Source organism: Dermacentor albipictus, chromosome 2, assembly GCF_038994185.2.
Source record: "Dermacentor albipictus isolate Rhodes 1998 colony chromosome 2, USDA_Dalb.pri_finalv2, whole genome shotgun sequence".
NCBI lineage: Eukaryota > Metazoa > Arthropoda > Arachnida > Ixodida > Ixodidae > Dermacentor > Dermacentor albipictus.
This window is the reverse complement of record NC_091822.1, coordinates 72,738,418-72,882,596: the sequence shown is the minus strand read 5'-3', so window position 1 is coordinate 72,882,596 and position 144,179 is coordinate 72,738,418. Positions and strand designations below refer to the sequence as shown.

The 144,179-nt window shown below is 47.6% G+C and overlaps 1 protein-coding gene across 3 annotated transcripts; it reads left to right on the top strand.

Annotated features, from left to right (window-relative positions):
* Positions 1-34,704: 34,704 nt before the first annotated feature.
* On the top strand, positions 34,705-132,578 carry LOC135908261 (astacin-like metalloprotease toxin 1). 3 transcript variants are annotated; one of them, XM_065440034.1, is made up of 6 exons: positions 34,705-34,830; positions 43,824-43,894; positions 76,393-76,459; positions 84,744-84,864; positions 102,718-102,893; positions 132,448-132,578. In XM_065440034.1, exons 1-6 carry the CDS (start codon positions 34,722-34,724, stop codon positions 132,519-132,521), a joined length of 618 nt encoding a protein of 205 aa, XP_065296106.1. In that variant the 5' UTR covers positions 34,705-34,721; the 3' UTR covers positions 132,522-132,578. The 3 variants fall into 3 exon arrangements, with proteins under 3 accessions (XP_065296106.1, XP_065296105.1, XP_070389773.1); XM_065440033.1 differs by lacking the exon at positions 132,448-132,578 and adding an exon at positions 103,673-104,068; XM_070533672.1 differs by lacking the exons at positions 34,705-34,830; positions 43,824-43,894; positions 132,448-132,578 and adding exons at positions 69,426-70,016; positions 103,673-104,068.
* The last annotated feature ends 11,601 nt before the right edge of the window (positions 132,579-144,179 follow it).

Sequence of the window (144,179 nt, the reverse complement as noted above, 5' to 3'; positions counted from 1 at the left end):
CGTGCCATGCTGATGAAACAAACTATGTAATTTCCGCAACATCCAGTTAAAAATATTTATGGTAATAAATTACTAGTATTAATAATTAATGGTCTACTGAAGAAGCATTTAACTTTATTAATTTTGACGCCATTTTGTCAATATAAGGTTTGTAGACGACGTCTAAAAAAACACTATCAGTTCGCTGCGGGTTACTGTTTCTATAATTCGTTTTTCTTAGCTTAAAATAAAGGCGGAAAAAGCACTGATTCCATACATCTTCCATCCGATAATTTCTTGCCATAGCTGGTTCCCTTTAGATGCGCAAAAAAGAGTTATAAAGCGAACTAGGCCATCGCACGCGAGGAAAAGAGATGTGCTATCAAGGCACGTTCTACAAAATATTGTGGTGGCAGAGTTAAAATTGAGGTGTCAGTGAAGCGAACACTGCACTAATATTGATTATACGTGGACTTCTTTAACATCGCTTTTCACTGTCCAAGAAATGTTACCGCTCAGCGCGGCATGCGCCGGCATGTATCGGGAGTTTATCGAATGCTAAGGTACGTCCTCATTTGCGGAAATGAGCGCGCGCAAGGCGGCGCGCTTATTTAGGCAGCGCTTGTGGCGTCATCTTGTCGTCTCGTGTGCCGTTTACGTTTTGAGCTGTTAACACCAGGATAGAAAACGAACAAGCGCAAGCTGCTATTCTAGAGAATTCTTCACACGAAAGCCCCTTTCGCGGGGCGCCGTTTCAAGCGCGCGCTTATTTCCACAAGTGAGGACGTGCCTTTAGCGATAGTTCTGTTGTCACCGAAGCCCGTGTAACCTGATTGTATGTGCGACGCGAATTGTGTAGAACTTTCTCGAAGACACACGGGCACCAGCGATTACAGTGGAACCTTCGATGACTCGTGCATAAAAGCCGACGTGCTTGACCGGCACAGATTTCCGACGATCGCCGAATCTGTCCACCACTGTCGTTGTTCCTTGAGTGTAGCCTGTTTTTGAGGCCACAGGTTTTGTAACTCTATTTTGTAACAAATATGCACGGAGTCGTCCATTCTTTATTACTTTTTCTTACTGCTGTTCACGTTAACCAACCTCCATGGTTAGAAAGGGCACCCTACGGGGCGATGTCATATTGGCTGGCATGGCAAATTTCTCAAGAATGAAGTGTCGTCCACAACCTTCTCTGAAAAGAGACACTGAACGACGCGACAAGTGAGTGCACCGGACCAAACATGGACACCAGGAACGCGTAGAACGCGCAGTAGATTTTGAATAGCAGATGTGCACCTCTGCCACCAAAACAGCTTGAGCAGCGAGCGGAAAGGCTATTTTAGACACGAGCGCTCCATGCACATCAGAGACGCTGATTGATTTGCGTGCCGTTCGCTTATCAGTAGACTCGCCGTTTCGTGCCGAGAACAACCTGCTCCGTTCCCGGCATTCCATTTTACTTTTTCAACGTCTATGCTTGTGCCGTTCCTGCTGTTCAAAGGCTCATAACAATATGCCGGCAGGTTAGTTGGCTTGGCTCGCTTACGTTACGTATGCTGTAAAGCGCGTGTCGAGGTCGAACGGGAAGAGGTTTGACAGTTAGTGTTGGTTGTCAGGCAGAGCTGACTTGAAACCAAAACAAGTTTTAAGTGACCTGAGTGGGCTCTGTCTCATCGATAGTGGGTAGCCCGTAGTCTTCACGGACAGTCCGCTTCGGCGCATGGCAAACATTGCCATTTGATAACGGGGACATGTTTCCAGGGTTAGTTGCATCGTAGTAAACGTTTAGTGTTCGTGTGATCCAGAAGCGTGATTTCGACTGTTAAGAATTCCTAGATTGTTAGTACTAGTATTTCAGGTAAGTAAAAATTGTGAAATGATTGAGTGGCTGTATGTTATTAAGAAACCCATTATTTTCAAATAAATAACCGACTTCAATGTTTAGGCCTTATGTTCTCTCAGGAGAGCACAGTCTACGCTGCCGCTTAGGTAATTGTCAAGTTTCTTTGAATATCCCGATTCGAAACGGTTACCCTTATTTGAGTCTGAGGTCAAAGGTTGGTAATGATGAACAAGAATAATTCATTTGTACTAGAACACACATCGATCTTCCTTACGCATCTTCACGTCACACGGACTCCTGTGCTCTCTAACGGCGGACAGAAAATAGAAGTCAAAAGTACACACATTGTGCCCGGGAAATTACACAACTCATTGAGCGGTATACTCTGCTTAGAGGCGCCAAGCGTGCGTTGAATCATTCTTTATTCTTGGTCCATGTATGACCCCGTATTGCCCTTCGGCGTAACAGCAGTGGAGGTTAAAGCATAGGTCTAAACGACTGCTAATTTTGGCAACGTGCTTGACCTTCAGGCACTTTTTTCCATTCAACAGTTCGCTCCAATCAGCTATTTCGTCGAAATGTGCATTCCATGAAAAATCTACAGAAAACATGACAGCTATATACTTGTAAAGATCTACCGCCATAACTGCATCTTTGTTAATGCTGGAGTGATTTATGCGTGGTTTTCCTAGTGAAGCAGATACAAACGCACTTTTCAGTGTTCAGACACACATGCGTTTCCGTATACCACGCAGTCATCTGCAAATAACCTTCAGGATGACGTAATGCCTAGATGTATCGTTACTATAAACAAAAAAAGAAGATAGGCCTCAGTACAAAGCCCTGTGGGGCACCGGAGGTAACAACCACATAGGCAGATTTTTCACCGTTCACTACGGCACGTTGGCTCCACTGGGAAAGGTTATTCTAGATCCATGTCATATCATCATGACGTATGCCCATCTGCTCGAGTTTGTAAATGAGGACAGAATGGGTTACTGCGTTGAAAGCTTTTCGAAAGTTTAAAAGTAAGCAATCGATCTGGCTTTTAGCATAAATTTCCGACCGTAAATCATGGTAAAATTCAACAGGTTGCGTTGTGAAGGGCACGACTCTACCGAAGTCATGTTGTTCTTTGGTCAGAATATTGTTTTCTCAGATGTGGTTCATGAGAGTAGCGTAAATGTGGTGCTTTATTACCTTACATGCAACACATGTCAGAGACATTCGCCTGTAATTTTTGGCCTCCCTTTTCGAGCCTCCATTATGATTTGGCATGATGTGTGCAATCTTCCAATCGCTTGATGATTCACCGGCGCAGAGTGACTGCACGAAGATCACAAAAAGAGAAAGACTGTCGCTGCGCAGTGCTACAGCAGGTCAGGGTAAATAAAGCCCGGGTCAACTGCTTTGGCTTCATGCAATTGTTTCAAGAATTTTTTGATACCGGTTGTACTGAGGTGCACTAGTTCCATAAGTGGTACATTGCGAATAGGGAAAATTAAAGTTTTTAGCCGTGCTAGGATTCACCCGCAAAAAGCTAACCTCAATGAAACGGCCCACGACCGTGCGCGAGAACTTGCCCGCCGCGACGGTCCCACGGCCTACGAGGGGCTGGACATTCAGTTTAATGACCCGCTGCTCACTTACCAAGAGATCACTTCCCACTATCGGAAAGGCAGAACAAAATTCCCGCTCCCACACGCCAAACTCGAACGCGCGCAGGCGGCCGCGTTTCGAATGCTACAAACGGACTCGTATCCGTTACGAGGCCTACTAAGTCACTATAACTCAGAAATCCCGGCAAATTGCCCAGACTGCCCAGAACTTTATTGCTCACTCTCGCACATGCTCTGGCAATGTACCGCGTTACCAAAGGGCCCTCTCTCCAGTGAGCCCGCATGGGAAGAAGCCCTCAAAAGCCCGGACCTCAAACTCCAACTAAAGGCTGTCCAGAGGGCCCAAGAACTTGCGGAGCGTCACCACGTTCCCGTCCCGACTTGGGTGTCGCCTACGGTTTCTGCCGGAGGAGTTCCCCGCGTGGGATCTCCAACGGATTGAAACTCCTCAGGACTTCAATAAAGTTCTTGACTGACTGACTGACTGAGCCGTGCTAGGAGAAATAAAGGGTGATAGAATTTATTAGGCACGTCGCCTTTTGTTGGTCATCTGTATCAACGTGGTTATATATACTATTTCTTTAATACTCAGATCGCTTGTTCCATACCCTTTTAGGCACTTCCGAAAAAGCTGAGGGTTTGTCTTCAGTCCATGATTTAGTTCTTTGAAGTAGTTTTTTCTTGAAATCTTAGCTATCAGCTTATAATCATTCGTGAATTGTGGCAATTTTGCCTTGTGTGTCTTAGCCTGTGTTCTCTTCCACTGCGCGAAAATTTGTTTTCATTTATAATTAAGCATAATATTGCTGTCTAGCTGGCGAGCAGTTTGTTGAATTTCTTTGTTCAATTTTGTTTGTACTACGTCCTTTGCCAGCGAAGTCTACGTTGTCTAATTACTCTGCCACCGCCCATTTTCTGGCGGTTGGCGGCCACGACTCTCGGCAGCGAAGCACGCACGAAGTAGCGCGCGCTCTTTTTTTTACAGACAATCGGTGGCACAGCAGCCCGAATCTTTAACTAGCGTGCGCGAGCGGCGAATTTTCTTCGCGTCAGCTACGTATGACGGCGCCAAGTTGCAAACAGGGTGACTGAAAGCGCATGCCTACAAAGCGCGCTCAGCTGGGCCCGTCGTCTAGTAGGCTTTTCTTTCTCAAGGACGTCACCCCATGTTAGCACGCTTCCGACGAAAAGGCAGCATGAGTAGGCAAATGGTTGTGCACGTGTTTTATGTTCCGAAGATCAGCAAGCTATCGAAAAAATAAGCTTCAAAATTACGCCACACACCCATAGCCATGCCCATAGTCATGCTGACCAAACGCTTTTTTTTTTCATCGATAGAAAGGGCCGTTATCTGCACCGTGCTCGCTTTATAGTTTCAGCAGGTTTCAGCGTGAACACGAAGCTTTAAGACAGCTCTGAGACTTCGACTGAATGAATGTTTTCTACAGGCCGTGCTAACGACAATTTGCAACATTTGTCAAAATGCTAACCGCCATACTCAAAGCGAAAAGACTGCGAATTATAGGACTGTTTCTGAACGACTAATCACAGAAGGAAATCGCTCAAGCGACTAATGCGGCTGAACCTTCAGTGGGCAGAATCATACGTGTCGACCGGGACGAAGACCGAATCAAAGATGCTGCTCGCTGCGCCACAAGAAAAAGAACAGAAGAGTGTAGCCTGTGTTACTGACAACCCCTTCATAAGAGCCAGTACGATAAGGGCTGCCCTCGACGTTAATGTGTCTGATGAACTAATTAGGCAAAGGCCAAAGGAAGCAGGGATCAGAAATAGGACGGCTGCACAGAAGCCCCTGCTCTTGGACAGTGCCAGAGCAAAGAGGCTCGCCTTCGCTCAACAGCATCTTCAACCGACACACGATGATTGGCAAAACTTCGAGCTTACAGACGAAAGCAGCTTGTGTACTCAGTGGGACCAGAAACAAAAAGTATACCGGCCGGTCGGTAAAACGTATATTCATCTCGCGTTTGTCTTTTGACCACATGGTTTGCTTTCTTTATGTACCTTACAATTAGTTTCGTTACCGACTCCCATTGATTCGCATTAAATATTATGTTTAAGGTATGATCCGCGTTACATCCAGGACGTCAAAGCAAGTGGCACAAAATCTGTGGTCGTGTGCTGGGTTATCACAAGATATGGCCCCGTACATCTCCACTGCATCGTTGGTCGGCTGTGCTCCGAAGACTACATAGAAATCGTTGACCACCAGCACCTTGCTCACGTGCAGTATGAACCGTACAACGGTATAAATTTTCTGCTGCAGCACTCGATCCACACGGCACGCATGGTCACAATGCATTATCTTCGAGATCGCACCATTTATGAGGAGTGCTTAAGGCCTGCTTCCTCTTCCCAGTGGGTGGGGCCGCTGTTGCACTAGCTCGAGGATCGGCCCACATAAGGGGAGTTTTTTGCTTAGAACGATACGAAAATTTCCTTGAACGGTAGATGTATACGGTTTCACTGTAAAATGAGCCTCCGCACCGCAACTACTGATAAGTTGCGGGAGTCCATCAAAAGTCAGTGGGAAGGGCTGAAGGCTGGCAGCGACCTCGTAGCGGCGCTCTACGAGTCCTTTTCACGTCGCACGTCGGACGTAGTGGAGGTTTGCGGTGACTTCACCCGCTACTGAACAGCCTGCGCGGAGCGAATTGGTGCGCACATTTATTTTCTTTATTTTTTTAGCGTTTCACAAAGCACGTAACGCATCATAAAATACTTTACGAACATGTTTTGTTTTCTTATGTACAGATTCAGCCACAGTACTGTGATATTTAAGACGGTACAATGAAGATTATTCGTTGCGATCCTGACAATTAATGCGTGAGTCAGACCAAGTTTTTGCGCAGCTTCCTTTAGCGACGTAACTCCAATGCGTCTGAAGCTATAAACACCGACGCTGCAGATAATGGCGCCTTCTACAGATGAAAAAAGAGCGCATGCGTCAAGTAACAAATTAACTATCCATATTTTTTGGCTTGCATCATGACTGGGGGCGTGTGACGCATCTTCAAAATTTATTTTCTCGTTTGCTTGTTGATTTAAAAAAATAAAATACGAGCAATACCATTTGCCTACTCCCGCTGGCTGTTCGCACGAAGTGCGCCAATATGGGGTGACGGCCTTACTCTCGCCCTGTTTGTAACTTGACTCCATCGTATGGCACTGACGCACAGAAATGTCACCGCTCGCGCGCACTAGTTAATGATTTTAGGTAGCTCTACAATTATTGTCGGTATACGTCGGCCGTATATGTAGAGTACAATTACTTTTCAGGTCCGAATGCCTAGCTCTGATATTGTTTGACGTTCTTTGACAACCGTTTATTTACTCGGTCAAATACACCGATCTGTGAACGGCACGTGTCATAGGAGGAGTTTTGTAGTTACGTGTACCAAACACAGTTTACCATATGAAACCGAGATGCATGGTTATTAGAGACACATTTGCGGATTGCTGAGGAAAATTTTGATTCTCCACATTCATCAGAAGTTAATTTACTGTTTGGTCTCTTTTAAGTCCTCTATAAATTGTGGCTGAAGTTGCATATCAGGAGCAAATGCAGCTTTTCACAGTTTCTCTGTAGAATTAACGTTTCCTAGAAATCGCCTTAATAAGTGGGCAGAGTTAAAAGCCGGAATTTTGCGGTGCTCACAAAGCACCGGACGTATCGATCAAACACCGCCTTTCTGAGCGCAAGAGACCGTGAGTGTTCCTGGTTCATTTAGATTGCGACACTATGAGGCCTTCAGGGTTTACGTCCATATTGGACTACAGCGTCGGAAAAATTTATTGTGATAGAAGTTAAAGGCTGGATTTGTTGCTGTCATATTAATGCCTCGTTTTCAACATACGACAATGACGGACGAACCTTTCAAAACAGGTGCCATTACATTTGAACGTTTGCTCATGTGACAACGAACAATTAGGAACAGGGCGCGTTAAATACTTTAGTATTGCGTACAGGTCGAGATACAAAAATTCTTCACTGTACTGAGCATCACGCCGACTCTGAGAATAGAGGCGTCGATTAATCCATCTCGGAGATTACATGAGGCCATTTACTATCTAACGAAGACAACTCTGTTTGCATAGCAAGCAAGTTGTTATTCAGAGGTTGATAGTGCCTTCTATAACAGCCTGCTGTGTACGCAATAAATGAGTTCAAGGATGAAAGAATCACGAAATTTGCAGCCATTTTTTGTGCTTTAGTATTAGAGGTTCTAATCTGTGTTTCAAAAATTGCAGTCGCTACGTTAATTCGTGTCCATGGAACTAACGGAGGGAAGAGTGTTGTATTAATGTCTAATAATTTTCGGCAAGTGGAATCCCAAATGTTTCATTTGAATTTCTCGCGCTTGGCTTTAGTTGTTTCACCGGTCTGTTGAACTTAATGGCCGAATCCAGAGAGTGAACTATCAAACCTTTTTTTTGTAAGTTTCGATATGCCCCAGTGCCTTGAGCAACTGCTCATAAACGTTAATGAGGGTTTCAGTTAGCTCCGTAGACGCCGATATTCAACCGTACACAATTTATTTGTCAAACATGGAAGCGTTCTTAATAAATGATCTAGCTGGGTGTAGTAATCTAGCTATGTGTAGTACTTTAGCTGCTGCGTTAACCTGCAGGTGCATTTTAGAGTGATTATTTTATTGCATATTCCCATATACGTTGTGTGCGTGGTCTCCCCAAATAAAAAATGATTCTGGTTTTCTAGACAAGAACATGTGGTTTTCCAGACAAGGACAAGCACGAAGTATTGTTTTAAAATCTGTCCACGTCACGTGTCGAATGAATACTAAATATTGTGTAAAATTTTGCAAAATGTTTTTGGTGCAAAATTTTGTCCACACGCGAGGCCGTTTGCATTTCTTCGCGTACCTACAGAAATCCGCATGTGATGACAAAAATAAGTATGCATTGAAAGTGCGTTTGTAGGCAGCCGCAGAAAAAATCGTCCATTACGATGAAGACAATCCGTGGCGCCGCCTTCTGGGAGCGCCACTAGGCAGCGTCAAAAGTAGGAAACCACAGCGGACTGACTGCAAAGGTAGGAAGAAAGCCTTGCTAGTGCTGCGTGCGACTAATGATGTCGTTTCCGGATGCTGCCTTATGGACATTCGTGAGTTTTTGAACTAGTTAGGTGGCTGGATGTCTAATTAGCTTACATCTGTAAGCAATAATTAGGCCGCGTTCTTGTACTGAGGCGTTCGCATAAGCATGGCGCCTGAAGCAATATGAAAGACTTGTGCATATATGAAAGCGCTTAAGAGGAAGCTTTAGCTCCGGCGCCCCTATCTAAATACGTGAGAAAGCAGAACGCCTTTTTCTAGGCAACTAGGGCAAAGAAGTTAAGGAGGTTAGTTGCATTTAGAAGCAAAGGACAAAATGCAGTGGCTGTTTGCAATTTTTATTTGCGTCGTCCATCTTTAATAAAAAGTGGCCGAAATGGCAAATTTTCAGAAAAGAAAACTATCAACTGTGCCGCTCTGTAACTGAAACATTAAATCTAATGCCATGTTCTGCGAATTGCACTTAATAGATTTAAAATGACAAAATTGACATAATATGCATTTCTCTCAAATAAAGCACTTATACGTGAGCACAACTTTTGCGAAACCCTTGTAAGCAATAAAACAAATTCGCGTTAAGATTTAGATTGACATGAAATTTGCCCGTTTTATATGTTCTAAAGGATAAAGTTTACGGACATGCGATACCTGTTCTTGGTTGAGAGCTATGAATTTGTAAACTTGGTGTTTCTCTTTTTTTTCCCCAAACATATCACTTATTAAAAATTCCTTTCAAAGCATGTGTGTGCTAAACAAATACCGCTCGCAACAGCCGCTAAACTTTATCTCCATCTGTAACTGCTCTGTAACAAATTTCATTAAAATCGGCCCAGAAGTTAACTCAGAAGGGAGTTTCTTCGTTTTACAAGTATTTGAATAGGTGGCCGCCTATTAGAATCTGAACCTGGCAACGTTTAACGCTAGAACGTTATCTAGTGAGGGGAGTCTAGCAGTGCTATTGGAGGAATTAGAGCGCAATAAACGGGATATAATAGGGCTCAGTGAAGTTAGGAGGACAAAACAAGTATATACAGTGCTAAAAAGCGGGCACGTCCTGTATTACTGGGGCTTAGCGGAGAGACGAGAATTAGGAGTCGGATTCCTGATTAATAAGGATATAGCTGGTAACATACAGGAATTCTATAGCATTAACGAGATGGCGGGAGCTCTTGTTGTGAAGCTTAATAAGAGGTACCAATTGAAGGCCGTACATGTCTACGCCCCTACATCCAGTCATGATGATCAGGAAGTCAGTATGAAGAGGTGGCATCGGCGATAGGTAAAGTCACAACAAAATACACTATACTGATGGGCGACTTCACTGCCAGCGCAGGCAAGAATCAGGCTGGAGACAAGTCAGTGGGGGAATATTGCATAGGCCCCACGAGTAGCAGGGGAGAGTTATTAGTAGACTTTGCAGAACAGAATAATATGCGGATAATGAATACCTTCTTCTGCAAGTGGGATAGCCGAAAGTGGACGTGTAGGAGCCCGAATGGCGAGACTAGAAATGAAATTGGCTTTATACTCTGCGCTAACCCTGACATCATACAAGATGTGAACGTGCTCGGCAAGGTGTCCTGCAGTGTCCATAGGATGGTAAGAACTCGAATTAGCTAGACTTGAAGCGGGAGCGGAGGAAACTGGTACATAAGAAGCCGATCAATGAGTTAGTGGTAAGAGGGAAAATATAGGAATTCCGGATCAAGCTACAGAACAGGTATTCGGCCTCAACTTATGAAGAGGACCTTAGTGTTGAAGATATGAACGACAATCTTGTGGGCATCATTAAGGAGTGTGCAATGGAAGTCGGTGGTAACCCCGTTAGGCAGGATACCAGCAAACTATCGCAGGAGACGAAAGGTCCAATCAAGAAACGCCAATGTATGAAAGCCTCTAACCCTACAGCTAGAATAGAACTGGCAGAACTTTCGAAGTTAATCAACAAGCGTGAGACCGTTGACATAAGGAAGTATAATATGGATGGAATTGAACATGCTCTCAGGAACGGAGGAAGCCTAAAAACAGTGAAGAAGAAAATAGGAATTGGCAAGAATCAGATGTATGCGTTGAGAGACAAAGGCGGCAATATCATTACTAGTATAGATGAGATAGTTCAAGTGGCCGAGGAGTTCTATAGAGATTTATACAGTACCAGTGGCACCCACGACGATAATGGAAGAGAAAATTGTCTAGAGGAATTCGAAATCCCAAAGGTAACGCCGCAAGAAGTAAAGAAAGCCTTGGGAGATATGCAAAGGGGGAAGGCAGCTGGGGAGGATCAGGTAACAGCAGATTTGTTGAAGGATGGCGGACAGATTGTTCTAGAGAAACTGGCCACCCTGTATACGCAAAGCCTCATGACCTCGAGCGTACCGGAATCTTGGAAGAACGCTAACATAATCCTAATCCATAAGAAAGGGGACGCCAAAGACTTGAAAAATTATAGACCAATCAGCTTACTGTGCGTTGCCTACAAACTATTTACTAAGGTAATCGCAAATAGAATCAGGAACGCCTTAGACTTCTGTCAAGCAAAGGACCAGGCAGGATTCCGTAAAGGCTATTCAACAATAGATCATATCCACACTATCAATCAGGTGATAGAGAAATGTGCGGAATATAACCAACCCTTATATATAGCTTTCATTGATTACGAGAAAGCGTTTGATTCGGTCGAAACCTCAGCAGTCATGGAGGCATTACGGAATCAGGGTGTAGACGAGCCGTATGTAAAAATACTGAAAGATATCAATAGCGACTCCACAGCCCCCGTAGTCCTCCATAGAGCAAGCAACAAAATCCCAATAAAGAAAGGCGTCAGGCAGGGAGATACGATATCTCCAATGCTATGCACAGCGTGTTTACAGGAGGTATTCAGAGACCTGGATTGGGAAGAATTGAGGATAAAAGTTAATGGAGAATACCTTAATAACTTGCGATTCGCTGATGATATTGCCTTGCTTAGTAACTCAGGGGACCAATTGCAATGCATGCTCACTGACCTGGAGAGGCAAAGGAGAAGAGTGGGTCTAAAAATTGAACTGCAGAAAATTAAATATTGTTTAACAGTCTAGGAAGAAACAGCAATTTACAATAGGTAGGGAGGCACTGGAAGTGGTAAGGGAAAACATCTACTTAGGGCAGGTAGTGAGGGCGGATCCGGATCATGCGACGGAAATAATCAGAAGAATAAGATTGGGCTGGGGTACGTTTGGCAGGCATTCTCAGATCATGAACAGCAGGTTGCCATTATCCCTCAAGAGAAAAGTGTATAGCAGCTGTGTCTTAACAGTACTCACGTACAGGGCAGAAACTTGGATGCTTACGAAACGGGTTCTACTTAAATTGATGACGACGCAACGAGCTATGGAAAGAAGAATGATGGGTGTAACGTTAAAGGATAAGAAACGAGGAGATTGGGTGAGGGAAAAAACGCGATTTAATGACATCTTAGTTGAAATCAGGAAAAAGAAATTTGCATGGGCAGGACATTTAATGAGGAGGGAAGGTAAGCGATGGTCATGAAGGGTTACGGACTAGATTCCAAGGGAAGGGAAGCGTAGCAAGGGGTGGCAGAAAGTTAGGTGGGCGAATGAGATTAAGCAGTTTGCAGGGACTACATGGCCACAATTAGTACATGACCGGGGTAGTTGGAGAAGTGCCGGAGAGGCCTGCGCCCTGCAGTGGGCGTAAACAGGCTGCTGCTGCTACTGCGGATGATGATGATGAATAGGTGGTGTAGGAGTTGGACCAGAGATCAAGCTGCTTCTTCAGAGCAATCTGTAGACGGGGGCTCCTATCTAAAGATACTGGAAAGGAGAAATCGTTTTCCTAGGCAACCACTTCAGCGAATTCGATGACATTTGTTGCATTGAAACGAAAATGCTAAAATCTACTGAGTATTGGTGGGGAAGATTTTATTAGGTCGTGAATTCTTAAATAAAAAATTGCAGCAACTCACAAATTTTCAGGAAACGAAACTACGAAGTTTAGAACACCTTAACTGATGAATGAAAAATAATATTAAAATTTTTTAATTGTGTATAATATTACATCTAAAGCGGATAAAATTGCTACATCACATGGGGCTCCTAAATAGACTTAATAGGACCTTGGCATGCTCTAATGGATGCAGTTTAGAGAACAGCGATATCTGTACTTAGTGCAAAGCGACGAATGTGTAAACTTCGTTTTCCATTTTTTTAACCTTACGAATTTTTGAAAGCTTATTTTTGAAAATTTGGGCCCTAAATTAAAACTTCTTTTGCATCCGTCCCTTGAATTTATCATTCTCTCTGAAGTGCAACAATTTGGATTAAAATCAATTTGAGTTTTACATGTACTTGAATAGGTGGCACTTGAGTTGGACCCGTGCTAAAGCTTTCTCTTAAGAAACTACCGCGGTCATCTTCCTGAACAATACCATTCATGTAAAGAAAAAGGTATATCTGATCGCCAGGAAAGCGTTCAGTTTCCAACCCCACACGAGAGAAGAAGGAGCTTAATAATCGCGTAGGCCGCAGTAGGGACGCAGCCACAGTGCGGTACGTGAGGCGTCTTGTGCGTGCTGCTTAGGGTGCAGAGGCACGAGGGTACAAAAATGACGTATCAAAACGTAGAAGTGACATTCATTCACCCATTGCAAAGCTTACATGCCCAACATTATGGTACGCCTGCTGGGGGTCGTATGGTCTAATCTTCCTCTCTCTCACTCACTATTCTTAGAATTCCCGCTGTGGTGGAATATGGTAGGCGTTAGATGGCGTCACTTTGTCTTGCTGCCCGACTTTCTTCAAGCCAATTGCGGACCCTGCGCGACGATAGCGCGACTCCATAGCCAACTAAGCACGAAACTTCTCCAAAAAAAAAGGACTCGCTCGTAGGGCTTATAGCCCCTGGTGAGCCCAGGTTTGAGTTTGATGGAGTATACGCACTATGACTGAGGGAGCATCTCTTAAACGTTACCATACCCGCTCCCATTAACAGATGAACTGCCGAACTCTATTGTCACGGAGGCGAGATGTAGGCGAAAGATATATACACAAAATATTTAGGCATAAAGCTGGAGTAAGAGAAGGTGTCAACAATCAACGTCGAAGCGCCAGCTGCCGGCGTTCTTTTTCACGAGAATGACAGGAGAACCCCACGGGATAAACGAAGGTTCGATGACGTCTTTTGCAATTATTTTGTCGATCTCGTTCTGGGTGACTTGACGGTATTGATGGGATGCGCGATATGATGGCCGGCGTATATGGTTGGCGTCACGAGTGTTGGTTCGATGAGTCACGACAGTTGTTCGGCCTAGAGGGCGACCGTGAAAAGCAAAGACGCCACGATAGGACGCCAGAACGCGGTAGAGATGTTGAGCTTGCGGCTGGCCCAAACCAGGAGCTATCATCTTCTTAATGGCGTCGAGAGACGAATGAGCGAAGTTGACGGAGCAATGAGGTGGCGAAACATCTGCATCTAAAGCGGCAATGTTGCAGTGACCAAGCACGGAAATGGTGGCCAGCGACATGTCTTGCAGGATAACCTTAGTCAACAGGCTGGCGTTGACAAGGGGAACGGCCACTGTATTGTCAGCAAAGGAAAGAATAGCGTAAGGGTGACATAGCCGGCTAACGGAACGTTGATAATCGGAGACAAGACGTGGTAGCCATCCGGAATATCATGTGAAGACGTCAAAGTAACGTATGTAGCAGCTTGAGGTGGCAGGCTAAAGTGATGACCAGACCAGGGTGGTATGTTGACTGGAATATCGGAATGATGGGGCACCTGAAGCACAAGAGCAGCGGTCGCACAATTAATGAGGGAAGAATGACGTGGAAAAAAATACACCTAAGCCGAAGCTTAACTCATGGGGGCAATTCTCAATGTCGGCCAACTGGACTGAACTGGGATGACCAGCAGCGCCGACGTGGGCGGTGCAGGCCCCAAGAACGGCAGGAGCATCTCTATCAGCGATGCCAAAGATGGGGGAGGGGGCAGGTGTGAGCACCTCATGAAGGCGCGGACGAAGTTCACCACTTATCGCAGACATGCGCGCCCCAGTGTCGAGGAGCACAGAAATAGTGACGTCATCAACATCAACGTCTAAGAAGCTTCGCCTCGTCGGCAGCATGAGAAGAGGCTTTGTGCTGGGAGTCTTCAATAAAACGTCACCTCCGGGCGCTGCACTGCTTAGTATTCCTGATAGGGGGTATGAGGGGCGGCGAATCTGCGGTGAGCGAGGTGATGGGCGATGGCTTGAAGGCGAGCGTGACTGGTGACAACGCAGTAACAGCGAGCAACTATTTGTCCTTGTGGGAGCATAAGCGTTGGGGAAATACGACTGGGTTGAAGGTGTGGAGCGGTTGCTGTCAGGATGGCGGTAAGGGGTAGACAGCGTTCGAGGTGGCGAGGGCCAGTGGGTGGCGCAGTCACGGGCGGTGTGGCCGATACAGTGACAACCAAAGCATATCGGTTGATCGTCAGGGGTTCTCCACTCAGCAGGGTCGCGAGATGGCGCAGCGAATCCCTGTTCTCCATGGTAGGAAGGGGGATGCCATGAAATTTGCGTTGGGCTAGCCATCATGCACACAGACTGACTGCACATGTTGGCGAGCTCCTGCCAGCCAATGGCTCGGACGTATGGAGTCGTAATCAAGCTCGAGTCATCGGCATGAACTGGGGCAGGGGTCATGGCCTCAAGCTTGCGGCATATAACCCGTTTCAGCTGATCTGGTGTAACTGACGGCTGTGGTGCGTTGTGGTCTTCGCAAGAGGACGTTACCGCCGTGTTGGACGGACGGGAACACGCTTGTACAATATGCCCGCTTTTAGCCTGCTCAGAGCACCGGGGCTCCTTTGTAATAGCGTCGACTGTAGAAAACGTTTTACTCAATAGAAAGTTGAAGGCGTCATCGGCGATTCCTTTCAAGACATCCGAACCCTGTCGTCCTCCGGAATCCCCGCATCGGCCTTTCGACATAGGGATAACACGATTTTAATGTCCGAGACGTAAGTTTCTGTAGATGTCTGCGCACGTGTCCGAACTCCCGATCTCAGCTTTGTCGTTATCAAACCATACTTCTGCAGTGTCTTCGAGGTAGAAAACATTTGCCAACATCAGGATAGGGTCCCATTGGTTTTTAGCACACACGCGTTCGCACTCCGCCTACCAGTCTTCAACATCTGCTTCAGCGGAGCGCAGCACGTGCCAAGATCTCGGGGTTGCGCCAGCACGATCGTTGAAGTGGTCATCGCTGATGTATGGTATGGTATGGTATGGTATGGCATGGCATGGTATGGTATTCCTTATGCGATGGCGCACACGCACTGTGGGGTACTGGCCAAGATTTGGATGAAATTAGGCTATCTTTATTAAAAACTAAAATTGGTAAAGCTAACTGGAGGAAATGAACAAGAATAAAATGTTTAAGAATTCAAGACAATCTCTTTGTAGCACTTATAAAATCCTCCACGGATGAGCAAATATCCCTGTGGCACTTTCCAAGAGAGGAGGCTACTAGAGAAAGGATATTTATAATTGAAAAGCTCAAACCAAGCTGTGTAAATCTTGATGCTAGATTTTTTCTTAAAGAAGTGAAACGGCGGTAGAATATGAGAAAATCATCCATTGTTTCTTCTTCTCCACAGACTGGGGACAGAGGGGAGGAAACCAGACGAGCCTTGTGACGATAGAAGTTTAATTTTGGTATTCGACAACGTAATCGGGTAAAGATGACTTCAATTTTTCTGGTGTGAAAGGAATTTTTGGGCCAAGGGAATAGGAAGTGTCGATATTCTGGAAAATTAGCTACAGCTGGGTTCAAAAAGTCTTGAGTAATTGTATATCTCCTGAATCTAGTAGTCGTCAGGTAAGCTATTGTAGGAAGTAATGGTAATACAGGGCCACTGAGCGCCGCTCTCGCGAGACTGACAGCCATTTCGTTCATGACTAATCCTTTATGGCCAGGCACCCAAAGCAATTTAATTAAATTTATGTGGGCAGGCACTAGAAAATGAGATGTACGTAAAAGGTTAGTGACACCATTTGCTGTGAGCGAGGAACATAAGGATAAAGAATCTGTTATTATTATTTTTTTTAATTCGAAAGCATGCCCTTAGGCATAATACAAAAGATGTTAGAAATACACGAACAGATTCGACTCGTGCAAAAAATGTAGGAGTGAGCGATGATGGGCTCCATGAATCCAACTTTCAAGGTCGGGCGGGCGGCCAGGCCGAAGGCCTGTTGCCCGGAGATGGCGGAGACGGCATCTGTTATTATTACTACCGCCGATATTGACGCATTTAGTTTGCGTAAGGCTAGGACTACAGCTAGAAATTCAGCCGAAAATACGGAATAGAAGTCCGGAATCCTGATTGCAAATGACCAGTGTAGAGCGGGAGAGAAAATGCCAATTCCAGATTTTTCTTCACACTGTGAGGCGTCTGTCGCATTGACCGTACTTATGATAAACTCAATAAATGGTCCTGTAATAAGCCGTTTAATATATTATAAGAGAGATGTTTTGCATTATTTGGGTAGATGTCATCATTTATAATTTGTAGGTTCTCTCGCACACCACAAATAGGCGGTACCTCCCGGAGACGTACATTTAGGGAATTATCAATGTTTGTACGAAGACCACCTGTGGTGTATGAAAACGATGCCAGTGTACTCCGAAGAAAAGAGCAGGTTGGGAAATGAATATGCATTTCAATCTTGTAATAGGGGATTCATACAATTTTAAGACTGTTTGCACCGTCAGTAACCGAAATCTACAAAATATTGAGGGCAACCTGACTTCTTTGTGTAATATGTTATTGGCAACATATTTCGGTAATCCGCAACACAGTCGTAGGGCTTCCCGCTCAAGTATAACAAGGGGACGTAATATATAAGCTGGAGCACGAGAAAATAAAACACATCCAAATTCTAAACTAGGCCGCACGTACATTTTGTATATCATTAAAAGTGAATCTCTCCGCATAACGGACCGACTGTTGCACAGCTTACGTAGCATACCAACTGCTCGCACTCCTTTTTTAACTATATGGTCAATATGGCCTAGCCAGCTGAGGGAACCCTCATATACTACACCTAAGTATTTCACCGACTCCACTTGAGGTATAGTCATGAGGCGATAGGATATCGATATATTAACGGGATTGTTAAGAGGGAAAACCAATATCGAGCATTTTCTAACGTTAGGTGGAAGGAGAATTTTGTTTAACCAGGTTTCTATGGCGTTGAGGTAGTCTTGTAGTCGATAATATAGGGAGTGAATATCACTGTGTGATGCGAAGAAAGCAATGTCATCCGCGTATACGTAGGTTTGTACGTCTTGATGAAGGGGAATGGAACACATCAGAATGATAATTAGTAATGGTGAAGTGACAGCTCCTTGAGAAACACCTCGTGATTGATTATATGTACTCGAGAAAACACTTCTCACACTGCAGTAAAATGTTCTTCCATTTAAAAATTCACCAATCCAGTTTGAAAAATTATTTCGAATCTCTAGATTTCGCAATATATCTAATAAAATTAAGTGTTCTACACTGTCGTAGGCTTTGGAAATGTCTAATGTCACAAGAGCACCTATTTGCCTCTGTCGCCGTGCTAATTTTATTCTACTTTCTAGGTCCACGTGAGCATATCAAATTGAACTTGATGGTCGGAATCCAATTTGGCAGGGGCTAAGCAAGTCCTTGTTCTGCATAAATTTAATCGTGCGGGCATATAGAATTCTTTCGATAACCTAGCCAAACGGTAACTCAACCTGACGAGGCCGAGACAAGAAGAAAACAATGCTCACGACATAACTGTTGTGAGAACGCGCGGCGCCACGCCGGCGTTTACGCTAACCTAGCGCCAACCCAATCTAAGGTAACATTAACCTAACCAAACGTAAAATAACGTGGCCAAGACGCAAAGATAATCACCCGCATGGCATAACCGCTGTGACGCCCGGCATCCTGACGCTTTTTACGCTAACCTAACGTAACCTACGCTAAGGTAAGCCTAATGTAAACCTAACCTAACGTAACGTAATGTGGGCGAGACGCAAAGCCAGTATTCCTGACGGCGTGACCTCAGGCAATTGCATTCAACCATGGTTGCTAAGGCGCTGTGCGTTTATTTCACTCAAAGAGGACCACTCAAAAATGCTCCTGAAAAGTCCAGGAACGCAGGCCCGGCCCCTACTACGGCCCCAATTTCTCCCACGGAGAAATCATTCTTCCTTTTTTTGAAGGTAGAGTGCGTAAGGTGCGTCAACATTATAATGCCGCATGACTGATTCAGCACCAACACCGCACGTGCGAGAAAGTCTCTCCATCGTACCTTTAGACGCAGCGATCTCCAAATGGTGTGTCAGTGCGCGCTGGTTCACCTGTTCCACCACGCCGGCAGCCAGCGCCCGAGCGTTAACAAATTCGACCCCACTCCGCCATGCCGGCACGCCTAGAGACAAACGCACGCTACACGCGCAAAGAAACTTCTCCACCGTATTGCCTTGGCAAAGTCACATATTCAAGGAGCAAAGGCCCCCAGACTTTTTCTCTCGCACGCGCTCTTGCTCGCGCCTGCGAAGAAACGTCGAGGGCCGCGAAAAACACCATGCCGCACTGTACCTACTAGCAATTGTAAAAATGTTTCCCGGTTAGAGTAACTGTGCTTTGTAACATATTCATCGGACTCCGGAGTCGTTTTCTTATTTTTCTTCTTACTAGTGTCGGGCACTCTCCGCTAGGGCGCCGCGGTGTACTGACGTGCCTCACATGGGCTCCTACGTCTTACGCTCATTTCTACGGGAAAGGCTCCTCACCTCTTTCATTTTGCGCCGAGAGAATCGGCAAGCTACAAGCACAATGTGTGGATTCTACATACTTTAAAATTGAGTGCCTTTTTGGTCAATATTTCGAGCTTCCTCTTCAGCGACCACCCCGCGCCTTGGTGAGCGAGGCCACACTGGCCCGCCGGGGGAACCGCCGTCGCGCGTGCAGCAGGCACACGGTGCGCGTGAGAGGAGGCCAACAGCGCTCGCTGCCGCACGTCCAACAGACGTCGCACGTGCACTGTGAGCCGGAGAGGAGGCCCGGCGCTCGCTGGTGCTGCGGCTAACAGGCAGATCCTACGATGACCCCTGAAACGGGCGTGACGTCAAGCGAACAAGACTAAATCAGCGCAATGCATAGAGACTGAGCTAAAGGCGCCAACGTCACGCAATCTTGCACCTATGATAAAAACAGCGGCACAACTATAGGCCTCAAAGACCAATGGCTAACTTGGGAAAGGCAAGAACAAAATCACGCTCCCACAAGGACGGTGCAGGGACCTAATTCAGAAGAAGCATGGCGCCAGCGCTGCGCAAGTCCAGAATGCCACCGCTACCTTTGGGCGACATCAAGATCGTCCACCTCCTACAAGCTGGCCTTGAACTAGCCAAATGGTCACTCGTCGCAGTCACTCACGCAGTCGGAAGAACGGTATGTTGCAAGAAGAATTCCACAACAACGTACGAGTAGAAATGCAAAAAGAAGCAAACTGTAGGCAACAGCTTGGAGGCAACATTTACAACAGAAAAGGCAACTCGCGTCTACCAGAACATGTTGGGAAAAGCGTTATCTACGACATCACGCCTTGGACCTGCATTGCGGAGCTGATGCATTTAATCCAAGTGCCAATGCGCTATACAGTCCTCAGCGCCGCATGCTCAGACAATCCACGGCGGCAGTAATCTATTATGAGGGCCCACACGTGCCGTACAGCATCCTTTCTCAGAGCAGTAACTACCAATGTAAACCCTACCGCAAGTCAGTTCAGTACTGCGGAACCTGTGGCAACCTCCGACAGCGTCAAGACATTTGCCCAAAACCAATCCCAAATTTCTGTTACAAATGTGGAAAAACAAAGCAGCCCTAAAAACAACGACGGATAACCCACGTGCAGGATTTGCGGAGAAGAACACGACACGGCCGGGAAAGAATGCATGAAAAAGCTCAAGCCTAACACACCACCTTCCCAAGTAAGGCAGCAATGGCAAAAGAAAATCCAAGAGCAAGAAAGCCGATGGAGCTCCAACCGCGACGAGTTCCCTGAACTAGGCGCTGCCAGTGGATACTCCATCAACTCAATTAGCCCCACTAGTACCACAAGAGGCAGCAGATCCACATCAAGATCACGATCAAGATTGCGTTCCTCAAAACGCGTGAATTGCGGCGAAGTGGTCGGCAGAAACAGTAGCCGTGAGAGCCCCCGAGAGCAAACTCTAAAAGCAACAAAGCCTCACAGACAGACCACTCCAAAGGTGCAAAGAATATGAATATGGAAGCAAGGAACCATCTAAAACGCTAACCATGAAGGCAGCTGATGCCGCGATCGAAGGTAGAGTTGAAAAGTACCTACTGGCCTTCGCCGTCATGATTGAAAACGTCACCAAGCCTATTGTGAAGAAGACTGTGACACTTCCCTCCCAAATCACCGCCCTCGCAAACGAAATTGCCAATCTCACAAGGCAGGTTACCGGCCTAACAGCCCAGGTAAACAACTTCATAGCGTACGTAAAGAGCAATTACGTCACCAAGTCCTGCCTTGACAGCCTTCTCAACACCACCGAGCAGAGTAGAATGAAGGCTCGCACGAAAAGTCGATATGCCTCCCGCTCGATCTCACCCAATCGCGAGTCTACCGGTGAAATTGAGGAGCCTCATGATGGCGACACCTAAAACAACACCAAAAGACCCCGCGCATCTGGCAATAGAACTGTCGGTTCTTCCACCTCGTCAAACTTGTCAAACTGGACCACTCAGATGTCATTGCACTATAAGAAACCAACACCCCGAACATTTCACTTCACTGATACATCGATCCTATCCAAACCCAGCGCACAGCCATCATTACCAATAAAACTCTCACAGCGCAAGAACACAACATAGAAGACATCCCCATAGAGCGCACCATAGTAGATATGCTACCAGACAAAAAAAAAACAACATAGCGAAGCCTTTTTATTCCCAGCACATACATCCCTCCTCGTTACTAACTTCCATAATTCTACCAGTTTATCCGTGAACTCAGGAAATGCACGAAAGGCCATAAAGTTGTCACTATGGTACATATCAACACCCCACATACAGCATGGACTTATACAAACACCACTAAGGAAGTAGCCCGAGTACACGACACTGCACAACAACACAGGCTGCCCTTCTGGAACGACCCGATACAGGCCACGAGTCGGAAACAGTGCCTCCAGGCACACAAACCCGGATCCTACCTTCACAGCGAATGTATCTGGGCAGAGTGAATTCGGCTCTCGGAGAGGCCCGGAAGCGACCCCAAGATTATCCAACTAGACATCGCCGACAACCGGAAAGCGCCCAAGACAGGAGTTGCCCGATTAACAGACTGGAAGTCCTTCAGTGGCAACCTCAGCGGGATCACAACAACCGACGACATCGACCATTGGCTCAAGGGCCTTCTCATCACTGCAGAACACCACTCAAGAGGCTCTAAGTAAGCACCAGCACCCACGAAGTCGACCCACATCTTCATCATCTCGGGGACGCCAAAAAGCGCCCCGAAGAGCGGGAAGAGAAAAAACTGCAATAGAAAACTTAAACAATGAATAGCCCTTCTCACCATATAGGCCTAAGATTACGCGGAACAACTTAGCAGAAAATATTGGAAGCTGTGGCCAAATTCACCAGAAACACCAGCCCATGCAGGGACAGAATCACTAATAAGCTCCTACGCAAACTACCACAATCGGCCACCACAGCATTTTGCCAGTAATACAACGACTGCTGGGGAAAAGGGGAATTTGCGAGCAGCCTGGAAGCATTCAGAGCTCGCCATGACGTCCAAACCCAACAAACCCCTTTGCATTGAAAACCTCCATCCCATGTCCTTCACGTCCAGCATAGGGCAAACTCATTGAGCACATCGTGCACGACCAGTTAACACCATACCTCGAGGGCAATAGACACTTGCCGCACACCTGTTTGGAGTCCGACAGCATCTGTCCACGTAGAACGTACTCCGCCTGCTCAAAGAAGACCTACTTGATCACAGGCGCAGATCATCAATCCTGGCAGTCTACGTAGAGGGCGCATTCAACAACATAACCAACAATGCCATTCTCCGCTACCTCGAAGCTACAGGCTGCAGAGCCCGGATCTATAACCACATCAGCAGCTTTTTTACACACCCAACAGCAATAGCAGGCGTCCGCAACCTCCGCAGCGAGAAATTTGGGCTACCCAACAAAGAAACCCCACAAGGATCGGTTATTTCGGCCCTCCTTTTCAACCTCGCAATAATAAAGTTGCCAAAAGAACACCACGCATCCCCAAACCTATGCCATGCCCTTTACGGTGACATCACGCTCTGGACCAAAGCACATACTAATGTACAAGAACGCAATGTACAAGAATACATATATGCTATCGAAACACACCTCCGAGTCTGCGGTTTCCAATACGCACCTGAAAAGTCAGAACTTTTGTCCTGATGGCCACTAGGAAAACCTCCCAACTATATAGAACCCGATCCTAGCGTCTCCCTCAACGGAACCAAGATTCCTACAGTCGACACCCTTCACGTACTCGGACTTCACATCCACAAGGACGGATCACGAGCGGCCACTCTCCCGCGTCCCGAACGCGCACTGTCAGCAGTTAAGCACCTCGTCAAGAGAATCACAATCTAATGAAACGGACTCAAGGAGCAAGACACACCAATGATAACCCAAGCCCTCCTAACTAGCCGTATTACCTACCGAACTCCCTACTTGACACTAAAACCGGCTCAAGAAAGGGAGACAAAGTATCCTTGACCATCTCGCCCAAGGCATAAACAGAGAAACTCCGCAAGCTCGGCGTCCACAGTATGTGAAAAGAGCTTGCCGAGGCTCATAATATCAGCCAACCAGAGCTGCTCAAGCTTCCACCCACCGGTCGCGTATTTTTGAAATACACAAACTAAAACGGAAGCCGCCTTGCCGACGCAGACCAGAAATCAAGAATCTCACTGGCACTACGGTGCTATGTCAGTGTTGCAAGTATAACACGCAATATGCATTCAAGTTACTATAAGGAGCTTAAAGCAGAATCCGCGCACTCAGCAAGAAAAATGCGAGAGACCGTGATACGATATACACCGAAGATGCCCTTTGTATTAAACAAAACGTATTTTACCTAAGTGTCATGGATCACCGAAGCAAGGAACTCTCAGCTGTCACCATCCGAGCAAGAGCCGCCGAGACTGCCAAGGGAATGGCAATCGCTCTGGCAATAACAACTCGCCCTGAAGTAGCAGTAATCCTAGCAGATTCCCAAGCAGGAGCTCTCAACTATCAAAAAGGATGCATAACAGAAACCACACTCAAGTTACTTGGAAATCACATCGCACGCCCCTCGCCCCCCCGACATCCACATCAACTGGATTCCATGCTATCGGGGCAGGGGGAGGGGCCGGGGGTCAGAAAATCAGGCGGCATACGCCGCTGCCCGCGAGCATACCAGCCGGGCTTTCCTGCCATCCCACAGCAGGCCGGCCACCAACGTTTATGACATGGCGCAAAAGACTCCGACCGTCTGCGACACCACCGACTCAGCAAAAGAACATAACCTTCACCACACAAGAATATCAGCAAAGAGACAGCACGGACCTACAGACAAACTCGTGCACAGTACACGCAGGGCTCGCTGAAATTGTGCACATTCACCTACAGCGACGCCTCAGACACCCTGGAACACATGGTGCATGATTGCCCGCTGCGTGACACATCTACAGGTCAACAAAAGACTACAAACAATGGCGCCTCATAGGAATACAAGAAGAGCACTCCAACTCCACGCAGGTATATGCCACCACTGAAACATGGGAGGCCAAGCTTTCCTGTGACGATCTGGACGACCAACGCACTCTTTTCGCCCGGGTCAAGGAGGTAGCTAAAGGAAGAGGGTTTTTGGAATAAGGAATTTTCCAACCTAGGGTGAAATGGGTCCTGAACCGGATTACCATTTCAGAAAATCAAAGTTTATTTCTTTTTCTCTCTTACTAGTGCTCACGTTACCCAACTTCAATGTACAGAAGACGTAGGGCATCGCTAGGGTGTGATGACTTAAAGGCTGGAACGGCCGATTCTTGAATATTAAGCGTCGTTCACTACCTTTTCTAAAGAAAGCCAACGAACGACGCGGCATCAGAACGCACCGAACCAATCATAGACACCAAGAACATGTAAAACACGCAGTAGATTTTAAATAGCAGATGTACACCTCTGCAGGCGACGGAACTTGAGCAGCAAGCGCAAATGCTATTTTACGCACGAACGGTCCGTGGAAACCGGAGATGATGATTAATTTGCGGGCCGTTGGCCTATCTGTAGGCTGGCCATTGCATAGCGAGAACAACATGCTCCATTCCGGGCATTCCATTGTCCTTTTTGAACACGTATACGTTTGGCGTTCCCGCGGCTGTGTCGGTAGGTCACTTCGCTTGGCTCGCTTACGTTACGTATGCTGTAAAGCGCGTGTCGAGGACGCACGGGAAAAGGTTTGACAGTTAAGGTTAGCTGTCAGCCCACGCTGACTTGAAACTAAAACGATTTTTAAGTGACCTTCGTGTGTTCTGACTCCACGATAGTGCGTAGCCCGTAGCCCTCTCATATAGTGGGCTTCAGCGCATAGCACGCATTGCCGATTGTTAAGGGGGCATTTTTCCAGGCTTATGTACACCGTAACAAATGTTTAGCGTTCATGTGACGCAGAAACATGATTTCACTATGAAGAAAAACTGTATCCGTAATTAATAATACTTCAAGTAATTTTTGTCAAATGATTCTATTCCTATATGTTATAACGATACCGATTATTTTCAAATAAATACCAGGTTTCAATATTTCTACCCTATGGCGCCTTAGGAGAGCACATTCCGCGCTGCTGCATACGTAATTGTCTACTTTGTTTGAACTTCTCGATTCAAAGTGGTTAACCTTATTTAGATCTTAGGGTAAAGCGTGCGAACGATGATCAAGGATGGTTTTTTCGTGCTAAAACTCACGTAGACTTATCTTGCGCATCTGCACGTCTCATGGAGTACTGTGCTTTCAAAGGAATGACAGAAAAGAAAACAAAGTGAAAGGCACACAGATTGTGCTCTGGGAGTTATTTACACAAGTCTTTGAGCGTTGTACTCTGCTTAGAAGCGCCAGGCGTGCGTAGAACCATTCTTTATTCTTTATTAAAGAATGGCACCGCATGTCCTTGGGCGTTACAGCAGGGGGTTTGAAGCATAGATATAAAAAACTGTTCATTTTGGCAACGTATTTGCTCTTCAGACAACTTGTTACACTGAACTATGCACTTTGAAAAAAAAAGGAATTAGTGGAAAGGCACGGTCCTGGGCAGGTATCCACGTATTTTTAGGGTATGATTGTTGCTCCTGGAAATAAGAACAGTTTCTACAGTTAAGATTCCTTATTAATTCCAACCATATTGTGGAATATTTGAATAAATAGATTTCACATTATTGGTCTTTAGCGTAATGACAGCGATTCCCAACTCAATTCTTGCTTAATCATGGTAACACTTTCCGTTCTTCTATACCTGCATATGAGAAACCTAGCCGCTCTGCTTTGAATACATTCTATTTGAGAAATCAGAGTCGCTTTCGATGTATTCAATACAGGAAAGGCATACTCTAATACTGGTCTTACAGAAATTATAAACGCATTCTGTTTTAGCTCAGGGTCGTGACATTTTGCGTTTCACCGAACAAAGTTAAACGGCCTGAGTGCTTTCGCTACTATTTCGTTGAAATGTGCATTCCCTGAGCAATAAGCAAACATTGCAGCTAAGTATTTGTAAAGATCGACAGCGGTAACCACATCATACGTAATTATGATTGGTTTCTTTGTGAGACACATAAAAACGAACCATCTAGTGTTCAGACATATGATCCATTAGTTACACCAGTTATATACTCTCCCCAAGTCACTCCGAACCTCGGTAGCGTCTTGTTCCCAGGAGCTCTTTCTGCATAGGACGCAGTCGTCTGCAAATAGCCTCAAAGGCTTCGTACAGAGCCCTGTGGGGCACAGGAGGCAACAGCCACATTAGAAAGCTTTGTACCATGCAGTACGACACTCTGGTTGCGTTGGGACAGGTAATTTTCAATATATGAGATAATAGTGTGACTTATGTCTATCTGCTTGAGTTTGTAAATGAGAAAAGAGTGGTTTACTCTATAGAAAGCTTTTCAAAAGCCATAAATAAGCAATCGATCTAGCTTTCCGCATTAATTTCCGACCCTAAATTATGACAACATTCCACATGTTGCGTTGCGCAGGACAGCGCTCTCCGGAAGTCATGTTGTTCTTTGATCAGGATATTCTTCTGTGCGATGTGATTGGTCATAGCCGTGTAAAAAATGTGCTACGTTCCCTTACATATGAAACATCTATGTGAGATAGGCCGATAATTTAGGACGTCCTTTCTTGAAGCACCTTTATTAATAGGCACAATGTGTGCAGTCTTTCCATCGTTTGGCAGTTCACCGGCGCAGAGTGACGGCACGAAGTTAACAAAAAGAGAAAGTGAGACTGGCGCTGCGCAGTGTTTCGGCACGCGAAGTAAGATCCCACCGGGCCAACTGATTTGCTTTCATCCAATTTTCCAAAAATCTTTTTGGATACCATGTGTGCTGAGTTGCACTGGCGCCATAAGTGGTACATTGCAAAAGGGTTAATTAACGTTTTTGATCGTGCTGCGAGAAGTAGAGAATTACATAATTTATTTAGGCACGTCGCCTTTTGTTCGTGATCTGTAACAACTACGTTATTATTTGAGATTTCTTTGACACCCACATCACCTGATCACTCCCTTCCAGGTACTTCCAAAAAGCTTAAGGTGCATTCTTAGGTTATCATTTCGTCCTTTGAAGTATTTTTTTCTTGCACTCTTCCCCCATTCAGCTTATAATCACGCGTGGATTGTGCCAATTTTGGGTTTTGAGCCTTCTTCTTTGTTCTCTTGTGCTGCGCAAGAATTCATTTTCATTAATTAATTAAGCATAATGTGGCCGTCGTCACCGAAGGCTTTTAACGCTTTTAAGTTTGGAAGAATGTACCTTTGGTAAATATTTGTTTCTAAGTTGATACAACTTGCACTTGAATGTGTCCCATCACACACGTACATGATGTTCTTCTGCCAGGCACTCAAAAACAGGCTGGTAATCTAAAAGCTGTTTTTAAATTTATACTTTTATAGGCTTACTTATCACGGAAAAAGACATTTTTGTTCTCAGAAGAGACTAATAATTGAAATTTGATTTTAACTGGGGCAACTACTTCTGATATATCACTAATTCCTGGAATAATTGTAGTGGAACTTGTAATTCCTGGTTTGAAGCACGACCGGACACAGATGAAGATAGAAGGCAGGACGAGCGCTAACTCTCATCTGAATCTTTATGGAAACGATGAACAACACGTATGTGTCCCTTCGCACATCAAACCAAGAATACCTTACCGCATCAACTCGCCCAACTGGGCTTTCTTTTGAACTAATTAGGTTAGGTGTGCTTGAAAACAGCATATTGGGAATATTGCCTCCGCGTGTTGGTTCGTTTACGTACTGTAATAGGCTAAATGGTCTACGACCTTTTTTCATTTCAGTGTTCGGGGTGCAACGAGTATCCATGTCAGAATGTTTTTGACGCGAGTACAGATTTGGCAGATTCAAATGAGCACCGATCAGCATGACTTCGCCAAACACCTCATAGACAACTTCATACATGGGCCACAGTTCGCCCGAATCAGAGTACGGCGGACGAGAAAGCGCCCCAACAACAAACCTAGTAAATTAGGTAGCACACTTTAACACCAGACTGCTCTCATAGCGTCATGCCTGATATTCAGGGCGCAAGAGCGTAAGGTTGAGTGAACAAGTACAAAAACGTCCCCACCGAGTTGAGCCCCATCTTTGCTGTAGACAACGTATTATCGCTGAAACACTTTGCCATCAATAATTGTCGGGTTGAGCCAAGATTCATCGCCAATTACAATATCTACCTTTATTGACTCTATCAAACCGAGAAGCTCTTCTGCTTTAGTCATTATATTCCTCCAGCTAACCAAGAAAGCAAATTCGAAAGTGGGGCAACCTACTTTTTTCCTTATCCTACTGAAAAGTTCTACTATTTACGATAAGCATATCAAAACTGAGTTGAACGTTTTCTTTATCGGCCCTTTTAACTTTTGCATATTCCCACAGTTTATTCCTGATAGCGCGCGTTTCAACTGAGTGTCTGTTTAAACTTCATGGCGTTCGACAGGACCATTTGTTTTTTGTTGAACCACGAAAGAGGTACAATAATTAGCAGTATTGCTTCAGTCTTGTAACATCAAAGACGGCGTGTCCTTTCAACAGATTTCAACTCAATACCCAAATTACATTTATATATAGCTTTAATTAGATGCTCCGACTTGTTCGATGTTTCAGACTTATCATTGTCCTCAACACCGTGGAAAAGAAAAACGTTTTCTTTACGGCTCCGGTTCTCTAAATCTACAGCTTTCTCGGAGCTTTTTTTTTTGCTTTATGTAGGAGATATTTATCTACGACTGCTTGCTCCAAGACCACATTACTAATCTCTTTCACCGGTCCTTGAGTGTCAATTACATTCTCTCTCATACGTGCGATTGAAGTTTCGTGTCTGGTAGATCTTGCATCGATGAAATCAAATTTACTTAGAACGACCGCTTGGGTATTCTGGATGCTTTTTAGCCAGGTTGCTGTGTTACGATGGCTATTGTCCATTGTTACAATGAACAGTCTCCTAACACTTTTTATTTATTGGCAAAAAGCCTTTGATACTATCAATCACAATCTATTATTAGATAAACTTGACAATATTGGTTTCAGAGGTCCCTACATGTCGTTCTTTAAAAGTTATTTTGCTGATCGAGCCCAATCTGTCCAACTTGGCGGATTATACAGCTCCATTTTGAACGTTTCTACAGGTGTTCCTCAGGGATGAATTTTAGGACCCTTGTTGTTTAATATTTACGCCAATGATATGACCTGTCTTCCATTGAACTCACAACTTTTTTTATACGCGGGTGATACTGCCCTGGCGATACCAAGTGAAACGTATGAAGAAGCCTCCGACAGGATGCAACAGGATGTACATCTTTTGATAGAATGGTTAAACACTAAGAAGATCTTTACTAATACTACAAAAACCTGCTTACTTTGTTATCATAGCCCATATAATGTGTTGAGAACATTATCAAATATATAACTTCCTGCGAGGAACTGTACGTGCTGTTCATGGCCACCTTTGGAACTTAAATCCAATTTTAAATATCTTGGTATCATATTTGACGAAACACTGTCGTGAAATTTACATATTGCAGAGTTAGCCAAACGTTTACGCCTTGTGTGTGTTTATATATATGCTCTACGATCTATTTGTTATGTATTGGTTAGAAAAATGGTACATAACGGATTGCAAGAGTCCATATTACGATACGGGATAACAATTTACGGAACCGCATTTTTATATAAATTAAACACACTAATCCACATAGTCCACAGGATTGCAACCAATCTCTCCTGCGGAACCAACTATCATGATAAGTCAGCCAGAGACAGTATGGAATATTTTGACATGCTACCAGTACACAAGCAATTTATCTTTGACATAATATACAATCATTTCTCACAGCTCCTTTAAAATCTGCAACATTAAAGTACGGCCTGTGCCACCTTATGGCAAAAGAAGCCGCATCTACTACGTTCCTTATTATTTCAATAAAATACGAACGCTCCCGAGAATTACCGGATTAAAAGACGTTAAGAAGGTCATTCGACCTTGGTTGAACGATAATATAGAATGAGCTAATGTACTGTTTTTATTTGCATAGATTTTTATTGACTGATTTATTTTTATTGAAGATTTTTATTGTGACAGTATATATATGGACATTCCAGGCGCATTTCTGCTGTGGGCGTCGCCATCGCCATGAGGTTCCGCATAAAGTACAAGTGCGATAAAATCGTCGCGGCGCGCCGTATGTACGAGTAAAAGCTTGCGATGGTGAGCCGGCGCTCGCGGCTCAACCTCAGACATGAAAGATAGGAAGCGCGCCGTTTGCCCTCACGCACAAAGCTCCTGGTAGAGTGTACTATAGTCGGATACAACTTTAGAAAAAAGGGGGCGTTTACTCCTCCGAGGCGAAGCACACGAGCATCCACCAATGGAGGCGCACTCTGGACCGACGTCATGCGCCGGACGGCCGGTGACTTCGCCGCTTCGGTCATCTGGGCGGGGCCTCCCCTTTTTTCTAAAGTTGTATCCGACTATAGACGTATTCTAGTGCACTATACTAGGGGGAAGGGGGTGGAGGGGTGTGTTCACCTCCGCGAGGCCCGCGCGCCCGCTCGGACTGCTGCAGCTTGAAGGTCATCTGCGAGAAAGTCCGCCGTGGGTTGGAGGGGGGAGGTGGAGGGGCGTGTTTTACTTGAGGCGGCGCGCCCCGCCTGGGCCGTTGTCTTGAAAACCATCTGCGACGTGTACAGAGTCAGCCGAGCGCAAGAAGAAATAACTATAGTGGCTGAATCTCGCGTGCCATATTGGAAGAAAGCGGGGAGGAAGCACGAATGTCAGGTGGGGGGCTGCTTTGACTCTGCCAACAATGCGCAGCTTGCATGGCCGCGCCCGGCAGCGCTCGCCGTATCTTGAAAGGAATCTGCAGACGGCTCATACCTTTGGGCGCGCTGTGTACTCGCCGCTCTTGCTTTGAAGCGAGAGACGGCAAGGTAGCTTCGCTCACTGCTGCTGCCGCCCTTTCTCACACCAGTGTTTTGAGACTGATTTTCCGCGCTCATCGAGTGTGACGTACTCATGTATGCTTGTGCACGCTGACACCATGCTGGTTGATTCAGTTAGTAAGCGAGTGTTTCCAAGTTTACACGGCCCATAAAACCACTCTCCTTACTTCACATAGCTGTATACTAATTTGCTATCGCAATCGATGTCTCGCCTTTCGGGTGAAACTGCGACTTTTGCTGCGGCAGCAACTATATGGACAATTCAGGCGTATTTCCGGCGTAATTCAGGCGTATTCAAGCGTATTTCCATGGGCTATAAAATCGTCACCGCGCCGTGCTGTATGTGCGAATGAGAGCATGCGAAGTCGCCGGCTCAATCTCACGTGTGCGAGCTAGGAAGGGAGGCCGGAAGCGTACCCTCTGCGGTCGCGCCCTAGGCATGGGGGTCAGGCGAGGGAAAGGGCTTCTTCTCCAGCGATTGCTTACGGCTCGCTAGTGCGGACGCCGGTGGCGTATCTTGAGAGCGATTTGCGACGCGCCCAAAGGGGCCGAACTGCGTGCCCGCGCCGGCCCCATCTTCAATGCGATCTGCCATGTTTAAAGAGTGCGCGTAGTGCAGGCAGCATCGTATGCGCTGTGCTTTGGACGTATCCTTCGCGTTGAAGCAAGAGATGCACGAAGGTCAATTCGATCGCCTTGTGCTGTCGTGATACCCCACTCCAGGATTTTCACAGCGAGGTTCAGCACTCATCGAGCGAGAACTGTTCATGTTTACCTCTGTGCACGTGACACCTTGCTTGGTAATTTAAACAAGTTGGCGGGCTTCTTGGTTTGCATCTATGATAGAACTTGAAAGCGGGACTGAACGATCACGTAGAAAGGATCAGGCACAAAGTGACAGCGCTGTCTGCGTGTGTTTCTTTCTACGTCCTCGTTAAGTCGCGCTTACACATAACATCATTGTTAGTTTAGTTAACGAATGTTTACAAACTCATACGGCAGATAAAACAACTATCCTTACTTCGTATAGCCATCTATTAATTTCCTATCGCAGTCGGTGCTTTGTCTTTCGGGCAAAACTGCGAGTTTTTTTTTTTACGTCAAAGGTTGTTCATAAGGTACCTTATTGAATTCCGCTCCGTGTTGTTCGATACATCAATGAGTGCGTACACGACAGTCCGACGTGGTAAACTCTCGCGGTTTTCTGCCTTCCATCTGCTTTCCAGTGAAGGAAAATTGAAGTGGGTTAAGTCCGATATATTTTGACCAATAGCGGATGGCTAATGGCGAGAAAGGCGCACAAGTGAAAATAATTATGTTTCTTTTGTTCCACCTAAGCATGAATATTTGCTGCGTGCCCCTCATAGCAGATGAGGAGTGATCGAGGCTTTAGTGGCATCCTGCGACAGACAGGCGATGTGAGGTTGGGCCAAAATATGTTGGACCAATCGCGGAGAAAAGCGACAGAACTAGAACAACAACAGATTTCGCTAGTGTTATGCTATAGCACCCATAGTACGCCTGTGGGTGGCGAGTGATTAGAAAAGAATGAAGAAAAATTTCAGGGGTACACAGGAGCTTTTATCTCTCGGTGTCATCAAGTAAGCAAGTCACACAATGCTAAATGCGACGAATTGGTTTTTGTTGCTAGTAGGGGCCAGGGTAAAATGCGAGGCCGTCTGAGGTCATACAGTTCGAGGCCTATGCGCACCCACCCCCACGCGTTCGCTCTCTCCGCTATTGGCTCGGTGATCGGTTTCTCCTTGCTCAACGCGCATGCGCGCGCTCTCCCAAGTGCCCTCTCTCACGCCTCTACTCGCTTGGCGCTTCTTCTTGCGCCTCTTCCCCTTCACAATGGCGGAATCAAGCGCCTTTCCTTTCTTTCGATCACTATCATCATCGTCTTCACAATCGCTCTTTTCCTTTCTCTAGTTCTCTCCAATCGCCGATACTGGTGTGCGCGCAGAAATAGACGAGGCTTGGTTGCGCTATCTGCACCACCAGTTGCTCGTGGGCTTCAACGCAGAGATACAACAATGGGCCCTCGAAAGAATCAAGCGGAAGGGGAGGGTAAAATTGCAAATACTGTGCAGAGACAACAGAGGTGTGCTACGCGTACCGAAGCGGCGACGTAGGAGGTGCGGCGACATACGCGCGGCCATGTAGCCGGGCAACAAGAGAGAGCACGCACGGACGAACAGCGGCACGCCAAGGAAACAGCCGCTAACATGCCGGCTGTTGACAAGCGGCAGCGATGGGAGAACTGTGCACTTGCGGGACGCACAGGTGTACTTTCAATATCACCCTCTCGAATACGAATTTGTTTCAGGGTGTAGCGTCTGCGACCGCCTCTGGTTTCAGTCATACGTCATCAGGGTATGAGGACCCACGCATGTGGTGGTCCTCGAGGGGACGTTTCTTCGGGACGACGTCAGTTCGTCTAGAACTGACGTCGTCTAGAACAGGCCTAGGCATAAGAGCTTCGGTAAGCCTATCGAAATGTACCCATTGATACGTGAATTTTAAAGGTGTAGTGTTGTCAAGAAACCATTTCTGATGAAGAGCAGGCTCACTTTATAGAAAATTTTGACATGTAGCACGATGCATCTTTTTAACTCATTTAGCTAAAATGAGGAATTACCGCGATATCTTGTCCTTGTCTAACAGATATTGCCGGCCGATTCCGGACGCTGCGCACTCTAACATACTAGTGAAAACACCGAGGTGATACCGGTGGTCCCGGTGGTAAGGAAAGCGCTCTCAAATGTTCCTTCGGGATAGCTCGCGCTTTGAAAGGGCGTTGTTGAGACGCTGCATGTGGTTGCCAACTGCTGAGGAAGAGTTGATAACACCCAGTTCAACATATTACCACCACCAAATGCATGCAGAACGCATTCTAGAATAGCAAGCGGGGTTGGTTTATCATAATTTGTTCTGTCGCAAGCGTTTTCTCATTACCATCGGTTTGAATGTTGCTAAGCGTCCATTTATTATCAAGGTTACTAAGCTAACCCCGTGACTATCGTTTAAAAATAGTAACGTCCTATGCTGCTCTGAAAACATAATAGGCAGAGCCGCAGGAACGACCAGCTGCACTCCAGATTATTCGCAGCACGACGCACGTTGCATATTTTGACCTGGGATAATTTCAGTCAGACATGTGGGGAACGTTCTGACAGATTGCCGATAAAGCCCCGAGAACAAGTCCGTGCGCTTTTTCTATAAAAACACATTCTTTGACAAGGCGCTGCATTCTTCTTAAGAAAACCTTTCGGCTCTCTGCTGTTTCGCCGTAGGGAGCCATTAGGGAAAATGCCGCGACTGCTGCTGCTGATTTTCGCTTCAATGAGTCTCGCAACAATGTCAATCTTTGCGGTCGTTCTGCTGGCGTCAGGAGGACCCATCCCACTAGGCTCTCCCACTGCTGATGTTGAAGATCGAACGTTGCTCGAAGGTATGCACTACTTGTGAAGCTTTAGACAATAGTTTCTTCGTCAAATTCTTTTGTTGCACCGGTTGTGCCTTTGCGTGTAGTGCAACACACCTATCGAAAGAAAGGCGCAGTGTATTGAGCTAGAATTAACAACAAATATCTTACACGAAAGAAATCCTGCTATTCAAGTTTTCCAATCGTCTGCGAAGAAGGATACGAAACAAGGCTTCATCCACGAGCGCACCTCAAGGCCGCAGGCTGCTATAGTGCGTTCAGATATACTTTTCGCGCATATCTGTGGATAGAAGAGAAAAGGAAAATGGCACATGCTAAAAAAAAATTCATTGCTCCATTCGCATCCATCGAAGTACCATGCAAATGAATTCAATTTTACAATCAAGAAACGTTACTCAAGGCATGACATTCTCACAAGCAAATGACAACTTACGAATGAGCTTCCCTAATATATTGAACGTAGCATTGATTATATGTGATTATAGCAGAGAGTCATTCATGTGGTCAGAACTACCTCCCCCCCTCCATTCGCACTACTTTAAGCAGAGGTAAATCTGGTAGAAGCTCAGTCACAACCTCTGCTCACGCCTACTGCATATATTCTTTGTTTTTATTTATTAGGCAGCTACAGCGCTAAATAGCCGTTAAAGTTTGGTTGGGATGGAGGAGGGGGGGCTACACACAGAACGTAATGTACATGAAACATTTATTCATATAACATCTAATGCAGGTAAATAATTGCGATAGTTACAGAATTTTCCGAATACAGATATGGACATTTCGGAGCAGTTTTCTGCTGGCTGTTGTGGTTGCGCGTTGACATGCATATGATTTTTGGGTTTATTGTGACGCTCATCTAAATATTTGCAAGAATGTCGTTCATGAAACTTTCTCTTTCATCAAGAGAATTAATTTCGCAGCTTTTTCTTCATCACGGTGATTTGGAACGAGGAGAAGTGATATTTAACATTTCCTTCACCTTTCTTTCCTATTTGTTCTTCGTCATTGGCCGACCTAGCGCAAGGTCATCATTATCGCCAGCTCATACCAACCTTCGCTGTAAAGGGCGGGAAAAATTGTGCAGACATATTGGAAGACAGTTTTCAATGTGAGGCGATATGCGAACGTCAAAGCCTGCGTTCGGCCCCATATTTCGTAGCTCGGCACGCTAACTTAGGACGCAAACTTCGCCAGCACGTCAGGGCACGCCTACTTCGTCACTCGTATAACTCTTAGGTGAGGACGCGTTTGCGGAGCACTTATGAAAGCAAATTTGGTATCATCACACTTCTGACTTGTAATATATATATATATATATATATATATATATATATATATATATATATATATATATATATATATATATATATATATATATATATATATATATATATATATATATATATATATATATATATTATAAATCAGAAGTGTGATGTATTAATATTTGGTTTCACGATCTCTCCAGTGCTACTCACACTATTCAAAGCGTGTTTACAGGAGGTATTCAGAGACGTGGAGAGGAAAGAATGGGGGATAATTGTTAGTGGAGGATACCTTGTTAACTTGCGATTCGCTGATGATATTGCCTTGCTTAGTAACTCAGGGGACCAATTGCAATGCATGCTCACTGACCTGGAGAGGCAAATCAGAAAGGTGGGTCTAAAAATTAATCTGCAGAAAACTGAAATACTGTTTAACAGTCTAGGAAGAGAACAGCCGTAGTAGTCCAGCCACTCCCAAATATCCTGGAAAGCGTCACCATGAAATGACCTTCGGGTTCGTAGCGTGTTGAAAATTCATGAAGCAGGCGTTATGGTGGTCTGGCCAGCCTGGCTAGTCGTTGGCCAGCCTGACTAGCCGTCATTTTTCTTAAATGGACTCAGAGAGGGTCCACTTCTGATGGCAGACCTACTTGTCCCCAACTGTGCCGAAGGTCAGCGTCGAGGGTGTCGCGATCGATACTGAGAGTTTCCTGTTGGTCGCAGTGCATGTTACAGCTTACCCAACACCTCCAACATACGTCTTAATAAATATGTAACAAGAACGATTAATTTAATGTAAAGGAATCAGAGAGATGCAGTCCAACAGTTGTACAGAGAGCGCGTCGTCGTCATCGTTGACACCCAGCTCACTACGTCGTCCTCCGCTTCCCCATAAGCGGTACATCCACAAAACAGCCAAGTGCTATGCGCGCGCGACACACACACACACACACACACACACACACACACACACACACACACACACACACACACACACACACACACACACACACACACACACACACACACACACACACACACACACACACACACACACACACACACACACACACACGCACACACACACACACACACACACACAGATATACAGTAAAAGCTCGTTAATTCGAACCGCAAGGGGAAGCCGCTTCAGTTCGAATTAACGAAAGTTCGAACTAACGAAAGTGAAGGAGAGCAACAGTACACTGCTATTTGGAAGCAGTAGGGCATGTCATAAATTTGGCGTGTTAGAAAGTGATGGCCTGTGCCGTGGGTACACGCCATCTTCAAGTCGAAGCTCTGGGTCCGACTGTGCCACACCACCGATGTCCACCGAAACGAACGTTAGCCGAGGCCTAACACCATCACAATGAATCGCGACAGCCGATGCCTTCTAAGCTGAAAACAGAGGTGCACAACAGACGAAGGCCCTGATTCGTTGGTTCTTGATTGCAAGCGCAGCTGCGACGTAACTTAATTCGCTGTGTTTTGGCGCTTGCCGTGCCATCTCCGCACAGCATTAGCAGCTGTACAAGTTTCTTAAAGCCTCCGAGATTCGCAATGGACAAGAAGTCTCGGAGGTTACGTAGAACGGAAAGGCGGCAGCCGCCGCTGCCTTCTGGCTGACCCTGCGCCGGTTAGATTTTTTTCCGATTTTGCCTTCTCTCGCCATTCTCTCCGCTTCGTAGGCAATACAGCCTTGTGTGTAGGCAGTAGGCGCGTTTCTCTGGCCGTGTGGCAGGCGAGCGTTGTTCGAATTATCAGTGAGGGAACCTTCTCGCGTTCGAATTAACGGACTTCTTTATACATAGACTTCTGTGGAGCTTGGCCGGACCAAATCGTACAGTTCGAATTATCCATAAATTCGAATTATTGAAGTTCGAATTAACGAGCTTTCACTGTATATATATATGCATATATACAAAGTGAGTGTCACCACGTTCATTGCGGTCATGCCATGGTTGTTCCGACGAGTTGATCCCGGAATGACCGCAGAAAACAAATACGTTTGTTGATGTGAGGCAAGCGCAGTTGTTTGCAGGTATAGTGTGCGACTTGCTGCGTGCCGCAGCCGAATTCTTCAATGAAGCATCACCGATGGAGAGTATGGTACGGCAGCGGTCGTCGCAGTACGCACGCCCTAGCAACTCATGCGCAGTATTGTATGTGAGGAGGTGCGAATTGATGCTGTGTCTCCTCAACTCCACATCACTGCTCTAAGCGATTTAGTTCTCGAAGAGGTGAAACAGCTGGTACAACCCCTGGTCGCGCCGCCAGCCGCAGTCCCTCTTCTGAGATGCGCCGAAACCTTAAGAACTCCTATGCCGGCAGTTGGCTCCATCCATGCAACAGACGACAGAGCACTTCTCGAGCCTTATTCCTTTCGGAAGCCCAAGTCTCAACGTGCGGAAGTGCAATCTGTGGTGCGCCCCCGGCAACCTTCAGCCGCCAATGCAATAAAGCAGGTCATTTATATCGAAAGCGAACATACTGGCAGATGGCCTTATTGGGTTCGGCTTAGACGCACGTCTACCGCGGCATGGTGAGCGTGCTATTGCCAAGTACTTGGCGAGCCACCAGTCCCCAACTCTTCCATGGCGTCAGTCCAGTTCTCCGTCTCCTCGACACTCTGCGTGACCTGGCAAAAACTAGGCGTTCGCTTATGGCGTTGGGGGTAGATCCACTAGGTCTCCAAGCCCAAGCCGCGAGATCTAGGAGCAGCGACTTCCGCGGGTAAGGCTGCTGTTGAATGAACTGTACAATGTCTTCGTCCCCCTACACGCCAGCCGCCTCCCGAAGATTTCCTTTGAAAACCGCATGCCGTCGATAATAAAAGTGCTTGCGCTGACATACCCATTCATATCCATAGCTGTGCGGTTACTGCCTTCGTGGACACAGGCGGCGATTATTGAGTTAGGCGTGTTGAACTAGACGCTAAACTGAGAAATATCACGTCACCATGACATGGGTGAAGCCTCAGGACAAGATGCGGTCATCGCTTGACTCCGAGTAGAAGATGCGCAGCCTGACTCAAAATTCGTCCGTCAAGGTACGTTGCCTCCTTGATCGTATTGCATGGCTGCTTCGGGAATGTCATCCTTGGCATGGATTTTCTTCGCGACCTCTGAGCTGTTACCGATATTCGCGATATGCTTACAGCGTTTTCCGACAACTACAACTCTGGTGTAAAAGTTCTGTGGAAACCTACAAGGCGGGGTGAAGTAATTAATTAAGTGACAATCAGACATCCACCCAATCGTAGTAATTGCTATAAAGGAAATCCATACGTGTTCTTCAAAACTCATATGGGTCTGGGGTTCAAATCCCGAAGCAGGATGAATTGATCTTTAACTGCGAAGCTTTTCTTCCAAGAAGCCCGCTTGGGTTTCCTTTGTAGAACTTAGCTAAGTTTGGGTGGATGTCTCATTTTCCCCTAATGGATTACTTCTCTCCACCTTGCGGGTTTCCGCGGACCTATTACGTCAAACTTTAGCCGTTACTTTAAGTTGCTGACAAGCTTCACATCGCCCTGCCATCTGCTAGCCGCTGGTTAGCTCAAATGGCAGAGCGGCTGCCCTGAAAAAAGGCAGTGATCCTGGGCTCGAGTGCTTGACCGCGACAAATTTTCAACTGCGAGTCTTTTCTTTCGAGGAACCCGTATGTGTTTCCTTTGTAGGAATTGCAATGATTGGATGGATGTCTCGTTTTTTCTTGATTAATTACTTCTCTCCACCTTGCGGGTTTCAGCATAACCATTACCTCAAACTCTTGCCTTTGCTTTGAGTGTTTGGCAAGTTCGACTTCACCCTGCCATCTGCTAGCCGCCTGGTTAGCTGAGATGGTAGAGTGGCTGGCCCGGAAAGACGGTGGTCCCGGGGTTTAGTCCCGCACCAGGGCGTACTTCAATTGCGAGGTTTTTCTTTCGAGGGACCCGTATTGGTTTATTTCTAACAATTGCTACGATTGAGTGGATGTCTCATTTCCCCTTAGTTAACTACAACTCCGTACTGCAACATAGTAACATGCTCAAGAGAGCACTGCGTGTTAATAACAATGTAACTCTCGCGCCGCGAACTAGTGTGTTCGCAACTCTTGAAGGCGACTGCGACCATGACGGTAGCGCCATCGCTGAAGGAAAGCTATGGGTGCTGTTGGCTCAGCAGTTCTTCGAAATTATTCAACTGAATGGCAGGATGACTGAGCCTTTAGTTACGAACCTCAGAGGCGATTACCAACACCCCGCAAAACGAACGGCCATTGCTCACTTAGAAGATAGCGGGGATTCAAAATGTTCTACGCTTGCTGAGTGCTCCACATCGGTCAAGAGTGAAGCCGCGGTTGTCGGAACATTCGAAATAAATTCTGAGCTTTCACCCACACAGTAAGAGCCTATGCGAAGATCATGAACATCATTGCGAAAAGACTGCGTTGGTAACTCCTGACAGCCTGTACGAACTTAGGGTGCTGCCCTTGGGATTATTCTCAGCTCGCGCGACCTTTCCAAGGATAATGAACACCGTGCTTTCAGGTTTTAAGTGGCAATCATGTCTCGTTTATTTAGACAACACCGTTGTTTTTATTTTTGGACGTTTGAGCAAGATCTGCAGCTTCTTCATACCGTATTCCTTGGAATTAGCTCAGCAGGCTTACCATTATAACTCCAGAAATGTTATGTTGGTTATCAGGAGCTAAAGTCCCTATGCGATATTATCAGTCACGATGGTGCTCGGCCAGATGCAGAAAAGAGTATGGCAGCTGCTGAATTTTCACCACTAGTCTACAATCGCAATGTGCACCGATTCTTGGGCCTCTGCGTAGGCCACAGACGCTTTGTGGAGAATTTTCCCCAAATCGCGGAACACCTTAGTCGTTTTACAAAAGGAGGATATCCAGTGATCTTTGGCTTCGGAGCAGAGAGACGCCTTCTCCGAGCGTCAGCGGCCCAGACACTGCCCTCACTGGACATCTGGACAATCTGGGCATCGACGCTAGCAACATCGACCTTCACGCAGTCCTCGTGCAGTGGAAAGGTGAATTTTGAACATGCTACAGCTTACGCTAGCCACACTTTAACTTCTGAAGAAACGGACTGCTCTACCACTGAAAAAAGAATGCTTGGCTGTCGTCTGGGTGATAGCTATATTCCGGCCCTGTCTCTACGGCTTGCCCTTTAGAGTGGTTACCGGCCATCACGCCCTTTCTTGGCTAGGAAGTGTCAAAAGCCCTTTAGGGCGTCTGGCTAGGTGGAGCCTTCATTCAAGAATTCTACGTAACAATCGTCTTTAAGTCTTTACGCAGGCGCGTTGATGCTGACTGTCTTTGACGCGCTCTAGTCGCAAGGGTGTGAAGTCATACAGATGACGACAGCCACTTCTTTTGGGCTTTCAATATGTCCGACGTGGCTCGGCAACATTGGTACAATTTAGAACTCGGCCAACCTATCGACTACGGTGAAGTGTGAAGCTTGCGTCCACTACGAACATTCACGTGTTCACCACCTTCGTTCTGTCTCCGCAGCAATGTGTTGTACAAAAAAGAATTCCTACCCATCAGCGAGTGGACATCTCCTTGTCGATCCAATCGCGCTGTGAGCAGATATTCTGTCCGATTGCCATGATGTGCCCTCTTCAGACCATTTGGAATTCGCGAGTACGTTGGTCCGTATTCGTCAAGAATACTAGTGGCCTAAGCTCGCCCAGGAAGTCAAGCATTACGTGAAAACGTGCCGTGACTGCCAGCGCCGAAAGGTTGCAACTCAGCCCCTAGCCGGTTTTATCAACCTTTTTACATGGCTACCACAGCCATTTCAACAAATCGGTATGGACGTACTCGGGCCATTCCCTCAGTTCTTTACTGCCAGCCGCTGGATTCTGGTTGCGACTGGTCATTTGACGCGATACTGCGAAACTGGATCCCTTCAACGAGCCATTGCCGGTGATGTCGCGCACTTTTTCATCCTCAACTTCGTTCTCCTAAACGGTGCAGCAGCAATAGTCATAACAGATTGTGTTACGCCTTTCACAACCCAGGTGGTGCAAGACTTCATGACGCGTAGTGGAATAGCCAATCGTCGAGCCACTGCAGACCATCCTCAGACCAATGGCCTTAAGGAGAGGTTAAACAAGAAATTGTTCATAATCTTTCCATGTATGTCGACAGCGACCTCAAGAACTGGGACGGTGTTTTGCCTTATGTTACCATTCGTATACAAGGCTGATGTTCGAGACACTTCTCGGTGCACTCCTTTCCGGTTGCTCCACGGCCATGAGGCTACCACCATACTATGCTACTACCCAGCAATACGATATTATCAGTAACGCGGATGAATTTCCCCTGCTCGCAGACGCACCTGGCAAGCTTGCACGCTAGGGAATTTAGCATCAACAATATATAGACTCCGAGATGTATAACGTTCTACATGGCGAGGTTATGAACCAAACCGGTGATCATGCTAGGGCGTGGGCCCTTTTCGCCAACGCGGTTGGTCGGAAAAGTTACTGCACCGCTACTTTAGTCCCTACATAGTCCTGCGCTGCCTCAACGAGGTCAACTATGAAGTTATCTTTCTTGAAGACACGACTCGGCAATCCCGCTGTGTGCAACAGACGGACATTGTGCATGCTTCTAGGATTAAAACGTACCACTCACGCTGGCTAGGTCATCTTCATTTTCATTCGCCTTCTCCCGCTTGAGTGATCCTTTCCTCTTCAGAAACTTCCTCAGTGTTACAGTGTGTGGGCTTTGTATGTTCATTTGCCTTTGTCGCATTTGAAGCATCGGGACGATGCTTTCTAGGAGGAGGGTACTGCCACGTGCATAGCAGTTAGCGGTTTTGTTGGTCTGTCGCCTATGTAGAAGCTGAGGACTACAAAGTGAGCTAGCTGTCGAAAAAGATGAAGACGCGATTTCGGTGCAGGAGTCGGACTGGATCTCTGTGAATTATTTAAATGAAATAAATATTTTGACACTGTATATAACAACATACTTTATAGCTTTTTGTCTGCACCCTCCAACATCACTAAAGTGCTGACTAAACTTAAATAAGAATTTCAATTGAATTATAATTTCCGCAACTTCGTGCAAGTCAAATACTACGTGGTCATTCCTAGATCCGCCTGAAAACTGAGACACCTTCATACACTGAGACACCTTCATACGAGATCCGCCTCAATACGGCGACACCTTCATACACAGTTATTGTGGCCCTACATTCACCTCCTGTGCTCTAAAAATTTAATGGCATACGCATTAGTAATTTACTAAACTGCTGCATTTAGAATGGGTACCAACTGAACGTATTTGGTGCGACTGGAGCATCCGCGCCATTGGCACCCATTTTAATTGTTTTTATAAAGAACGAAAACAAACAAACAAAAAAGAAAACCGCTACGTAGAGGGACACGTGAAACCTATTTCCCTCAGCGCTTTTAACGACAGCGGATAGCGTCTAAAAAGTGCTAACCGTACCGTTTCTTCATCGTGGTCAGGTAGCACCTTCGTCGTGATTCATGGTGGCCTTCTTGTAGTTTTTGAATGAGGATTAAAGCGCCATTCTAGAAAGTGAAGAAATAATTCGGTCACATCACGAAAAAACAAAAAAGGTGCCGGTAGGAAGGCAGACCAACAAGTGCTTAAATCTAGCGACGAGATTGCTAAAACGGCGACGTCGATGTGATGAAATGCTTGTTTTGTGAACACTCACGTACTTCATGTTATTTTTTCTTTTTTCTTTAGTTGAGTGGGCAGTGGAAAGAGCCGGACACATTGAAGGGGAGAATGCTTCGCCCGAAGGCCGCTCCTTGCAAGTGGGTATTTTCTTCTGCTTCTTCTGCAGCATTCCACGCCGTGCCGGATCTATACCTGTAACAGACGGGCAACTAAAGTTCCCTTGAAGTAAACCCATTTCCATTACGCATAATGACCGCTTACAAAAAGAAGTTTGAAGGCTAACAAGCTGTGCGGCATGGTCTTCTAGAAACGATGCAGCAAAGCACATTGCCTTGATTTTACGGCAAGCGAGAGCAATTATTCGCACGCCCGAGGGGCATTTGCCGCTGGCACCGCCGTTATCATGCTGTGACAGGCATCGGCGACAGGCAACAGGCTGTGACATGCTGTGCCAGGCAACAGAGACACTATAGGCGCGCGGTGTGTTTGGCTGCAACAACGAGGAAGCTAAAGGGACGTACCCCCATTCTACGATCAATCGACTGCGCAGGAGAGCCAAGGCAACGTTCTGCCTACCACGCCTCGCTGAGAGTGTTCCTGCTGAGCAGTGGTATGCAGTGGTCCGAGCGGAATGAACAGCGCACTGCGAGCTCCGATCTTCCCTCTCATTTCATGCACCTAATTGTGTTGCGGTGCCTGCAACGCTGGTGGTGGGGATCCCAATGATGCCAGCGTTGTGACATGTCCAACCACTGTCAGGGCACCTCTTCCAGCAGAGCAGCAGGAATTGCTTCGATGAGTTTGCTACGCCAACGCGTCGCCTTGGCGTATTCTTAAAACCGCATCCAAGGAGCTTCAGCGCAACGCTAAGCCTTGCTATCGCTTTCATTTCCTCGTCCCTCATTCGTGGAAATGCCAAATGTTTGAAAAACTGAAATTGATAAAACGCTAGAAAAATTGTGTATGTGTTGAATGAAAAGTAAGAAGATAGTGTGAAATGAATTTACGCCTGCATTCTCGAACGATCCTCGGTGAGAAGCCCCTCCTCAAATCTATCAGGTTTACAGAAGCACCAGCCCTCTGTCGGCGTTCGGGGGTTGCATTCGGGTGTGGTAGAGTTTCGTTTATTCAGTGGGTCGCTGAAGCAGAAGCTCAGGGCACCAAAAATAGGAACAAAGGCGTTTGTTCACAGTGGTACACAAAACATCTCATGCACATAGGATAAAAAATACGATAGCAATTGATTAGACAAACAGCGAACGACACAACAAATCTTAAACTGACACTGACCGTGTGCTGTAGGGAACCAGCGCTGACCAGGAGGCGCTACGACAGCTTTAGTGTGGAACTAAAATATGCTGACACCGTCTGATAGGGAGGCCACGAAGATGACACGACATATTTAACGATAACAGACGCGTGCCTGTATCAACGTTTACATTTCGTTGATTTTTCGTGTTAGACTAATTTTCGCACTGTAAATACGTTGTGAAAGTTTTATGAGTGGTGCTTTATTTTCTGAAACTTTACGATAGTGTGCTTTATAAAGTACGCTGGGCCTTTACGGGAGCAAAACACAATATCTACAATGCTATTCATTGCGTGCTTGGAAGAAGTATTCAAGCTATTAAACTGGGAAAGCTTAGGAGCAAGGATCGACGGCGAATATCTAAGCACTCTGCGGTTTGCTGATGACATTGTTCTGTTGAGCAACACTGCAATCGAGTTACAACAAATGACTGAGGACCTTAACAGAGAGAGTGCAAGAGTGGGGCTGAAGTTTAATATGGTCGCAGCAATGCGCGACTGAGGCAGAGAAAGAAGTAAAGTGTGCGCGCATGATGTCGGGGTACTCTGCGGTGGCTGGGCCTGGCCTGTAGCTTCCTCTCGGACCTCGTTTCACCCTGTAAATAAACGTCATTCGCAACATCTTTGGTGGAGGTGCTGGGTACCGATTCCAGTACCTCTCGATAACAGATAACACCAGTGTCTCCGTGTTGCAAGATGCGTGTTTGACCAATGAGACTGCAATGTTTGTACCTGTCAATACTTCTCGCCCTCGTACAGGTTCTTGTTTAGGCGAGCCCAATTATAAGAATGCGCTCAAGAAAAATGCAATAGTCCCTCACTCCGTCATTGTCACCACTGATGGTTGTACTCGTTTGCGGACAGTGAACGTTTCAACCCAATCTATAACATTGCCGCTAGGACTTAAACTGGCAAGTTTTGATAAACAAGCCATTGTCAGCGTCGGAACGGTCGAAATGTCAACTGCCGAAAAAAAAAAATCCAACCCCGATTCCAACCATGATAATTCTGCTGACTTTAAGCGTATGATTAACAGGTCGCAGTTTTCTAGTGAGCAGTGTCTCCTTGAAGGAATGATCGCTCGCTACGCCACGGTGTTTGATTTTGCTCATGGCCAACGAGCGTCCCATATGCCACCGGCGTCTCGTATGCAACACCGCCTCTATACAGGGCAAGCAACGCCAATTCGTCGGAAGCCCTATCGCGTTTCACCTTCAGAGAGAAAATCATCGCCGAGTAGGTGGAATAAATGTTACAGAAAGGAGTGATCCAGGAATCATGTAGCCCTTGGTCTGCTCCTGTGATCCTAGTCAAGAAAAAAGACAACTCGTGGAGATTCTGTATGGTCTATCACCGCCTAAACACCGTAACAAGGAAAGACGCGTACCCCCTACCACGAATAGATGACGCCGTCGACTGCCTCCACTCCGCATCCTACTTCTCTTCTGTTGATATCTTCAGGATATCGGCAAATTGTCATGCACCCCTCAGACAAGGAGGAGAGAGCCTTCGGGACACGTGACGGTCTCTTTGAGTTCAATGTTATGCCCTTTGGCTTATGCAACGCTCCAGCGACATTCGAGCGATTTATGGATACCGTGCTCCGCGGACTCAAATGGGGAATTTGCATGTGCTATTTAGACGACGTCATTATCTACGGCCGGACATTTCAGGAGCACAATCAGCGCCTGTCGATCGTTCTTGACTGTATCCAGCAAGCTGGCTCTATTTTAAACTCGAAGAAATGTTATTTCGGTGAGCGTCAAGCCTTCGTACTAAGCTTTCTGGTCGACAAAAACGGCACATTTCCGGTGCTTTACAAAGAATTTCGAACAGCTTGCTTCTCCCCTCACGTCTCTCCTTCACAAAGACACCCCATACTTGTGGACTGCTGATTGCGAATCGGCGTTTCAGCAGCTGAAATTTTTGTTGACTTCTGGACCGGTTCTGCGGCATTTTGATCCGGAGGCGTCAACTGAGCTGCATACTGCCGCCAGCGATGTGGGTGTTGGCGCTGTGCTTGTTCAGCTCTGCGCTGGTCATCAGAACGTCATTGCCTACGCTATTCGGACATTTAAAGAAGCGGAAACTACACCGCAACTGAACTCGGGTGTCTAGCAGTCGTCTTCGCCATTCAGATGTTAGTCCTACATGGCCGCGCGTTCACGATAGTGACTGACCATCATTCATTCTGTTGGCTCGTTGGGCTGCATGACCCGTCTGGCCGGTTAGCCCGCTGGGCTTTGGGCCTTCAAGAGTACAGCTTTTCCATTAATTACAAGAGCGGACGTTGTCACGCCGATGCTGATTGCCTATGCCGTCTCCCTTAGCCGCACACTAAAGCCGAGCATGATGAATTGTATGACTACCTAGTTTACATCTCTTCCGACTTTCCAGACCTGAGTACTTTAGAGAGCGAGCAACGTTGCGACCTTACCTTGAAATCCCTACGGGCAGCTGCATGTGAGCCAGCAGGAACAATACCGTTCACTTTTCGTAATGGTTTGCTGTACAAAAAAATTACTCGGCTGATGGTGCTCGATTGCTTCTAGGTGTGCCCAAAAACCTGCGCCCTGCTATCCTTCGTTCCATGCATGACGATATCACGTCCGGGCTCTTTGGCTTTGCGCTCACACTACACCGACTTCGACAGAGATTTTTCTGGTCCAAGCTGTGGAAAACAACGAAAGAGTATGTCGCCAGCTGTACAATTTGCCAGCACCGCAAGCAAACAACGACGGCTCCAGCAGGCTATTTGCAACCAGTTAGGCCACCGACGTTACCCTTTGAAAAATCGGCATCGGCTTGCTTGGCCCCCTTCCAAAGACGTCAGCTGGCTACCGCTGGATTATAGCATGCGTAGATTACCTTACTCGCTACACGGAAACGGCTGCACTTCCATCTGCCACTGCAACAGATGTCTGCTTATTTTTGTTGCATGACGTCATACTCCGTCATGGCGCTTCCCGGGTTGTCATCAGTGACCGTGTGGGGCAATTCACCGCCAACGTGGGTGAATAAATTTTACTGCTTTGTGGTTCTGCGTGTCGTGATTCCACTCCTTACCATGTGCAAACCAATGGCCTCACGGAGTGGACGAATCGAACACTTGCCAACATATTATCAATGTATGTCGCTGCTGGCCAAAAGAATTGGGACGCCGTCTTACCTTTTGTAACGTACGCGTACAATAGTGCCAATTACGAAGTTACTGGATATGCGCCGTTTTCTTTGCTGTACGCATGCACTCCGCAGAGCTTTCTGGACACTATTCTACCTTTATCGTGCCAAGATACTTCGATCGCCCAAACTGTGTCGAGCTGAGGAAGCATGTCGACTGGCCCATTTTAGGACGTTGTCTTTACAAGGCAACAGCGAGATTCGCTATGATGCACGGCATATCCCGGTCACCTTTACTCCCGGGGAATATGTTTGGTTGTGGACACTTGTTCGCAAACAGGATTGTACCGCAAGTTTCTCGCCACTTACACCGGACCATTCGTTATACTCAGCCGTTTGAGTGATGTGAACTAGGCCGTCGCCAAAGTGACGGCAAGTAATTGACGTTCACGTGCGACGCAAGTTGTTCACGTGGCCAGACTCAAGCAGTGCCATCACAGGTCCCTTTAACTCGCTCAGCGATCTTCGTCTGCCCTGGGGAAAATGTCGCAGCACTGCGCGACTGAGGCAGAGAAAGAAGTACAGCGTGCGCGCGTGATTTTGGGGTACTCTGAGCCGGCTGTGCCTGGAGCTTCCTCTCGGACCTCGTTTCACCCTGTAAATAAACATCATTCGTAACAATATTGTTACGTAGGAAGACGCAGACGAAAATCTATGTGCAAGTATATTTACAAGAAAATACGCTGCGCTTGGCCAAGAGGCAACAGCCCGCGCTAGCTTCTCATCGTCGTCGTTGTCTTCGCACTGCTCGCCTTTCCATCATCGCACATATTGTTCCGTAGCACTACCCCCGGCTGCAAAAGCGCCGTACCGGAGCGACTAAAGATCGGACTCGGAAGCAGTGTAGTAGGGCTTGAGCCTACTAACATGCACGACATCACTTGATGGCAGAAGGGAGGACGAGGTTGAACCCACAGGAGGAATTTCGTAAGTCACAGGCGTCACCTGGCGCAGCCCACGGTAGGGCCCTGTGTATCGCGAAAGTAGCTTCTCTGAAAGTCCGACGTGACAGGAGGGCGACCACAGGAGCACGAGCGCACCAGGCGAAAACTGTACGTCACGATGGCGGTTGTAATGACACTGCTGAGTGGCTTGTGAGGTCGTCAGTCGAGCACGGGCAAGCTGGCATGCATGGTTGGCGAGGGCGATGGCGTCGCGCGCATACTCGCTTGTTGAGATCGCAGCAGGAGGAGGAAGTGCCGTGTCTAGGGGAAAGGTAGATTCGCGACCGTACAGTAGATAAAATGAAAAAAAAAATCCGGCGGTGCCGTGCCGGGAAGAATTGTACGCAAATGTTACATAAGGAAGGGCATTGTCCCAGTCGTCGTGGTCTTTGGAAACGTACTTGGACAGCATATCGGTAAGAGTACGGTTTAACCGCTCTGTCAGGCCATTGGTTTGAGGATGGTATGAGGTAGTCAGTTTGTGTTGAATGGAGCAGGAACGCACAATGTCCGCGATAACTTTCGAGAGGAAGTTTCGACCACGGTCAGTAAGCAGTTGTCGCGGGGCGCCATGAAGCAAGATAATGTCACGCACGAGAAAGTCCGCGACGTCAGTGGCGCAACTGGTAGGGAGAGCCCGAGTGATAGCGTATCCGGTGGCGTAATCAGTCGCGACGGCTACCCATTTGTTCCCAGAGCATGACCTGGGAAAGGGACCGAGCAGGTCTAATCCAACACAAAAGAACGGTTCTACAGGGACCATGATCGGCTGGAGATGACCGGCAGGTAGCACCTGAGCTGTTTTCCGACACTGGCAGGGATCACAGGCAGCAACGTAGCGTCGAAAGGAGCGAGCGAGACCAGGCCAGTAGAAGCGGCGAGTTACCCTAAAATGTCCTGCATTGGCTGAGTCGTGCATCTCAAAGAGCACAGTCTGTCGTAGCCGTTTTGGCACGACAAGAAGAAGATCAGAGCCGTCAGGGAGGAAGTTCCTTCGATACAGAATGCCGTCCTGGAGGACATATCGGCGAACGGATGCGTCGGTAGGTGTTGAGCGCAGACGCTCGATAAGTGCTCGCAGCGATAGGTCTCGGTACTGCTCAAACGGCGAAGTTAGCGAAGGCAGACACAGAGAAAATGTCGTTGGCGCTACTAGTGTTGGCGTCGTCAGGCTCGTCGACCGTGTAGCGAGACAGGCAGTCAGCGTCCTTGTGTAGAGGGCCAGATTTATAGGTGACAGTATACGAATATTCTTGGAGGCGTAAGGCCCAGCGACCAAGTCTTCCAGTAGGATCTTTCAGTGAGCATAACCAGCAAAGCGCGTGATGGTCTGTGACAACGGAAAAGGGTTGGCCATATAAGTATGGGCGGAATTTCGCAACCGCCCAAACTAGGGCCAGACACTCACGCTCAGTGATGGAATAGTTGCGCTCCGCGGGTGAGAGGAGCCTGCTGGCGTAAGCGATAACACGGTCGTGGCCATGCTGGCGTTGTGCCAGTACTGCGCCAATGCCGTGACCGCTGGCATCAGTACGGACTTCGGTAGGCGCAGAAGGATCGAAATGGGCCAGAACGGGAGGCGTTCTGAGAATGTCGATTAGATGTGCGAATGCAGAGGCCTCGTTATCGCCCCACTGGAAAGGGGCGTCTTTTTTCAAAAGCTCGGTTAGTGGTCGTGCTATGGCGGCGAAATTTCTCACGAAACGGCGGAAGTACGAATAAAGGCCGATGAAGCTGCGCACATCCTTGACACACTTCGGAACAGGGAAGTGCGCAACAGCATGGATCTTGCCTGGGTCCGGTTGCACTCCATTCGCGTCAACGAGATGCCCAAGGACGGTAATCTGGCGACGGCCGAATTGACACTCGATGCGTTGAGTTGGAGACCGGCTCGATGAAAAACGTCCAGGACTGCTGAGAGGCGCTCGAGGTGCGTAGCGAACGTTGGGGAGAATATGATAACGTCATCCAAGTAGCACAGGCACGTGGACCATTTGAAACCGCGAAGAAGGGAGTCGATCATGTGTTCAAAAGTGGCAGGAGCGTTACATGGACCGAATGGCATCACTTTGAATTGATAAAGACCGTCGGGTGTTACAAAAGCAGTCTTCTCGCGGTCGAGATCGTCCACGGAAATCTGCCAGCAGTCGGAGCGAAGGTCAACAGAGGAGAAATAGCGAGCACCATGGAGGCAGTCAAGGGCATCATCAATCCGAGGTAGGGGATACACTTCCTTTTTGGTAACTCTGATAGGGTGCCGATAGTCCACGCAAAAGCGCCATGAGCCATCCTTCTTTTTTACCAGTACAACAAGTGACGCCCATAGACTATAATATGGTTCAATAATGTTCTTGACAAGCATTTTGCGAACTTCTGCGTGAATAACTTGACGCTCAGCTGGTGACACTAGATACGGGCGGCGATGAATAGGAGGGGCATCGCCGGTATTAATGCGACGTTTGACAGCTGTAGTTTGGGCCAAAGGACGATCGTTAAAGTCGAAAATATCATGGTAGGAAAACAGAACGCGGTAGAGTTCACGAGCGTGCTCGGACGGCAAGTCGGGCGCAATCATTTTCTGTAAGTCAACGATGGTACAATTTGCCGACTGCGATGGTAGAGGAGCATCGGATGAAGTGTCGACTACTGCAATGGATGCTACTGAGTGATCCTCGAATGAACAAAGCTGGGCCAGAGACATCCCGCGTGGCAGCACTTGTGTCGTCAAGCCAAAGTTGACCACTGGCAGGCAGACGCAATTCGCCGTGATAGATAAATCTGTATGAGGTACTGTGATCCCGTGCGTAAGGAGGACGTCTTGCATAGGAGCCGCGACGTAGTGACCGTCGAGGACTGGTGGGGAAGACACTAGGTCAACGTAGGCCAGTGCTGAAGGTGGCAAGCGAACGAAGTCGACGGAACTGAGGCGACTGGGGTGTGGTTCAGTGGGATCCAGAACAGGCAGGTCAAGGCGGAGATTACTGGCGGAACAATCGATGAGAGCAGAATGTGCGGAGAGGAAGTCTAAGCCGAGGATGATGTCATGGGGACAGTGGGCGATGACTGTGAATAGCACGATTGTTGAACGATCGGCAAAGGAGACGCGGGCGGTACACATACCAATTACGGGGTATGTTCCGCCATTGGCGACACGGACACCAGGCGTCGTGGCGGGCGTGATAATTTTCTTGAGCCGGTTACGAAGGTCAGCGCTCATTACGGACAAATGCGCCCCAGTGTCTATGAGTAGAGACACAGAAACACCGTCGACTTGCACGTCAAGAAGGTTCAGATGAGTGGGAAACGTCAGTAGAGGATTTGGCAGCGTAGGGAGCAATGCAGCGTCACCTCGAGGCGCTGCATCGTCTAGATTTCCGGCTGGGAGCGGCGTCCGAAGGGAGTCGGCTTATAGGAACGACGGGGCTGGGGAGAGCGAGATTGTCGTTGTTGGGGCGAAGGCGAACGAGAATAGGAGCGGTTCGATGCAGGAGAATCAGCGGCGGCGTTATCGGAGCGTGCGGCATAGGGACGAGAAGGACCACCTGGGGGGCGAGAGTAGACGGTATAAGTAGACCGGGTCGGGGAACTCCAGGGACTGCGACAGTGCCGAGAAATGTGCCCGATTCAATGGCAGTGGAAACAAATGGGCTTGTCGTCAGCAGTGCTCCATTCAGATGGGTTGCGGAAACGTGGTGGGTAAGAAGGTGCGGGATGGGGCGGAACCGAAGAAGCCGGGCGGGTATCAGGACGATGGGCCGAGCAGATGGTGTGACGACCCATGTTTGCGAACTCTTGGCGGACAACTGCCTGGATTAGTGAGACCGTGACTGCAGATGTGTTGGTGGGACTGCAGTCGAAGGCAGCCGGATAGGCGGCGTCGATCTCACGCTGAACGATCCTGGTAACAGCGGTAGTGTTATTGGGAAGAGGAGTGTCGGCACAGGAAGATGTCGCCGGGGTGCTGGGCAGACGGGCAAGCTGCTGGTCAATACGTCGGCTTTTAGCGAGTTCTAGGCGGCGGCACTCTTTTATACCAGCATACACAGTCGCTACGTTGTTGCAAACGAGCAAGTTGAAGGCGTCATCGGCAATGCCTTTGAGGATGTGGGCAACCTTGTCTGACTCAGTCATGTGGGTGTCAGCTTTGCGGCACAGAGCGAAGACATCCTGAATGTACGTGACATAGGGCTCTGTGGACGTCTGCACACGGCCGGAAAGCGCCTTCTGCGCGGCAAGTTGGTGACCGTAGGGGTTGCCGAACAAGTCCCGAAGCTGTGTCTTAAGTGAATCCCAACTGGTGAGCTCATCTTCGTGCGTGCGATACCAAACTCTAGGTGTGCCACCGAGGTAAAAGACTACGTTGGCATGCATAATAGTAGGGTCCCACCGGTTATTGCGGCTGACGTGTTCTTACAGGCTGATCCACTCATCGACGTCTTCCCTATCTTTGCCCGAGAATACGTCAGGATCACGGGGAGCGGGGAGAGTGATGTAGGTCGTCGAAGTGACAGCAGGTGTTGGAGCCGAGGGAGTCTGGTTGTCGGTCGCCGGGAGCTATGAAGGAAGGCTCGACGTACCGTCCACTGCGAAGCTCCGTGACGAGGTACAGGGAACGTCCGCCTCCACCAGATATGTTACGTAGGAAGGCGCAGACGAAAAGCTATGTACAAGTATATTTACAAAAAAACACGCTGCGCTTGGCCAAGAGGCAACAGCCCGCGCTAGCTTCTCATCGTCGTCGTCGTCTTCGCGCTGCTCGCCTTTCCATGATCGCACATATTGTTCCGTAGCAATATGCAGAAGTTAAGATAATGAATAATGACCGGGTAAGAGAACAAGAAAGAATTCAGGATCGCCAGGCAGCCTCCAGAGTCTGTGAAGGAGTACGCTTACCTAGGTCAATAGATCACAGGGAACCTTGATCATGAGAAGAAAATTAATTGAAGAGTAAAAATGGTTCGGATCGCATACGGCAGACATTGTCAGCTCCTGACTGGAAGATTGCCATTATCATTGAAAAGGAAGGTGTAGGATCAGTGCATTTTACCGGTGCTGACATATGGGGCAGAGACGTGGAGACTGACAAAGAAGCTTGAGAACAAGTTAAGGACCGCGTAAGGAGCGATGGAACGCAAATTGCAAGACATAACGTTAAGAGACAGAAAGAGAACGGTTTGTATCAGAGAGCAAACGAGTATAGACGATATTCTAATTGACATCAAGAGAGAGAGAGACAACTTCATGTAGTCGCCTACAGAACGACACCATGACTAAATGGCGCCGTGACGCGGGCCCTGACGTCTTCTCAGCGGGTGGTCTCTACTCAACTCCAGCGCGTGTTACTCCCGCGGTTGGTCGCCCTGTGGGGCAACGTTCCGTTGGTTTCGCTCGGCCTTTGTCTTTCAAGAGCCGCCGAGACCTGCTGGACGGCCCAGGTTTGGCTTTCGTGGTCGTAGCATTCCGCCGCAGCCGCGAGTCACGGAGGAATCGTTGTACTTGTCGAAGCCTCATTGGGGAACTTGGTGCAATCCCATAGGATGTGCGTCAGGGTGGCCCTCTCCCGCTTGCACACGCGGCACACATCACTCACATATAATTTAGGGTATAGATGAGTCATTAATACTGGGGTGGGTAAAGAACCAGTTTGCAATTGTCTGAACAGCACCGCCTCCGCTCGGCTCAGCCCCGGGTGCGGGGGTGAGAAAGTCCTTCGAGCCAGGCGGTGGAACTGGGTAAGTTCGTTGAACGTCGTCATGCGGTCCTTGGCACTACACCACGTTGGACGGTCGGTTGCAGCGGCGCGGTTGGTTAGTGCTCGCACCACTGCGTGTGCCGTCTCGTTGTGGTTATCGTGGTTCTCGGACGCATCGTTGCCCGCGTGCGCCGGGAACCACTTGATTCTAACACACCGATTCTGTCGTTGCAGGTCAGCCGAGCACAGAACGTGCACAGCCTCATCACACACTTTGCCCTTTGCATAATTCCGCACTGCACTTCGGGAATCGCACAACACCGTCTGGCACCCGGGGTCGGCAATGGCCAGGGCAATGGCCACCTCCTCCGCCTGACACGCCTTGCGGACCCGTAAGCTCGCCGCTGCCCTCGTCGCGCCGGACGACGCCTCGATGACGGTAGCTACGAACGCCGCGCAGTCTCCCTGGTATTCTGCCGCATCCACGAACCTTGCGTGCTCGTCCTTGGCGTGAAAGTCGATGAGGGCCTTGGCCTTCGCCGCTCTTCTCTCCTTGTTGTACTCCGGGTTCATGTTTCTCGGGATGAGGTCCACCCGAATCCGGCGCCGGTTTCCGTCCGGGACAGAAACTTCGCTACTCGCCGCTTTCGCTCCGGGCGTGAAGCCCAAGTATTGAAGTATGCGCCTGCCGGCTTCGGTCATAGAGAGCCGCTCCAGCTCGGCGGTCCGTTGCGCTTCCGCAATTTCGTCGAGGGTATTGTGTATCCCCAGGCTCAGGAGCTTGTTAGTGCTCGTACACTCGAATAGTCCGAGCGCCGCCTTGTAAGCTCGGCGTATCAGGGCGTCGATTTTATTCCTTTCACATTGCATCCAGTTGTGGAAGGCTGCAACGTAGGTTACGTGGCTGATTACGAAGGAGTGCACAAGCCGAATCAAGCTTTCCTCCTTCATCCCGGCCTTGCGGTTGGCGACCCGTCTGATGAGACGTATTGCGTTGTTAATCTTGGCTGTAAGGCGGGAAATAGTCTCGCCGTTGCCCCGTCGCTTGTCTATGATCATGCCGAGCACCCAGATTTTGTCGACCTCCGGGATCACGTGGCCGTTACTCGTCACGACCTTGATGGCCTCGTAATCCCTCGCTTCGCTCTTCTTACGTCTGACGTATTTCGGTGGTAACACCAGCAGTTCTGACTTGCTCGGTGAGCAGATCAAGCCGGAACCGTTTAGCTGGTATTCAATCGCGTCGACGGCTTCTTGCAGCGTGCTCTCAATGTGACCATCGCTGCCTCCCGGAACCCACAGCGTGATGTCATCGGCGTAGATGGTGTGCCGGACGCCCTCGACACGAGAGAGTCGCTTGGCCACCCCGATCATGACGAGGTTGAATAACAACGGCGAGATGACCGAGCCTTGGGGGGTCCCGACACTGCCGAGCCTCTTCTCTTGGCGCCGTAGATCTCCGGCGCAGAGCTCAGTAGTCCGTCCCGTCAGAAAGTCTTTGATATAATTGTATGTTCTTGCGCCCATGTTGAGTCTGGACACCTGGGCTAGGATTGCAGAGTGCTTCACCTTGTCGAAGGCGCTCTGCAGGTCCAGCCCCAGGATGGCCTTGTTGTCTTTCGTTAGGGTATCTTCGTCAATTATATCTTTCTTCAACAGAATCATCGCGTCTTGGGTGCCGAGGGAACGCCGAAACCCGATGATCGTGGTGGGGTATAGTCCCGACTCCTCCAGGTAATCCTGCCACCTACACATGAGGACGTGCTCCAACACCTTGCCCACGCAGGACGTGAGCGAGATGGGCCGGAGGTTGTCCGTGTTCGGCGGCTTGCCTGGTTTGGGGATCAGTATGGTCTTGGCAGTCTTCCACTGCTGGGGCAGTGACCCCGCACTCCAGCACTTGTTGTAGTAACCGGTGAGGTTTTCGATGGCCACATCGCTGAGGTTCTTGAGCGCTCTGTTCGAGATGTGATCCGGGCCAGCCGCCGACTTGCTGTTTAGTTCGTGCAGGGCCGCTCGCACCTCCTCGACGCTGATGTCGCGGTCAAGCTTCTCGTTGGCTTGACCGCCGAACTCAGGATGCCTTTCCGTGGGTGTAACCGGAAGATACTTGCTGTTTATGCGTCTGATTACTTCAGTTTCCCCGTTTTCCTTGACTGCTCTGTGAATGATCTTTGCGAGGCGGTCGCGTTGGTGGGACTTTGTTTTAGTCTCGTCGAGCAGATGCCGCATCAAGTTTCAGGTTTTGCCGCTATGCATCTGCCCGTCCGCAGCATTACAGATTTCGTTCCATTGTTGCGTGCAGAGCAGGCGACAATGAACTTCGATGGCGCGATTCAGCTCCGCCACCTTCTTCCTTAGGCGCCGATTTAGTCGTTGCTTCTTCCACCTGTTTAGGATAGATTGCTTTGCTTCGAATAAGTGCGCGAGGCGGCGCACTTATTCGATGAAATGATGAAATGAGGAAATTCGCGGGCGCTAGTGGCAATCGGTTGGCGCAGGACGGGTGTAATTGGACATCGCAGGGAGAGGTCTTCGTGCTGCAGTGGACATAAAATAGACTGATGATGATGATGATATGTTGGAGCTTCCAAAACCAAAAAAGCGTGCAGCGAAGAGTCAAACGAAATTTGGATCAAGCCCGCATAACCTTCTGGTAGCAAAATTAGCATTTTTGTGGGAAATATAGTTTGTGATTGAGGTGTTTTTACTTATGAAGTGTATAACATGAGTTCACGAAGTGACAAGCAAGGGCTTTGCTGTTGCTTGCAGAGGTGCGTGCAACGCAGATTTATTATTGACGCAGATCTAAAAGCGATAATTGGCGATTAATACAAGCATTCAAAACTAAAGGATTCTGCATTTGGTTCAGTGAAGAGACTGGTGACGTCTACTCCAATGCCAGTCTGTTCTTATTATTTTTTTTTGTATGCATTACAATCCTGTTGTATGATTGCTAGGTGTCATTTTCGTTAGAATGTTTTGTCATTTCATGAGGAGGGGTTGCGTCTGGTTCACCATCATGGGTTTCCCTACTTGAATGCATACCTCATCTCGATTGACATAGTCTTTGATGCTTTCTGTTCCCTCCCACTCATTATACAATCTGTAATAAAGGGTGCATGAATTATCTTTATTTTAAATATTCTTCATATGATATTTAAATGGTTTCTATTTATCTAAATTTACTGTAACACTGATCCCTATATTATTGACTGAAAAGACAAGAGCATCGTCATCTTTGTCGGCAGCAAGAACGGAACCAAGACGAACAATAGCAATGTTGGTCTTTTTCCAAACACATATATTTCCTGCAACAGTCTCTGAAGTTCTTGTAGGTACCAAAAATATTTTGACGAAACACAGGTAGAGAAACCATTGTGTGTACTTCGAGATCAAGAACACCCCTCTAGCATACACATAGGCCCAGCATACTTTACAAAGCGGACCGGCATTTGTTTTCTTGCGAGGGTATCATATGTATTTTATGGGGAATGTCATGCATTCATCGCTTACACTCTTTTTTTTAAACGTACCCAAAAACTTCAGCTTCGAGAAGCATATATGTGCTGTGCTTGACAGAAAATAAAGAAGCTGCATGTAGAACAGCACCTGCTATGTTCCGCACTTTCCAAGTTGGCGATGAAAAGATCAAAGACATCATGGAGCTGACAAAAAACTCCATTGCGGGCGTCTTCGCAGGACCCTTCTTGGCAAAATGGCGTACCAAGGAGTACTATGTGTTTTCTCTTTATTTGTATTTTTTATGTAAAGTAAGTAAAGTTTATTCTCTCTTTTTCAATGTCATATGTAGCATCCAAACATACATCGCCACATCAGAAGGGAGGCTAAAGGCTGTATATGCCTGACGAGGCCTATCCTCCTCGTGGTGACAAACAGTGCATTTGAGACGGCAACAAGCTTTCTTCTAAAGTAACATTAAAATCTCACAAAAAACGGACATCCACAATTCTGTGCGGTATATAAATGTTTCGACATAGTAATTTTTGAAATTACAGCTGTGAAAAGAAACAGGAAAGAGTGCATACAAAAATCAATAAATAAGTAAACCACTGTTATCTAGCAATGTTGTAAACAATCTGCCATGTTAAGACTACAGTATGCCTAAGTTGTGCGTTATGACCTAAGTAACATATCCATAACTCTTTTTTGTAAAGCATTTCATTCGAGAACTCGTGTATTAGCGTTTCGATATCTTTGTTGTCATTCAAGAAAGTTATAATGGTATGTTCAAAAGTCTGAAGCCCATAGTTAATTCTAACCTCAGGAGTTTTGTAAATGACAATGCTAATGCACTTTTAACGCGCCAATGGGTTAACCTGAAAAGCCTATAAATGCTAAGCATATGCTATCCATATAATCTTGGCAGAACCTCGGGGCTGCTGATTGTGTAGTTTTCGTATTATCATCATATTGATAGCGCCTAAGCAGAGGAGACGTGGTCCTGGCGGTAAGCGGTAGCGATGCGGAACTGGCAAAAGAGAACCGTAGGCGACTGCTCATTTCTCACTTGCGTCTAGGCATCCAAGCGCGTCGCTCGCTCAAAATGTGCAAGTTGATTCGTGTCTGAGCGTTCTTTCTCGTTATGCATATTGCTTGAGCTGTTTCAAGAACGCCTACACGTTGCGCACGGCAGTCGGGTGCTCGAACACGTACACGAGTACGAGTGACGGCTGCGAAGTACCCAACGCTGAGTAGAGGAAGTCGGAACACATCTCTCCTGTCCCAGCTTTCAGAGCGCAAGCGTGCACAGCGGCGCAGCAGGCAAATGCGACGCGGACCACTCAACGCATACAAAGCATGCAAACAGCAGTAGACGCGTACCTGCACTAGCTAAACTTCAGCGACACAGTGACTTAGTCATGCAGGATCTACATGAAAAACGTTTTCTAGGGATGTTTATAAATTCTATAAGCCGCGATAGCGCATAAAAAGTTGCATTCAGAGGCGATATTCTTCAGCGAACCTTTTCGGTAGTGCATCTTTCTTCGAGACATTTCACGCGTGTCTACATCGGACGCGTCGAAGTCGACGAACGAAAGCCTTTCTGACACAGTGCCAGAAACGCTGTGTGCGTAAGTCGCAAGCTGCATTTGTCACGAAGGAGAGTGCGACGCCGCGGTCATGGTTGAGATGGGGTGGTAAGCCATGCAGGAATGCGATGCCGAAAGAGCGAAGTGGGCAAAACTTTGTCTGAGAGAAAGTACGTCCAGTTCGATCGCGAGTTTACGCGCACTTTGCGCTGAGGCCTCGGCTGGGCTAGAGGGTAGACACCTCAAGCCCGGCCGTGCCGAGCCTCGGTTACTTGTCATCCGTTACTACATATGGCGGCAGTTATCTCATCGGTCGACGAGCCCAGCGTTTCAAGCGTGCCCGGCAGCGGCTGGTCAAATAGATTATGTGATGCTGGGGACGCTAAGATCGCTAAAAATTCCCCTTGTGCTTTAAGCGTGACCCGCAGTAGCGCAGCGGTCAGTTGTTGCTGCAGCGCAAGCGCTGAAATGCGCGCAGGGCGAGCGCATTGTGGTTGTCGAAGACGGAAACTCAGCACACTTGCGTCTGCGAGCCCGAACTGTGTATAGATCAGCACGCTGGTGGTCAACCAAGCTAGTGGGTGATTTACTTTGTTCAATATGCTCCGGCGGGCTGCAGGAAATGTATTCCTGCGCCAGACACACGAATGAGCGTCCAATTTTTGCTGATGTCGCGCAGATCGCGTCCGCTTTAAACCGGACTATATCCGCGCCTCTACCTTGGTCACCTCAATGCGCTCTTCTTCGAGTAGAGGTAGAACGCATCAATGCTTTGCTTGTTGAACGTATGGAACCAGAGAGAAAAGCGGCACGACTCGGGTAATACTCCGCATTAAAGGAATACCGGTGGCGCACAACAGCGTTGTCACAGCGTACGAAGTAGCTACCAAAGTTTATTAACTTTGTGGCTAACACGCGAAACATAGGGCCCTATAACGTAAGACTGTTCCAATATTTTTTTAATCCAATCTCCTGATGTCAAATTCGGGTAACCGCCGACGCATTGCAACCATCGGGCGGCGACTCGCAGGGTTGTTTGAACAGACCAAGCAAACGATCTCCTCGTCCAGAGGAGGTCATTTTTGCTTGCGTGAAAAAGGAATAACATTACCTACACTGAGCGGCTTGTCTTATCTAATTGGCTTGCAAGAGGCGAGCAGCACGCTCAAGTGGAGAGGGCTGCAATGGGGCGGAGCCAGTGCACTGAAAATCGTTGATCGGATGATAAGGGTGGTGCCGGTGTCTGCGATTGGTCCACTTTCCCTGACTTAGCTTGCGGTGGCTGCTCGAAACTTGCGGCGGCATGCAACGGAAGCTTAAGAATTACGGTAAAACGGATCCTCAGCAAAGAAAAGTTGGAAGAATGAGGTCGTAAACGTGCCAAAACGCTCGAAAAAGTTACGCGGCCGCAAAAACCTTTATTATACGCAAATAAACCCATGTTCTCCGGCAATGGGAGTAGCCAGTGCCTGAGCGATCGGTGGGAGCCATCTTTTATTCCTTTCGGAACGGGTCAGCCTGCAGCTATTGATAAAAGAAATTCCTTTTTGCTAGGCACATTATTGCATCTTTGAGGCGTACACGTCACTTTGAAGCGTTGAGTTTTCGCGGTTTTGTGACGTGGCGTGACAGGCAGGTGAAGTGGGTGCAGCCCAAAACATTTGACCAATAGCCGAAGGCTAATGAAGAAAAGGCGTTAACTCAGATATATCAATTTTTCTTTCCTTCGATACAATCATGCATAATCAGTGTGTACACGTCATATCAGATGAAAAGCTATCGCCGTTTTCATGACGTTGCGTGAGTGAGAGAGAGAGAGAAAACATTTATTTATCATGAGTTTGGGCGACTTCCTCGCAGGGTGGAGCCCTTAGTTCAGGGCCCCATTGGCTCGCGCCACTCCGCGTGCCGCCGGATCAGCCGTCGCTGCTCTTGCGGGTCTGAGCTGGTCAGCGCAGTCTCCCAGGAGGAAGGGGAAGGTGAAGGAATAGGGGAGTAGCCCGGAGGGTGTGGGCACTCCCAGGTGCAATGGTATACTGTGGGCTTTGCTCCACAATAGGGGCAGTATGAGGGATATTGTGTGGGGTGGAGGAGGTGAAGATAAAAGAGACAGGGAAATGAATTAGTTTGCAGCTGTCGCCACGCGACGGCATCTTTTCGATTGAGGGAATTATGTGGTGGAGGGTAGTGGCTCCTGGTATCTCTGTAATATTGTAGAGTTTCAGTGTAGTTCAGTGGTTCTGTCGGTGCGTCGTCTGGGTTGGACAGCTCTTCCAATGGCGCCCGGTTAGCGAGCTCTCGGGCTACCGCATTAGCGCGTTCATTACCATGGAGAGAGGCGTGTACAGATGTCCAGACGATACGCACGTAGGGCAGGCGAAGTGGGGGTGGTCCCTAAAAGTTTTTGACCACTTGTGGAGGGCTGATTCCAGAATTGGAATAGAAAATTTGGAATAGCTTTACGTTATAGCGCTCATGCGCGGAAGTGGCTTTAGTTACCTGTGATAAATGTAAAGCCTATGACAGCATTGAACATGCAATTTTAACAAACCGGTTACAGAGCCATTGTTTTCCAGTCTATATTGTAGCATGGGTGCATGAATTTCTAAAAGACAGGGAATTCTATTGTTTTCGAAGCGGCTACTCCTCTAGTAAACATAAACAAACAAGAGGTGTGCTTCAGGGATCGGTACTCTCACCAGTTTTGTTTCATATATTACTGAGCAGGGAATCCCCGTTCACCCAGGTGTCATTACCTACGTTTATGCTAATAGCACTGCCTTTTTTGGTATGGGTAGTGACATATACTATCTTTACGAAATTTTGCAGTCGTATGTAAGGGAACTGGAACGCTGGCTCGATAGCTTACACTTAAACCTGAATGCTAATAAGTGTGCTATACTTGTTTTTCCCGTTAAAGACCCAGTACACATATCGCTTAACTATCATCTCGAAGATATCCCACAAGTAGAGTTACTAAGGTACCTTGGAGTTATTTACAACGGAAATCTTAACTGGCGGCCACATATTGAATATATTGCGACAAAAGGAGCTCGTACAAAAGGCATTTTGCGCAAGTTGAGCAATAAAAGAACAGGTATGGGAAGAAAATCCTTCTTGATGGTTCCATCATACATCATACGTGATGTTCCATCATACAAGCTATACAGGCCGATAGTTTTGTTAGAACGAGAGGCACTACGTCTGTGCTAAGGCCTTCCAAAATACACTGCAAATGCCGCATTATACCTGGAAGCGAGAATCCCACCCCTATTATGCTGAGTTCACCTTCTGACCACTCGGACCTTATTAAGGCTATATGAATCACCATTAAACCATCCTCAAATTATTTTTCATCTCCGATCCAGAATTATTTTTTCCTCTTCTTTGGCCCAGGTTTCGTAGACCACAGATCGTATTTGTGCAAACATTACTTGAACCACAAAATGTGCAAATTCGCGACCTGCTTCCTAATAATACGCATTGAAATTACCCAGAGATCAGGTTCGATGACATTTTCCCAAACCACGCGAAACTACTCCCTTACGGCATCTTAAACCCCATGTTGCAAGATTACCTAAGCACTCTAGAAACAACAATATTATTGCAACAGATGCCTCACAGTGCGAGGAAAAAGCTGGCATTGGAATATTTTGTCCTGCACTCGACTGGCCTTTTTCTTTTAGATTGCCTGATTTTGTGCCTATTTTTCTGGCTGAGTTGTTAGCACTAACACTAGCTTTACGTAAATTACACCAAATGATTACAATGGCTGCTATTCTTACTGACTCCCTTTGTGTATGCTCTTGCTTTACCGCTGCTAATGAGTCACCCATGCGAAAACTCTTCCACTTACTAGTTCTTGCCCATGTGCAATGTGTTCATTTGATTTGGGTGCGTGGTCATAAAAGGTTTGTTTTTTGATGAAACTGCCAATTCAGTGGTAAATCCATCACTATCCGGCCCTGTTCTTCCTGTTCTACCAGTGACAGCACAGATCACGGCGGCAAGATTTCGGATGCGATCAATTAGATTAGCCTTATCAAACCCACATTTGACTGCTTCTCCAGAGTATAAGCACCTGGCATTTCCCTGACATAGCGAATCCTCTTGCACAAATACTCTTGAGGTCTGCCTCACCAAATTACGCTGCCACATTCCCTCCCTAAATTTCTGTGTACACAGGTCGGGTTTGGTTCCCTCCCCCTCTCTCCTTTTTGTGATGAGGAGGAGACGATACAGCGCTTTCTTCTATCTTGTCACCGCTTTACTGCGTTAAGAAAAAGATTAATTGTTGGAAATACCTTTTCGAAGGATAGGCCTGGACTTGACAGAACCTGCAATTCTTTCGTTCGGGGCGTCCATTTTGGGGATTCAGCCACTGGGATGCATGCTTCGCTGTCCAAACATTCCTTACAGAATCTAAACGAATGGCATTATGAAACATCACTCCAGCGCAGAAGTGAACAGTCCGGAAATCGTGTTGGCTATCTCTTCTCGTCTGTGTTGAATTATGCGCTGGAACGATGTTTCATAATGCTAATCACAACCCACAAGCCCAGCTGTCCATAAATAGCGGAACGAATGTCCCGCTAAATTCTTTTTTTGTTTTTACTTTTAAATTATTTATTACTAATTCAATATGACCTTCCTGAATTTATCTTAACAGCTCATTCTACACTATTCAATGCTATACCCATTGATATTAGGAAATTTATGCTCCATATTATTTTGGAATGGAGGAGGAGGAGGAATAAACATTTATTGATGAGGCAAAAAAAAAATGGTGGAAGGGAGCGGTGCAGGGTGGGTCCCTATTCCAAGACTCCAGTGGCCATCGCGACCCGCCCAGCTTGGTCCAAGAGGCCTTTCTGGGCCTCAAGGTCAGCAAGAGCGAGGATGGCCTCCCAGGGCTCCCTTAGCAAGGTGAGTACCAAAGGTGAATTAATGGCATGAGGTCTTTTGGCGCACTCCCATGTTACGTGAGGCAATGAAGGCCATGACCCGCACCACGGGCAAGAGTTAGTGTACAAGGTTGGGTTTATTTTATGGTATCTACCCAAATGTGGGTAGGTATCCGTCTGTATTCTTCTATATTTCTGCGCCTCCTCTACATTGAGTAGTTTGTGGGGTGGGGCGTACTGTTGCCGTGTTCTTCGCTGGTGCTCCAGTATATCGCGGACCAGTAGGCGATCGTCTTTTTCATCGTTGTGCGTATCTCCAGCTCGGTTAGTAAAGCCTCGAGCTAGAGTGTGTGCCTGTTCGTTTCCCGAGATACCCTCGTGGCCAGGACACCATAATATTGCATGATCTTCTTTCAATGTGTCGCCTATGATCTTAAGGGCGACTTGTGGTATGTTGCCTTGTAGGTACATTCTGCATGCCACTTGTGAATCGGACATTATTAAAGCTGAGCTGCTTTGCTTTTCCTTGTATGCGATAGCGAGAGCAATCGCCGCTGCTTCCGCTGTAGCAGTGCACCTAGTACGTATCGAGGCTGATGTGTGAAGCGTTCCCTGGCGTGTGGGTTGAACTGCCACTATTACATGTCCTTTGCTAAATCTAGCTGCATCAGTATACATTACATCTTGATTACTGCCGAAGGTTTTCTGAAGATGTTTAGCTCTCGCTTGTCTTCTCGCTGTGTGATAAGTTTTGTTCATGTTGCGTGGGATTGGGGAGACCACTATGCGCTCGCGTATTGGATCCGGCATTGCGGTCGTTTGTTCCCTGGAGTACTGCGGTCGCAATGGGTAACCTAAACGCGACAGAACGTTTTTACCTGTGCTTGTGAGGCATAGTCGTTCTCTTTGTGTCATGAGAACGGCTGCTCTTAACTCTTCAAATGTGTTGTATATGCCTAGAGCTTGCACCCTCTCGTTTGCCGCATTCTTAGGAAGCCCAAGCGCTGCCTTATACGCGCCACGTATTAGTAGGTCGATTTCTTTGATTTCCGACGGGGTTAGCTCTTGATATGGTAGTCCGTATGTTATTTTGCTAAGAATAAAAGCCTGGACTAGTGTTATGGTTTCGTTTTCGTGGAGCCCTTTACCTTTCTTTGTAATTCTGCTAATTAGTCTAGCGATGCTCCTCGTGCTTGATTTTAGAGTCGCAATGGTGTGAGTGGCTCTTTTGTTGCTTTGTAACCATAGTCCTAGTATTCTGATCATATTTCTTTCTGGTAACGTCTGGTCACCCATAGTTAGGTGGATGTTCGGTTTGTTTCTGTAGTTACGCCCGTGGATCCGGATAAACTCAGATTTTTCCGGAGCGCATTGCATACCGTTTTGTTCTGCGAAGTCCTTCACCGAGTCGATAGCCTCCTGGATAGTTTGTTCTTTTTGCCCTAACGAGCCTTTGCAGGCCCATAACGTGATGTCGTCTGCGTAAAACGCGAAGTTGAGGTCGTTAATTTTCTCTAGTTGTCGTGCCAAGCGGTTCATTGCGACATTAAATAGAAGTGGTGAGAGGATGGCACCCTGTGGTGTGCCTCTGTTAGGCATTGGGAGTTTGGAAGATCGAATATTTTCCATACCTATTGTGGCTTTACGTTCAGTAAGGAAAGAGCGGATGTAATTGTGGATCCTAATTCCACAGCCCATTCTTTCGAGCTCTTCAAGTATGAGGGTATGGGAGATCGTATCAAAAGCGCTTTTTAAGTCAAGTGCTGCTATGATGTTCTCTCCCCCTGTAGGTACATTTTGCAGCACGTCATCTCGTAGCCTTACGAATATGTCTTGTGTAGAAAGATGTTGTCTGAAGCCGTACATGTTGTGCGAGAGAAGTTCGTGCCCTTCAATATAGCTGGTAAGCCTGATATGAAGGACCTTTTCGAAAAGTTTGCCTAAGCAGGAGGTTAGCGATACTGGCCTGAGATTCTGCAATGTTCTAGCTTTCCCCGGTTTAGGTATTAATATGATGGTCGCTTCTTTCCATTGATTAGGAAGCTCTCCCGTTTCCCAGATTTTCTCATTGAAGTACCGGGTTAGGCGTTCCAGTTGCTGATCACTCATATTTCTTAACATAGCATTCGTGATGCCGTCCTCGCCTGAGGCTGAGTTACGTTTTAATGCAAGAGCGGCGGCATATACTTCTTGTTTCGTTATGGGTGCATCAAGCTTGGGATTATCCATGCCTTTGTACTCTCTCTTATCGATGTTATCTCCTCCTGTCCCGATGTATCTGTCTGCCAGGGTTTGGATCAAGGATGCGTCATCCCCCTTAAACTCTCCTACCAATGTGCGTAATGCTCTAGTAGTGACTGTTTTTGTATTGTATGGATCAAGCATGCTCCGTAAAATTGCCCATGTTTTGGTTGTTGAGAGCGTTCCCCGTAACGAGTCACAAAATTGTATCCAGTTGTTCGCTTGTAGTTGCCTAGCATACTCATTTGCTTGTTCTGTCAGTTGTTCAATTCTAGCTCTGAGCTTTCTGTTTAAGCGCTGTCTCTTCCATCGTTTAGTAAGACTTCGCCTGCCTTCCCACATATGGACGAGGTGGGGATCCACTACCGGTGTTTTTTCGCTTAGCGCGACGTGCTTTGTGTTAGTTTGGTATGCCTGCATCATTTCGTCTACCCATTCTTCTATTGAATCTATTGGATGCTGAGGGGTCGGGTAATGTCTATATGCAGTCCAGTCTGTAAGTTTCGCGTTTCTCAAAGGCTTTCTTAATTTGGGAGTCGTAGTGGAGTAACTAATAATATAATGGTCACTTCCCAGATTTTCATCCAGGTTCCTCCACTGTCCCTCTTTTACGTTAAATGTAAAGGTGAGGTCTGGGTACGTGTCTCCGCAGACGCTATTTCCAAGTCTCGTGGGGGCGAGGGGTAAGGTCTCTAGTTGCATGTTATATTTGTCTACTGCTTCTACTAGGTTTCTGCCCTTTTTTGTATTTGTCCTATAACCCCAATTGGTGTGGGGAGCATTAAAATCCCCGACTAAAATAAACCTGTCTTTTTTTTCCAGATGTCCAAGCGCCCATTCAAGCATCTCGGGAAACGCAGTCTGCCGTTCTTTCGGTGGGCTGTACACGTTGCCAATAAACGTTTTGGTTTTACTCCTTTTTGTAGTGTGTAATTCGATCAATTGGTGCTCCGTTGAGCATTGGGGATAATAGTGTTCACTGGCCGCGATATTCTTGTGCACCAGCGTCGCCACTCTAGGATACATGGGATTTTGAAAGGTGTAGTAGTCTCTAAGCTTAACTACTCCCTTTCCAACTTCCTGAAGACAGATGACGTCCGGTTGAATAATGGCGGCGTCTAAATAAGCTTGTAGCGCTGCCGCTCTTTTCTGAAAAGAGCGGCAGTTCCATTGCCATATCTCAGCGGTGTCCGTGGTTCGGGTTGTTTTACTGGCCATGGTTAGGTACGATTTCGGTATCCGTCGAATCGGAAACAGCCCCGTTTTTTACCTTTCTCGCCGTCGGTGTTCCGGGGTTACTGCTGGCTCTTTTGCGTGATGTTTGCTGCAGTTTAGACATTTGTTCGTCTACATAAACTTTGTGGTTCTGCACCTCAGCAAATAACTGCTGTTGAAACGTTTGCAGAGCCTGAATTTGTTCTACTACCTGATTCATCATTCTTTCAATGTTGCTAATTGTTGTCTGTTGGGCGGCAGGTTTATCCCCTTGTGCTGGTTTAGCTTGCCCAATTTTGGTATTCTGAAATTGTGCCTTCAGCGTTGCCATCTCTATTTTAAGTTCTTCTACTGTTTTTTTAAGCTGACGATTTTCAGAAACGATTCTTTGGTACTCAGGGTTGGCGGTTATTGGAGCCCCTTTTTGTGCCATCCCCGCCCAGCTCACCTTATGCTGGGTCGAGTCTCCCGTTGCCACTGTAGTCCTGGATGGGGTAGGGGATCTAGAGGACATTCGGTGGTGTCTGGAGGCGGAGTGGTCAGAGAGCCCTTGGTCTGGATTCTTCTGTCGTTCTTGCGATCTTGATTTTCGAATTTGGGGTTGCGACGTTGGAATGTCCCCTTGAGTCCGCAGTGGAGGCCAATCGTCATCGTCCGTATCGTCTGTGTCAGACCATCTCCGTTTTGGCGACGATGACTTGATCGCCTTGCCCGGCGTTTTGACGGCCATCCGGTTTGGTGATTTTGGCTGCGGTCGCTGTGGTGGTAGCTTGAAACGACGTTTACACTCCTTGGATCCCGTGAGATGCTTTTCTCCGCAGGTAGCGCAAACAGGGTTGCAGTCGTGGTCTGGTTGTGGCTCCCGAGTGCCGCAGTTGTGACATACCGGCAGGTGGGGATTCGGGCAGACGTCCGTTCTGTGACCCGTTTGCTTGCAAGTCTTGCAGAATTGTATGGTATTCTTGTATGGGAAGCAGGGAAGCTCCCCTCCCATATAGTAGACGTATCGCGGTACGATGGGGCCAAAGAAGGTAATTACCGCTGTTTTCGTTTCACCCAACATCCTAGCTCTTAGTATGTCGACGCCTTGCGTACGAAGACGCAGGTTGGCTAGAAGGGTTTCAGGGCTTGTGTGAAGAGCGATGCCATGTATCACTCCTTTCTTTGTGTCTTCGCCTACTGCTGCGTACGCACTCACTGCGTGCAGTCGACCATTTAAGGTGAGGCCTGTAATTCTTCTTGCAATATTCGCCACCTCTTCTGTAGGGGTTGAGATAATAAAAATGTTTGATCCTGGTTTCAATCTCAGCAGGAACTGGTTTCCATTCACTTTTCCTTGGCAGGCGTTTATAACTGCTTCTGCGATCTGTGGCGCCGTAAGTTCCCTGATAGGGAGACCTTGGTGAGGGCGCACGATCACTTTAATGTCGTCCTTAGGCAGTGGTGGAAGCCGCCTTGTCTTGAATTTCTTTTTATTCGCTGGTTGTACCGGGGGCTTGAACGATGGGCCCGATGATTCGTAGCCACCCTCGGAAAAAGTGGCCTTTTTGCCCGCTCGTGCGAGCGCCTTCTTTTGGCGCACGGTCAAAACCGTTTGCCAATCTCCGTCGTCGTCTTGGCGTCCATGGGGTCCGCCAGTTGCTTCGGTACTCCGGAGGACCATGCAATCCTCATTAGCGGTTTCTTGGTATTCCATCTCATCCCGGTCCACGTCCGAGGAGGTGAGTTGCGCGTTGGGTGTTTTCTCGGGGCCTGCTGCCTCATTAAACGTTGTCGTCGGCGTTCTCGGCGCTTCCGTAGCTGGAGTCGGCGTAAGCGTCGCCATCTGTCGCGGCCGCGTCGCCGACGCGTTCCGCGTACCAGCGGCCGCCGCTTCACCGTCGCCGTTAGCGTTCACACTTCACACACGTTTTGGCCCGTCACAAAGGTTTGGCGAGGTGCTCACCGGAAAGTTTGATGTCTGCAGTGTCCTCACAGCTTGCCGAACCTCGTGAAGTCCTCGAAGTTCAGGTCACAGCACAAGATAACTCTCAAAAAACGAAAAGAGATGGGAGCCCATCCTGAGCTGACCGCTCTAGTCGACGCCACCTAGCGGTCTCCTATTTTGGAATAATTCAACCATTTCTTGGTCAATCCCCCATCGTGGGTAGGAGCCACACGTGTCACAGGCTCCAACAACAACAAGTGGTGTACAAACAAGGGAAGCAGGCGACCCGGGTGCTGGTTCTCTATAGTCTTCAATGTACGTCATTTCGGGTGACCGGTAACAGCGACGTATTTATTAGTTTGGGCAGAGTGACCTAGAATAACAGTAGTTTCGGTATGAAGAACATCCATTTTCGCAGGCGTTTTCTGTAGCGCCTACTCGCATTTAAGGCGTAAAATTCTCCAGAGAGGCAATATCATATGTGTAAATTATCTGAAAATGGGCTATTTACGCAGTTCAGAATTTTGTTGCAGTTGGCTTTTAAGAACGTGCAGTTCTCTGAAACAAAGCAGTTCCCATTGCATAATGTGCGCGGCAGTAAGGCAGTAATGGGGCGGAGCCACAGGTCGTGCATGGATGTATCCATGTTGTGTCCGGCAGGCTCGGTAGAAGCATACGCCCTACCGGCAACCATCAGAAGGAAGCGGTAAAAGACCGGGAATCTCGGAGATAACAACTAATCGCGAACTCCGGCCCACAGCGCGATTGCGGGCGTTCTGTCCACGCGCCCAGACGTTCACAGACCTTGAGGCGGGAGTCCATGGCCTGGCAAAATCACGAAGTATAGCGAGGCAGTGGCCAGCGCTTGACTGGTAGCGCCGATGTAGTGTAGTCTTGGTGGCGCGGGTCCTGAGCCCAATGGTCCATCTTCAACTCGCCGTTCGGAGACCGACCTTCTTACGCCATTTCCTGTAACTCACCCGCGTTCTGCAACGCGTTTCCCCCTTCGCTTCGTGTTTTCCGAACGATCGGTCTGCCTCAGAACTCCGTGATTTTCACCGATCGGCCTACTTGAGCTCCTTGGAATCAAACGAGTGGTCCCTTTTTTTTTTATTTCTTTCTCTCGCAGCATGCTCTCTTGTTTTTAGCTCTTCGTCGCTGTCTCCTCTCGCGCACCTCTCTCACGTCCGCGCACGAAGTCTTAAATGTCTACTTTCCCTTATTCTCGAGAAACCCAACATTCGCCCGCTCGTACTCCACATATCATTGAATTTGAGAAGCCTTTGTTTCAAAGGGTGACCTTTGGCCACGGTGTGAGATACATATAGCTTAGTTTGGGAAACTTCTCGGCTTGCTTGCGAGACGTGATCGACCAGAGAAAGAATATATATATTAAACCTTTCCTTTGACCTAAGCCGGAATAAGGTACCCGGTAAAGGCAAGAACATCTCCTACTGCAAAAGCAAAGAAAGCGTTAATTCTTGCGTCTCCTTGTGGTGCGGCCCAGTCATCGTGTGACGGCACCTTGAGAAGTCTAGCGTACTTGCTCGATTGAAGTAGGAGAGAAAGGCTCTACTACAGGAGTCGATTCCTAGCATCCACCCCGCCATTCCCACTAGCCTACACATAGCCAAGTGGTGATTTGGGTAAGTTAGTTATGCATTGCGAAATGTATTAGGCATGAGACACTTTAACTCCAGTTTTCGCCGAACTTTGTGTGACCTTGAGCAGAAAGCCAGAGCAGTTCCGGGCTCTCAAACGAGGACACCCCGTCAAGTTGCGAGAACAAAACAAGATCATCCGGGCAACCAGTCAAAACATAAGAAAATGCGGTCTCTGATTTACAACCCCTTGTACAGGACAGCATTACATACGCTAGATATGCCCCAAGCAAGTTACAAAAAATATTGGTTCCAAGCTCTTCCTAATACTTGTTCACAACATCACTCGAGCTGTAACATGTAGTACGCTGAAGTTTTATGGGAGAGCCAGCAATTTATTTTACGCGAGAATACGCAGACAACGAAAAGGAATACAGGACGCACGAAGCACTTCGTGTGACCTGTACCTCCTGTCTTTGTCCCCATCTTTTAGCGCAAGAAAAAAAAAAACATTTCTCTACCCAGCGGAGCTCAGGTTATGTTGCCCAAAGCGACAGCTAAGGCTTCCGTGACTCCGGACGTCTTTATCAGATGAACGCAAGTAGGTTCCGCCATACTACCACGTGATCACGAACGTCGATCTCGGGGATCTGAGATGCTTTCCTGTCACTGCCAGCCTCAGAGACTCATAAAAACGTGTCAGTGAAGTTTAGTGACCACTTCTATACAGGAGCAGCACTGCAATGCACTTTCCTAAGTTGAGGTGGAGTACTGGGTGGAGGAAAATACTGTATTACAGGGTTTATTCCTGTCGCAGCATTGACAGCTTTAAGGCGCGCGTCGATTATTTCCATCCGCTCACTTGTTCAGAGGTTGCAGAGAACTGCCTTTAATCTTGTATTTCTAAAAGCACGTTTCTGAAGCGCCACAGGCGCGCAGTTAGCGTCGCGGTAAAGGCTCAATCTGTTTGGCATCACATCGATGACAGCGTTTCGTTAGGACGCTACTTTTTTAAGGAATATTTCACGCATGATTTATTTATTTATTTATAGATACGGCGATCTGAAATCAGATCATAGCAGGGTGGGTATACATAGAAATATACAAGCCTGTAAACACATACAAAATTCAACACATACGCAGGCTTTTTCAGACATTCGTGAAGAATACATAACATACAAGAAAAAACATACAAGCAGATAAACCACATGAATTCATAACATTTGGAAGCATTTTCAAACATTGTTAAGGAATTCTGGGTAACAATATCAGAATTAAGATTATTCCAGTCTGTTATTGTCCTAGGAAAAAATGAATATTTGGAACAGTTATGCCGTGTGTTGATGGGGGTTATCGGTAAAGCATGCCTTTGTCTCGTGTTATAACCTGATGAGTGAGTAAAGAACTTGGAAGTGTTAACCTTATAGTGGCCGTTTACAAGTTGAAAGAGGAAGTTTAATCGACAGATACGGTTGCGCACAGTCACCGGGGGTAATCCACTGCGCCTTGCGAGCACACAAACAGACGCGCGGCCGTATGAGTTAAAAACAAACCTAACTATTTTATGCTGTACACGTTCCAGTTTTTTAATATTGGTTAGAGTGAATGGGTTCCAAATAATTACGGCATATTCCAACAACGGACGAATGCAGGAATTGTACGCCAGTAAACGAACACCGGACGTAGATGATTTCAGTGAGCGCCTCAAGAAAAACAGTTTACGCAAAGAATTTGCAACAACAGTATCTATGTGCTTCGTCCAGGAAAGCTCATTGGTTATCCATAGGCCCAACTATTTGTACTCTCTTACCTCTGATAGAGATACGTTGTCAACATTATATGCAAATTGAAGAGGTTCTTTCTTACGTGTGATTCTCATAAAAACAGTTTTTTCAAAATTAATAGACATTTGCCGTTGTTCGCACCAAGCAGTGGCCTTTGCTAGGTCATTATTGAGACGCACCTGATCATCAACAGAAGATATCTTTTCATACAAAATACAGTCATCTGCGTAAAGTTTCACGGAAACTGAAAGTTCTGCGATTATGTCATTTATAAATAATAGAAATAAAAGTGGTCCCAAAATGGATCCCTACGGGCTCCAGGCGAAACCTCTGTATTGTTAGAAGAAGTATTGTTTAAGGTGACAAATTGGTGTCTGTTAGTAAGATAGGCTCTGATCCATTGAAGTATCTGTTCATTTTTTATATATTACCCTAATTTATGGATTAATTTGTTATATGATACCTTGTCAGATGCTTTACGAAAATCCATGAACAGAATATCTGTTTGCTTCCCTTCATTAATTGCCTGTGCAAGATCGTGAAAACTCTCAACTAATTGAGTACATGTAGAAAACCTATGCCTGGAATCGTGTTGGGCATCTGTAAGTACCTTGTGCTCTTCTAAGAAACCTACTATATGTTTATGAATTATATGCTCTAAAATTTTGCATGATGTAGATGTAAGAGGTACTGGTCGGTAGTTGTCTATGTGTTTTTTTTCCCAGATTTATGTAAAGGTTTGATTTCGGCCGTCCTCCAGTCATCCGGTAGGGAACCATCGCGTAAAGATCTGGTGAATACGACATATAGGTACTTAGCACACCATTCCACATAACGCTTTACAAACGCGTTTGGTATTTTATCTGGTCCTGGTGACTATTTAGTATCAACGTTCAATAGCAAAGTAAAAACGCCGCTCTCAGAAATGACAACGTCAGATATAGCAGGAAGCGATATAGAAAATTTGGAAAGGCAACCATTTTCTTTGGTAAATACCGACTGGAAGAATTTGTTAAAAGCAGAACAAACGACAGTCTCACCAATTACACATTTGCCGTCTGTCACGAACCCACTGGTAGAAGAAGATTTAGGTGTGATTTGGTGCCAGAATCTCTCGAGAGACGTTTTAATAAACGAAGGCAGGATCGTTCCGTAATATTTTTCTTTGTCGCAAATTATTTTCTGTTTTAGTTGTTCTGAAGTGCCTTCTACAATAGATTTTAAGGTTAGATTTGTTCTTGCTTTCACTTTTAACCTTTTAAGCCTTCGCTGTAAGCGTACATCTCGCGAGAAATCCACGGGTTATGGTGCACAGAAGATTTTGCAATTGTGGGAACGAAACGTGGGATACCTTCAGAGACAATTCCCATAAAAGAAATCTATTAGTCGTTTACATTGGAAGTGCAGTTTCTGAAGTCATCGAAGTAGAATGCAAGCATATCCAGAATAGATTCATCATCAGCACGAGAAAAATTGGGAAACAAATGAACACCGTTTTTGCGATCAGGGTAGACATTTGACAAGCACAAGAAGACAGCTTTGTGATCAGAAATGCCGTTTGTGACTTCACAGGTTATCGCATTTCGGATGGCGCCACTTACAAAAAATATGTCCAGAATTGAGCCTACGGCTCCCTGTACTCTCGTGAAATTGTTTACCATTTGCAGTAAGTCAAACGTGAACACAATATCAAAGATTGTGTTATCAATACTGTGAGCAGAATGCAATGAAAAGATGTGCCAATCAATGTTTGGTAAATTAAAGTGTCCTGCCAGTATTATTCTGTCATATGATTTTACATGGCAGTGCATATATTCCCGTAAGTTTTCAAGTACCGCCGCAGAAGAGTTTGGAGGCCTATAAAAAACACCAAGGATGAAGCGGACCTTGTTGATGTATGCTTTGCAAAAGACAGCTTAAATATCTTGCGCATCGGGCATACTTAAAAGTTGCATTGATGATTTGTACAAAATGGCCACTCCTCCACCTCTTCTGTCGCGGTCACACCGAAAGACCTTATAGCCCTTAGGAACAAACTAACTGTTAAATATTGCATTACTCAACCGTGTCTCTGTAAGCATGGCAACGTCTGCATTATGAGAGAACAGCATCTTTGTGCAAAAGGGCCATAGCTTTCCCGCTGGGCAACTGCACGCAAGTATTTAATACAAATCGGTGTCAATGGAGAAAAAAATATCGGGTTGAACAACTGTGTGACGCATTCAGTCGTTGTCAAACAAGAGCTGTGCGAATCAAGCTACCTCGTTTAAGACATATGGGGAAAATGCCATCAATAGATAAAGCTGACAAAGGCCAATATGACACGAAGGTGCCGATTATAATTGTGACGAGTGCTGCGATGGCTTGAAAGCATAGCTGCGGTAACAGATCACGGCTAAACAATTGCGTAATTTCCAGGTATAAGATCGTCTTTGCAAGCACTAGAATTATTTTAAACGTTTCATTGAGTTTTGCCAGATCTTGTAGTCTTGAAGGGGTTATACCATGAAGGAGCTCGAATATCTCCCTTTTCACAAGGGACCCCTATCACAAAGAGATACTTCTTTTACGTGTGTCACCGAACACGAGGGACATTTCAGTAGATGTCCCCTAGCCTGATGGTTTTATGAGTACTCGTGTACCAGAGGTATCAGCCCCCCGTTCATCGACAAAGACACGTGTATTCTTTCAGAGCTTCGCACTTCAAATGTGAGACAAGAAACAATCTTGATATCAAAATAGAGCGTGGAGCACTCCGTGTATACATTTGCTGTGTTTTGTGCAGGTTAATGCCATTACTATAAAGCAGTTGTTGTGGCCCGGAGCAACGATTCCTTACATCATATCCCCTGGTAAGTTGAAACCGTCCAAGAAAGAGTGCACAAAAGTGTATATATGCTAGCTTAATAGACGTATGAAAGACGGTGTAGCGCCCACAGACGCTGCTACGCGCGGACGCGAAAGGTCGGCGCTCTTGGTCGGCAATGAAAGAAGATGAGGAAAATAACGTTGGCCAGCACGTGCTCACGGCGCAAACTCGGCACGTGCCAGTACGTTCTAAGAGCCCGCTACGCTGGTCCTCTGATTCTGGCGCGCCGCTGCGACCCCTTGGTTCGGGACAACTGCACTAAGGCTTCTGTGGAGTACATGGGCACAAAATTGAACACTGACATTATCTGAAGCGTGTTGAGTGCGAAAGACGATTTAGAGGGTATTTCCAATGTCATTCGTGCCAACAAATTTCCTTTTCGTTGTTGCTAGCAGGTCAACTAGCTTAAATATGATTCTTCCTGCGTAACAATTGGTTGGTGTCTTTTGTTGTTTTACTGTACATTGTTCGTTACAGAACGTATTGTGGATGGACCACTGGTCACAATGGGTCACTATTACATTAACAATTTCATTTGAAGCGTTGCAGTTCTTTGAAACGAAGGATTAATGAGCAAGTTACTTGCAACCTTCCGGCAAGGCTAATGCTTCGCTTCCACGCTAAAGAACATCGATTATTTTGCTTGACATTGACTTAATGCACTGCCGGATAGTGTGCTTGGAATTTTTTGAAATGGAACGCCGCCCACTGTAAAGGACAAATGCTGGACTTCCAATATCGTTCAACTTTCTTTTCCAGTATTTCCCAAGTTCGAAAGTATGAAAAAGTAAAAGCAGCACATGAAATGCCATGGAAATCGCGTTCTTCACCGTGTTTGAGTTCTGAAATAGAGCTTGAAGATTGGCCACTGCAGATGCAATGTAAATTCTTGCATTTCTACAGTCCATAACAAAGCATACATTGGGCATACTAGGCACTACCGAATGACCGCATGCCTGAGAATCGTCATACTTTAAAGGAACCTCCTTGATTGATTTCTCATAGCATTGCATATAATGTTCCTGCTTGCCGTCAGCTAATCCCAACAAATTTCGTTATGCCAGTAAATATACTAGAAGTGCCGAAATCTCCGAAGCCTTATTTCATTAAGAAGCGCGAAGCGTGCGCAAAGCGTACATCACTATCGCTATTAGACCGCGAATTTTTGTCTTGTAGGCATTGCATTCATGAGATGTTTCTATTTTACCTAGTTTTTGCTTGCCTCCTCTTTGCCTTTGAATAAATAAAATAAACAAGTTGTAATAAATGCTTCTTGTGTCTCAGTATCCAATAACATGAATATCGGATATCTAAGAGCTCCTACACCGTGAATACCTGCAAACTAACGCAGCCGCCCTCTTGTGTGTTGTCAGACATTCCAGTGTGTGTATATAGGCTGTTGTAGGCGTTCGTTAAACGGTTCCGACATTCGTATATCTACTTTTTTTGTCACGGGTGCGCAAATAGTACTTTTATAGTTTTCAAGTTTTTTTCTTTCTACAACTTCATTAGAAGATATGAAACAAGGATTCAAGGCATACGAACGTCGCCTTGCCACCCTGACTGCAACTCTGTCCTTTCAGCACTATGAGCTAGCACACGTACAGGATAATGTTTTACTGGTTGGTCCGTAATACAGAAGTGGGGGTAATTGGCTAGCGCTAGGAATGCCTCGAATAGGAATGAGCACAAGGAAAAGGAAGTCCCCCTTCCTGTCGTGGTGTCATCCGAGGTATTCACGGAGCTGTTACATAGGTCCGAATTCTCTTGGTAGCTGACATGCGAAACACAGTTGTGTGGAAATCAGTACACATGTCTCGAAAATTCAGTGGCATTTTATGATTTGTCATATGTGAACTCATAAATACAAAGCTGAGAGTATTTAATCTTCTCGTGCAAGCTACTGTCGCTCGTGAAAGAATTCAACATTGAAATCAATGTGGGCCTTCTCTCACATTGCAAATTGCCAACATGGTGTTCATGCGCACGCAGAACTCTCGCATAGAACTAAACAGAAAGCCCCAAAGAGCAACACAGCACGACTTAAGACAACCTCGCTCTCTTTCCCTCACATTGAATCGCAGTGCAGCCTCCGCAATAAGGTATTTTGGTGGGGAGTCTCACTATTCCATCCGGTAAGGAGAGGATATGCCTATACTGAATGCAATGAGCTGAAGCAAGGTCGATAGTTGTGCGACTTGGTTAACCCTCATTTATAAAACAGCGACACGAGGATCAGAGACGAGAGAAACAGCCCACCTTAATTGCGCTGTCGGATAGATTACGTATTGTGAAGGGGAAAATTCTCATGTATCCGAATGGAGCCCGAAACAACAAATGAAACCAAGACAGATTTCTCAGAAAGAAAGTTTGGCAGCTGAGAAAAAAACATAGCCCTGGTACGGCATTCAAACGCGGGACCAACGCCTTTCCAGCGTGGTCTACGACTTTGGGTAACCAGGATTAGCTCAAGCGGTAGGGTGAACGCCCCGGAAAGGTGTTGGTTGCGGGTGCGAATCTCTGTGTCCAGATGCTACACACACACACACACCTAATATATATATATATATATATATATATATATATATATATATATATATATATATATATATATATATATATATATATAGTCATATCATAAGAAGCCAACAAACGCTGGACACCAAGGACAGCACAGGGGAAATTATTCGTGCTTCATAAAGGAAGTAAAGGAACCGTACATTATTGGAAATAAAAGTGGATGAAAAAACGTGCCGCAGGTGGGGAACGATCTGAGAACCTTCGCATTTCGCGTGCGACGGTCTACCAATTGAGCTACCGTGGCACCGTTTCCCCATCCACTTTCTTGGGTATTTATGTTCCCTACTAAAACCCTGGGAGTGTTAGCTAATGCCACCACTCGCAGACCTTTGCGGCAGATATGGAACATTCTTTCTGCTGCGGGGGTCACTAGAAAGTGATATTTTTGGGTGAAAGCAACCGCAGAATAAACCCACACATGCTACCTGAAGGCGTCAATTTTGCCGGATTCGATACTCCAGTTATGTAATGAATGAGAAGAAAGGGGGTTAACCGAAGGGCCCGATTTTTACTAGTCATATCACAAGAAGCCAACAAACACTCGCACCAAGGACAACATAGGGGATGTTAGTCGTGCCTAATAAATGAAACAAAGGACGGCAAGCGAATGGAAGTGAAAGTGGATGAAGAATAAACAAGCAGAAGTGTATCTGTTCGATCACTGTCTTTGTGTGCTGCGGTGACTTTTCTGTTTTTTGGACATTTACGGTTGTCATTGAAGACGTAGAAGGATGTATGCGATCGGACTAACAAGACGTCGGGTGAAGATTCAGCGAGCCAGGCGCCTTACAGGTACGACGTTCCTTTCATGAGGACCTGGCTTTTACTCTGCTACTACAGGGGTCGGAAGCCGATTATTGTCACGAACCTTAAGCTCGTCCAAGTGTAGCAAGCCATCTGGATGATGCTGCAGGCCGTAATGAAAATCCTGGGGCCTTGCAGGCATCACAGAGCTTCATAAAGCCGGCACGTTAGGTTCTTCACAACTCGGAATCAACTACGGCGAATTCAGGAATAATGGCTGACGGTAAAACAGAGAGCAAGAAACCTTTCCTAGAAGGCAGCAAGTATGATGATACAACATCGAATTGTGAGCTAAGTGATGAAGTAGATATGGGTGAAGATGCACCATTTACTTTGGTCGCTTGATGAAGGCGGTGTTCTCGATCCTTATCGTGGAATTTCTTTGCCAGTAGCCAGTCCTGCGACCCATCGACGAAAGGTCCTTAGCGTTTTAGATCAGATCCAATGCTTTGTCTATGCCTGGGTGAGGGTATACATACTTTTTTTGTGCGACCTTATTTAACCAACGACGATCGACGCTGAAACGCAGGGTTCCGTCCTTTCTTCCGTCCCACGGTCTTTTCGACGGCGGGATGATGTTTTCGCGCAGAATTTCATCGGCTTGTTGCCTTATAGCTTCACGTTCTCGCGTCGAAATTCTGTAAGAGCTATGGCGAAGTGGTCAAGCGGATTCTTCCGTTATTATGCGATGCCTTCCAAATGGTGTTTCTCGAATACACGATCACGTCAAGAAGCAGTCTTTGTATCGTTGGAAGAGACTTTTAAACCGCTGCTGCTTACTCAAGAAAAGACGTAAATTTATGTCCAAGGCTCGTTCCTGAACTTTGACAGCCGAGGAAGGTACGATGGAGTACGAGAGGATAAACACATTGCTGGTTTCCACAATTTTCTGGACGTATGCGATCTTTGTGCCCTTGTTGATGTGCTTGAACTCCTCGCTTAAGTTTCTTAATATCGCTTTCGCTTTTTCTCCGTGCAGTTGAGCAATCCCTCTAGCGACAGAAATTTTGCGATCAAGCAGTAGACGTTGGTCACCCTCAATGACGCCTTCTACGTCTGCGGGTGTTCCGGTGCCGACGGAAATGGCCATGTTGGACCGAGGTGGGATGCTGGCTTGGTTTTCAAGCACTCTTGAGGCCCTTTCCAGCAGTATCGCTTCGTCTTTGGACAGCGTTATCGACTTCGACTTGGACTCCCAGTTTAAGTCCGGTCATGCGCTGGAACTCTTCTTGTGCAGTGTCCAGTCGACATTAGAAGGTGTCCTCCTGCTGTCCGGATATTAGGGCCGTCCCATGTAGTCTTGACTTTCTTCAGCTTGGCGGTGAAAGGTCCACTGGTGACGGAGTAGTCTGCTACCGTGTCACATTTGAGCGGTGATGGTGTGGCCCTCGAAAAGCACATCGAGCTTGGTGGTTCGTCAAGATATAACTTGAAGCATCGTTGACATCGGCGAAGGAGGATATTCGGTATTTAGGCGTACAACAACCGCACCTCCATCGGCTGCGTTTTTAGTTTTCCGAATATAGGCTTACAGACCGGCCGCGTGCTGGCCCCTGTGTGCGGTCACCGCTGCAGTGACTGGTAGCGTTCTGGTGACGGCGAACGCAAAGAACGTTCGGGTCTCCACTATGTTGCGGCGATGTGGTCGGCGATGCCACGAGGCCGTTCGCCAAGCTGTTAACAAGGCGCTTTGACAACGAAGTCTCGCAGTTCCAAGACGTGGTAATGGCACTAACGGTAGACATCGCCCGTTTCTTCGCGGTGGTAGCAGAGTGAGCGGTGGTGTGGAGCAGATCATACATACATGTGTGTCTTCATTGGGTAGCTCCGCTTGGCGACGAGAGGGCTGGCTGCTGCGGTGGCGAATGACGCAACGGCTGCGTTAGCGGGTCTTGGCGCGGAGAGCGAGCGTGGCGGCGGGCTACGGCGGCGCAGGTCTTCGCTTCCGGCCGAGGCTGCGGTGATTCGGAGACTCCAAGTTACGGCTGAATTTCCCCTCGGACGATATCAGCAATAGATGCTACTTGAGGCTGCGTCAAAGGGAACATCCTGCGCAGTTCTTTGCGTGCGGAGGTTCTAATGGTCTCTCGGAGCTCATCAGGACCTAGGGCTTGAATTTCGCTCTTAGGCGAAAGCACTTGGCGGTTGTATTGGCGGGTTGGAATTTCCAGCGCCTTGTTCATTGTCGTTGCCTCTGTGAAAAGCTCAGCTACGGTCTTCTTCGGGTAACGAATGAGTCCGGCGAAAAGTTCTTGCTTTACGTCCCGCATCAGGTAGCGGTCTTTTTACTCGTCGGAAACTCCAGGGTCAGCATTTAGGAAAGGACGGGTCATCTCTTCTGGGAAGATAGCGATGGTTTCGTTGCACAGTTGTCCTCGGGTTTTCAGCAGGGCTTGCGCTCGGTCTTTGCGCACCACACCCATGAAGGTGTGCAGGAAGTCGTGGTGAAGTAGGTGTCACCTTGTTAGGGTGGTTTATCGATTCAAGAACCACATCCTGGCGGCATCCTTCAATGAGGAGAAGACATGGCGCGGCTTGCCATTGCTGTTTCCATTGTTAAATGTGGCAACGCTTCCGAACGTCTCCAGCCAATTTTCCGGGTCTTCAAACGATTATCCACGAAAGGACGGTTGCTCCCTCGGCTGTTACAGCATGGTGGGTGGCGCTGGGGCTGCTTGTGGTTGTTAGCATGGCCATGATATTTCCGATTGTCTCAGGCACAAGTACATGCTCCGGGGGCAGGTTTTGTAGCCTGTCGCTTGCTCGATATTCTGGGGCGACGCTGGTACGTACTGCCTTCTGCGTATGGTGTTGACGGGGGCATCCCATACCTGCACGCAAAAGAACCTTCATCAGATGTCACATTGTCATGACGAAGAAAACAGCCGCAGAACTGCGAATAACGAAACAAACTTTTTATTGGGTGAACTCGTGCCCAGAAAAGCAAGTTACACTCAAAGCCGAAAAGCGGCAAACACAGTTGGCGATCGTCGAAATCTGATTGGCGGGGTAAGCGCGTCAGTTGTAATACAGGAGTCATCGAAGGTTCCACAATAAACGCTCGTGAGCGCGTGTCTTCCAGAAAGTACTACACAATTCACGCCGCGCACAGAATCAGATTACACAAGGTTCGGTGACAACAGGCAACGGATAGAACCATTGATAGCATTAAATAAACGTTCGATACATGCAGGCGCGTCCTGCTCGGTGCGATAACGTTAAGCCTATGCTAGCCGGTAAAACAAGCCGCCAGCTGAGAAAGATAAACAAGTACACGTTTCAATATATATATATATATATATATATATATATATATATATATATATATATATATAACTTTAAATGTGTACTTGTGTACCCCACCTGTACATAGTGATTGCCATCACTTGGGGCCGTAATGGTGTGTGGCTCGCTTGCTGATAGAAAAGGACGACCTGCACCGTAACCCCTGCGGTCATGATCGTTGCTTTCCAGGTTCTCAGTCCTCTCGTCTCTCGCTATGCCTTTTCAGTGTAGCCTTGGAGCTCCGCTCGGCTCTCTACTTTTGTCAACTGCCGTCGGCCATGTAGCGTAAACAGTAGCCCAAACGGCAACTTCCATTGTGCGTGCTGCTGGGGGGACACTTTGTTGGACCATTACTAGCACTCAGAAGGATCTCCGAATGTTCGCTCGTCTCCACGGCGACGATATTCATGTTGGGTTGGAAAATAATGACCACGTATAACACTTCAAGGAATAGCTTTAGTAGATAAATTCATTATGCAAAATAGAAGTGAGGCGTGCAGACAGGACACAAGACTAGAGAAGTGGACAACACGAACGCCGGCGTTCGTGTTGTCCACTTCTCTACTCTTATGTCCTGTCTGCACGCCTCACTTCTATTTTGCATAAAGAATCCTTACCAACTAGCTCAGCTTTCTGTCGTTCTAAATAGATTAACATCAATATCCCAGAAAATGGATGGGAAAATGGCAAAGGCATCGCACGCGTAATGCGAAACTGTGCGATTGTATACCACCGGCTGCCAGTTGTTGTTTCATACACTGCCATGTCCATTGATTTATCATTTCTTTAATTGAATTGTGACCTGCAGATAAATTCCCTGATTCTGTGCTTGGTGGCACGGTATGTTGTAGGCGTATGACGTGACTAAAACAATTTGTTCCATCGGTTTCCCTTCTGCTCGTTCATATATATATATATATATATATATATATATATATATATATATATATATATATATATATATATATATAGCACTGGCGTCATTTGAGCTCTCGAAAAGCGCTGTGAATGGAGGTGAAAGCGGTTTAAATCGTGGATATGGTGCCTGAGATAGTTGTTTCGCATTTATCGCTAAATCTCCATGTAATTTTGCTTAACCAGCGCACCTATGGGGTGGTTGGCAGATACCATAATTCCATCTACTTTTGCGTGATATAATGTTCGCGAAACTGCCTTCGATGCGTAGGGTCCTCTGCTTCTACGCTCACTTGGTCCGAAAAACAGATTTCCTACAAAACGCGTAATTATGCAATAGTCATGTAATTAAGTCATTTACTATCGGGCTAAACCACCTTTTCATTACAGCGGCCGCGTGTAGTGCGGACTGGATCAGCATGACGACAAATATCGCATCAACTCTAGATTGATTGCTAATTCCTAGAAGATATAAATGTTTAGAAGAGCCTACATGGCTTGAGACGGGCTTCTGTAATCAGACGCATTAGCACTTAAAGTTCCCTAGCGAGTTATTTATTCCTTCTTAACCCTATGGTCGAACATTATAATCTTGTGAACTAGGTCATTTAAAGTATTTTTAACGTACGAAAGCTACCAAGTTTCAATGGTTCTGTAATTTTGTGCACTGTTCTTTATTGCAGAGTTGAAGAGTCAATATCAGTTAATCAGGAAAGCCATGGACTCGATAGAGAACGTAACATGCGTTCGCTTTGTTGAACGCACCAACGAGAAAGACTACATCAGAATATTCAGCGGCCGAGGGTGAGTGGTTGTGGTGAAGCGTTTGGTGCTTTCTCGTGTCTTCTGCCAGTGAGTGCAGATGCGCGACACCCCATTAAAGAAATCTACAGATAACATCCGCATCAGAGACTTGTTTAGTCGAATTTTAGCTTGTTCTTTAGCTAAAAGCCGCTAAAACCTCTTACGAAAGTATTTGTAGAAAGCCTATATCAAAGTTTATGAATATGTGTCCCTGAAGTCAATAGGCTTTCACTGATACTTCTTTACAGTAGTCTATAGACAGTCTAGAATTTATGGCCTTACATTTTTTGTCGACTAGTCTACAGTATGTTTGAGAATAGACTGACTATAGACGGTCTATAGATCAATGAAAATTCCTTTTTGTTGACTGTCTGCAGAATGTCTATAGACAAAAGTGTAGTCCTGCTTATGTAGGCTAAGGTCTATGAAATATATATAGGGAAATATCTACAACTATCTATGGACTATTCTTGTAGACGAAGCTATGGTCTGTCTATAGACTTGTGACCTTACACTTATTGCAGATTGTGATCTATAGACTGCGTATAAACAATCAGTATAGACCAGCCTATAGCTAATATACAGATTTTAGATTTACACTTTTCATCGACTAATGTCTATAGATGGTGCCTCAGCCAACACAAATTTAGCGAAGCTGTTCAACGAAGAATGATAATAAAAAAAGACAGTGCAATGAGATGCGATTTTAGGACCTGTGGTTTTCAGATTAAGAGGTCAGACCTGTAGGTCTTTTCATAATAGCGTACCATACTCTAATTTATTATTTTCATTGACCAGCTCGGCTGATATAGCTAGGACACCTTATATAATAGCTATATAGACCACATTTTGACAACTATGATTCGGCAGCTAATTTTATTTTGATGATAAATAAACATCACTGCTGGGGATTGTTAATAAGGAGTTTGTTAGAAATATATATAACATTGATTGTATCGACTTTGGGTATGGGAGCATAGGTAGCAAACGGTTCATAGAAAAAAATGCATGCGGATGCAAGAAGCCGAAAAATGCCAAATGCATGTAGCCATGAATCTTAATTTAAAGCTGCATAAGGATTTGTGCAAATGCACATTAAAGAAATATTAGAGTTACATACAATACATACCCTTGAATGAAGTCTACAATGTATCTACAAGTTAGTTAAAATTTATTTATATATGGTGGCAAAAATTTTTCTACGTATGTTATGCATGTGTACCTGTTGCTTCTCATCTGTACTTATGGATAAATGCTAATAGATTAATAGTGCTCCTCATCCAGCTGCACTCTCATATGCTGCACAAACAGATTAAAATTGTATCGATTCCAATAGTGATGACTCATGAACTGCGATAACAGGAACAAGTACACCAATATTGAAATAACTGTTTACTGCACGATGTAACATACGAATTTATTTAAATGCATGTCTTCTGCTACGACCGATAGAGGCTAGTTATAGACTTTGCAAGCTTGATCGCCAGGCTGGCCTTGATTTTCACGTTATTCGTTCAAAAGGCGCTGCAAGTGAATGCTGCAAATGAGTAGATGCAACAATGTGAGGCAAATCTAGCATGTGGGTGTACTTTTTACGTTCATTAGGGAGCTTAATATGTTTGCTATAACCACTTAAGGGAATGCTTAATTTGCATAAATATGGTTCATGGCTGTTTATCAATACAAATCTGTACCATTACACAATGCGTCATTTATGGTGCGACGAACAGTTCGACAGTCAGAACTGCTGCTGATGTTGAAGCAACAGTTCGTTCCTTTTATGGCAACTTCATGTATGACACAATAATGTACTTATCCCAACTGATTTTTATGCGAATTGCGAAAACAAGGTTACCCTGATGGACAGCCTGCACGTCTTTTTGGCTAGTAATTAAATGTGCCCGCGTAGAATGATATGCTAAGCAGAGTTAATGGAGTATTGATAGCATCATGCCAAATTTTGTACTTTATTTCCATTATTACACAATAAAAAAATCTTTGTCATACTCGTAAACGAAAACATCATTGGTCAAAACTTGAACGGAAGAAACATGGAATAATTGTATTGATATGGTAATTTCCTGGTTTCTTAAATATAATGAGGCCTCTTGGATATGCTGACACGGTTGCAAGTTAGGTATACCACATGAACACCAGAAATACTATGTGAGCACTTTCAGTGTCATAGCAAGACGCATATGCACCTCATGAGAAACAAAACTGGAACTGCTGTTCGAATGAATGCTGTCACAGTAAATTATTTGAGGCGCTCTCAAACATGAGTATTTTTTCTAAGGTTTCGAGGTTGAAGGCTTTTAGTTAACGATGGATAGATAGAACTTATTGACAGGAAAGACAGAGAGGCTGACCTGAGCTAGTGCGCTCCAGTCTGCTACTCTGCACTGGGGAAGAGGAAAGGGGAGTGAAAGTACACGAATTGGCGCTCACGATAAGTAAAGTGGTGATTGCTCTTGCATGTAAGACAGTGGCCCTGCTGCAAGCGCTCGTCTAGCTTGTCTTGCAGAAACTTCAACAATGCTTTAGTTGCCCGCATTGAAGATAACGCAAGCTAATTTATTAAGAAATGCTAAGTCAGTATGCTTCACTTTCATTTTGTTGGAGAAAATGGTAAAAATTTGTCTCAATTTGTTATCAGGTGAAGCGCTTTAAAAATATGTTTAATAGAGAGATTATCTGGAAACTTTGTATGGAATGTACCATGACAGCATACCTATGTTGACGTCTTCGAATTCCCAGATTTTTTTCCAAGCCTTCCCTGGCTGTTTTCATGGAAATGCACTTGCAGTCTATGGCACCAGCAGTTTTAATTGAATAAAACAATATTGTGGCTTAATGCTCGCCAAGTTACTGCCCGTCCATATGCTTTACAGAAACGAATAACGCGTCAGCAACTTGACATGCACTATCAGATTAAAGTGAATTGAATCCATTGTTTAAGAAAGTTGACAAGGGCTTCGGCAAGTTCGTAATTCATGGCAGCAAGAACGCAGCCCGGAGGACAAGGGCACAAAAAGACTCGGACGCAAAGCAAGTGCAATATAGCGAGAGAAAATATTCAATGAGTATTCCTTTTGCGGTTCATTAGTAGCTTTAAATACAATTTGCTCCTGTCACTTATGTCTGTAGTAAATTTGGCTTACCTCTGACTAAAGAATTCATGTTAATACGAATCACTACAATTATAATGTTCATTCTTGTTACACTACGATGAGCAGTTAGACAACCATAGTGGCCGCTGGTGCCAGCAACGATACGTTTCAAGACAGGCTTTTATGACATATAGCGTACTTTTCAAAATAAGAGAAAATACGAGAGTGCCAAAGGATTCCTATAGTAATTGCTGAAACAAAGGTACACGTCTGCACAATCTGTACACTTTTCGGCTGTTAATAAAATACGCCACTGCAGAAGGAACATGCTCAGAATAGGAATTGCAGTTTTGAACGATCGCATAGAGATTTGCAATTTGTTTCTGCTTACAACAGACTGCAGCGTCTTTGTTTCTCATACTATAAGATGAATGCAATATTTGCTACACTTTCAGTGGAATGCTAAGGAATGGGGTGTGTTGGTAAGGTTACATATCAGCTAAAACATGTTACAATCTCTTAAGTGTGCTGATACTGTAAGAACAAGTTGAATGCCCCCTAAATTATTTGGATAATTTGGGGATTATACATTAGGACAAGGGCACCAAAGGGATAATCTGGCCCTTTATTAGAACAGCGCATGTAGTATACAGTCTGTCCGAGACGATGGCACTTGATAAAACCGTAAGGAATATCACAACCCTTATTACGCACAGAAAGGACTTGATACCATGCACGACTATCAGGATGCGATTCTGTGCCCGCAGCTACCTGTAAAACCAGTTGATAAACAGGGAACAATAGCCTGTAAACTGTAGAAAGGCGAAATATAGGAAGGCGCTAACGCTTTTCAGATAGCCAGGAAAATATTTCCTGCTGCCAAACTGTTCAAAATGAGACTCTGCCCCGCCCGCCCTAAAAAAATTATCAAGGTATCATCGAACTCTATGTTTTCGTTTGAAACGTGTAAACGGTGCTTCCACAGATGACTAATTTATTCAGAAAAACATTCATTTGGGCTAGATGGTGCACACTTTAATTAGGAAGGAAGAGCGCCAACTAACACGATCAGAGAGGGAGAACCACGCAGGACAAGCGCCGACTTTATATATCTTTATTCGCCGAAAAATCAGCAAATATAAGGAAAATCACAGGCATGCGCACAAGGACCATAATGCATCATCTGCCAAACCGTTCAAGATATGACGTCTCGTTTTTAAAGAAGGTCAGGGAAATATCACTAACACAGTTTTTTCTCTCTTCTTTATATGGAAGGCCTCTAAAACCTCACGTGTCTTTGTTTCTCTGCTTCTGCCATGAATCTTAATCTCTAGGAACCGTGGTTCACACTTGACGCAGTAGCCATTGTTTCCGTGGCGAATGTTCTGCCGCCTGGTCACACGCTGTGCAAGTTGGGCAATGTCGTGCAAGATGTGCACCAAGATGAGCATCTTGGTGCTCAAGATGAGCACCAAGATGCGTGAGTGACCGTGCAGCTGAACACGTGCGAACATCGCTAAAAGAAGGAGGTGCGCATCTTTCGCAACAATGCGCAACTTGCACTGCGTGTGACCGGGCGGCAGAACATTCGCCAAGGAAGCAATGCCTCTACTGCAAGAAGTGTGAACCACGGTTCCAAGAGATAGAGATTCTTGGCAGAAGCAGAGATACAAAGGCGGCCCGGTTTTGGAGGCATTCCATATAAAGAAGAGAGAGAAAAAACTGCGTTAGTGATATTTCCGTGGCCCTCTTTAAAAACGAGATGTCAGATCTTGAGCGGTTTGGCAGATGATGCGTTATGGTCCTTGTGCGCATTTCTGTCATTTTCCTTATATTTGCTGATTTTTCGGTGAATAAAGAGAGATGAAGTTGGCGCTTGTTCTGCGTCGTTATCCTTCTCGTGCTCTTCTTCTAATTTATTCTTCTCTATGTTTTTCGGCTAAGTTGCGAAGCTGCGAGCGACTGAGCGTATCGTGTGTTTCGTACTCCGAAAGCTTTGGCGGTTCGGAATATTTAGATTGGCTGCCAGGAGCCGCATAAACGCTGCTACTTTTGCCCTACGAAAAGGGCAGCGCACACCCTGCTGATAGATGCCCCGCAAACACGGCCTGTCATCTGAGTTCGCTAGCGTTTATTCAACTACACCACTCTGTTTGAAGATTCGTCACGCTAACACCATTGCGAGGCATACGCGCAAAGCGAGTCACAGTAATTTTGCTGCTCAGGCAGCGCATCGTTTATGGTGACCCGATAGAGCGCCACGAAACGACATATACGCACAGTGCGCTGCTTAACCCACACAATCCACTTAGTGGCTCCTCAGCATCCAGGTAAATAATGGTGTATTTACTATTTTCCGGACATCCAGTATGGTGGTAGAATCAACGAGCGTCAGCGATCGCTTGGCCCAAAACGTTCCATATAGTAGAAGCCAGAAGACAAGTGCGTATTGAAAGCATGTAAACGACAAGTCGAGACTATGCTCGAGTCGCCTACACTATAGGCAGCCGGTTGGCTCTAATAAATGCGTTCACCAAATCCTGAGCTCTGGACGGCAACGACCTTTGCTAAATCTTACCGTTCAGTGTAGTTGACGTGTGATGCCACGAAAGAAACGCGAATACACAGACACCGAGGTGCAGGCGGACGCCAAGCATCGCTGCAACAAGCGTAGACGTGCCTGACGCAGTCACTGAGAATTCGAATTCGCGGGATTAAATCCCGGGCCCGGCGGCCGCATTAGGATGGGGGCGAAAACACCCGTGTACTTAGGTTTAGGTGCACGTCAAAAAACCCCGGTTGGCCCAAATTTCCGGAGTCTCCCACTGCGGCGTGCCTCATAGGCGAATAGTGGATTTGGCACGTAAAACCCCTTATTTATTTTGTAAAATTCAAATTGACGCGGACAGATGGCGCGCCCCGTTGCTGCCATTGCGCATGCACAAGCGCTCAGGGCGAAGAACGCATGCGCGCTCCGAAAAGTCCGATCACCTTCTACCTTTTCTATTTTTTTCCTTCTCACTTTACCTGTCTGTTTCTGCGTGCCCTGCACGCGAAACGGGTGGCTTTTCAATTTATCAGTATATGTCGTGGAGGAAGGAAACGGTTTGTCGCGCTGTATTAGAAACGATGTGGGTTATCGTATGGATCTTGAACGCACACTTGGATGAATGCACTGTTTGTAAGACCCGTTAGGAGCAAGGTAAGGCGCTTTTATTATCGCCAGCAACGATGAGTAATACAGTAAATTTGCAGAATATCATCCATCGCACTGCCAAATGGGATACCTGCACATATGTTAGCGCAAATTTGTCTATTCTAGTGATATCTCAAAGCAATCAATATAGTAATGACTTACACATATACTCGGACGCCCTGCCATACCGCCTGCGAAGATCTAGGTGAGCTCAAATGATTTGGCATACATTTTAAGTGAACAAGAACGTTTGATGAGTTTGTAGTTAAGAATATCAGTCTTCGAAAAACCACGCAATGTTAGTGACATGGCGGAGATATCAGGACAACATAAATAAGTATCTGAGGATCAGACGTCACATAACGCGCACACGTATGGCGTTCACGTACGCGCATAGTACGGTTTCATGCGCACTACATTAACAACTTCAGTGCGAGGATGACGACGGAGTGAAAAGGGGATCAGAACTTCAGGGGACGACTTCGTAGGTCAGGTCGGTGAGGCTGCGTGTAACGTTCTGGGGACCAAAATACCGGCGGATGAACTTTTCCGTGAGTCCACGGCGATGGACGGGCGTCCACACCCCCACGCAGGCGCCGGTATTGTAATGGACGTCGCGTCGACGCTGGTTATATCGAAGGGTGTCGGTATGCTGTTGGCTCCGGATACGAAGCCGAGCAAGCTGGCGTGCCCCTTCGGCTCTTTGTTCGAACTCTTCCACGTGTTCGCTCGTTGGGCTATTATCAGTCAGAGGTAGCATGGCGTCAAGAGTTAACGTGACGTGGCGCCCGTATACAAGTTCGAACGGCTTAAACTGTGTCGTCTACTGTACAGCAGTGTTATACGTGAAAGTCACATAGGGTAAGCTCTCGTCCCACGTCTTGTGCTGTGCGTCAAAATACATGGAGAGCATATCAGCCAGCGTTCTGTTCAGACGTTACGTTAATCCATTGGCTTGAGGGTGGTACGCAGTGCTCTTGCGGCGAGAGCTATGCGTGAGCTGGAGAACGTCTTGCATAAGTTCCGCTGTAAATGCTGTACCGCGGTCGGTGATGAGAACAGACGGTGCACCACGTCGTAGGACGATGTGGCGTACAATGAACTTGGCCACTTCATACGAATTTGCTTGCAGAATAGCTTCGGTTTCGGCATACCGGGTTAAGTTGTCGGTAGCCACGACTATCCATCTCTTGCGCGAAGAGGCCACTGGGAGTTGCCCAAGTAGACCCATTCCTATTCGTTGGAATGGTGCTTGAGGAGGGTCCACAGGATGTAGAAAGCCAGCCGGTATAACTGGTGGTTTCTTGCGGCGCTGACAATCGCGGCAGGTCCTCACACACCGTTGCACAGAAGAACAAAGCCGGGGCCAGTAATACTTCTGTCATATCCTTGCTGATGCCTTAGCGAATACCAGGTGTCCGGCGCATGGCTCCTCATGGCAGGCTTGAAGAATGTCTTGGCGTAGCGCCGACGGCACGACAAAGAGGCACGTGCGCTCTTGTTCTGGCCCGCCATTGAAGAGAAGCGTATATTTTGCAAGACTCCATCTCCAATCGACGTTACATTTTTTTCTGGTGGAGGTGCGGGGTACATGTCACCACTCCCAGGCCGAACACCGTCAATAGGCCCAGTGGGACTTGTCCGGTCGAGCTGACTCCTGTGCGCGAACAGACAAGCCGCCTACTTCAAGGACTGCCGCCTGAACACGAGCCTCTACCCAATCAAGTCAGAAGGATGAATACATGGGTTTTATCTTCTTCCTCGACCGCGCTGTCCGAGGTTGTCCTCAACCAGCCACGAACCCCCACGTACTTCCATTGGGACACCTTCGAGGATGTAGAGGACTGTCTCGATCACTTTGAGCGTGTCGCAGAATTCAATGCCTGGACTCCAGAGCGCAAGCTATGCAACGCCTACTTTGCCCTCGAGGACTATGCGCGGACATGGTTTGAGAACCGTGAGGCGGCCCTATCTATCGACATGTGACGAATTCCGACGGCAGCTAATCGGCACATACGCCAGCCTCGATCGCAAGGAGCGAGCTGAGTCTGCAATTCAGACGAGAGTACATAGACTGAATGAAAGCGTCGCAATGTTTGTCGAAGATATGTGCCGACTTTTCCGACACGCGGATCCGTCCATGCCGGAAGAAAAGAAGCTCAGAAACCTGACGCACGGTGTCAAGCAAGACTTATTCGGTGCCCTAATACGCAAACCACCAAAGACCGTTGCAGAGTTTCTCGCGGAAGCTGTATCAATGGAAAAGGCAGTGCAGCAGCGAACAAGGCCGTACAACCGCGACGTGTCGACCCTATCGTGTGACTCTCTCGCTATTCCTCGGGGCAATACAAACGCATTGCGGGAGCTCATTAGGCTTATCGTTCGAGGAGAGCTCCGAAAGCTCCAGGTGGCTCCAGCATCGGTACAGCGACTCACTTTGGCTGAGGTTTTCCGGGAGGAAATCAGGCAGGCAGTCCAAGTCCCAGAGCGAAGCGAGACACCACAGCACGAGGTACGGCAGCCACAACCTCGCATGTCGCATGCGAAAGCTGCGCGAAGTTCATTGTCCCCGATTTTTCGCGATGGAAGCGACGTCCTGGACTTTCATGGTTTGCGCGCCGTTGAACAAGCAACTGGCGACTTCAGGCCTCGTCGCACGCCATTCATGGCTGAAACACGACCACCCCGCAAGAGCGACGTATGACGCACCGCAGACTGCAGGCCCTTGTGTTTTCATTGCGGTGAAGCCGATCACCTCCACAGAGCGTGTCCTTACCGCCGACCTGGGCTCTGTGAATTTTCAATGAATTCGTCGTGCCCGTACAATGGTGCACGCCCCCTGGAGATTGAAGCATACCTCGCGGACGCCAGGACCTCGTTTACCCCACGATTCCCTGAACCCCGGTCACCGTCAGGTCTTCCAGCCCCCTATTCACGCCGAGAGCGACGAGGTGTCGCTCACCCAGCCCAGCCTCCCAGGAAGATTGAGTCCAGCGACCTACGGAGGTCAGGTCGCTGACGTTGCGAACGCTGAAGATCCTCCACTACGACGACCGCTACATTACGTAACCGAGATGCAAAGAAAGCAGTGTAGTTCTGTGGCAGTATCCGGCGACGTACCAGTTACCACAGATGACCACGAAGTCACGGCGTTAATCGACACGGGTGCGTACACGTCTGTTATGAGCCAGAATCTCGCACGCTGTCGGGGTTGGAGGACGGACTTCGGGATGAAAACCAAAACTTGGGAGGGTTTATTTTACATTATTTACAAGGAGGTGAGAGTGAAGTATCATTCGTACAGTCATTACGGGCCGGCAGCAACTCGCACGCTGCGGCCCGCGGCATGAAGTTCGACAGAGGTCAATCAGGGAATCAGGGAATGCTCTGGTCTCTCTGGAAGGCTTCTTATAAACCCTTCGAGCACTGGAAGTCGCGTCATGTTCGACTAATGGGAGAGTCCGCTCAGATGACGCCACTTTCAGCCAATGGTTGGCGCCCGTATCGCGTTGTCACACCCGGCGGCTCTCTGCGGTCTTGCCTCGCAGCGGTGCAATGCGCTTCTTCAAAGGAGGAGAAGGGAAGGGGTGCTCATGCTCCATTGTACGAGGGCCCACCTGTTCCCGGTGGTACGGCTCCGCAGTGGTGGCAAATGCTTTCTTCAAAGGCGAAGAGGGGTGACAATTGGGCTCTATTGTCCGAAGGCCCCTTCTAATCCCGGCGGCGTACGAACTTGTTTGCAAGTGTCCTGCCTCAGGAATATGACACCCCTGCTTCTGCATTCCTCAATTAGCTGTGCTGCGATTCGAAGTGGTTTGGGGAACTCGAAGTAATCGCAGGAAACAGCTCCATATCTAACAGCTCATCCTCGCCCCGGTTGTTCTGAATGGCCGGTGAACTCAATTCGCTGGCCATGAGGAACGCTGAAAGAAGGTGCAGGGTACTGGGCTCGAGCCTCGTTTGACGAACTTCGGGATCCTAGGCCCTGGAGAACATAAGTCAAACAAACGAAACAACACAGCGCTGCACCACGTGTAAGCGCAGGCTCTTCACCCCTGACTCGCCAGGCTATTACTGAGTCAAAATCAACCCTGATCTTTTATTTCCCCGATTTCGACAAAACAGATCCCACCACCCTTCCAAACAGCTATCCATTTCTCCTCGATTGCCGACAAGACCAGAGTACTATTGTTGTTGCAAAACAAAAGGGTCGTTGACGATGCAAACAACAAATGAAAACAGCCGAACATTACTTAAGTGGCCTAACTACACGAACAGCATGTTTCCAATCTATCGCAGTGGCGTACTTATCGCACGTATTGGTGCCACTGAACAATCTCGTCAACCTCATAAGCACGTAATCACAAGCGCACTAGCATTGTGGTCACTAAACAAAACGCGTACTTGCGTTGTAGGCAAACCTTGCATCTACGCTTACTCACGTTTCTTCCCTGAAAGTCCTACAGGACACGTGACTTAAACGAACAAATAAACTTGCGGGACTTACACACTCCGCAGAACCCTTAAAATAATGCGTCTTTTAATAACTCGTTCCACGCATACTTATTAGAGAATTCAGAATACGGCTGCCCTCAACACACACGAGCAACCCAGTCATAAATCTGCTGCCTTCCGTCCACACAGGACATGCGCTAATGGAACTAAGAACGCTTCTCCGTGCAAATGATGCACTCACTGAAAATCTACGCACTTAACCTTAGAAAATTCAAAAACACTTAAAAAGAAAGAAGGTTAAATAAAACACACGCGCGTTACGATATGCCTCTCAACGATAACCTCGACCTTCAGGTTACTCACACACGCAAAAAAAGAAAGCCTATTTACTCATTAACACTCGCGAGACTACATGTTTACATAAACCTCATCTTTCAAATCACGGAGCTTCTGAAACGAAAACACAAACAAAGCTCATACGTTTACATATTGAAAGAAATCCTAGTCTCAAATCGCGAAAACTTTCCGATGCTCAAAATAAAAAACAAAACACTTCATTTCTACGGAAGCGCTCTTGGGCTCCCTTTCCTAACGCTTACGTCTGACTCATACTTTGAGTCGAACCCGAGGTGGGCGTGGTTTGAAAGGTACTGGGGCTATCCAGGGACAACAAAAGGGCTGACTCATTATCAGCTCCCCCAAGACGTTACGGTCTCCTGCCAATTTGCGTCCTCCCGCCCTGCTTTCAACAGAACCTCGACTGACCGCGTCGCTACTCCCCACCTGGTCTCGTCCTGCCACCTTGCGTTTCTTCGAACTGCACGCCGAGCTTTGAAAAGAACTATGGAACGACGAGGAGATTAACTGCCTCGTGCCCTTTGTCCGCGTCCGTGCAGAACATGCTTCGCGGTCCCCCTTGGACCTGTGGCTCGCTCGTTTTGGATGCGTCAGCACCGTCGGTGACGACCGCACCTTCTTCCTCGCGCCCTGCCCTTTTGGGTTTCTCGCCATCTATGGCGGCGCTACATTAGTTACCGACTTTCGGTCTTTACCGCGCTTCTTTTTACGGCGCTTTCTCTTTGCACTTGCCTTCATGTCGCCTTCTCGTGCCTCGTGCTGGCCGGTACACATTTCGTCGGCCCGGATTGGTCTCTTACCCGCACAGTCTGAGTGATTCTCACTTAAATCAACACTCTCTCTGCCTCGACTGGCGGACAGCCCAACCGACTCTGGCACAATGCAGCAGGCTTTACTCGAGTTATACAACTCGCACTCTTGCGAACTGCCTCTACTACATTGCCCAGCTCACGCTGTGCATCGGCACACAGCCCGTCGGTATCGATCGCTGTCTCACGCGCACAGTCCGAATGATTAACAACTGAATCATCCCTATCTAAACCATCTAGACTGGCGGAGAGCCGCACCGATCCCTGAACAATGCAGTTCTTCTCTCGTGGACTACGGAGCTCGCCATCCCGAGAACTACTCTCAACTGCATCGCTCAGTTCGCGCTTCACTTCTGCACGCAGATCTGACCTGACATGGGTACTCGCGTCTGTCGCGTCAACAGTACCCTTTTCTTCGCTAGCAACCTCGCTAACATTGCCAGCGACGCACACGCTCGGTAACTGTGCCAATTTGTTCGCAGCTGGCCTAGCTGTCTCTACAGTCTTCTGTTGGCACAGCACCTCGTCGCTCTCCTTGCGGCCTTTAACGGCCTCTGTTGCCACTAAGGCATCATTAGCAGCTAGCCTTTTCCCTCAACTTATGAATCGGCAGCCAATCTCACAGGCACTACTCTTCTCGTCGGCTTTTGGCGAAAATCTGCTAGACACTTCCTCATTCTTTCGCTCTGTACTTCCTACGGAATTCTCAGACAGCCGTTGTCTCTGTGCCAATAACTGATCACAATGCTGTATCTCTTTGATCAGTGCTGCCTTCTCTCTCTCATACTTTTGCTCACGCTCAAGCTTACGTTCCTGATACTCACGTTCGCGTTCATTCTCACGTTCGTGACGCTCACACCTAAGAGTAAGTTCTTGAAGCTCATGCTTCCGTTCATTCTCGCGTTCTTCACGCTTACTCTCACTCCTAAGTTCACAACGCTCTCGCACACGTACACGACGCTCAGGCTCCCGTGGCTTCTGTATCACCTCCCAAGCAAGGTCAATGCTTTTGCCATCATTGCCACTATCGTTATTCGCCTTTATCATAGCTGGCATTTTCATCCGTTCGTCCGCCTCAACTCCCAAATCGTCGCACACCAACAACAAGTCTAACCTCGTCAACCTTCTAAGATCCATGGCAGCTGTCCCGACAGGTGGTTAAAACTGTTTCCCTTAATTAATTTGTGCAAACACACAATGCATCAAACTCCCGATTCCCAGAACTATCAAAATGAACACGCAACATTTGAGTCTGGCGAATCATAAGGAAAAAAACCACGCGCTCACTTACGGTTGCAGCACCCTGCCATACGGTTCATTCGTCCGCTGTTGCCGGTTCCTCCGGACTCCCTGGGTCGAAGGCTCACTCCTTCTTCGCTACTTCCAGTTTCTTCGGACCTCTTTCGACGAAGGCTCTCTCTTTTTCGCTCTTCTCGGCTCCTTAGGATCTCTCTCGACGAAGGTTTATCCGTAGCGCTGCCACCAGCTGATGCATTCGGAGGCGATCTCACCGCTGCCAACCAGATGTAGGGGTTGGAGGACGGACTTCGGGATGAAAACCAAAACTTGGGAGGGTATATTTTACATTATTTACAAGCAGGTGAGAGTCAAGTATCATTCGTACAGTCATTACGGGCCGGCAGCAACTCGCACGCTGCGGCCCGCGGCATGAAGTTCGAGAGAGGTCAATCAGGGAATCAGGGAATGCTCTGGTCTCTCTGGAAGGCTTCTTATAAACCCTTCGAGCACTGGAAGTGCGTCATTTTCGACCAATGGGAGAGTCCGCTCAGATGACGCCCCTTTCAGCCAATGGTTGGCGCCCGTATCGCGTTGTCACACCCGGCGGCTCTCTGCGGTCTTGCCTCGCAGTGGTGCAATGCGCTTCTTCAAAGGAGGAGAAGGGAAGGGGCGCTCATGCTCCATTGTACGAGGGCCCACCTGCTCCCGGTGGTACGGCTCCGCAGTGGTGGCAAATGCCTTCTTCAAAGGCGAAGAGGGGTGACGATTGGGCTCTATTGTCCGAAGGCCCCTTCTAATCCCGGCGGCGTACGAACTTCTTTGCAAGTGTCCTACCTCAGGAATGTGACACCCCTGCTTCTGCATTCCTCATTTAGCTGTGTGCGATTCGAAGTGGTTTGGGGAACTCGAAGTAATCGCAGGAAACAGCTCCATATCTAACAACGCACACTGAACAAAGTTTCGACGCAATGGCCCGGAACTCAGATTCGTACTACAGGAGGGCATCTCATAACTCCTATGGGCCAGTGCACGGCACGAGTCAACATGCGGCGCATCCCGTACATCGGTGACTTCGTCACACTTTCTGAACGTTCAAAGGACCTTATACTCGGCATGGATTCCATTCAGGCGAACGGTGCCATCATCGAGTTGTGACAGTCTAGAGTCAGCTTCGTTACTACGCGAGCCATAGCGAACACTAATGACGATGCCCGTGAGATCGCCCTTCGCGTAGCTGACGATCACGTCACGTTGCCACCCAAGAGCGGCGTGCTTACCCTTGTCTGATGCTACATGGAGGACGACGCCAAAGGAATGCCCATCAGAAGCAGGGGCATGTTTGCTGAAGCAAACATGCCCCTGCTTCTTGAGCGCCACATTTGTATAGCCAGAGGGCTTCTTCAGGTGCGAAACTAATGTTCAGTTGTTTTGCTAACAAACTTTAGCAATGAGTATCGGCATGTACCGCGAGGAACGACAATCGCATTCCTTCGCGAAATCACTGATGTTACTGACATTGCTACATTGGAAACCGCGTCGTCTCAGCAATCTGAGTTACCCAACCTAAAAGAACAGATTCGCGTTAACGCTGCTCTGCCAGACCATAAGAAAGACCGTCTACTGATTCTCGTGAATGAATTCGCGGACTATTTTTCAACGTCATTCAAAGCGCGGCGCACGTCCATCACAAAGCACCGCATTACTACGGATGAGTCCGCACGTCCTGTTTGTCAGCATCGTTACAGTGTCTCCAGTGGAAAGGGAAGCGATAAAGCATCAGGTGAAAGAGATGCTCCAACACGACGTTAGTCAAAACGAAAGACAACACACAACGCTCTGTGTAGACTAGAGAAAGTTAAACCCTGTCACAAAGCGCGACGTTTATCCATTGCCACGCATCTACGACGCATTTGATCGTCTACAACATGCCAAATTCTTTCCCTCGTTGGATCTTAAATCAGGGTATTGGCAAATCGATGTTGATGAACAGGAGCGTCAAAAAACAGCTTTTGTGACACCTGACGGGCTTTATAAGTTCAAAGCTCTCCCCTTCGGTCTCTGTTCCGCACCTGCCACATTTCAGCGCATGATGGATACCGTGCTTGCTGAACTGAAATGGCAAACCTGCCTCGTATACTTGGATGACGTGGCCGTGTTCTGGAGCTCATTTGACGAACATATCGCACCACTCGAGAGTGTGCTCGCTGCGATCTATACTACCGGCCTCACCATCAAGCCTGCAAAGTGCTACTTCGAGGTCCAAGAGCACAATTTTCTTCGCCATGTTGCTCCTGAAGGCGTGCGACCAGGCCCCGACAAGTTAGCTGCCGTCGTCGAGTTTTCACCACCCACAGAAAAGAAGACTCTCCAACGTTTCCTTGGTTTGTGCGTATATTATAGGCGCGTCGTCGAGGGATTCTCGAGAATAGCTGAGCCTCTGGCACGGCTTACACGCGACGATGCACCATTCATTTGGGCGGAAGAGCAGCAGCAGTCGTTCAATGAAATGCGCAAGCGTTTGCAAGAGGCCCCCAATATTTGCTCATTTCGACGAAGACGCTGACGCTGAAATTCATACTGATGCCAGCAATGCGGGTCTCGACGCAGTTCTTGTGCAGTGGCAAGCTGGTGCGGAACGCACCATTGCTTATGCAAGCCGCAGTCTCACCAAAGCTGAGAAAAACTACTCAACCACTGAGAAAAAATGCTTAGCGGTTTTGTGGGCAATTGGTAAATTCCGACCCTACTTGTACGGTAGACTTTTTAAGGCTGTCAGCGAATCCCACGCCCTGTGCTGGCATGCCAACCTCAAGGATCCTTCAGGCAAACTAGCCCGTCGGAGCCTTCGCTTACAAGACTACGATATTACAGTTGTCTACCGATCTGGAAGGAAGCACAGTGAGGCTGACTGTTTGTCGCGCGCAGCACTCCCTACGACGTCATCGGACCCTGACCATGACTTGCGATTAGTCGGCGTTATCGACGCCATAAATATGGCTGAGCACCAGAGCGCTGACGCTGAGCTGCTGCCGCTGATCGAGCACCTCCAAGCAGTTGAAGGTGTTTTACCCCGCACCTTCACCAGAAAAATGTAACGTAGATTGGACACGGGGTCTTGCGAAATATACGCTTCTCTTTAACGGCGGGTAAGAACAAGAGCGTGCAGCTTACGCACTTCATCGTTTTTCGTGGCACCGACCTTTGCGCGCGCCGTCCTGCGGTGCGGGAGCCCCACATAAGTGTGTCAATATGGTACACATGAATCTCAAAACATTTAGTAATATGTAAATATAGATTTTGCAGAACCCCTGTAAGCAACCTAACAAATTCACGTAAGATGTAAATTGACGTATCGAATTTGTCAGCTTCGAATGATCTAATGGATGCCGTTTACATAACCGCAATATCTGTTCTTGATGCAGAGCTATGAATTTGTAAAATTCGTACTTCTATTTTTTTTTCAAACTGTCGAATATTTGAAAATCTTTTAAACAATATTCAGGCCCTAAATCGAAATTGCGCTTCAAACAGTCACTATAATTTAACGTTCTTTCTCAAATGCTACAAATTCCATTGAAATCGGTTCCAGGGTTGTCTCAAAAAAACGCTTTTCCGTTTTACATGTATTTGAATAGGCCGCGTTGGAGTTGGGCTCGAGCTAAAGCTTCCTCTTAACTCTTTCGAATTAAAAATGAAAAACTATCGTACATGGCAAACGTTACGCTACAAATGTAATCTGAATTCAGTGACATGCATTTGTATTGCTGAGACACTATTATGCTTTCAGAATAACGTAGTAGTGAAAGAATTAATCGGCAGACGAGAGGGCTCAGCTCTCCTAACGAAACGCAGTGCAGGTGGCAAACAACAAAGCTGAACGACACGGATAAATAACATAAGTGTCGCTTCCGAGTGACACCATGAAAAATGGTAAGAATGTCTATCTATTCCCGTCATTGGCGTGGAAGTTCATTCGCTGTGGCGTAAAATTTTGTTGCACAAATTTTAGCACAAATTTCTATCACAGAAGAATCGCGAATGCCGTACCGGCCTCACGTTCCGGTGTTGTTGCTAGTAGGGACGAGGCCGAATGTACAATGCTGTTCCATCGTAAATTCTGCTTGCCAGTGCTTGCTGCATTAACTAATATTACGTCCAACATCTCAAATATGTGGCATCTACTCTTACAAACACTTCAAATGTAGCACTAGTTTCTTAGTGAGGACCCTGATGCCCAACTCACAAATATTTTAGATGGTAAGATCAGTTTTCTGCTTGCACTTCTCCGTTCCTTATGGTATGTCCAATCGCATGATCGGCCAGGAGTTCCTCTTACGAACAGCCTATGAAGACTTTTCTGAACATGAGCTCTCAGTTTTATATGTACTTCGCTCATAATTTATGCTTCCTGGTCCCTGTCAAGAAAATGGCCTTACGTGAGAAAATTTCTCATTCGAGACCGTTCAGGGAACCGGCTCTTCATGCGTCATGTGTGCTACAAGTACAACATGAGCAGATACGCTGAGGACTACCGACCCAATAACTGACCAACCGTTAAAAGCATTTGCATTAGAAAAATTCTCCGAATGCCGATCGTGAACTTTTAATTCTACACAAAGATTTTTCCAACGACATGCCCCATGCCCCTGTTCATTTCTCGGTGGTTGATTTGAGCGATATCTGGTAGGTGCTACGCAGCGGTCGGCCATCTCCGCGGAGTACAGCTGGTGTCGCTCGGACAGGGCTGCCTTTATCTGAGCATTGTAGAGCATGAGCTTCTCCACGCAGTCGGGTTCTTCCACGAGCAGATGCGGCCAGACAGGGACGAGTACATCACCATCATCACGAAGAATATTGACCCCGGTAAGTTCGAGTGGACAAAGAGATCCTCAGAATACTCTGTCAACTGGGTCACATGAATCAACACGAAAGAAAACACTCAGATCCAACGCGGTGTTGGAAACCAAAGGATGTCAAGATTGTTTGAGTTTGCGAGGAAGCTGCAGCAGCGGATAAAACGCGCATGACATCAATTCCTCCATCTGGTAGATCTCTGGGTCAGAAGGACGGATGCGATGTATAATTCTCGTAGAGGAAAGCAGGGCACCTATCTAAATGCGTTTCTTGCTTACACTAAATCCGTTGTGTGACAGTTACAGGTTATGGAGTGTTGGCCCAGAATGCGCGCGTAAACAGTGGACCATAATGTCAATTGGACGAGAGACGTTACTCATATGTACGTTACGTACACATACACTAGGGTCTAGACCAACTAAGCTTCACCTTAAAGAATATTTTTTAGACAAAATTTATTTCTCATGCTTCACAATCAAATTGTGCGATCACTTCAACATGATTTGTATCCTGAATTGGTGACGATGAAGACATAGATTGTTGCGTGCGCTTTCCTTTGGTCTGTTACAAGTGTCGAATAAGCGAAACCTCTCCTGTGTAAGTTGAGAGTTAGAATTTAGATTTTGTGTGCTGCTTGCCATCTTAAACTCTGGCTGCAATTAAAAGTTTATTACAGATGTGATTATTTTTAAAACAATGGTAACATTTCACTGGCTGTACGAGATGGCAGTACGTCGTTTCGAGCTTGTTTTCGCTTCCTGATATGTATGTATTTTCTCTTCATGCAGAGTACATATCCCAGTTTCAAAAGTTGCACCCTGGCCCCAACGACAACTTTGTCCCTTTCGACACTGATTCGGTCATGTTATACGGTGGTGATGCGTTCGCCCGTGAGCGAGGACTCACCACTATGACGGCAAAAGACGGAACGGTGTTGATTCCCGTCTACAACAAAACAGGGCTAAGTGACACCGATATCCTCAGCGTTAACATCCTCTACAACTGCCCCAACTAGCGCCTCAAGCAAGCCTCAAGGAGTAGTTGTCGACATTGAATTCTAAATAACTCGAAAAAAATGAACATGGAATGAATTACGTGCAAAGAGTGCGCTATGATGTCTTCTATAATATACAAAAATAAATTCAGCGTGTTATGTGGGTTTGGCTCCCTAATTAAATGCGTACATTGGCGAATTATCGAGTGTAGGTCACTTCATCTGCAAGCCTAAGCCTGACGCTGTCTTTCCTCTTGTAGCCGTTAGGCCACAGTCATCTGGGGACGTACTCACAAAGTTGTTCGTTTGTAAGTGCTCATTGCCATTGGTCTGCTGCATTCGTTATCATGTCCAGCAGGAGAACAATTATTGCATAGAAGCTTCCTGTGAGTACGGGCCCCGGTGAAAGTTTCGAACGGAATTATGGGCATTTGACGACCAAGACGTCTTCTTTATGCCGGTGTTGACGGAATAGATATATGGTGCGTCGTTAGGGAAACCACTAGTATTGCATTCGCTGGCCACCCCTTTTGGGATAGCTGAGTCAATGATTGCTAAAGATGCATCCTTTTCCTTTTGCAGTGACTGTCCTGATGACTGACATTGCACTTTCTCCGAAATATAAATATGGTCCTTTAACTTTCTCCAATTAACAAGCCTCGCTTAGCGGCGATATATTTCTATAGCCTACGCCCAAGTCTTCATTCCATGAGCGCTGTGGTATGCACTGGCTGCTAAATACTTGATGCATTGATATAAAAGAGCTGACAGCGTTCTTTGTGCATAGATGATGAGCATATCTTAGTAAGAATATACCCGCTACGGCTTCGACGGATGACAATTAGGCCGGCTAGATATTCACTGATAAATTCCTTCAGCATTGCCCAGTGGAATGCACATCCGTGGGAAATGTGATAATAAATACGCAGCCTTACAACAGAGTGATGATGATGATGACATCGAAGTAATGAATGAAACAGTAACGGGGCTGGCTTCAGAGGCAGATATTGAAGTGGAAGGCAAGGCACCAAGCCAACCACTTGGCAAGCTATCCCAAGTAACAAAGGACCAAATAAAGAAACGACAAAGAAGGAAAGTCTGCAACTCAAGAGATAGGATAGAATTTGCGGAACTGTCAAAACTGATCAACAAGGCGAAAATAAGTGATATTCACAATATACCATGAGAAAGACTGAAGAAGCCGTGAAAAATGGGCGCAGCGTGAAATCAGTGAGAAGAAAACTTGGATAGGACAAACTAAGATGCATGCACTGAAGGATAAGCAGGGTAATATCATCAGCAATATCGAAGGTGTAATAAAAGCAGCAAAAGAATCCTATACTGACCTCTACAGTGCTGAGAGGACTCACGAGTACTCCATTCGAAACAATAATGAACAGGATACACAAACTCCTCCTATAACTTGAGTTGGGGTCAGAAGGGCTTTGCAAGACATGAAACGGGGAAAAAGGGCAGGAGAAGATGGAATAGCAGTCGATTTAATCAAAGATGGAGGAGACCTAATGCTATAAAAACTGGCGGCTCTCTATACGTAGTGTCTATCAACTGTAAGGGTCCCAGAAAACTGGAAGAATGCAAACTTTACGCTAAAGCACAAAAAGGGAGACGTTAAAGACCTGAAAAAGTATAGGCCCATTAGCGTACTCCCATTATTATATAAAGTATTTGCCAAAATAATCTCCAATAGAACAAGAGCAACGCTGGACTTTAGTCAACCAAGGGAACAGGCTGGCTTCAGGAAGGGATGCTCTACAATAGATCACATCCATGTCATTAATCAGGTTACCGAGAAGTCCGCAGAGTACAATAAGCCTCTCTATATGGCTTTCATAGATTAGGAAAGAGCATTAGATGCAGTACAGATGCCAGCAGTCACAGAGGCAATATGTATTTAAGGAATACAGACCGCCTACGTAAATGCCGCGAAATATATCTGCAGAGATTCCACAGCCATCTTAATTCTACACAATAAAAGTAGGAAGTAACCATAAAGAAAGGGGTCAGACAAGGAGGCACAATCTCTCGAATGCTATTCACTGAGTCCTTGGAAGAAGTATTCAAGCTATTAAACTGGGAATTTTTAAGACAGGCTCAGCGGCGAACACTTAAGCAACGTGGACCAACGCAAGGGGGCCAACTCAGCGGACTTGTTCCACATGAGCTCCCGATTCAAAGTGGACTTCTTGCGGACTGCTCCCTGGAAGCGCCAGAACATCTGCACCATTCGACGCAGCTCGAAAAGCGGCATTCAGAGATACCATCCGCAGCGCTGTGAGTTCATTTTTCACAGATTTACCCGCTTTGACAGCAGCAAGGCGGCGGCCGCCAAGCTAAGCCTACGGAGGATTGCCAAGCTTTGCTCCCCGAGGCCACGCGCCTCGCGCCACGGCCACGAGCCTCCTGCCCGTGCCCGAGCTTTGAGACCGAGCTTGTCGCCTCCTGAAGCATCTGCCCGCTGCGTACTGGTCCTTCGAAGGCGGGGTACGCTTCATACTGAAGATGGAATATCAATCAAGTGGCGGGGGAGGATATCTCCCCGGAAGAGGTTACCCAAGTTCAAGGCTGGCAATCTGCGGGGGCCAGAAGAGTTAGCGCCAAAACGCGCACGGCTGACACTAATGCGGCATCGCCCCAGCCGGGAGCGCGCCGTGGCAAATCAGGCGGTGCTGCGCTAAAATCCAAAGTTATACGAGCGGGACGAATGCCCTCACTTCCTCGAGATGACATCAAGATTGTGATCAGGCCGCGAGGTGGACTCAATATCTTTAAGACAGGCGTTGTCACGGTGGCTGACGCAATACTCGCCGCCGCTGGCATCAGTCAGGAAGATCTATGCCAAGATACTCTATGCCCGAATCTACAGCAAAATATTATGGTTGCCAGTACTGTTCGCGAGAATGCGAACCGCTACGTCCGGATGAGGCAGATGCTCATCTCGGACAAGGTATATGAGCTCAGTGCCTACGAGACGGCCCCACACTCCACGTGCAAGGGGGTGATCCGCAACATCCCTCTTCAAGACGGCCCTGACGTCATCGATGCCAAGATTGTCAACGCCAATAATCCACTCGCCTTAGCAGCGAAGAGAACAGCTCAAACCGGCACGGTCATCGTCGCGTTCGACGGGCATCGTGTACCAAACTTTGTAAGGTATGGACCGCTACTCATGCAGTGCTCACTCTACCGCAAGCAAATCGACGTGTGCTATACGCGCGGCCGCCTGGGTCATTGCGCCGACGTGTGTCCCAATCCAGGTGATGCTATTTGCCGTGGCTGTGGTGCCCGTAGTCCCGATGAGCAGCATCAGTGTACCCCCAAGTGTAAACTCTGTGGTGGCCAGCATCTCACGGCTAATAAGGACTGTGCTCAAAGGTTCAAGATCCCATACATCGTGCGTCGTCGTCGCAGTGAGCGCGCCAAGATGGCCGGTGCCGCGTCACCGGCCCCACAGCCGCGCTCGGACACTGCGGAACTCGTCCAGGCTTCGTCCACTTCGGGTGCTCAGCGCAGAGGACGCTCCCGTTCCAGGGGCCGCTCGAGAGTCCGTTCCGTGTCCAGGGGCCACTCCACCTCCAGGGAACGTTCCGGCTCCCGCCGTGGGTCCAAAGGACGGGCCTGTTCCCGGGGACGCTCCGGTTCTCGGCCTCGCTCCAGCTCCAGGCCGGGGCGCGACACGTCGAGGCGGACCAGGTCCCGCTCCCGCACGCCCACCGCCCTTAGAAGCAAGTTCACGCTCTCCTGGGCCGACAAGGTTCGAGGGGGACGTAAGGGTCCAAGAGGTGACGACCCGCCTCGCGATTCGCACCATGCACACGAGCTCGAGGAGTTGCGACGAGTTAACGAGCAGTTGAGGAAAGAAAACGCGCAGGTTAAACAAGAAATGTGCAGGCTAGCTGCGGAGATGGCGGAGATTAGGAAGCTCGCGCTTTCACCCTCCTCGCCGCAACCCGCTTTGGCCCCGGTCGCCATGGATACGTCCGAGACATCCCACGCGGCTCGCGCGCCCAAGCGTCGAGCGGTAGAGAACAGAGAGGAAGACGAGAAAATAAAATTGCTCTCAGAACTCAAGAATGCCTTCGCCAGCATCCAGGCTAGCTTAGCAAAGGTCGAGGAAGCTATAGCGCACCCAAAAATGGGCTTAGGTGCACTCAGTGAACGAATAAGCAAATTAGAGGTCGATGCCAGGAGAGAACCCAGCCCCGCTCCTTCGCAGGTCGCAGGACGACGTCATGTACTAGTACCGCCGACGGAGGGCACAATTTTCAGGGCCATTCAAGCCTCCTCTCAGCCTAGCCATGGATAGTGCGGACGAGAACTTTAGTATCTGGCAATGGAACTGCGGAGGGTTTCCCAATGAGAAGCCGCTTCTGCAGCAATATTTAAGAACTCTCACGGTTAAGCCCCAAATCATCGCTATCTAGGAAGTTGCAACTAGTACTCCTATCAAACTCGCAGGTTATCAGGTAGTTTCCTCCCATTCAGGAGGTAGGGGAGTTGCTGCCCTTGTCAACAAAAGGTACAATTGCCTCTCTCGCGACCTCGGTGCTTTTGGTGATGGCATCGAGTACGTCATGACTGAAATCCTGATGAACCCACCCAGAAAGGGCCTCAGAAGAAACAGCCTCTTTATCCTCAACGTATACTGCAGCCCCAGCTTGCGCAGGGCGAGGGCGAACTCTCTCCTCAAGAGGGCCGTCGGCCAGGCAGGTGGGCACCCCCTTGTCGTCGTCGGGGATTTCAACGCCCCACATAGGGTGTGGGGGTACACCTATGACACGCCCAAGGGACGCGAACTGTGGCAGACTGCGATGGAGCTGGACTTGACCCTTATTACCGATAAGGACTTCCCCACTAGGAGAGGCAACTCCGCATGCCGGGACACTACCCCAGAACTCTCTTTTGTCAAGAACGTAGGGGAGGGCAAGTGGGTTTACACGTCTCTAGACCTCGGAAGTGACCACTACGTGATCGAAGTCTACCTCCCGATTGCCCGCTATAAGACGAGGAAATTCAAGCTGATCGACTGGGACGTGTTCCGCAGGATCAGAGCCGAGCGCGCACCGATGGCCGAGACAGATTTGGAAGGTCGGTGCAAAGGGATCAGGGATGACGCCGCGGCGGCAACTAAGGAGGTCGTCACTGAGCTCAAGGTTGATAAGATGGATAGCAGGTTGGCGCACTTGCTGGAAACCAAGCAAGCCCTCCTCACGAAATGGAAGGGGCAGAAGCATAACAGGAGGCTCCGCAAGAAAGTTTCGGAGGTTAACAGGGAGATTGAGCAGCACTGCAAGAACCTGTGTAAGCAACAATGGGATGAGCTCTGCGAATCCTTCGAGGGTCAGCTCAGATCAGGCAAGAGCTGGGGTCTGCTCAAACACCTTCTCGATGAGGGCAGCACCAGATCCAGCCAGAGACGATCCCTCGCGCGAGCCATCCACCTCGCTACGGACTCTACCCCGGACGAGTTGATTGTCGACGGGCTCATAGACAGGTACCTGTCGGTCGCGGATAGCTCTGCCCTTACCCAGTTCCCGGACTACGCGGGGTCTGCGGTGCCGGAGTTGGACCAGGACTTTACCGCGGCCGAGATCCGAGATGTCCTCTTCTCACTCAACGTCAAATCTGCCCCTGGCCCAGATGGCGTCACTAACAGGATGCTGAGGAATCTCGATGATGAGTCGATCAACTTTCTCACTGAAAGGATTAATGAAGTCTGGCGCAGTGGACAGGTCCCCACACAGTGGAAGGCGGCCTGCACGGTACTCATCCCCAAACCCGGTAAAGCACTAGGAATAGAGAATCTAAGACCAATTTCCCTGACGTCCTGTGTCGGTAAGGTGGCAGAGCATGCCCTGCTCAACCGGCTCAAGGTGCACATCGAGGCCAATGGCATGTACACCCACAATATGATTGGTTTCAGAGCCGGCCTCTCGACACAGGACGCCATGAAGCTGATAAAGCATCAGATCATCGACCGGAGCACGGGAGATACCAGAGCCATCCTTGGATTAGACCTGCAGAAGGCGTTCGGCAATATCTCACACGAGTTGATTCTCCAGTCTATTGCCGGCCTCGGGCTCGGGAAGAGGGCCTACGACTTCGTCCGATCCTTCCTTAGCCAGAGAACTGCCAAGCTCAAGGTAGAAGGATACCTTTCGCAAGAAATCACCCTCGGTTCACGCGGCACGCCTCAGGGCTCAGTCATCTCGCCAACATTATTTAACATCGCAATGATCGGGCTTTCTAAGGAGCTGGCGAAGATTCAAGGAATCAACCATTATACAGGCACGTACCCAGGATTTTTTTTCGGGGGGGGCCCACCACCTCCATCAACATCATCATCATCAACATCCTGTTTTATGTCCACTGCAGGATGAAGGCCTCTCCCTCCAATGCGATCTCCAATTACCCCTGTCCTGCGCCAACCGATTCCAACTAGCACCCGCGAATTTCCTAATTTCATCGCTCCGTCGATTCTTTTGTCCTCCTCGATTGCCTTTTCCTTCTCTTGGTAGCCATTCTGTAATCCTAATGGTCCAACGGTTATCTAACCGGCGCATAATATGACCTGCCCAGCTACATTTTTTCCTCTTGATGTCAATTAGAATATCGTATATACCCGTTCGCTCTCTGATCCAAACCGCTCTTTTTCTCTCTTAACGTTATGCCTAGCAATCTTCGTTCGATCGCTCTTTGCGCGGTCCTTAACTTGCTCTCAAGTCTTTGCCCCATATGTCAGCACTGGCAAAATGCACTGATTGCACACCTTACTTTTCAATAATAATGGTAAGCTTCCAGTCAGGAGCTGGCAATGTCTGCCGTATGCGATCCAACCTATTTTTATTCTTCTGTGAATTTCCTTCTCATGATCAGGGTTGCCTGTGAATAATTGACCTAGATAAACGTGCTCCTTCACAGTCTCTAGTGGACGACTGGCGATCCTGATCTCTTGTTCCTTTGTTGTTGTTGTTGTTGTTGTTGTTGTTGTTGTTATTGTTGTTGCAGCCTGTGGCCCGTGTGGCTCCTACCCACGATGGGGGATTGGCCAAGAAATGGGTAGATTATTCCAAAATAATATAGAGCATAAATTTCCTAATATCTATGCGAACAGCACTGAATAGGGTTGAATTACCGGCTAAAATAAAATCAGGAAGGTGCTGTTGAATGAGGAATAATTAATTTAAAAGTAATAAAAAATAGAATCTAGCAGGGCATTCGTTTAGATTCTGTAAGGAATGTTTGGACAGCGAAGCATGCATCCCTGTGGCTGAATCCCAATGTGGACGCCCCGAATGAAGGAATTGCAGTTTCTGTCAAGTCCTGGCCAATTCTTCGAAAAGGTATCTCCAACAATCTTTTTCTTGACGCAGCAAAGCGGCGGCAAGATAGAAGAAAGTGCTGTATCGTCTCCTCCTCCTCACAAAAAGAACAAAGGGGAGAGGGAACCAAACCCGACCTGTATAAATAGAAATTTATGGAGGAAATGCGGCAGCGTAATTTGGTGAGGCAGACCTCAAGCATCTTTGTGTAACAAGATTCGCTATGCCAGGGAAATGCCAGGTGTTTATACTCTGGAGAAGCTGTCAAATGTGGGTTTCTGGGTTTCTGCGGGTTTCAAATGTGGTTTCTGTCAAATAGGAGTTTCTGTATCCTGTTCATTACTGTTTCTAAGTGAGGTATTGTGACTCCTCTTGGTACTGTATACACGTCAGCTTAGAATTTTTCCGCTGCTTTTACTATATCTTCGAGATTGCTGATGATATTTCCCTTTTTATCTTTTAGTGCATACATCATGGTTTGTCCTATGCCAGGTTTTCTTTTTTACTGATTTCAGGCTGCGTTCATTTTTTACGGCTTCTTCAGTGTTTCTCATGTTATAGTTTCGAATATCAGTTATTTTAGCCTTGTTGATCAGTTTTGACAGTTCCACGAATTGCGTAACGCTGTGCGGCCGCCAGTCCCATACAACCACGTAGAGCGCAGGACTCTGCGATTCTAGACGTACTGCGCTCACCGCGAAAGGTTAGAAAAACACCCACATAAGCACAGCAGAGAAGTGGCTACGTGAGGCGGTTCGACCGATAACTGTAGAAGCGTCATTCAAAACAAGTAATTGTTCTCCACTTCCGGCGGCGTTTTCTCTACTTTTTCAATAAAAAGATGTTGATCCATAAACAGTCTCATGAACAACGCTTAACTTTTTTATTATTCGCTTTTGCTTGCAGTTTGGTTGTTGCCTTGGCTCTCTCCCTTAGTATATCGCTTAATTTCTCTTTGTTTCCAGTTGCCAATTTTGCACGAAAAGTGCTACACAGTTAGGGAAAAACAGACGAGGTAACGGGCCACAGTCATCTTGCTCATGGGTTTAAGGGTTATTGCAGGGTTTCATGATGGACGCTCTTTCACATTATTTTATTTCCCACCTTATCTAACCCATATCACGTGTATATGGTTCCGAACATCTGCCAGGGTCGCGGCGAGCCGTAACTCAAGAAAATAATGAAGCAAAGGGAAAAGTTAAACGCAATTGGCGTTTTCTCCGGCCGCAACTCGTTCCACGAGAGTACAGACCAGGTGAACAGCCGCATCCCTCTCCTGGTCCCAGGATCAGCCTAAACAAAGAAGGTTGAACTAGCAAAAGCAACAGCTGTGCGCGTGACGGTTGAATAGATGGTGACAACTGAACGCATCTCGAGTTGATCGCGCGGGTGCCGAATCTATGAGAAACCTGTCCTTCACATTACAAGAGGTGCCGATAACTACCGCCGTCTAAAAGGAGTGAAAAAGGCAGCATAATGCTGACCGATGAACAGCTGTCAAGTCTCAACATTGATCTGGTGGCGCTTTAGGAATGTGTGAGTGGTGGCGAGGGTGGGGAGGGGGGGGTATGCCACTTGATTTCGGGGGGGGCCCGGGCCCCCCCGGGCCCCCCCCTGGGTACGTGCCTGCAACCATACCATCTACACAGATGACATCACCATCTGGTGCGTCGGTGGGAGCGATGGCCAAGTTGAAGCCGCCATGCAGAGCGCCATCGATGCGACCGAGCGCTTCCTCCTCCCCACTGGGCTCAGATGTTCTCCATCAAAATCTGAGCTACTTCTCTACAAGAAAAGACCCAGAGGCGGCGGCCATCGTGATTGGAAACCGGCGTCCAAAAGCGAAATACGGCTATTCACTGGTGACGGGTCTCCGGTGCCCAGAGTGGACTCGCTCAGAATATTGGGGATGTACATCGAGTCTAACGGTTCCAATGGAACCGCACTCAGAAAGATCGCCGTCAAGACAGAGAATGCTCTCGGCCTCATTCGGAGGATTGCCAACAGGCACCGGGGAATCAAGGAAGACAATCTCATCCGCATTATACATGCTTTTGTTCTCTTCCACCTTTCGTACTCGGTGGCCATGCATAATTGGCATGTTGCAGAGAGGAACAAGCTCAATTCACTCATCAGAAAAGTCTTTAAGCTTGCCCTCGGCTTACCTGCAAGCACCCACACCGAAAACCTGTTGAAGCTCGGAGTCCACAACACGCTTGAAGAGATTATCGAGGCACAAGAGCACTCACAGCTGCTTAGGCTATCCGGCACCCCGACGGGCCGCAAGATACTCGACGAGATGGGTCTCAATCCTGTCGACCAGTGCCCTGACGCCGTGCGGATTCCCAGCGACATCAGGTCTCAACTGGACATCGCGCCCCTTCCCCGCAATATGCACCCCGCAAACAACGTCGGCAGACGTCGAGGCAGGGGTACAGCTCTGCTCGAGCGTGTCCGTAATAACCACATTGAGGCAAGCTTCGTGGATGCCGCGGCATATGTCCAACAAGAGGCATTTGCCGTCCCCATCGTAGACTCCAATTCAAGGCTCATTTCCTGCGCTACGGTACGCACTTCGAGGCCCGTGGTAGCCGAACAGGTTGCGATCGCGCTGGCTGTGCTCGATGGTCGCAGAGAGGCGATATATAGTGATTCCAAGGCAGCCATTAAGGCCTACCAAACCGGTATGGTCTCCCCCCAGGCCCTCCGCATTCTCCAAAGCACCAAAAGTATCTCTCCGCATTCTCTCATTTGGTTTCCCGCTCACTTGGGGTCGATTGAGGGTTCTCCCTCTAACCCTAACGAGGGCGCACACGAGGCCGCGCGAGGACTCGCTGACCGCGCTGCCTCAGCCGTCCCCCTGCCCCGCGGGGAACCCTTGCTTACGTATAATGAAATCACGACACACTACTATCTGCCAAGACGGGTATTCCCCTCCCGCACCCAGCCTTATGCAGGGCGCAGGCGGTTACCCTTCGACTTTTACAAGCCCCTGCGTACCCTAACCTCGCGGTTCTTCATGCCATATACCCTGAAAGATATCACACTGCGGACTACCCTGCCTGTGGACTAAGGGCAACATTGGACCATGTGTTGTGGGACTGCGAAGCCATCGGCTCCTCCTTCAGCGAGGATAGGTGGGCTGCGCTGTTGGGCAGCCCCGAACTCAGTGACCAAACCCTGGCCGTCCAGAGTGCCCGCGATCGGGCCGTCAAGCTCGGCTTGGCGGTCCCTACGTGGGACTAGCCGGGTGGCGCGGGGTCTCCCCTGCGTCTTCTCTGGACCTAATAAAGTTATTTCACTCACTCACTCACTTAAGCAACGTAATTGGTTTACCGATGACATTGTTCTATTCAGCAAAAGTGCAGGCGAGTTACAACAAATGATTAAGGAATTGAACAGGGAGAGTGTAAGAACAGGGTTGAAGGTATAATATGCAGAAGACAAAGATAATGATGAATAACCGGGCAAGGGACCAAGAGTTCAGGATCGCAAGTAAGCCTTTAGACTCTGTGATGGAGTATGTTTACCTAGATCAACTAATCACAGGGAACCCCAACCATAAGGAGAAACTTCACAGAAGAATAAAAATGGGTTGGATCACATACGGCACACATCGTGAGCTCCTGACTGGAAGCTCACCATTATCATTGAAAAAAAAGCTATACAATTAGTGTATTTTACAGGTGCTGACGTATGGGGCAGAGAGTTGGAGACTGACAAAGAAGCTTGAGAACAAGGTATGGACCGCGCAAAGAGCGATGGTAGGAAGAATGCTAGGCATAACATTAAGAGACAAAGAGCGGTTTGGATCAGAGAGCAAACGGGCATAGACGATATTCTAATTGTTATTAAGAGAAAAAAATGGCACTGGGCGGATGATGTTGTGCGCAGATTATATCACCGTGGGACCATTAGGGTGACACAATAGGTACTAAGAAAAAGGAACCGCAGTAGAAGTCGGCAGAAGACTAGGGGGGGGGGGGAGAAGAAATGAGGAAATTTGCGGGTGCTAGTTGGAATCGGTTGGTGCAGGACAGGGGTAATTGAAGATCGCAGAGAAAGGCCTTTGTCCTGCAGTGTACATAAAATAGTATGATGATGAGGATGATGATGATGACGAATTTTTGATGAAATTCTTCATTTGTGAGCTGTAGAGTCTCACAGGCAATGCGCCAGATGTTATTAAATGTAGTTATTCAGCATGATTCTTAGATACGAAGGAAAAATATATTGAAACTTTTGTTTTCCCACCCTCGAATAGGTTACATTTGCGCTTTCTATTCATGCCGCTAAGCTTTTTACACCATCAGATCATTGGCATATTCCTGAATTAACTGCAGTAGATAAAATGCGAACAGTGTACCGAAATAATTCTTGGGGCATCATAAAAAATTACAGCTAACAACGACAGAGGCTGTTTCAGATAAGGCGCGACGGTGACGCCAGGTGCCAGGTGCCAGGTGACGCTGACGCGCGCTGGGCTTCCGCCTCACCCTCCCTCGCTCCTCGTCCTCATAACGTGCCAGGGGAAAGATGGTCAATCACTTAGCGAACAATTAAAAAATTGTAGAGGAACTCCAAATACAGCTCTCTGTTGCTGAATACGTGCTGTTACATAGAAGTGTTTTTCCGAGCGGGAAAGAGCACCGCAAATGCACGAAACTTTGCTTCGCGGTTTTACTTTCAAGATCGGACATACACATTTATGAAGCATGTGTTAGGCAACAAAAGGTGTTTCGGCAGTTTTATGCGAAGCATATTACGAGAGCTCAACCCAGCTCCTCAGGCGCGGCGGTGTCGCCATGAAATCACGTGACACCGTGACGTCACGACAGAGGAGATGTGGCTTTGGCTCAACTCTTGCAAGACGGGCTGGGTGGGAATCGAACCAGGGTCTCCGGAGTGTGGGACGGAGACGCTACCACTGAGCCACGAGTACGATGGTTCAAAGCGGTACAAAAGCGCCTCTAGTGAATGCGGTGTTGCCTTAGAAACGAGCTGTTTCTAAGGCGTGCGTCTCTTGCTCAGGCGCACATTTCGTTGCCGCGCCGAACGCTGGTTTGCTCGACGCTCACCGCGTCCAATGCGGGGCGCGTAGTCGCTGCCCTGTAGCCCATTGTCTTACACCCCTTGGCGGGTCGACGGGGAGGCTGTCGCGTTCCACTCTTGAAGGCGAATAAGTAATGCATGAGTTGTTTCTTCGTCTAGCCGAACCAAATATAGCCAAGCAACAGCAGTTCACCAGGCTAAACAGTGGTTCAACAACTAAAATAAAGGCTAGTATGCTTCGCATCCTGGGCTTAACCTTACCTAAGCCACAGCCATTTTTTTCATGTTACGCTACAATTTTCTCATTGAGATTTCTCATATAATTATTATATTTGAGAAGCTCAATAATTATTTCAGAATAATTGTTTAGTAGGGGGAATGAAGAAAATAGTATGAGCATCTTCATGCAACGGCAAAGAAAATTACCTTTGGTTTGTCCAGCTACGTGGCATTTGCGTATTGTTTAACTATGGCAAAAGTTAGCTGCGGTATCCGTTATTATTGTGGCAAAGAAAATCACGCTGGCCCCGGTAGTATAATAATGAAGAAAGAGAGTGCACAGAATTTGCACAGTGTATTCTACAACGTCTCGGCTGGTGAACCAGCCCTTGTCAAGTAACAAGCACAGTCCATTGGGTTTCCCTATAGACACGCTATACATGAGATAGTGTAGTCGAGATTTCGGCGGAAGCCCGTCTGGCCGGGATGAGAGATGGCTAAGAAAGACGTACACCGATCGAGTGGAACCTATTAAAAGAGAAGACGTTTCCGCTTCCTTACGGAAGCCTTGCTGACCTTAGGGCGAAAAAGGTGGAAGTGACTGTATAAACAGGTTTCAACATGTGGGCGTTTGCACCTCGCGTAAGATGGGGGGAGGATTCGTTCGTTTCGATTGAGCGTGTGCGCTCTTGATTGTATCTCGAGGGTCTCCAGGCTTAGACATGACTTCGTTTCATTCCTGGCTGGTTAAACTTTACTTCATCCAGTCAATATTGTGCATAGTCGTTGCTGCGTGCTGAGCCGTAGCATTTGCAGCCACTCTTTCCTTATCTACATGGTTTTGAAGTTGGCGCAGACGCTGTTTAAACTTTCCCTTCTCCCCCATGAAGACATAATCGCAATCCACACGGGGTATCTTGTAAACAACGCAAGGAAAGGCTTCCTTCGATAGTTTGTCCGTCCCGCTAACGAGTGCATGCCTCAGTTAGCGTACAGGAACGTGAGCCACCTACCCATTTGACGTAGTAGTTCTGCGCAAACCCGTAAGGTGGAGAGAAGTAATTAATAAAGGGAAAATCAGACATCCACCCATTTCGTAGTGATTGCTACAAAGGAAACCCTTATGGGTTCCTCGAAAGAAATAACTCAGAGTTGAAGAAAAATTTGTCCTGGTCCGGGACTCGAACCCGGGACCACCGCCTTTCCGGGGCAGCCGCTCTAACATCTGAGCTAACCAGGCCGCTAGCAGATGGCATGGCGAAGTCGAATTTGTCGGCAACACGAAGCAAAGGCAAGTGTTTGACGTAGTAGTTCTGCGGAAAACCGCAAGGTGGAGAGAAGTAATTAATAAAGGGAAAATTTTTCTTCAACTCTGAGGCTTTTTTTTTTGAGGAACGCGTATGGGTTTCCTTTGTAGCATTTGCTACGAAATGGGTGGATGTCGCATTTTGCCTTTATTAATCACCTACCCATTTACGCAGCACTCCTGATAAGGTATCGCTTATTGAGGGCACGTAAGGAATGGAAGCGCGTTTCTTCGGATGGGCACTGCCAGCTTGGAAAGAGTTGAACAAACGGTGTTCCACAGCATGCACGAATGCAGGTGGCTAACCGCTCTTCGAAAGGTCTTTCTGGGTTGTCTGCACATTAGAATTTAGGTCTTCAGGTGTCACGCAAATGCGGCTCGTACGGCACAACAGGGAGGCAACCACTGACCTTTTTTGAGCGTCAGGGTGCACAGAGAAGAAATTCAGGTAGCGGCCTGTGTGCCTACTCTTTCTGAATACGCTGAAAGAAAATGCACCATTGGGTCTTTTCACCAACACATCGAAAAAGAAAAGCAGTTTCTGTTTTGTTTCCATCTCCACCATGAACTGAATGTAATCTGCTTGATTGTTTCGACACGTGGTGAAAACTTTCAGAGCAGAGCACTTTACTACGCAAAACCAACAGTCAACGTGGCGTAGAAAAATTATTGGAAATGGGCTGAAAGAAGCGAGCACGTGCCTCTGCAGCCATCTCATTGTCAGATTAGCAGCGAGACGGAGGCACCCATTGGTGTGCCGTGGACTTCCTTGTAGATGAGCTTGTTAAAACAGAAGTGGGTGTTGCCCAGGCAAAAATTGAGGAGACTCTTCGAGTGGGAAACACCAAACGGCGACCTTTACGGTTGCCGTTTGAATAGCAGAGCACGCTTCCACGGCCATGTCAGTAGATATGGAAGTGAACAGAGACACAACGTCAAATGAAACTATCACCTTGTAGACGTCGAGGACGAGATGCCGAACTTTGGCAACGAAATTCGGGGAGTTCCACGCATGCGTTATATTTTTTCAGACGAGAGGGGGCAAAATTCTGTACACAACGCCGTATAGCTTGTACAAAGGGGGAACGAGTAAAATACACAGGGGTTCTGAAAGGGACATCTGGTTTATGAATGTTCGGTAAGCCATAAAGCGCCGAGGGTGCCCAATTACACAAAAGAATCGAGTAGCATGAGTACTTGTTCTCAGGAGAAACGAAGTGCAACACCTCTGCTAGGAGTTTCCGTACTTTTTCTGTACCTTCAAAGCAGGGTCCTGGGTCAGGCGAACGTAACTGTCCTGGTCGTCAAGCAGGTTCAGCATTTTTCTTTTGTACACCGCCGGAAAGCCTGCGTTCCTTAGCAGAAAGCAGTGAAGTGAATTTTCGCTGATGCAGCCAAGAGAGGACACGGGTAACGCGGGGGCGGGCCTCATCCCGGTGGGATTGATAAACTTGGCTAATGGCGTGCTCCACAGCGCAAACCACCTTTCTCACTTTCAGGGCAGGACCAACATTAAAGTTGGTCCCGCCTAGCTCAAGAACAGAGGCCCCAGCAGGATCAAGTTTGTGGGAAGACTGATTATATACCGCTGCAGTCACCCCGTGTGGACGATGGGGTTTGGCTGTGCCCGAGAGTCTGTGAAGTTCGACTTCGTGTGTAAACTCGGCATGGCGTCTCCGTCTTGTATTTTAATATGCTTTATTTGGTCGGTGTACGTCATCGGTAAATTGAACATTAAAGACAGTTTACATAAAAACAGACATACATGCGACATAATGACATACTCACGACATATAGCAACATTGCACGTGACAAAAACAGAAATACCCTTCTCATCATCATCATCATCATCATCATCATCATCATCATCATCATCATCAGCCTGGTTACGCCCACTGTAGGGCAAAGGCCTCTCCCATACTTCTCCAACAGCCCCGCTCATGTACTAACTGTGGCCATGCCGTGCCTGCGAACTTCTTAATCTCATCCGCCCACCTAACTTTCTGCCGCCCCCTGCTACACTTCCCTTCCCTTGGGATCCAGTCCGTAACCCTTAATGACCATCGGTTATCTTCCCTCCTCAATACATCTCCTGCCCATGCCCATTTCTTTTTCTTGATTTTAACTAAGATCTCATTAACTCGCGTTTGTTCCCTCACACAATCTGCTTTTTTTCTTATCCCTTAACGTTACACCTATCATTCTTCTTTCCATAGCACGTTGCGTCGTCCTCAATTTGAGTAGAACCCTTTTCGTAAGCCTCCAGGTTTCTGCCCCATAGGTGAGTACTGGTAAGACACAGCTATTATATACTTTTCTCTAGAGGGATAATGGCAACCTGCTGTTCATTATCTCAGAATGCCTGCCAAATGCACCCCAGCCCATTCTTATTCTTCTGATTATTTCCGTCTCATGATCAGGATCCGCCGTCACTACCTGCCCTAAGTAAATGTATTCCCTTAAGACTTCCAGTGCCTCGCTGCCTATTGTAAATTGCTGTTACCTTCCGAGACTGTTAAGCATTATTTTAGTTTTTTGCAGAATAATTTTTAGACCCACCGTTCTGCTTTGCCTCTCCAGGTCAGTGAGCATGCATTGTAATTGGTCCCCTGAGTTACTAAGCAAGGCAATATCATCAGCGAATCGCAAGTTACTAAGGTATTCTCCATTAACTTTTGTCCCCAATTCTTCCCAATCCAGGTCTCTGAATACCTCCGGTAAACACGCTGTGAATAGCATTGGAGATATCGTATCTCCCTGCCTGACGCCTTTCTTTATTGGGATTTTGTTGCTTGCTTTATGGAGGACTACGGTGGCTGTGGAGCCGCTGTAGATATCTTTCAGTATTTTTGCATACTGCTCACCACACCCTGTTTCCGTAATGCCTCCATGACTGCTGAGGTTTCGACAGAATCAAACGCTTTCTCGTAATCAATGAAAGCTATATATAAGGGTTGCTTATATTCCGCACTTTTCTCTATCACCTGATTGATAGTGTGAATATGATCTATTGTTGAGTAGCCTTTACGGAATCCTGCCTGGTCCTTTGCTTGACAGATCTAAGGTGCTTCTGATTCGATTTGCGATTACCTTAGTAAATAGTTTGTAGGCAACGGAGAGTAAGCTGATCGGTCTATAATTTTTCAAGTCTTTGGCGTCCCCTTTCTTATGGATTAGGATTATGTTAGCGTTCTTCCATGATTCCGGTACGCTCGAGGTAATAAGGCATTGCGTATACAGGGTGGCCAGTTTCTCTAGAACAATTTGTCCACCATCCTTCAACAAATCTGCTGTTACCTGATCCTCCCCAGCTGCCTTCCCCCTTTGCATATCTCCCAAGGCTTTCTTTACTTCTTCCGGCGTTACCTTTGGGATTTCGAATTCGTCTAGACTATTTTCTCTACCATTATCGTCGTGGGTGTCACTGGTACTGTATAAATCTCTATAGAAATCCTCAGCCACTTGAACTATCTCATTCATATTAGTAATGATATTGCCGGCTTTGTCTCTTAACGCATACATCTGATTCTTGCCAATTCCTAGTTTCTTCTTCACTGTTTTTAGGCTTCCTCCGTTCCTGAGAGCATGTTCAATTCTATCCATATTATACTTCCTTATGTCAGCTGTCTTACGCTTGTTGATTAGCTTCGAAAGTTCTGCCAGTTCTATTCTAGCTGTAGGGTTAGATGCTTTCATACATTGGCGTTTCTTGATCAGATCTTTCGTCTCCTGCGATAGTTTGCTGGTATCCTGCCTAACGGAGTTACCACCGACTTCCATTGCACACTCCTTAATGATGCCCACAAGATTGTCGTTCATTGCTTCAACACTAAGGTCCTCTTCCTGAGTTAAAGCCGAATACCTGTTCTGTAGCTTGATCTCGAATTCCTCTACTTTCCCTCTTACCGCTAACTCATCACCCTTCTCAACTACGCTATATATAGACACGTTCCGGCCAGAGCTAACCAAGTAATATAAGCTGGGGTGGCAGCACAGTACCTATGTGGCAGAAAGCACAGAATGGATCGTTACTTTACTAACCACTGCAATGCAAACCACTGAATATCAATCAAAAAAACGTGGGGATAATAAAGCGCCACGCTACAGTACAGCTACAATACAAGCGATACGCGCTGCCCAGTAACCGCCAAAATGAGGAGGAATAATGATACAGGCGTTTATTGGCATCTGTGCGGTGGAATAAATACTGCGTCGTGCAGAGGCTATGGACATTAGTGACATGTAACTGACGTAACTACTCAAAATGGGAGGGTTCTGGAAAATAAAGCATCTAATGGCGTACCGAGGGAGTCATGGCTGATGTCAAGGATGTTTAGTAGGGACGCTAGTTAGTGTGTATGTGCTTTCGTTAATGCCAGATGACACGGTGTTAAACTTCTAGATTAAGTAAGACTAGCGAACTTCTCGATCATGATGGGAATGAGAGCCTGATAGCAAGTATAGTGCCCAGGGTTTTTCGAAAGAATAGTCTGGTAAGCGAATATGTCTTGTTGGTTGGAAGCGTACATGTAGATTGGAAGCGTGTTAGCATGCGATGTGTGGCTATCGAAGCGTGTTCGAACGAGGTTTCTGTTTGGCCAATATGTTGTTTTCTGCAGACCGTGCCGGCATTGAAGCATGTATATAACGTTAGAGGTCTAGTAATTAAAGGATCCGCGAATATTTAAGGCAAAGTCTGAAAACATCCTAATGAGTTTCTGTGTACATTGCATATGCACATATACGTTGCAACGTGCTTTGCAGCATGGGGCGCAGCCAGAAGATGTTTTTTGCACTCATTTAATTTTGAGGATGTTAACATAACGCGAAGGTTTTTACACCATCGGTACGCGACGCGAGGCGGTTCCGGAAAGATATCGATAAGATATTCACTTTGGGCAAGAATATTGTCCTTGCGTTTCTATACAGAAAAAAAAAAACATTTTGCGCTGATGCTAAGAACATTAGTACAAGATTGGTATTGGTGCATGCTTCGAGTAACGGGTTTCCGCTATGAATATTGCCTCGATTAGGTTTGCTCGGCATATGGTGTCATGAATTAATTGTATGGATATTGCCGTTTAACGAGAGCATTTTTAAGTTGTTCGCACTTAGAAATATTATCTTTGCGATCGGAACCCAATGGCTACCAGTTTCGCGATATCGCACATGACTTAACTGAAAATGTAGAGCTGGTTTTTATCAGTAGCCTTGCGATAAAATTTTGTCAGCAGTCTGCCTTGGGATAGCGTAACTGTGACGTCCAGAAAGTTGATCGAAGGTAACTAGTAATTGTGCGGAAATTTGATTGAAGGGTTAAAGTGATTATACCTTTCTATGAACATTACCAGGCTAACCTCACCAGATAAATCAAGAAGATATCCTCCATAAATCGCCTACAAAAGAAAGAATGTAGCTTAGGACTGGATAGAAAATCATTTTGCAGAAAACTCATGAAGATATTAGCGTATTTTGGGCCTAGTTGAGTCCCCATTGACGTAAAACTTTAGCTTAAGAATAAACTTTAACAGCAATCCCAGGGTTTCTTTATCAATAGGTTTCTGTAAACGAGAATGTTCATAGGTTTTGAGGACTCCTGCAATTCCATCCGCATGTGGTATGATAGTGTCACGTGGTAGTGACGGTGAAGAAAGAACACAGTAGCAGTACTGTGAAAGACAAAACTAGCTTTTATTGGGCAAACCTGTGCCCACAAAACAGACTACACTTAAAGCACAACGTAGCGGCGAACACAGTCGGCGATCGTCGAAAATCTGATCAGCGGGTCAAGCGCGTCGGCTTTTATACAGCAGTAATCGAATGTTCCAGACTAATCGTTGGGACCCGCATGCCTTCTACAATGTTCTACACCATTCGCGTCAAGCGATGAAATCACATAACACAAGTTTCGGCGACAGCGGATAGAAGCATCGATAACTTTCCAGAAAGTTCGGATACATGCAGGCGCGTCCCGCGCTGTGCGATAACATTTGTTAGGCGGCTAAACGTGGTCGCCCGATAAGGATAAGTACACGTGTCATTACCCCCCCTCTTAAACAGCATCGACCCGATGCTGCAAACAAACGAAAGTAATAAATAAGCACTCGTAGCAAAGAAAACAAAATAAGGGAAGTTCGTTAGCGTCCGTAAAACGGTTTAAGACGCACCACGTGGACCACTTCAGGTCGTGCGCGGCGCCGCTGTGAATGCGAAATGCCGTCTGGCACGACCTCATAGTCCAGTGTGCCAATACGTCGGATAACCTTGTAGGGTCCGAATTAGCGTCGCAGTAGTTTCTCACTCAGTCCTCGTCGGCGTATCTGGGTCCATACCCAAACACGGTCGCCGGGCTGGTACTCGACGAAGTGTCGTCGGAGGTTGTAGTGTCGGCTGTCGGTCCTCTGCTGGTTCTTGATCCGCAGGCGGGCGAGTTTCGGGCTTCTTCGGCGCGCTGGAGGTAGGTAGCGACGTCAAGGTTCTCCTCGTCAGTGACGTGCGGCAGCATGGCGTCGAGCGTCGTCGTCGGGTTCCTGCCGTAGACCAGCTTGAACGGCGTGATCTGTATTGTTTCTTGCACCGCCGTGTTGTAAGCGAATGTTACGTACGGCAGGACGGCATCCCAGGTCTTGTGTTCGACGTCGATGTACATCGCTAGCATGTCGGCGAGGGTCTTATTCAGCCGCTCCGTAAGACCATTCGTCTGCGGGTGGTAGGCCGTGGTCCTCCTGTGCCTTGTCTGATTGTATTTCAGAATGGCTTGGGTGAGCTCCGCTGTAAAGGCCGTTCCTCTGTCGGTGATGAGGACTTCTGGGGCGCCATGTCGAAGCAGGATGTTTTCGACAAAAATTTGCCCACTTCGGCTGCGCTACCTTTCGGCAGTGCTTTAGTTTCAGCGAAGCGGGTGAGGTAGTCTGTCGCCACGACGATCCACTTATTTCCGGTTGTTGACGTCTGAAAGGGTCCCAGCAAGTCCATCCCGATCTGCTGGAATGGTCGGCAAGGAGGCTCGATTGGCTGTAGTAATCCGGCTGGCCTTGTCGGCGGTGTCCTACGTCGCTGACAGTCTCGGCATGTTCTGACATAATGGGCGACGTCGGCGGTCAGGCGCGGCCAATAATACTTTTGTTGTATCCTCGAGAGTGTCCTGGAAAAACCGAGGTGTCCAGCGGTCGGATCGTCATGTAGGGCGTGCAATACTTCTGGACGAAGTCCTGACGGGACAACAAGAAGGTAGTTGGCGCGGACTGGTGAAAAGGTCTTCTTCACGAGGAGATTGTTTTGAAGCGTGAAGGAAGATAGTCCGCGCTTAAATGCCCTGGGGACAACGTCGGTGTGCCCTTCCAAATATTCCACCAGGCCTTTTAACTCCGGGTCTGCCCGTTGCTGTTCAGCGAAGTCTTCCGCGCTTATCATGCCAAGGAAGGCGTCGTCATCTTCGTCATCTTGCGGCGGTGGGTCAATGGGGGCGCGTGATAGGCAATCGGCATCGGAGTGTTTTCGTCCGGACCTGTAGGTTACAGTGATGTCGTATTCTTGTAGTCTGAGGCTTCACCGCGCCAGTCGTCCAGAGGGATCCTTTATACTCGCTAGCCAACACAACGCGTGATGGTCACTGACGACTTTGAATGGCCTGCCATAAAGATAAGGGCGAAATTTAGCTGTAGCCCAAACGATGGCGAGGCATTCCTTTTCGGTCGTAAAATAGTTGCCTTCCGCTTTTGACAGCGACCGGCTAGCGTAAGATATCACCTGTTCGACTTCGTTTTTCCTCTGGACTAGAACGGCACCGAGGCCTAGGCTACTGGCGTCAGTATGGATTTCTGTATCGGCGTACTCGCCGAAGTGCGCAAGTACCGGCGGCGACTGCATGCGTCGTTTGAGTTCTTCAAATGCGTCGCCCTGCGGCGTTTCCCACTTGAACTCAACATCACATTTAGTTAGACGTGTCCACGGCTCGGCGATGCGTGAAAAGTCCTTGACAAAGCGCCTGTAGTAGGCACACATGCCAAGGAATCTACGCACTGCCTTCTTGTCGGTGGGCTGCGGGAACTTTGCGATTGCAGCTGTTTTCTGAGGGTCGGGGCGTACTCCAGATTTACTGATGACGTGGCCTAGGAACACAAGCTCGTCGTAAGCGAAGTGGCATTTTTCTGGCTTGAGAGTGATCCCTGATGACTTGATGGCCTCTAGTACTGTGGCAAGCCGCCTAAGGTGATCGTCGAAATTTGCGGCGAATACAACGACGTCATCCAAAAAAACGAGACAGGTCTGCCATTTCAATTCCGCTAAAACCGTGTCCATCACGCGCTGGAACGTCGCAGGCGCCGAGCACAGTCCAAATGGCATAACCCTGAACTCGTTGAGGCCGTCTGGGGTGATGAAGGCGGTCTTTTCGCGATCTCTTTCGTCGACTTCTATTTGCCAATAGCCAGACTTGAGGTCCATCGAGGAGAAGTACTTAGCGTTGCAGAGCCGATCCAATGCGTCGTCTATCCGTGGAAGGGGGTATACGTCCTTAGTGATCTTGTTCAGACGACGAGAATCGACGCAGAAACGTAGGGTTCCGTCCTTTTTCTTCACCAGGACAACAGGGGATGCCCACGGGCTTTTCGACGGCTGGATGATGTCGTCGCGCAGCATTTCGTCGACTTGTTCTCTTATAGCTTCGCGTTCTCGCGGCGAAACTCGGTAAGGGCTTTGGCGGAGTGGTCGAGCGTACTCCTCGGTGATTATGCGATGCTTGGCGACTGGTGTTTGTCGAATCCTCGATGTCGTCGAAAAGCAGCCTTTGTATCGTCGGAGCAGACTCCTGAGCTGCAGTTGCTTAATCACTGGGAGACTTGGATTAATCTCGTAGTCTGGTTCGGGAACCATGGTCGTCGGGGTAGATGCGGCCGAATCCGAGAGGACAAACGCATTACTGGTTTCCACAATTTCCTCGATGTGCGCGATCGTCGTGCCCTTGTTGATGTGCTTGAACTCCGGGCTGAAGTTTGTCAGCAACATTTCAGTTTTCCCTCCATGCAGTCGAGCGATCCCTCTTGCGACGCAAATTTCACGGTCTAGCAGGAGACGTTGGTCGCCTTCGATGACACCTTCTACGTCAGCGGGTATTTCGGTGCCGACCGAAATAACAATGCTGGAGCGGGGCGGGATGCTCACTTGGTCTTCGAGCACACTCAAGGCGTGGTGACTACGAGGGCTCTCCGGCGGTATCGCTTTATCTTCCGACAGCGCTATTGACTTCGACTTCATGTCGATGACTGCGCCGTGCTGGTTCAGGAAGTCCATACTGAGAATGACGTCTCGAGAACACTGTTGGAGGATAACGAAGGTGGCAGGGTAAGTCCGGTCATGAATGGTTATCCTTGCCGTGCAGATTGCAGTCGGCGTAATCAGGTGTCCTCCAGCGGTGCGAATTTGAGGGCCTTCCCATGCAGTCTTAACCTTCTTCAACTGGGCGGCGATGTGTCCACTCATGACGGAGTAATCAGCCCCTGTGTCCACTAAGGCAGTAACAGCGTGGCCGTCGAGAAGCACGTCGAGGTCGGTGGTTCTTTGTCTGGCGTTACAGTTAGGTCTCGGCGTCGGATCACGGCTGCGTCGTGTTGAACTGAAGCTGGAACGTCGCGTCGTCAAGCCGTGTTTCGTCGGTGTAGTCTTGGCTTGCTGACTTCGTCGGGATGGCGGCGTGTCGTCATTAGGTCGTCGAGATGGTTTCTTCGTCGTCTTCGTCGGCGGCGGAGGATCTTCGTCAGTTCGACGAACAGCAACCGCACCTCCATCGGTTGCTGCTTTTAGTTTTCCGGATATGGGCTCGCTGACCGGCCCCGGGCTGGGCCAGTGTATGGTCGGCGCTGCGGCGACAGGTAGCGGCCTGGTGATGGCGAACGCGACGGTCGTCGAGAGCTCCATTGAGTAGCGGCGAGGTAGTCGGCGATGTCATGTGGGCGCTCTCCAAGCTGTGGACGCGGCGCGTTGACGGCGAAACCTCGGAGTCCCATCTCTCGGTATGGGCATCGTCGGTAGACGTGACCTGCTTCTCCGCAATGGTAGCAGAGCGGGCGGTGGTCAGGAGCGTGCGAAACGTCTGTCTTCCTCGGGTAGCTGCGCTCGGCGACGGGTCGGCGTGCTGGCGGCGGCGGTGGTGGTCGACGGAATTGCGGCGTTACGGGGCCCTGGCGCGGTCGTGGAAGGGGACCTTGACGGCGAGCGACGGCGGCGTAGCTCATCGCTTGCGGCTGAGGCTGCGGCGGTTCTGGTTGCACCTCAGGAACTCCAAGCGATCTCTGCACCTCTTCTTTTACGATGTCGGCGATCGAGGCCACTTGAGGCTGCGACGAAGGCAAGACCTTGCGCAGTTCTTCGCGCACAATGGCCCTGATGATCTCCCGCAGATCGTCCGTGGCCAGTGATTGAATTTCTGCGTAGTGGGTAGAGCTTGTACGGCGGTTGAATTGCCGGTTCCGCATTTGGAGTGTCTGCTCGATGTTCGTCACCTCACGAAGAAACTCTTCGACGGTCTTCGGTGGGCTTCTTACCATCCCGGCGAAAAGTTCCTCCTTTACACCACGCATCAGTAGGCGGACTTTCTTCTCCTCGGCCATATCCGGGTCAGCGTGGCGGAACAAACGGCTCATTTCTTCCGTAAAAATGGCAACGTTCTCGTTTGGTAGCTGCACTCGGGCGTCCAGCATAGCTTCGGCCCTTTCCTTGCGCACGACGCTTGTAAAGGTGCGTAGGAAGCCGATACGGAACAGGTCCCACGTTGTCAAGGTCGATTCCCTGTTCTCAAACCAAGTTCTGGCGGTGTCTTCTAAGGCGAAGTAGACGTGCCGCAGCTTCTCGTCGGAGTCCCAGTTGTTGAATGTTGCGATTCGTTCGTAGGTCTCCAGCCATGATTCCGGGTCTTCAGTCACTGCTCCATGGAAGGTTGGTGGGTCCCGAGGTTGTTGTAGGATAACAGGGGACGCTGGGGCAGCCATTGGGGTTGTCTTGACCACGATCTTCTTTTTTTTTATTGCGATGAAGGCTTGCCCTTAAGGCATAATTGTTGGAGCGTATATGTGTATTATATGTGTGCTGTGAGGCCTGTGTTGTGTATGAATTGAAGCAGTGTTTTGTGAAATCTGTTATCATGTATCCAGCGGTCATAGCTGGTTGTCACACTGTAGCGGAGGCCGGCTTGCAGTAGGTGACGCGAGCGTTCCGAACTTAAACCCGTACACGTCCATATTAGGTGGTATGCATCTGATTCCACCACAGGAACGGAGCCGTATGGACACGTAGCACCCAGTGGTAAATGCGACCAGTTCCACCTTGAGACAACAGCCGGTGTAAGGGCCACCCCGGCCCGAAGCCTCCTAAGCACAACTTCCTCCGCCCTAGTGAGGTGAAGGGGGAGGGAGCAGACACACGGTGGGATAAGAGCGCGTGTGTCCTGCCGGAGAACATTTTTACGGGCTCGCAGCGAGTTACGGGGTTGGGGTGGGAGGGGAATAGGTGGAGGATCAGGATTAGGAGGGCAGTGTGCCTGCTGGTCAGCAGCAATGTTGTGAGGGTTCGCTGAATGGCCTTGAATCCAGTGTACCTTGACGCAAGTAGCTGTCTTACTATTCATAGTGTGTATTCTCTCGCAGATTTCCATCGCCTTATCGACCTTCTTGAGTTCCTGCATAGCCGCTAAAGAATCCGTGAAGATGTCTAGTTGCTTGATGGTAGGCAGCTTAGATGTCGCATCTTGCATAGCGTCGTGGATGGCTTGAAGTTCCATTACTAGAGCGCTGGCTTCCGTAGATAGATAGCGCTGGTGGCCGCTGATGAAATTATGCGTTGTACTCAGGAATGATGTCCTTCCGCCGTCTGGGAGAATGGCAGCATCCGTATAGACTTTGCAGGTGTTAACGCATGATGCAGCGACGATGTTGTGTTCGTCAATAGTACCTGTTGTATCGCTGCGTCGTAACTTCGTTGGCTTATTAGTTGTGATGCTGGTGAATTCCCAGGGAGGCATTGGACAGGGCTGATTGTCAATCCGAGAGCCGCGGTGAAAATGAGCATGCAGCGCAGCGACAGCCGGAATAAGTTGCTTTTTTATTTCACGTGCTTTTTCACGTTGCAAAATTAGCTCTGCAATTGTGTTGAGCTGGGCATGTTCCTGTAGGGCTGGTATCGGAGTGATGCGGGCCAGTGCTGTGATTGTGCGCATAGCATCGCGATTAATCGTCTCCAACTGTGCTAGCTGTGCCAACGTCAGCCGTTGAAATTGTGCTTGATATAAAAGACGATATAATAGACGACCACGATCTTCTTGGTCGTCTCAGGTAGAAGTCCGTGCTCTGGTGGCAATCCTTGCAGTCTGCGGCTAGCACGTTGGTCTTGGGCGATGTTGGTTCTGTCCTCGGGCTCCGGGCTTGGATCGCGGCTTTGCGGGGGCGTTCGGTACATGAACGCACTAGCACCTCCACCAGATGTCACGTGGTAGTGACGGTGAAGAAAGAACCCAGTAGCAGTACTGTGAAAGACAAAACTAGCTTTTATTGGGCAAACCTGTGCCCACAAAACAGGCTACACTTAAAGCACAACGATAGCGGCGAACACAGTCGGCGATCGTCGAAAATCTGATCAGCGGGTCAAGCGCGTCGGCTTTTATACAGCAGTAATCGAATGTTCCAGGCTAATTGTTGGGAACCGCATGCCTTCTACAATGTTCTACGCCATTCGCGTCAAGCGATGAAATCACATAACACAAGTTTCGGCGACAGCGGATAGAAGCATCGATAACTTTCCAGAAAGTTCGGATACATGCAGGCGCGTCCCGCGCTGTGCGATAACATTTGTTAGGCGGCTAAACGTGGTCGCCCGATAAAGATAAGTACACGTGTCAATAGTATGGAGTGAGGTGACGTCGAGCGTTAAAATGCGTGCGTTATGTGCATTGGCAAGATTTCATATATCTTGAAGGAAAATATTCGTACCCTTTATAAATGACGGAAATGTTCCTTGAAACTGGTTGAGAAAAAAGTCTACGTAGGGTGATAATTTCTCAGTTGCAGTGTTTACGCGGGAAATAATCGGGCGGACTGCGTTTCCTGGTTTCTGAATCTTCGGGAGCAAGTAAAATCTAGCCGCAGGACTGAGTGTTGTAAGTAACCGAACGGCTTTTTAAATCTAGCTTTTTTCGTTTTGCGAGTGCCATAAGTGAGTGCTTCAATATGGTTTTAAATATATCGGTTGGGTCGTTCGGAAGTGCTTCGAAGGAACTGGCAGCCCGAGAGTTGCGTGGCCGCTTCCTCTATATAACCTTGCTTATTAAGGAGAACATTTGCTTTCCCCATGTGCGCAGGTTTAATAACGATGTCACGGTTATTGCCTAATTGTTCTAGCGCTGTTTTTTCTGCCTTCGTCAGGTTTGGTCCGTAAGGAACACGGGTCTTGTGCAGCTCGACGGTATCACGTTGCACAGCCTTGACGCACTGTCAAGGATTGGCGGTTAAATTGCCGCACTCTCCGTTCCGGAGGGAACAGGTTCACAACAGTCCCACACCGCGTGCGTTTACAGGTAGTTCAACTGGGTGACCGGCGATAACGCCCACGCCTCATCGACCGCGCACACGAGTCGAGAGGCGGCCGAGGAAGAACAAAGTGTTCAATTAAACCCAAAATCGTACCAGCGAATATGAAGACACAATCGAGTCAGGATACACCAATGCGGCAAGCCTAGTCGGTCGGAGAAGGTTTAGCCTCCACTACGTAAAATTCCCCGGGACCCGTATAGGCCGACCTCGTGGAAGTATGCCGTTACCAGTTATTAACACAAAAATACTACGTGTCAACTGAAAAATAAACGTGGTACTGCACCCGACACAAACTGCAATGAAAGTCACTACAACAAAACTCTGGCGCAATGCGCACAACTAAGCCCACCACGTGGCAACTTCCATTACTCGCAAAAAAAGAAGAATTTTCCCGACATAGATGAAAAATACACGCGAAAATAAACGCCCCCAACTCTACACTAATAGAACACAGATAAACGAACAGGGGACGAAGAAATAAATGAAAGATGAAACGCGATAAAAAAACGAGTCCCGCCGGGATGTCTGAGAGCTGCTGGACACGAAGGCTTCTCTGCGGCGCGTCGACTTGGACGTCCGAGCTCGAGAGGCACCGGGCTGCTGGGTTCGTCGTGTCCGCATGTCGCTGTGGAAGATGGCAAAGGGCTCGAGGCCTCCGTAGACGTGGCCCCGAAACGCGGCTACGAGAACTCAGGGGGCCGGTTACAAGTTCGCCTGAGCTCCGATACACCTGCCGCTCACCTCGGCAGTTCAACAACTGTGCCCGCTTGCCGCGGTTCACCTGACACACTTTCTCTCCCACTCGTCTTCGCATAACGCCGGCTGCCACGTGAGGAACCGGTCTTGGGGACTGCGGGATATAAGGACAACGCTCCCCACAGTCGGGCACGCCACGGCGGGATCTCATGGCGGCGGTTTGGTGACGCCGAAGGGTACACAAACTTTGTGACATGTACATATCTAGACATTTATAACATTGGGGTTGTGGTGCCGCAACGTAATTTAGGTGGAACATCTAGTAACCTAATGTCAATGATGATGATGATGAAAAACGTTTATTTTCTCTATTTTGCAGTGATTTTTGCGGCATCAGATGGAGTCTTCCATCTTCTCTCCAGGGTCGGTTCCCCTAGTCCAGGGCTCCGCTGAGGGTACCTAATGTCAAATTGGTGATGCCGGTCTCAGGCACCTGCTACATCATGGACAGTCTCGATGAGCTGAGTTATTGTCAAATAAACATGGCAAAAACCATGCCTGAAGGAACCTATTAGGCTTTCATTTTCAAGAAAAGCGGATATGGGTTTGAAAACTGTGCGCTCTAAGAGCTTTGTACATGTGCATATTGAGGAAATGATTCTGTATGATGCCTGTGAAGGCTCTCTTGTTTTACGAATTGGAGTAAGTTTCGCTCATTTCGAGTCGCTCAGAAGTTCCGCATTAGACAGCAATTTCTCTAAATATCAAACATAAATATTTCGAGCACCATTCTGCATAACGCATTGGAAATATGTTAGGTATGCCATCCATACCTGGCGAGTTCTCGAAACTACAGCGCAAGTATGCCTTTTTCTGAGATATATAAATTATTGGTAGCTTCTACATTATCAAACTTCCGAAATCTGAGCATTACGTGCTTCGGAAATTACTTTGCCATTAGTGGGATACCAATGACGGAATGAGGGAGGGCAGATTTCTTTTTTGGCGAAATGTGTCGTCCAAACTTATCTGGCGACGACATAAGTAATTTTTTTGGGCGATGGCTTTTGTAAGAGTCTTTGGCCTTGTCATTGGTATCATTTAATTGCTCCCGTAGCTCAGACAAGTTATATGAACCGCTGCAACACGGATGCGATCCGAACTGTGCTCTTACGTTGTTTAGTTCGCGTCGTTGGCGCGGGATCTCCTTCCTCATCCCTGGATTATGTGTAAGCTGTAATTTGCATTTGTGTGGAACAAAGCTTTTAGACAGGTTAATGCGAGATTAATAAAAGGACATGACATATATTCAACTCAATATGCATCCTATTTGTACAATGAGGTAAAAAAGAAAATTAATTTTCTAAAGCATCCACTATACAGACGTCACTAGCACGCGAGAACACAAGATCAACACATTCCTTTTTTTTGCCAGCCTCGATTGTAATTTTACTTCCAGATTTAAACACAGTAATTTATGGTCCGAGATTTCTGTGCATATATCAACGTTTGGGTCGCAGTCAAACATACTTTCGCTTAAAAGAAAAAGATCAAAAATTGATTGCCTGCCATTTTGTATTCGTGTAGGAGCTTTTATTAGCTGTGTTAAGCCATGAACAAAACAATGCATATAAGCAGTTCAGCGGAAAATCACCGTCCCATTTGACTGAAGCAACGTTAGTTACAATTTAGCGAAAGATTAGAAGTGTAGTTCTTGCACAAGAATTCGCTCCGCGCTCCAAATGATGTGTGACTTATAAATATTTTTCTTAATGAAAGGGCTATTGTAACGCAAAGTTAAAAGGATCACCACTCGATTTTGTGAAATCAAGAAGCTTTTTGCGAGAACTGCGTGCTTCGTTGCGGAAGTCTTTGGCCAAAGCTACAATAGTGCCCTTAAACTTGCTTTTTTCCGTAAGAATGCCATCTCTAATTTTGAAGGAGGTAAACTTAAGAAATACAGGACCACACTTCCTAATGCCATAGTTACCTAGCCTATGTGCCGCAGAAGATTCATCTGCACATATGTTAACACCAAGTCCGATAGCGACAAGCGACCAGATTCTTTCTTCGGACTGAGCCGAAGATTCCTATTCGCTGTCAGCTATAGGATAAAACATACAATTATCGAATCGCGGCCTATATTCGAAATCATTAGGCCGTGCTCGCAGCTCAGAATTTCCTTGTCGAAACACTTCAGCCACAACTTGTTGAAATTTAGTTACGTGACTCGGTTGCAGAGTGTTTACTCGGATCTCGACTGCCGCTAGTCTCGTGTTAATATCTGCAACTGTTTCTTCCCGCGCTGCCTCAGTTAACATCTACAAGCATTCATTTGATTACTTTGTGGCACACATCCGCATGCGCATTATTTGCGTTTACAACGTTAATGAGTTCTCCAGGTAGGTTGGTAGCACTTTCAGTCGTACTAGGGCGTGCCACATCACCTCAAATTAGCAGCAGTTTTGCCATATCGAAACATTCTTTGGCTGTTACATGCAGAGTACCGGGGCATGGGGCGAGCAGAAGCAATACATTCTATGAGTTTTTACAAGAGCAGGAATCGGCATTACCAAGCTGGATGAACAAAAGGAACGGCTTTTTAGGAGACTTCATTTCTGCCGCTCGGCCATGCTCACTGAAGTCACGCGAAGAATCGCTGGAACATCTGTACTTGGCGGGAACTGATGGAACTATCGATCAACCGGGAAACCCTGGAGGAGGCAAACCAACGAGAGCTCACGTGCCTTCATCGAATATTGCCACGCAGTTGCCGCAGGTGCATCCAACGAAGGAACCTGCTGAGGCAACCTGCGCAACTTCTCAGCTTTTGCGGCTGCTATGACGAGCGGAGATGATAACGCTGTTTGGTTTCACGTGAAAGACATCATTGGTGAAAGCGTATATCATCCTGCGCCTACTCACTCAAAATAAAGGAAGGCGAGCCGCCCACCGCCAGCAACATGATCTTGATCGACAAGAGGAACGTGGGTTTAGGAGGCTGTTTCTGCCGCTGGCCTATGCCCACAATGTGAACCGCTTGCTCAAAAATAGGCGGTGGCGAGTGAAACAAGAGGAAAAGTCTTTCCGACATGAACTTTCCGAAGTGTTGCTGACGCCAGATGAATGTAACGCAACTTACACTCAAGCAGACGTTCATCACGCCGGCCGACGTGTGCTGTGTGGAGGAGAGGACAAAAGAGAGAGTCAGGGAACTAATGGTAAAACACAATGAAATGCATTTACAAGAGTACGCGACAAGAACTAAGGCAAACATGCAGACACAATTCACAAGGAGCAAATAGTGTTAGCGGCTACCAGGAAAGTGTTAGAGTGTGTTGTACAATGTTAAGGAGTTCCATGCGTTCCTTCGAAAACCGATAGCATTTACTTTAGTTGCCGCGCCTGCAAATCCACGGAAAGTACGACGCTCTCTGTATAAGTCAGTCACGTTGACTCATTGCAGTATATGTGGCGTGTCTAGTTCGGCACGATCTGCTTGTTAGTAGCTCCAGACGGCTCGATGTGGTTTTGCTAGCGGATGATGGAGACAGGGAAGGCGTCAACGGGTACGGGGCCGCGGGTCAGCACAGCCTAGCGCTTGTCCCAGGAAGCCACGCGTGACCGGGCCTATTGCACAGCACTCGTCTATTGCGGAGCGGCCTTCGATTTTAGCAGTAGGTCTCTTGTAGCACCGGAACGCCAGGCAGCCTCGTTCCCCATTCATGCTCAGTGGTGCCCGATTGGCTGCCTTCGTCACTGGCTTCGGCTTGCTGGGTCTGCACGGACGTCCGCCACGTCGGTTCTCTGTAGCTCGTTCTCCATCCTACGTCTTCCTCTCCTGGTTTTCTCGCCACTGCCTCCTTCAGGGCATCATCTTATGTACAGCGCCGAACACACGCACTGAAGCGAAGGCGACGGTACAGAGCCCGTCCTGGCATCTTCGTTCCCGCCCGTGTTTTTGCGCTGTGCATAAGAATAAGCTTACTCGACTTGCCCAAATATAAGTTATCTTATCTTTCTTTGTACACTTTCTGCATACGAGGTCCAATCGTTACGCAACGCGCCATTGAATTGCTACGAAGTGGCCCTTATTGAGCCAGACCACTCCAGCGCATACGTTGCCCGATCACGGTGGCACCTGTGGCCGTACTTAGTCACCTGCGTTTCCACGTCCGTCATTGGAGCACGTACGCGCACAAGTGACGCAATCACGCGGGTTCGTATGGACGTTGAATTGTTTCATTTTCTTCTTCGATCCATGCATTCACAAGCTGTCGTATTGGCACAGCGCATATTTTTCGTCATTGACACGTTTGACGACAAAGTAATGATGATGATTGAATCCCCACGACGCCACAAAGATGACCCTACGACGAAGACAGAGGACAAGAATGAATGACGACGATGGCATGAACACCGTGGAAAACTGCCGCAAAATGACGACAATTGAACGAGCATGACGACATGATGGCGAAAGCATAATGGCCATAGAAGACCGACGATGGAGCGATTAGTATGGCATGACGATGACGTCTGACGACTTGGGCGTCACGACGAAGGCCGCACGAGAACGTTTTGCCTACTGTGAAATGATGATAATGGCATGACAATGACGGCATAATAGCGACGGTTTGACGAAGGGAATGATAGAGCTGGAATGATGACGACGGTATGATGACAATGGGATGACAATGATAAAATGATTACAGTGTTATGGTAATACCTCATGACGACGGCGTGTCGTTGTTGACATGATGACAAGGTGAAGAAGATGGCGAAAAGATGACGCCATCATGACGTGGCGCCTCTACGGAAAGAGGACGACGATGGAATAACCACGATGGCATGACGGCAACTCTGTGCTGACAACTCGATGACGAAAAGGGAATGACGATGACAAACCGCTGCTGACGAAATGAGGATTGCGGTATGACAACGAAGGCGGGAAGACGTTAGCATGATGACGACGATATGAAAATGCAGTGACAGTGACTGAGGGAAAAGGAAAGAATAACAATGATATGACAGGAATGGTGAGGATGGCGTCAGAAGAATGGCGTGTCGGTCTTGGAGCTCACGTCCGCACTCATGACCTGGCGCCGCTGGCTGCCTGAATTATACGGCTTACCTGGTGCTTTTTGCACTATGTCTTGCACCGGCGAATTATTCAAGAACGTAGTCAGTAACAAGCAGGGATCACATTAGGCACAACCGCATCACGATAGCATTACTTTCAGTACATCCGACGCATTCGCAAGAGCTTTTCGGCAAAATTGCAGCCAGCACCAGCTGTAGGAAACAAAATGGAAGAGCCAAAGAAACCTTCGTTTTAGAAACCAGGAGGAGAGTCAACTTGGTGACTATGTGAATACCTGCTGCTCTCTTGCTCAACAAAAATATGGGCCGCTGCGTATACGCCTGCCGAAACGGCGAGTTCGCTGTAACAGTCAATATTCCAAGTACACACTTGAACACTGTCATTTTCTTTTTTTATGTATTACCTGTGCCCTCTAGCCTTCGCGGGGAGTAAACCTGTGTCTTCTGCATCGTATCACTGTCTAGGTACTACTGGCGCGGCATTGCCACCACCAATTCAGGTTTGTAACAGTGACGATGAGTATTCCAACCTAGATGCAGATGTTTCTGGATGCCAGTAACGGGAATTATCTGCCCAGAGGCCCACTTTGAGTCTTGGCCCTTAAACCAAAAAGACATGTTTACGTGGTATTTATAATAAGAGAACGGTAAGTATCGAGCCTAACATATATCTCGGTTTGCAGATTCAAGTCGGAAAGAGCTAGCGCATGACAGGGGTAATTGGAGATCGCAGGTAGAGGCCTTCGCCCTGCAGTGGACTTCAAAATTGGCTGGTGATGATGTTGAAGTGGTAAGCATACCTCGTAAAAGTCGAAGCATACTTTGAAGCAAACGATGTCGTTGAAGATGCCAAGAAGAGGGCCTTGTCGGTCGCAGCGTTAGCATCGAGGACTGCTGAAGTTCTATGCGGTATAGTTGCACCAAAAAGACTGACTCGCTAACGTATCAAGAAGGAATGTCAACACTGAATGAGCACTACGATCCGTCACTGAACGAGACGTCCGAAAGTTGTGGGCTTTTACATCAAAACCAACCGGAAGAAGTATTCGTGCCGGTGTTTACGGTCGAGGTACGAGGGGTAACCCATAACTGCTATGTTCAGAATAATGCTCCGGGATCGCATCGTTTGCTGTGTGGTGTCGAAAAATTCGCTGCAACAGCTGCTAGCCAAGAAGAACGCGACCATTGCGGAAGCCGAAACACTTGCCGTGGCAACACAACGGGCGGAACTCGGTTCGCAAGAGATGAAAAAACAGAATCATGCCGTGAGGATCCTCAAGGTCATGTAAAAATATGTGCGCTGTGATATCAGGAATGTACAGAGTGACTTCGCGCAACAATGCAACTGCGGTAGTAGACGTGCTCATAAAACCTTCACTTGCTCGCAGTGAACGGGGCGGTGTTACAAATGCGGGAGGCAGAATACTTGGCACGCGTATGTTCTCGGATCACTATGACCGACCGAGCCTTAGCGCAAAGCAGCTGATTGGTCAGATGAAGCGGAAGACATCGGCAGCCGCACATTCAAGCATGGTCAGTAAATGAATAAACCCATTGTTCCAGATACAAAATAAGATGTCACGTGGAACGGAATCACAGTGGAAATATCACTCGATAGAAGTTCACCTGTGTATGTAGTGCCAAAAGCAAGAATCAAGGCATATGGTGATCAGTGACCGCCATTCGGCAAGAGTGGACACTCCCGTAGAGCCCAGCGGCCGAATTGACTGTAGTGCACCAAGCGGCTTGGATTAACTTCTACCGGTTTCGGTTTTGGGCGTGCGCATTTTGAACGCTAGCTCGCATGCGCTATGCCGGCTGCGCTACTCGGCGTTTTTTTCTTGCTTTTACTGCTAAATGGCGCGCGGTCTTAATGCGCAATCGTTTATTTAATTAAAATGATAGCGAACGAGCTTTACAAGCCTCCATCAAATCTGTGCCAAGTGCGATTAAATAAAGTAGACGCAGAAAACCTTGTAAATTTGCTGCGCCGATCGCCTGATAAATGGGCGATTTTCAATGACCATAAAGGAGCTATACAAACATTGCGCAGACTGTTAAAAAAAAACAATCATCAGCCTGTTTCTTTCGACATTGCCTACTTTGATCACTTGGACATTGAATCAGGCCACTGTATTAAACTTCATTGAATACCTTTTCATTGTCGTATTCTGGCCAACAAAAAAGCAGATGAAGCGGCACACAAAGAAGCGGTACGCAAAAACCATGAGCGGATTTATTTCACCAGATCTGATGCTTTCCAGCTAGCTAGAAGATTTGCTTCTGAAGAAAAGTACCAGCTGTGGATCTCGCCGACCCATCATTACCCTTTCCTTTACTCAATCAACCCAAATCTCAGATCTAGACTCCTAGGCAACATTTCTCGCCATCTGAAAATTATATCATCGTCTTCGCCTTAACACAGCCTAGGGAAACGGCTTGCGGTACTGCTTCGGTCAAGTGACAAGTCTACACTGCAACAACTGTGGCTCAAGTTCTGAGCCAGACCATGCTAGACCCTCGAAGAATGTCTCCCGCTCGCAATCACGAGCACTGCGTGGGAGCAAAGCCTCTTTTCAAAAGACAGAATTAATGAGTTCTTGGCTTTGGAGCTACTCGGCGTTAGCGCGTTCGGCCGGCGCAAGCAACACACTCCAGTGTTCTCACTCTCGGCAATCGCTCGTCGCGTCTTCGACAAATAGCAGTGCCGAAAGAAGGTATACGTTGCGGGGCCATAAAAAGCTTCACAAACTTGTCACACTAAGCTTCAGTACAAGCCAAACCGACTGTCACCACGGCCAGCTTGCTTTTTCGCTAACTGCTTCAGAACCCCACGTGCGGCGAACAGGCCTCAGAAGTGTCCCAAATGTTACAAAATTGCTTAGAATAACGTTGGGAGTAAGATAATACGTCACGAACGTGTCCCAGTAAGATTCAGTACACGAAAACTAATTGTGGCACACAGCCGAGCTGCATATGGCTAACTGCGTCACAACGCCGGCCGCGGCCTCTTGACCTCTGTGAATACTTTATCGTAGTCGTGAACGCAGTGTTCGAAATGGAGCGGGGAACGGGGAAATGCATTTATAACCGACTGCCGTTCGGATTTACATCGGTACCTGCGATTTTCCGGTAGGCATTGAATGCCTCTGCAATGCCTTTCAGTGTCGCAAGCTGTTGAAAGTGCTGAAAGATGAAAGGAAAGATAAGCCTGATGCTAACCGGCTTGTGGTCCTGCGGTGCTTTATAGGCAAAACGGCATAGAGTTCCGCTCAGAAAAGGGCCGATTATGCGAAGCAGTGGTTGCGTTGGTTTTCAAGCCCTAAGCGGCTTGAAAACCTTCGTGTTGACCCCCGCTCACGCGGCTGTGCCCGGCAATGCGTCGGCTCACAGTTTGGCTCGAGATCTCGCGCGCCGAGCCTCGTCCGCGGAAGCGGACGGCGCGAACGAGGAAGAGTGACACGAGAACCCTGCGAGGCTTATCAAGAAATAGCCCATAGGTATCGCTTGGGGCATCGCGAGCTGCCACCACCGGCCAAGCAACTCGATAATACGATGGCGGTCGCGTTTAGGCGACTCCAGACAACTACCTCCCCACGCACAAAGTACAATAACAAAACCACAGGGGGCAAGGAAAGCGACCTATGTAGGCTCTGTTCACAAGCAGGGACACACACACGTAATGTGGTAATGCACCTTGCTCCCGTTTTCTCATCTCCCTGTCAGCAACATGACTGACTGGACAGCCTGGCTCAGTTCCAGGGACGTCGACCGACAGCTTGAGCTGATGGGCTAGGCGGAGAAGGCCAAGCAGGCCCAGGACCTTACTTGATTACCGATACCTGAGCCACATCCCACTTTCCCCTTCCCCCTTTCAATAAAGTTTACCACCACCCTGACAGGTCAGAAAACTGACGTGGGAGGTTCGCACCATACAGAGAATATGGAAGCAATTAGGCTGGCTCTGGCTCCCCAGAATGTCACAGAGCTGTGGTCTTTCTGCAACATGTTGCCATTTCAAACGAATTCTTGCCAAATGTATCCACACTCAGGAACCTCCTGTGTCATCCACGAGAAAATAACTTAAATGGGCCTGGAGGGGCCATGAAGACGACGCATTCAAGGCGCCCTATAATGTAAAGCTATTCCAATATGTTTCTATTCCGATCTCCTGGCGTCGAACTTGCGTAACCGCCAACGCAAGAAACGGGCGGTGACCCTGCGGATTACCGCCCAATGTCTGAACAGATCAAGCAAATGCACTCCTCATTTATGGCAGGTCAGTTATATTTCTTTTAAAAACGAATAACATTGCCTACACTGAGCGGCTTCTCTGATCTAATTGGCTGACAAGAGGTGAACAGCACGCTCAAGTGGAGATGGATTCGATTGGGCCGAGCCAGTGTACTGAAAGTCGATAAACGAATGAAGAGGGTGGTGCCAGCCTCTGCGATTGGTCCTCTTTGCCGCTAAAACGGAACCGCAGCAAAGAATAGTTGGCAGAGCGAGTTTCTAAACGTGCTGAAAGTCCTTGAAAACGTTATACGCGCACGCAAAAGAGTTTATTGTAGGCAAATGAACCCATGTTCTCCCGTAGGTGCGGGTAGGCAGTGCCTGAGCTATCGGCGACAGTCATATTTTATTCCCTTCGGAACGGGGAAGCCTGCGGCTATTGAGAAAAAGAAATATTCAATTTTGTTCGGCATATCAATGCATCTTTAACGCTAGCACGTCACTTTGACGAGGTGAGTTTTCGTGGTTTTGGGACAGGCAGGAACTTTTCATCAATAGCCGAGGTCAAATAGCTACAAGGCGTCGAATCCAAAATAACCATTTCTCTTTTGTTTGGTCCAATCATGCATGATGAGTCTGAACACGTCATACCAGATGAAGAGCTATCGCTGTTCTCCTGACGTCGCGTGACAGACAGGTGAAGTGGGGGTGGCCCAGAAAAGTCTTTGATCAATCGTCGAGACCTGATCGCAGAATTGGAATAGAAAAGTTTGGAATAGCTTTACGTTATAGCGCCCCAGATGGTTAAATACGCTTTGTTTTCCGCGTCATCGTTAACTCACTTCGAGCCTGCAAGAGAACAATTTCTGGAATGTGACGCTTCCTCTTATGATGTGGAAGCAGCTCTTTTTATCGAACAGATGAAAGTAGTATTGACCACTAGAATTCAGAGCTCGGACAATTCTGCCGCAGAAAATAGCTATGCACGGATCGAGCGAGAGACCTTGGTGCAGCTTGTGGCGTTGCACAGCTGCAAGATTACCTTCTGGGCAAAAAGTTCATAATTCTAACATATATCAGCCTTTGTTGGTTCTGCTAAGATCGGAGCGGCAAACGCTGGCTTTAGCTGCTGTCCGAATTAAGCGGTGGGTCATCATACTTGGAGCATACCAATATTGTCTGGAACATAAGCCTGACAAATTTATGTGCAATGAAGATGCACTTAAGCATCTTGCCGCAACCATTTCAGACATAGAAACGAACGACTTGAGACAATCCGTACTTACCCTATACGGGTGTGGTCAGCCAACCGAGCCGATTGAAGAACTTGAGAAACTTGTGGCAGATGAGCAGCTCTCACAGGTACGCAAGTACACACGCCGTGGCTGGCCGCGCAATTTCGGTACCAAAGAAATTAAAATGGCTGATGACTGCGGAAACGCGGAATGAGCTGTCCGTTACCGACTAACTGCTGTACTGGGGTCACCACTTGGTGGCGTCCACACCTGTGCAAGGGAAACTGCTCATGCGAAGAATTAAAACTAAATTATGCGTTTTTACGAGTCAAAACCACAATCTAATGATGAGGCACACCGTAGTGGTGGACTCCGGAAATTCGGACCACCTACGGTTCTTTAACGTGCCCCTAAATATAAGTAAATAAGTGTTTTCGCATTTCGCTCCCATTGAAATGTGGTCGCCGCGATGTGGATCCTGTGACGTCATGTCTAGCAGCTCAACGCCATAAACGCTAAGCAACCGGGGTGGGTCTGCTCATGTTTCTGCACGAAGCCCACCAAGAGGTGTCCCCTATCAAGTTAAAAGCCAGGTCCTTATTTGGATGGACCGTCTAAGAGTAGGACATCAAGGGCATTGCGGAAACATGCAACACATGAGCGGACGCATAAGCGATGCCTCAAGTCTCAAGTACAAGAACTGATAAATTGGCCGAAACGCGAATAAAGATGGTTGCGCATACACACTGATTATGCAGGACCGATTAAGGGCAAGATGATATTAGTAGCTGTAGATTCCGATACGATGTAGATCGAGGCGATTATTTTGTCATTTTGCGATTATTTTGAACTTCCGTAGTACAATCAGTGTTATTGGAATAATGTATAGCCGCTTTGGTGTACAACGCACTCCGGTGTCCAACAACGGGACGTCATTCATGGCGTGAAAGATTGAGCAGTTCGTGCTGCGCAACGAAATCGCACATTTTCGAACATCTATGTGTCACCTGCGTAGTAACAGACCAGCAGAGAAGGCTGTACGGACACGAAGAGCTTGCCTAACGACGTCGTTGCCACGGGTTTTCCGCAACTATCGCAGCACGCCACTGCAAGCTGGCCATTTGCCGTCAAAGATGCTATTGGGTTATCGCTTGCGAACCTATTTGACATGCCTCATCGATCCGGGACCGATCCTGCCAAGTATAGCGATGCCTCGGGCTAGGGCTTTGCACCGGGTAAATTCGTATGGGTGCAAAATTGTGACGCTGGGGTCAAGTTGACTCCAGGAAATGTCCAAGCAACTTCTGAGGCTCGTCTCTTGGATGTGATGACAGTGGATCGGCTTGTACATTTAGATCGAGTGTGCAAGCAGAGCCCAGATCGTGCCACATCAGTTGAAGACCTAAACCGAGCCCGGCATGCCGGCATCGCCACTAATAAGGGAACTAATCAGGGAATGGCAGTCCCGATGTGTCCCACACGCTCTGTACTACGATGAGTACCGTACCAGAACTACGACATTCCGCACGACCAAGGAAGTGTG

What these genes read in the sequence shown, in the direction of transcription:
- LOC135908261 (XM_065440033.1), top strand. Translation starts at nt 34,722, where the DNA reads ATGAGTCTCGCAACAATGTCAATCTTTGCGGTCGTTCTGCTGGCGTCA. An exon ending in TCCTTACATCATATCCCCTG is followed by an intron (nt 76,460 to 84,743) that starts GTAAGTTGAAAC and finishes TCTTTATTGCAG; the next exon opens with AGTTGAAGAGTCAATATCAG. An exon ending in CACGAAGAATATTGACCCCG is followed by an intron (nt 102,894 to 103,672) that starts GTAAGTTCGAGT and finishes CTCTTCATGCAG; the next exon opens with AGTACATATCCCAGTTTCAA.